Here is a 121,896-nt window from a genome sequence, read left to right on the forward strand (position 1 = left end):
ATTTCCCCCGTGTATGTGTATCTAACATCACGTTATTTATTTCATTAAGACAGAACAGAATTTAAGCTAAAATTGGTCTTTGTGCTTTTACAGATTTTAGCAGATTTGTCATTATTTATATCTACGTAAGAGGAACAGCTCCAATATTTCCAGTTTTAAAATTGCCTGCCCTTCTGAATTATGGTATTTTGTTCATCTTTCCATTGTGGAATTGAAGGTGGCTTGAATTAGTATTCCTTCAAGGATGGGTATTGCTGCCTTTTTTTTTTTTTTTGCTGTTTCATGCCACACAGTTTTTAGTGGTTGTTATGGTGAGTAAGTTTGTGTATTAAATAGAAGAGAACAGAAATCCCACAATAAAGGTTAGCCATTTACAGCTGGCTTCTTCCCCGAGGCTACAAAAACACATGAATCCTTCATTCGGAAAGGTCTGACTTTTAAAATTCATAAATTAAAGATGCTCTAATCCATTTGCTCAAGCCAGGACTAGCCAGGATTCTCAACTGACCGTGTATCTTCAAAATTGCTAGTGCAAGCACAAAGTCATTGCTACACTGATATTTAACTTGCATGTGCTCTTTGTTAAAGTACACAAGAAAAAGCCATTGAATGATTTGGAACAAAGAAATGCGTTTAATTAAGAAAATGTAGGTGCCCCCTCCATCTTGCCTTTCTCGAGTTTGTGAATCGTTATACAATCCATTGTTTTCACGAGTATGTTTTTTTACTTTAGCACACTATTTCCCCACATCATCTACTTCTCAAGGTTGTTGTTGAAGTCAACAAAACAAGGATTCTTCTGTGGAAACACTAGTTCACTTAATTTCTCCTGCAGTTTTCCTTCTCTGGTGAGAAATTATCCCCCAGGACTCAAGATCTCGCTTACATTTGAGGACACAGGGAAAGGAAAAGGTGGTGCACCCTGGTAGCCCTCTCACAGACCATTAAGATTTGGGAGATACCCTCCCTGTCCCTCCCTGCACCTCCTTCCTCACCCTCCACTTGCTGCTGCCCTGGAGAGATCTGCCTCCCTCCTGCAGCATCTCAGGTGCTGCTCGTGTCCAAGCAAGGGAGGCATCTGAGAGAGATTCCACTAAGAAGTGGCATTTGGGAGAAGGCATCGGTTCTGCCATCACTGGTTCCTTGCAAAAACAGCAACAAATAACTGCAGGAGCTGGCAGCACACTCAGAAATATTCCGCAATGTACTTTCTGAGGGAAGATAAAAGAACTCAGAACAGCATGCTGTCTTCACTGTGTATTTCACTGCTATTTCCCAGCTTTTTTCCAATATTTTTTTCCAATATTACTCAGGCAAGATGCTTGCTTAAATGCCTATTGAAATATGACGGGTGAAGTTCATAATCCATATGGAATGTCATTTGGAAAAAAATATCATGGCATATCCCTCTGTAAGTTCACATCACGTGCAGTCTATTGGGGCTATTATTCTTGGGCTTTCACACAAAATTATGCACAAAAAACATTTTTAAGCAGTTTACTTCTAAATTCAGGATATTTAAAAATTTAAAGTAATGGACTGCAGTATCTTTTGTAGCTTTTGAAACTAAATTTGTATTGTTTACATAAAAACCATAAACCTGCTAAAATAACAGAATTGAGACTGGGTCACCTACAGGGAAAGGTTTTCATAAGCATCTTGATTTTTAAAAAATCAAATACTTCTGTGTACTTCAATACAAGGGAGGATTCTACTTTTGATGGAGGCCTGAATCCCACGTTATTTAAGAATCAGAAATGATCTGGGGGCAGAGGCAATGACCAAACTATGAAAATTACAGCAAGTACATTGCTTTGCAAATTATTTTGAAGTACTTGAGCATGAGTAGGCCAGAGAGCTACTGTGGAGTGAATTGTTGTGGTCACATTTTAGGAACAGGAGCTGCCAGAGCTATATGAAATAAAATCTAGGTGACACTGACATCCTAAATGACCCAAAGGAGAGATAAAATCTGCTAGAGGAGTGGCATAAGGATAGCAATGCCAACAAGAACTACTGTATTGCTGCAGGAACTGTGAAAATAAACAGCAAATGATACCATGAAAGCAATCCAGACAAGACCCCCTGGAGCACAGAGGTTGTCATGGACCATAAAATACAGTTAAAACTGCTCATCAGAAACTACAAATAAGCACTAAAAGGAGAGGCTTTACAAGCAGCAAGTATGACTTGCCAGGAAGCTGCAAGCCCTGAAGATATATTCCTGATGCTGATCTTATAGGATGCAAACACAGGAAAAAGAATAATAGTTGGGAGAAGTTTACATCGTAACACCAAATTTATCATTAAGAAACAGGCCGTCAGAAAGAATAAAAAAAAAAGACTGGTGATGTGACTAAGCTTTAAACAAAGAAAAAACAATAGAATCACAATGCCTGCTGAAAAGCAGCCTGTTCATTAGCTGTAGGGAACAACTGGGAGTGAAAGTACAAGTTGTAGAGAGAAGGGAATTATTGAAAGAAAAAAATATACTGATTTAAACTATAATTCACCAAGAACTTCTTGAAAGTATTAACAATGACCGCTAGAGAGGAAGAAACAGCCATAATTTGCCCCAAATGAATGAATGGGAGAAAGAAATTATCTTTTGTTCAAAGTAACATAGAGAGAATCTGGGAGGACTGAGGGAACACGATGTATCTGACACAGCCTGGCAATCAGCGACTGATATGACAATCATATTTTAAAATAAACTAATGAATCAACATGGTTGTGAGCCTGCAGCAAAGCAGGTCGTGGTAACTTTCTAGATCCTGCTCTGGTGAGATAATGGGTGCAGAGCAGATGTGAGGCAACTGAGCAGAGACAGGGCAACAAAGGACTCATTGCACTGAGGGTTTGCCCAGGATGAGTGAGTCCTTTACTGTGCCAGTAATCAATTTACTGATTCTTTTCACCTATGAAGCCATTCAATTTTCATATAATGTGACCTCTCTGGCTTTTGGAGATGAGTTAGTCTTCCAAGCACATACTTTTTATTTCAGTACCTTTGAACATCTTTCAGCAAACAGGCTGCAGGTTATATCCTTGTCCCTTGTGGAGTGTGTGAGCTGCTGAGGATCTTTGATTTTTATGCAAATGGGGTTAGGAGACAAGTGCTGTTTTAGGGCAATGCCTGCAATGTGGTAGAAGCCAGTTTTCAGGTGATTTCTGAATTTTTCTGGGTCACACCCAGTGGTCAAACAGGTGCCTAGCACTAAGGAGCCAGGTTGAGTGAGGGACAGACCATCATCTTCTTTCAAAGCTTTCTTCGTTGTGCCCACCCTAATACCCCTGTGCCATTCTCTGTGTTTATTCCCTCAGCATCATGTTAGGGCTGTCCCCAGGGAAGACCCCAGCTGACATCAGCCACAGCTGACCTTCTGTTTCAGACTTGCCTAAAAGTCAGCTTGTAGTTTCTCTCACTGGGAATTTGAGGTCAGACTTTGAAGCCATATTTTCCTTCTCTATTTTAATTTTAATAGCTTTTATTTTAACAAAATGTATGCCTTCTTATGTTTTGTGCAGGTAAAATAATTCTCTTCAGTTCTAATGCAATTTCATAATGGAAAAGACATTCAATTCCAAAGTCTGCATGTATTTTAAGGTGTCTAAGTCCAATTTTTTCCAACTAATCAATCTGTAAACTGTTGATTGTTTTCGACTGATTTTAGTATGCGACCCACTGTGATTAGTAATTTGACAGGTTTCTGCTTTTGACTGAAAAACAAAGGACATTCAGGATTGTTTTGAAACTCTTACATGATTTTCTTGCCTTGCAAGATAAAAGAGATGGCAGTAAAAAAATTTCTACAGTGCAGTAGAAACAGTGAGGGCAAAATCTCATAGGAACTTGAGTTAATTCAATTTTGTGTTAAAAACTTTTTTTTTGCAAGCATCTCTACTCTGAGGCATAACTGTGGAAACAAATAAAAAGAGGTTTGATTTATTTGGGTTTTGGTAACTTTTAATCTGGACCATATCACCTGATAATTCTATTTTATCTGTGTAACGAAAACACATCTTGCTGTTTTCAAGGAAAACAAATAATAAAGCAAATGCTGCAGCAAGAAGCTTCTGTTTTATCCTTATCAGAACAAAAAGTCCTCTGAGCATGCAAAGAATCTTGCTCTGATTTACAATAATGATTTTTATATCCTTACGTATTTCAAGGCAACCGGCTTGCGATTTATGAGTTGAGTTTTCACTTTTTTCTAGACTGACACAGCCAAAGGCAGGCAGACCATGGCCAGGAACTGACTGGGGAGATGTCACTGTTACTTAGCTGGAATAAAACATTTAATGCCTCAGCTTCTCTGCTTCACAAGACTGCAGCCTTTCTTTTATCTCTGATTGACTGCTCCCAAGCCTCCAGTCATATAAATACTTCCACAATGTTATTGATCTGTCAAGTCCTGCAAAAGCAAAGCACAATTTCTGTTCATGCTATATCCCTCCTGTGATGTATATGTGACACAGAAACAGCAAGGGACAGACACATCTCATGTCTCATTTCCCAGAAGGCCACAGTATTGCCATCATTTGGGTCAAAAGATAGGTTAATAGGCCATCCATCTCAAGGTTTTAATTTACTTCAGTAAAATTATGTACTATGAAAAGCACAGGTTTTCTCATGAATGTTTAAGATGCATGTGTTTCTTTCCAGCATAATTCACAGAAGTTGGTTGATTAGTATGTATTTTCTGCATGCACGTGCATCTGTGTCAGCTGTGGAAGGAAAAGGGTTTCACCCTAAGTTATCTACTTTTGCAGCTATGTTATATTTAATCCATTCTCATTTTTTTAGCAATGACCACTCCATATTTTTTTGCCAGCTCCTGCATAGAGATGTCTCCACGGACTGTTCTCTCATTCCTATATGTGTTTGTGTAGAATAAACTCTCCTTTCTTTACCTTGGCTGCTCCATTTAGATGTGTGGTTAGGCACAAAAGGCATGCCATAAAACTAGAAGCCATAACTTTAGTGTAGCATGCCTACACCACTCCCCTAATGAGGCATCTAGTTCTTTCTTTGAGATATTCTGAAGTTGACATGAAAACTAAGCAACATTCGAACTCCTGATGCTGATTTCAGTCACAGCCTCCCTCTTGTTTGAGATTTCCTTTCAGGGCTGGCATGGATAGATGACTCTGAAAACAGGGTAGGAGGGTTAGGCTGAATCTTGATCCCTGGAGCACTCTGAGCTCATTCTGGGACCTCAGCCTGGGTCAGAACTGGGTCTGATTGGTCTGATATGATAGGTATCTCTATAGCTATTCAGCTGATGAGGTTGGCTTTTAAATGACAGTCAAAACAGTTGTAGGCTCTGGGGTGTTCGATTAAAATTGTTTCCCCTCCTGTGGTGGGAATGATGGGGAAGCACAAAGATGCGCTTGTGTGATAAGGAACTGTGAAAATGAGACTCGCCGTCGAACAACACAAACCATGATACTGGTAGTATTTTTATAAAAAGATAAGAGAGGGTCATGTTTGCAGTGTAGAACACCACAAAGCTGTAACAAAAGCATTTTCTAGTGACTAATATTTTGTTGTAAATGACAGTGTTAAAAATGAATCATTAGAAATTACTGTCTTTACCGTCTACTGTATAATTCATATGCTGCTTTGGGCTAGATTCCCAACTGCCTGTGCATCACTCTCTTCTCAGGTCTACAGGACTGGAAAACAAAAGTGGTTTTTAATCTGAGGGATTCTGTAACCTCTGTTGAACTGCAAGGCTGAGCTTCTTGATGCCTGAGCATGTCTCAGAGGGCGTCACGGCACCTGGGAGTCTGCACCATGCACAGGTACTCATCGTTGCTTTAATGGAAAGGCTGCTGAACTGTGTGCCTGGTGCTGCCACCCCGCCTCTCCCACGCTCCTAACCCTTTTTTCCCTGTGATTATAATGTTCTCTTTTGTTGTTTATATCTCATACTTTCTACCTACTTCACTCTACATATTTGAGAAAGGACCTCAGCATTGCAAATGCACGAAGTTAATTTAGTTGTTTGGGGTTTTTTTTAAAGAACATGTAAGTATCAAGAAAAGCTTTTAAAACAGAGTTTCTGTTTGTTTTCTGCAATAGTGTGTGCTCAAACGGAGACATAAGATGCTCCCCACAACGCTTGGAATACACTAGGTTTTTTAAGTTAATGGGATGTTACAGTTTGAAGAAGTAGCAATTTGCTGGTAAAAAAAAACCAACAAAACAACTGGGCAAACACTTGTTTGAAAACAGGATGCTACAAAGAGCACCTTGCCTCATTATTATAAAAATTCTATTTAGCTTGTCTTGGAAAATGTTTTCTGGCAGTTCCACTGATGCTGGAAAGTTGTCCAGAATTAAACTTGCGCTGACTAATGATTGATGGCTTATTTCACAAAAGCTGCAGGCTGTGGATACATTGTCAGTTTTCTTACTCATGGTGTATACAAGTAAGCAGATGGGGTTGTAAGTTGTTTTTTTCCATATGTTACACACTCTAGTTTAAAGCCTGCCTCTAGCTTGCCGTTTGAAATGCTTCTTAATAAACAAATTAAGACTGGGGCAAAGGAAGGCACTTCAGAGAATTTGAGTAGCACCCAACATTTAAAGGAAAGCTAGCTGTGTCAAAGAAATACAGCAGAGACCAAGGAGTTAATTTGTTCTGGTGGATCATCCCTACACACTTTTCCCAGCCACCAGCCAAGTTCTTTCTCCAATGCCAGCCAAGAACTACTTGCAGCTGGCAAAAATCCACAGTTATCAGTGCAATGAAAAAGAGGTGAGCCAAAAAACCAAAAAAAGGGCAGTGTGTCCCTGTTGATAGCGAGGTGTGGGTTCCTGTGCCCTTATCCAGCTTGTAAGGGTAAGGGAATAAATAGTTAACAAAGATAACATTTATACAGTGATTCAGCTCAGTGGAATGTGTGATGATTTCCCAGGTCTCTGGAATCTGTTTTGTGCTGTGGAGTGTATGAAGTTCACACAGGACCTGTGGCGTTCATACAGGACCTGGTTTCCCTGAGGTTCATGGAAAGACCGTAAGTGACCTTAAAAATTACCAGACAACTGTTCTTCGGTAATTTTGGGTATGACACATTAGGAACACAGAGAGGTAGAGAGGCAGAGAGAGCACAGATGAAATCCTGGTGAAAGAAGGCAGAAATCTTTCAAAATCATGACTGTGGAGAAAAGGAGGCTCAGGGGAGGCCTTACCATTCTCTACAACTACGTGAAAGGAGGCTGTAGTGAGAGGGAGTCTGTCTCTTCTCCTAAGTAACAACTGACAGGATGAGAGGAAATGGCCTCAAGTGGCAGCAGGGGAGGTTTAGGTTGGATAATAGGACACATTTCTTCACTGAAAGGGTGGTCAGGCCACTCAGGGAAATGGTGGAATCATCATCCCTGGAGGTATTTAGAAGATATGTAGATATGGCACTTAAAGACAGGGTTTAGTGGGACTTGGCAGTGCTGGGTTACTGGTTGGACTCAATAATCTTAGAGGTCTTTTCCAACCTAAATCATCCTATGAATCTTGCGAACAGAAAATGAGTGGATCTAGCAGATTCCCCAAAGCTCACAAAATGTGTGAAACATAGAGTGAAAATAAGGGATATTTCCAGTTCTGATGTGAGCACCTATAAATAAAAAAGGACCTCATAAAGCTCAGCATTTCTGTGGTTTCTTATTCTTAGAATAAGAGACTTTTCCATGTAGGCCTTATTCTTTGTGGACTCCATTGCACAGAAAGTACTAACCAGATTCTTACAGACTGAAAAATACTGAGATGCAGAAAAGGATCTCACACAGAGTCCAATCAGCCTTGCCTGAATACGTAGAGGAGAAAATGAGCCATGTAAGATTTAAATTTTGCTTTTCAAAGAACTCAGAGTACCAGATAGGAAAAGCCATGCTTCTAGTGGCTGGTTAATCACTATTCTAACTTATGTCTGTAGTTTTTACCAAGGAGTCCTGTAAAATCAGATCATGGAAATTACAAGGAGCAAAAAAAATTAACACATTCTTCTGCCCTTTTCACTGTAATCAGGGACTGCTTAATACACTAGATGTCTCTCACTTGTGCAGTGTTTTGTATGTCACATACCCATAAGCACACACATGAACAAAATAAAATTTTGTTCAAGCAATCCTGAAGTATTTTTAAAATTTATAGCTGAGTTTAACTAATACCAAACACATAAGGCCATTTAAAAATTTGACTGTGCCCCAAGTCTTGCACGTCTCAGTTGCCTAACTTTTAAAGGCTGTTGAAGCACTTAATCCAACTAAGAAGCACTAGGATCTGTGCTCCATTTAGACCTTTTAATACATCTATGTGAGCATGTGTTTGTGTGTGTGTGTGTGTGTGCACACAGGCACATACTCATCTGTTCTTTCTCAAGCAAAAAAATAGTTTAGATTGGCTGCTCTTTAAAGAGAAAATCTCCCCAGGCTGCCCCAAACTGCCTGTTACTGCTCTGAATTAGTATTTATAACAAATTAACTCTGATCTGGTCCAAGACTGGAGATCTAAACCGTGAATATGAGCTGGTGTTTGTACACTCGTGGTGCACTGAACACTGCCTGAAAGGCCAGGAGTGTCCTGTGGAAATATCCCCATCTAGTGGGTGTCACTGGGCCGAGGACGCTCCTCTGGCATACCAGGACACTACCTGTCCACTGTTCTTGTAGCAGTTGAACATCTATTATTTTCTTGAAGGAAAACAGCAAAAATAGGAACCTTCTACTATCTGTGAAATTATTTCCAATCTTACCTGGGTATTTCGAACAACATACAATATTTTTATGTGGACTTTCAACGGTGGACTGCTCTGCTTTTCTCACCACAGAGTGTGCTAAGTCCATTATGCATAAAAAAGCTAAAATATCTCTGATGGTTTGTCCAGAAATTTTCTGAATGAGTTTTTAAAGAAATGAAAAACACTGAAAAGTTTTCAGACTTGTCACACCCTCTCCACAATTAGAGGTATTACTTTTCTCAGAACATGTTTTACATAAGAAGAAAGAGTTTATTAGGGTTTCAGAACTGGTATGTTTGTAAATACTTGCTACTGTCTTCAAGACAAATTATGTGAGAGCAAAGTCAAAATACAGTATTATCCTAATGTGAGACATGGCTACAAAACCCTGTATCTATTCTCTTTCCTTTCTTTTGAAGGAGTTGTTCTTAGCTGATAGAAAAAAAAAGTTTGTTCCTAGACCCACTAAAATTAGTAGGAGTTTTGACATTAATAGGGCTAGGGCTTAGTGAGGAATATTTCAGGAAGGAATACAGCATAGCAAAGCCTGCAGTACATTCAGTCCTAAAGAAAGTACAGTACACATGTAATGGTCACCCAATTAATGCTTTCTTACTTGTCTTTCTCAGAAAGGATTAGTGACTGCAATGGTGTAATAGCTATTTAAGGATGGTTGAATAATATAATGACATCTAACTAATCAGACACCTATCGCTGATATTTGACAGCAAGGCTTCAGATTCTCCAGCATCCCATCCAGGCTGGGAATTTCTGCCACAAATCCAGGCTGCAGCACACTCTGGGAATTTAGGTAGAAGTTGAGAAGGTTTCCTGAGAGGAACTGAGCAGCACATCAGGTGGCTGGAATTGTAAAAAGTCCTCATTCTCTTGTCACACCTTTTAATGCTTATCTTATTATCAACAAACAGAACATACATAGTTTTACACACACATACACATGTATAAATTCCTAAGAATAGGTAATATTCTTTCTCTACGAACACATTTATAGAGACATTTTACTTTCTGATTCAGCTGGCTTGTCCCATGTATGCATGTTTTTTTTCTTTTCAGCAAAATTTCCCTCAAAATAGTTTACATTGCAATCTACAAGGTATTGTTTTAAGATGTAGGTTTGAGTGCTGTGGTTATGAAACCAGGAGATTAACGTTACCAGCTCAAGGCAGGCACTGTGGGGACAGGTGCCATGCATGTTTCTCCGTGTAGCCCTGCCAAGGCACATTAATCTTGATCTGCAACATTCCTGCTATTCCAGTCCTGGGCCCCTCTTGTGCCAAATTTTATAGTTTATTTGTTTACAGCTATAGCAATGTTTCCATTGAAGCAGAAGTTATTGTGAATACCTCTCATGCATTTTCAACTTCTGCTTTTTACTCTGCTGGTTTAATCCATCTTGTCTGGGGTGCCTGTTTGGAAGGGAAGGGCCCAGACGTGGGGCTGACTGGCACTGAAGTAATGCCATGATTTTACATGATCTGAATGCCAAAAGCAGAGAACCCCAAAGTTAATCATTGCTTATTATGACTGACTCAGCCTCTCTAATCCTTTTCTATCCTCAGTCCTTGTCACCGTGCCACTTGACCTGTTTCCTCAGGGCTGGACTCTGTGTGTCTGCCATGCATCGCACAGGAATTCAGTCTGAGGAGGGGAAATGATTCTTGAAAACTTAAGGGGCCGACTCTGCTCAGACCAAAAGCTGTTGGGGGGACGGATGATGCCTTTGAGCTCACTGGACATAAAACTTTGTATCTCATGCAGTTGCTCACCCTTCTCTTCCTGTGCTTGCAGCAGAACCACTTGTCTTTTACGTAGAGAGGAATATCCAGTTTCAAACAAAATGGACGGTTTGTATACAGGAGTTTTGCCTCCAGGACTGGGAGTAGAGATACAACCTCCTGCCACCACCACACCTGTTCAGAATCTACAGGAGGTCATTTTTATTTCCTTTCATGGCATTCATCACCCCGGCAAAGAGATAAGGGCAGCAGAACACTGCTGGGCGATTGATATGTTTGCACTGCTCTGCATTAAGAGCTGATGTTTGTGCAACACTTGGCTTACACACTTCTAGTATATCCTGTCACGAGAAAAAAATGGAATTACACAGTTTGCTCCCACTTTGCTCATGTTGTGTACTCCTCCTAAGGAGTGATACATGCCAAGAACTTGTGACAGTAACAAAGTGCAAGTTTGTCATAGACTCCAGGTAAAGTAGGATGGGCATTGCAAAACATCACATGAGGTGATATGTAGATTTCTAATACTATTTCCCTTGCTTTCCAGATTACTCTTATCACTTCTCTGCTAGCTCAGACATCAGAAACAGCCCAGCAGGAAACAAGCACATGCTACAGTGATCTGCCCAAGCCAAACGATCTCGGCACTGGGGCATCTGCCCCACACAGGGCTTGGCTGCTTGCCCAGAACCTGCTGCTGGTATGGCCGGGAGGAATGAGACCAAACTTCCTTTGCACTAATTCCTGCATCCATAGGGATGAGGAGGCAGGTGAAATGGGCAATCCCCTTCCATGTGGGACCCTGGTATATGTTGTATCCACTTAGCATGAGAGCTCACCAGAGGCACACAACGTACAGATGGGCAGACCTCGGTATTTCCAGTTTCACTTGATTGTATTAGGTTTGCCTGGCAAGGTCTTGGTAGCGGGGGAGCTGCAGGGGTGGCTCCTGTCAGAAGCTGCTAGAAGTTTGCTCCATGTCCAGTATAGCCAATGCCAGCCAGCTCCAGGATGGACCTGCTGCTGGCTGAGGCCGAGCCCATCAGCAATGGTGGTAGCACCTCTGGGATAATGTATTTAAGAAGGGAGAAAAAAGCAGAGCAACAGCAATTGCAGCTGGAGAGAGGAGTGAGAATATGTGAGAGGAACAGCCTGCAGACACCAAAGTCAGTGAAGAAGGAGAGGGAGGGGGTGCTCCGGGCTCTGAAGCAGAGATTCCCCTGCAGCCTGTGGTGCAGACCATGGTGAGGCAGCCACGCTCCAGCAGCCCAGGGGTGACCCCATACCAGAGCAGGTGAGTGCCCAAGGGAGGGTGGAATCCCATGGGAATCCCACGCTGGAGCAGGCTGTTCTGGAAGGACTGCACCCTGTGGAAGGGACCCCTGCTGAAGCAGCTCACGAAGAACTGCGGCCCTTGGGAAGGACTCACATTGGAGAAGTTCATGGAAAATTGTCTCCTGTGGGAGGGACCCCACATCGGGAGCAGGGAAAGAGTGTAAGGAGTCCTCCCTCTGAGGAGGAGAGAACAAGGTGTGATGAACTGACCACAGCCCAAATTCCCCATCCCCCTGCGCCACTCGGGGAAGGAGAAAGAGAAATTGGGAATAAATTTAAGCCTGGGTAGAGGTAGGGTTGGGAGGAAGGTGTTTTAAGATTTGGGTTTTATTTCTCATTATCCTACTCTGATTTGATCGGTAATAAATTAAATTATTTTTCCCTAAGCCAAGTCTATTTTGCCCATGACAGTAACTGGTGAGTGATCTCTCCCTGTCCTTATCTCAACCCATGACCTTTCATTGTATTTTCTGTCCCCTGTCCAGCTGAAGAGGGGAGTGATGGAGTGGCTTTTGTGGGTACCTCGTGTCCAGCCAGGGCCAACCCACCACACAGCTGCTCGACACAAATGAGAGTCAGCAGGTCCCTCCTCTTGTGCAGAAGGTACCAGGTATTTACAACTGACACTTTACCAGCAAGACAAAATAGTGCCCAGGACCACAAACCACAAGATTACGCTGCCGGTATTTCCAGTTTTAAGCAGTAAAAATCCCTATTTTAGTTCCTTAGAGCATCCAGCTGGTGGTGCCAAATAGTAACTACAAAGGACATTTTTTTCTGTATTTTGAAGGCTTGGAATACAAATTGTTTGGATAAAGGCTTAGACTGTTTTTAGCAACTGTCCTTCTCACTCTCAGTGAACTTAGCAGGTCAGCTTCTAAAAGTCAACTGTTGTGTGTTTATGCCTCACACCAAGGGATATGCTCTGATTTATTTGAAAGCTCATACTGTGCATGATCTGTAGAAGATGTACATAGATGTACATCTATATTCCCCTACATAAGCAGGGGAATATCAGGCCCAGGACATTTTGGCATGGAGTAATATGTTTATTGCTTCATAAATCATGGTAAACCTTAAAAATACATACACCTGTTCTCCTGGGGGGTGAGTTATCTCTGTACCTGGCATTTATAACTTACGTGATCTGATGTCCTATTCAGGATCTTTAGTACATTTATTAAGGCTGTTGATGAGTCAGCTTGTGACCTTCTTTTTCTGTGAAGTTCAGTAGTTAAAAGTATTTAGCTTGGAAGAAGATACCTGTTTTCAAATTTGAAAAGGGGGGCAAGGGGGAGGAGGCGAAGGAACACCGTGTTATGTTTCCTTGGCCAAACGGTGACCTATAAAATGTGCTGGTGAGAACAGAAAATGTAATGCACCATCAGCTGCAGCCACAGATTGTTTTCATTCTTTTTGATATTTGATTATGAAGGTTAAAGCAGGGGAAAGGGAGTGCTGGCCTGAAGTGCTACCTTTCCTATGGCTCCCTGCCACGTGAGTCGGTGCTGCTTTGAAAGGGTCGTGTTCTTTGCTGGCAGGCAGAGGCAATGAGGAATAAACCCCAGGAGGGCCAGTTTTTACAACAGGTCATACATATGGTTATTTTGGAAAGTGTTTTGCCCCGTTCTGGAGGGTGCCCACTGTTCCCATGGGCCTCTTGCTTCCCGCTGAAAGATTGGAACAGACTGTTGCTTGCACAAGCCGCGAGTTTTGCTGAGATAGGCTGAGCAGGTGGCAAGTGTGAATGTGGCCAGTCAGGGTGGGGAAAGTGTCAGAAAGGTGAGTCAGGCGGAGGGAGATGTGGAGAATGACGCAACCAAGTCATGCTTCCCTCACTTGGACTCCAGAACTGCTGGACTCGTGGCCAGTACAGTTCATCCAGGCACCATGACAGTCATTTCCCAGAGAATAGTATTCAGAACTTTGGCCACTAAAAGAAAGTAAATAAACGTTATATGATGAATGAACACTGAGAAGGACCTGGCTCCAAAGGCATCTGCTTAAGATTTCTACTTTTCCATTTATCAAAAGAATGCTTTAATTTGGTTTCAGGGATGAAGACACTATAATATGAGTGTTTATTATAAAATCATGATATGAGAAGCAGTATTAATTATATTGTCAAGAAAAAATTTCTGGTACGGTAAAATCAATCAGTGTGGTTGGTTTGTTCAGTGTTTTAAAAATACACTGTGTGGGAGAAATATTAGAGGAACAGCCTGCTCTGTTCTGAGATAGTGTGTTAACAAGTATGACTTTGTGTTGTTTTGCTCTGCTGAATTATGCCTCATGAAATCTCCTGAAGTATTCCCTGTGCAACTGTGGCAGCTAATGATTTTACTCAGACTCATTAAGAAAATTAAATCCTCCTCAAAGAATTATATCCAAACATTCTGCAAATGTTTTGAAACACAGTGGCTGCACTCTGCCCCAGTTGCCCTTGTGAAATCCTGCTGTAGTGAATGGGAGGCTATGTGTGAGCATGGGCTGGACTGCAGCCTGTCCCTGCTGGCTGAGCACTTACAGCTCACCTTTACAACATTCCTTCAGGGAAGTGTGTGGCGGGGGGGGTATCACTTGTTCTTGTCTTCACAGTGCCTTGAATCTGTCTCACAAGAGTGGCCTGAGATGATGCAGCAGTGGAAGAAATATGGGACAAGCACTGCCATCTTTTACATCCACATAATGAACACCCAGAGAGGTAAAATAGGAGTCTCTGGTTAAGCTCTGGTTGCTCATGCCTGGGCTGCGTGACTGCAACAAAGAACAGAATGTAGCTGCTTGCCCTCATGTGTGTGTGCACTCATTCACCTTTTGATGGAATCAAGAGGGTAAATTGTACCACTGATGGAACTTCTCAAGCTGTGTACATGCTGCCTTTTCTCCTGGGTGTTTAGTTAAATGAGGTTTTCCTTTTCCTGCAGGCAAGCGAATTGTTTCCTTTTTCCCTTTGATGTCCCAGGACTCTGTTTCTCAGCCTGCCTGTCTTGCCTTAATTCCTTTTCATAAAAGAGCCCTTTTATCGTACATGCTAAAATTGTTGGATAGGTCTATTTGATATGTCATGATGAAACCAAATAAGCAGCTTTTTAAACATCTTGTATCACTTCTTTTTTCCGTATGTCTCATCACTGGATTTAATAGTATCATAAGTGTCATGATTTTTGGTGGTTTTTTTGTGGAGCTGCAGCTTCTGGATTTTTTACCTTACAATAAACATGAAAATAACTTACATATCAAGCTGTTGTGGTTGCCAAAAACCATTTAACAACGTGCTCAGTTTTATGTGAAAAGCAAATTACAAGCATATTCATTGTGAGAAAACTTCAGACTAGGGGCCCTGAGCCACAATTTTAGAATGCTTGGGGATCAGTGATATTTCATACACAGTTGTTTGTTGTTTATTAGCAGACAAGCAACATGACAGGATTAGTGGAAAATTTTGGATTAGGAATTCAATGACTATTCATTCACACTTACTGACTGTCTTAGGCAGTCTTAGGCACATGGTAGTTTTCATCATATCCAGAAATGTGACTAATAATTTAGCCAATTACTATAAAAATTAAATCTGTTTTATGGGCTGATCAGACGATCTTCTGCTTATGAGTTTTTCTAAACCAGGAATATCTGAGCTATTAAGTGGGTGCGGCCTTTAATTCCTGGGAAACTCTTATACTGAACATTGTATTTTAAAGAATAACTATCAAAAATAGGATTTGTATAACTCTTATAAGGTGAAATTTGTTATTAGATATAGAATTGTAAAACACCCCCCCAGTTTTCATAGTTTTGCTTGGATGTGTTTTTTTTTCTCCCAGGCTGTTCTGTGCCTTGGAAGTAGCAACCTATTTTTGTACCTGTCACTTTTAAACAAATAACTCATCATTCAAATTTCCAGTTCTAATCTAATTAACACAGTGTTTTTTGTAGTAAATGATGGTAGCATCTCCTTTGACTCTTCAGGCAGAAAGTATAGCAAGTTACTTTAACTAGTTCCTTGATTTTTCTTTTGTCCAAACTAAATTTTAGAAACCTGTTTGTAACATTGGAAAAGGATTACCATAGGCCTTCAGTCTGCAAGGATTTAACCACATATGGGATCTAGATGAACTCTAACAATGTCATCTAGACATTTTCTGCATTTAGCTGCTACTGTATTTCTGACTTGTGCAGCTTTTCAAGACTTTAAAGGTTTGTTCAAAACCTTGAATATTACAGCAAACATCCAGTAATGATAGAGGGGGACTTCTACTTGTTTGTAAGGAGTGAAATCAATATACAAACACAGAAGACATATTTAGCTGTGAGTTTGCTGTGGAAGCAGGGTCGTGCTGTTGTAAAATAGTTTTCATTTCATAACCTCAGTTTTACAAGTGTCATATCACTGCAGCCTATAAAAAAAGGTTTGACCCATTACACAACTGTTAGTAATGAACTAAGAAGGATAACAGGAAGTGGTAACTTCTAAAGAAGCATTCGTACCAAATGTTTTTATCACCAGGGCAAGCATGTTTTACATGTGATTTATAAAACAGATGGATTTATTTTGCACAAAGTTAGATTCTTGATAACTTGCTAAAGTTTGTTCCTTTATGTGTGTAATACTGCACTGTGCAGTATTTGAACACTTATGCATAATTTTTAGATAGGCAGGAATTTATGAACTTACCAGTCATCTTGCCCAGTTTTTCTTCCAATGAGAATCTTAATAGTACACTGATCTACAAAACTGACAGTAGTCACTGTTGGGTGTGGGGTTTTGTTGTGGTTTTGTTTGTTTGGTTTTTTCCCTCCCCCGGTCTTATTTTTTTTATAATGAAAAACTAAAAAATATAACTGGCACCCATACTTCATATATAAATTGAACAAACCAGATTCCAGGTTCAAGTAGTTATTTTCCTCCTCTTTTATTTCCAGAATACTTTGCATTTTTCTGTGAGTGTTTATTGCTAAAATATTGTATGATTTTCTCTTCATGAGAGAAGATGTGTAAACAAGAGGGCAGAGGCTTTCTAATGACAAACACCAAGCTAAACACAGCAGGGCTGCAGCAGATTGCTCATGGAAAATTAGATAATCTTTTCTTAATAATCCAATATGAAACCTAGCAGTGACCAAGAAAATACTTCCCAACTGACACATCTATAATCTGCCAGATGTTTTAGAATATATTTTGTTTGGGCACCTTTTTCTTCTCCGTTTCATCTCCCCCTGGCAAAATCATACAAAACTTTTCAATAAATGCAACTATTTTCCCTTAAATTAAACTTCCAGTGGTTTTTACAGAAGGTAAGAGGCCAAATCCACAGCCAGAATTTTTGAGGTGGCAAGGGCACGGTAGCCTAGCTCAGCTGAGGGCTGTAAACACTCATTGCCCAGCTTTTAAATTAAAGAGTAGCTTCTCTCTTTCAGATCTCCTGTTTCTGGCATTATCTTGATGGTTGTTACAGGTTAAAGCCTCACAACATTTGCATGCTGAGATATCCAAGAAGGTATCCTGTTTGGAGGATGAAGGTTCAAAAAGGAGGCTTAGAAACGAAAGGGGAAAAACACTAAAATAGGCATTGGGTCACAGCAGAGTGCAGAATATTTGTGTCAGAAGAAACTGCTACAGCCCAGTCCCTATCTTTTGCAGATGTACTTAGTTTTGCATGCTGATTAAAATCCTTTGAAGCTGATAGGACTGAATAGTTGTGGGTGAATTTAAGCTGATATATAAGTACTGAAGTGCTGCATGTTCCCAAGAATCAGGTTCTCTGAGCAGCCACCCTAACTCTTTTCTTGTTTCTGTTCTATCCTCGATAGATATAACCAAAGTTGGAATGTTCCAGTTCTGACCCTGGCCCTCCAACGTCCCATTTAACCACTCACATGATAAAGTTATTTGTAAATGTTAAATCTTTGCAGGATTATGATCTAAAGGAGTATTAGAGCCTGATCCAGCTACTTCAGAGGCCTGCCCTAGATTTTGGTGATCAGTGTATCAGAGCCATACTAAAGGGATTAAGATGCTGCCAGTGCTTACTGAAGATAGAGTTTGCCTAAAAGCACAGTCCAGTATTGCAGCCTTGACACATCCAGGGCACGTGATATAACGGGGCACGTTCCACGGTGCAGCTCACGCTTCACCCTGATGGGTTACAGTGGCTCCAGTAGCCTTCACTTTATTTATGCTCTGATAATCCAAATGCTTAGCAGTGTAAATATTTCCCCTGTGTGGCTATACACAGAGAGATGGATTTACTTACATAATGTGTGAGGCAATGTCATGGAGAAACGTCAGGTTTTTGCCAGTGTCTGCCTGAGACGAGTGGGTTACCTGCTGCAGCACCAGGGAGGTGTTAGGCTGGCTGCCACAGCCCCATCCCAGCAACTCTGCCCTGCCCAGAGCTCTCCAGGGGACAGAGCCCTTCTTTAGAAGTAGAATTACAATCTATAGTGCTTCAGCAGCTTGTGCAAAAAATAAATGAAGAAAATGTTAGACCCCTTTCCCACTGCTAGTACAGAAATATTCTGGGTTTTCTCTTCTGCTCCATCCACTTGTATCCTTTCCTTTTACTTCTCTGCCTTCTCTCCATCAGGAGAAACTTCTCTTTATTTTACAGGTGTGGCAAGCAGGACTGGGGAAATGATAGAGGGAGAGATTTGGCACTTTTTTTCTTTCACCAGCTGGCAAGAGATACAGGGATGACCTACAATGTGTGAGGGGTGCCTTGAATGTGTGTGGAGTATTGCTGGCACATAAACCAGGTGATTGAAGACGAGGTAAAGAAAAAGTTTTTTGGTTTTTTTTAATTGGTTGGTTCATTGGGGGTTTTTTTGTTTGTTTGTTTTTTGTGGTGAGTCCTTTTTCTGTGTGTTGTAAATCTGCTATTGCACCAAAAAGGCTGAAGGCCCAGTCAAAGCAGGTAACATACTGCACTGGAAGACTTTATGTACAAAAAAAATAAAAAGGTATTTCTTTTTCCCTATGTGGTTTGCCATTTATTTCAGACCTACAGAAATTATGTCATATGCACAAGAAAAAAATTTGTTGCAGCCAGAATACAAGTTCCCTTGCCAGATCTGTGTCCATCTTAAAAATACTTCCTTTCTCATTACGTGACATCATCCTGAACAAATGATATTAAATGGTATAAAATAATCATTCTTGCTTAATGCCTTTACCTTTCATCTTGGATTTCAAAGCACTTTACAATCATTAATCTTTACCTCTTAACCCAGTAATCACATGAGTAAAGTCTTCCTCACACAGAAGAAACATTTCTAAGTAGTTTTACATCCTGTTGGAGATGAGAGGAGAAGCCAAGTTTACCCAGGCAGGAGCTGGGATTAAAATGCAGTACATCTGCTCTCCTTAAGCATCTGCCTTCCTTTCAAATGCATCTACAGACCCCAAAGTCCCAATAAATATTGACATGTAGGTGGTTTTGGTGCATATCTGAAACTTGATGCTGCATGGTTTAAATTTAGGATCTCCAGCTGACACAGTTCTGTTGCTCCACAGAGAAATACTTCTGTCGTGTCATGTGTGTAATCACAGCTGTTTTGTTTGCTTCTTTCACAAATGGCTTTCTTCACAAGCTGGATTTTGTTCAATATGCATTACCAGTTCTGGCATATTGGTCAGCAGTGTTTGGGACAAAAGTAATACTTAACCAGATGAACAGTCTTGTCCCATGGGAATAACTTGTGACTTCTAATCCATCCAATCACTCTCTATAAGGAAAGTATAGAAACAAAATCTGTCAATGGTACAAGAACACAGCTCAACTCAGCAAAAGCTTTCAAAATACTAACTGCAAGTGACTGGAAGATTTAAATTATCCAGAAAAGACAAAATACTGCTGCGACTTTGAAAAGTCAGACATTATTTGTCATGCTTTGTGTTCTGATTTTGCCCTGATTTTTAGTGTCATACTTGTTTGTTCTAGGGTGAATGGGCTTAGGGCCAGTGTAAACTTGGGCTTACTGTTTGAGAGCCAAGGGTGTCAACCCTGTGAATGAAATTGTTTCTTCTGATTGATGTCACTCTGCCACAGAAATCCATAATATCAGGTTTTGATCCCTTGCATGGCTACTATGTATGATCCAGTGCAGCCTTTCACTTATCTGTTTCTGCAAAGTCTTGACCATCTTTGTGTTTGTTTCTCATGACCAAAAGCTGCCTCTTTGATATTATTTATCTTTAGAAGGGGTAGGGTTGGCAACAATTCAATACCAGAAAAGAATCTGGCACTAAGGCCTTCTAAATATAACCACTTACTGAATTTACTGATTTTATTTTTTCTTTATATGGAATTACTTTTCAGCTACTGCATCCTTTCAGATTCAGGCTGTTGTGCTATTTTTTAATCCTTCCATTCGAGAACAGTATTTCAAGCATTTGGAAGTTTTCTTTTCACCATTTGTGGAAGGGTGCTGGGCTTTGACCCTGTCACCACCCGAGATGTTTTGAAACTTGTCCACACCTTTATTTACTGTGGACTGAATTACTGAGTCCTGCCAAACTTCCTGCTCAGAAGCTGCTGTTTGAAGGTTTTATTAGAGTCAACATATTGAGAGCAGAAATTTATAATCTTTTTAAAATTTGAAGTCTATTATTGATTTTTTGCTGTGTGATGACATATGTCCCTCTTGATTCCCACTTGTAATTTGTTTTATATACAAAAATCTGTTTACAGCTTTGATTGTAGTCCAGTAATTCATGGGTACAGCTGGGAGAGTTAAAGAATTTTTTTTAATTCCTGTAGGATAAAATGGGCTGAAAATAAACGATATACTGGTATTTAAACTGGGAAAAGGTATGGATCATGAGCTTCTTTAGCTTACTTTAATCCAAGAGGGTTTGCAATAAGAAAACAAATAATTGATGGTAACATAAACAATATCAGTTGACATAGTTTTATGGGTGATAGAGCTTGACAATGGACATATAATGTGTATTTGTAGGTGTGGTTTATAAATACACCTATGCCAACTGAATATATGATTCAGTCATCCTATGAACATCGGACATTCGGATTAAAAAAAAAGAGAGAAATGCAATGTTAAATACCTAGTTAATTCATAGTAAAGGAAAGGTGACTGCCAGTTCTATAAATCAACCAGAAGAAACACCCTAAATTTGGAAGTCGAAACTAGATACATTCAAGCCACAAATAACCTGCAGTAGCAGGGGTCTTTTTTTATTCTGAGGCAAGCTAGTTCTTGGTGCAATCTTCTTTGGTATGCAGAAGCTTTTTTAATACTTAAGTCTTTTTAATAAAGACTAAAATACTTCTAAAAGGGGTACTGTAATGTGAACAGAAAGTATATGGTTAGACAGGAAATCAAGAAATCAAGATAAAGTTCCTCAGCTATTAATCTGTGTGTATATCTTCCTTTGAGTCCAATTTTCCTTCTGATTATCTACTATCAAGGGTGCATTCAACATGAACTGGTAGAGGACATGGCTCCATTCCTATTATTTTCTATTTCCATTTCCACAGACACACACAACAATTCACGAAGAAATTTATCAGAAGCAGTGAAGTAGTGAATGGTTTTAAAATAAGTCAATACTTGGAGCATTTTAAGGTTTGGTTTCAGCAAAGAGCATGACTTAAGATGATCCATTTGCTTTGCATGGCAATGGCATTACTATTGGATGAGCTGCTGCAATCTGGGGCAGCAGTAACCCCCAGCAAACAGGACATAACTGAATTTAGAAATCACTTAAACCCATGTTATCTGCAGCCTTACATTTTTATCATACGTGCCCACTTCCTGAAAGAGCATTGAAGAAAATAGAATCCTAATTTGTTGTAAGAAAATAAGTTATTTTCTTATCGTCCAGATGCAGGTCCTGCACCACTGAACTCAGTGGAAGTTGCATGAAGCTGAGTGGGTTTTAGTTAGTCTTGTGAACCTTTTGTGTGTGCAAAAATTTGCTCATGCTGCATCCCTTCAGGTGAGGGAAAAGAGTTCCCCCTGGGACTAGCAAGGCTCTTTCAGGGACAGTTAGAGAAGAGGCTTTAATCTGACTTGTCACTTTGGGAAGTCTTCTCTCCCTCCTGAGCAGCCCACAGTCACGAGTTTCCCAATTTACTACCTCAGTAAAGTCCTCTCCACCGTGGTGTTGCTGCTTCTTTTGGAACTATTTCTGGCATAATGGACAGGTTCTTGCTTCTTGAGCATTTCTTAACCAAAGGCCAACTGATATGTTACTCCTTGGTGAGGGGTTTTATTGTTTCTGCCAGTCTGATGGGATATTTATAGCAACAGCCTTTTGCTCTGTTTCTTAATTTGCCTTGTCTCGATGAAGTTTGCTTTTGCGAGCTCCCCAAAGGTACACTGAGCTACCTACAGATGGGATGTGACCAAGTGAACTCAAGCAGGTTTGCTCTTTGCATCCACTTCTGATTTTACCATATTAGAGCAGGGAGGAAGGTGCAAAGGAAAAAGTAAGCAAGTTACTCCCCACAGAAGAAAGTGAAAGACTTGTTTAGGAACACAAGAGAAACAGGGGCCTTGAAAGTAACAGTGGTGCCCAAAAGTATTACTTTTTGTTCTGTACACAACTCATTTTGGTCCATCTAATCTAAAAAATGCATTCGCATAATGACTTTTTGTTAAATAAGAGGTACACTGTTGAACTGTTTAATTATACTTTGGCTGACTTGTACTTATTTTCAAATCCTTATTTCCTAAGAAGTTTAAAGGAGACGGAGTTTTCCAAGCTCTCTCTTTAATCATTTCACCTATGTTTACTTGGGGAGTTTTCTTTCTAATCCAATTTCCTTTCTTTTTCCCTCTACTTTCCTTCTTCTTTCCCCCTTTCCTCTCTCTTTCAGAACACAGCCCCGGGCATTCAGATTTAGGCAGCTGTCCAAATCTATTTTGAAACAAAATTTTAAATCAAAACTTCTTGCAGCTATAGAGCGAGGGTCATATGGGCGTGCCCTGGGTCAGCAGGAAAACTTGTAATGACATTGCAGACACTTGTCTCTTTCCACCCCCAGTAAATATGTGCATAATGTAGAGCTATAAAAATGCTATTTTTCAGAAGAAGTCGAGGTCACCTTGTCCCACATAGGACCAGTTGAAAGAACTTTGGCTCGGAAAAGAGGGAAGGTAGGCATATCTTACATAAGAAACATAAATTTTCCTGATTAAGAGCAAAGCATGCCTAGATTTTGTGGTGTTGACAAGCAGTTTCATTATTACCTAATTATTACTACTAATAATTACCTAATAATTACTAATAATTACTTGGTATCAGAGGAAGAAAAACTGTGGAACCTGAAATGCCATGCAGAGAAGGGAGAACTCACGGCACTTTGCAGATACTGAGATACACAAAGCTCTTGTGAGTGTTACTTCTGTGTTCACACCTGTCAGTTTTCCATACTGAACCCCCAGTAATCCCGTAGTATGGAGAAAGGTTGATACTTGGAACAAAATTTGGGGCAGAAATAGATGTTAACACTTTCTAAACTGCATTTGTAGGTGAAAAAACATGCTAGTATTTTGATTTTCCCCCTGATGTTTCTATGGTAGTTATCCTCGTGTGTTTTTCAGCTGCTTTTGAGGCACTGCTGCACTGCTGGCTGTGAAAGTGAGAGAACAGTTTTGGCAGATGAAAGGCCAGCAATGATAGCGCTGGAATGTGACCTCGGACATTTATCAGAATGACATTGTCAGTCAGATGATACGGCATCCTTATTTTTCCGACCACTTCTGGCACAAATTCAGGTCAGTTCAGGATGGGGGCACACATTGCCATGCCATGCATATGCCCATAACTGGCCTATTAAGACTCACAATATGAAGTTAGCTTAGTTAATACAGAACAGGTTTATTTTCAAAAGCCTCCTCTTATGTGTAGGTATTTAACATGTTCCTCTGTCACTTCCAACCTGTTTTAAAAATCCGCTTGCAAGAAACCAGTGGGATTAGAGAAAGACTGTGAAAAGTCTAGATAAATTGAAATAGATATCAAATGAGGGTAATTTTCTTGCTATGGATCATGGGGATTCTTCTGCTGAATAGACCAAGGTCTCATAAACTGTTAGTGATTATTCCTTACTGCCTCAGATTTGTGAAGTATCTAAAACAATAACAGAAAAGAAGTTTTTATCTAAAAGAGAGATTTTGAGTAAATGATGTTACTTGGGTGTCATTTCCATAGCTTCCCTATCTGCCAGTGAAAATAATGGAGGCAAGTGTTTGGCGGAGAGATTATGAGGGTGAAAGCTGGGACATTTTCAGCCTGGCATTGGTTTGCACCGTGAGCAAGTTACTTCCACAACATCCACAGCTGCAAAACAGGGTGAGACTTGAGTCCTCAAAATAAAAACCCTCTCCTTTGTAAATGCAAATTCTATTTCTACTGCACTACTTCTGTGATTGTACAGATCTGAGACTTGTCTGCAGATTGTGTCCCTGAAGACATTACAAAGGTTCAGGAATATTTTGGGGTTTTGTTAGGGCATACAGATTAGGACAAGGCATGTAGGTGAGGTTGTCTTTAAGCTAAATGGTTGAAATGCCAGAAATGTGGTGCTTAAAAATCTGGACAAAAGGAAATACTTCTACTCCTCTTTCTTGATTGTGGAGTGTGGAAGAATTTCTGTGGTTGTTGCCATGATGAATCATGCAGATAGTAGTTATGCATGAGTTATTGTTTTAGGATGGAACTCCATGCTTAGTTTTTGATAATGCTTCTGCTCTTGAAGGGAGAACTGAAAATGGTTGTGTTTGTATTCAATTCCATCTCTAATTTTTTGGCAGATGAATGTGCTGCATGATGCTTGTGTTTGATTATTTAAATAGCATTCATTTTTGTGCATAGAAAACACAACAAGATCTCTGATGTTCTAGAGTTGAAAAATTAGAAATGAGTTAGTAAATAAGTCGAAAATGGCAATTTCAGCCAGCTGTGTCTTTGCATTTCCAAGATAGTGTCTTATGCAAGCTAAAAAGGTCAAGTATTTCTTCACAGCAATGGCCACCCCAGACCAAAAGAGAGCAGAGGGAGTCTTATCCATGTTACAGTTTTTGGTCATAAGCCTCTTTGTTTGCTTTTGAAATAGTAGAGTAATTACAGAAACAGAAAGCATTTCAGAGTGAATGAATAAGCAAAATATTCTTATTCTTGGTGAACAAGTGCCTATGTGCTCCCATTGACAGAGTGAATGATTTCTAAATGTGCATATCAAAAAAAATAAGGATCGATTTAAACAATATTTTGACTCCTCAGTCAAGTTTTAAGCATGCTCATAATTTTCTCACTAGTTTTGAATCCCATGTTTGGGAAGTGACTGAAGGTATTGGCTGAGTCATTTTCTGGTGATTAAGTGGTATGTCTGAACAGGAAACATACTGCAAAAGGCTTAGGGGGGTTATAAATAGAACATGTTCTGAGGGAAAATTGTTATACAGACGGCAAAGTCTGTTGATACATGGCTGCATAGATGTTGTCTACTGTACACCACTAGTATTTTTAAGGAACATTTTCTTGGTTTTGTTTTTTTTTCTAACCCCACTTTAATTACTTAATACCATTTCTTTACATCCTTATTTTATTTAGATGAATGTCTGGGGATAGTAGTCACTTTTAAACTTCAAAATAAACTGCCTTGATAGTTGTCCTTTTGTTTTCAAGGCCCGTGTTTTTTGACTCCAAGAAGACATTTCTTTAAACTTATCCTTGCTAAACTGACAAAATCCTGACTTATTGTGCACTTCCTATGTGCTTTCTTCTGTGATACAGTCTGTGTATGTCACATGAACAGAGAGAGCAAGGAATGGGACACAGGCTGGGAATTCCAGCATGACTTCTGCCATTGGTAAACTAGTGAGTTACCTTAGACAAATTTTTCCATAATTTCCCTATGTTTTCCTAGAACAGTGATTTATCTTCACTTTGTTCTTCTGGAAAGGTGAGATAACAACTACTCCCCCATTTTAGAATGCTGAATACAAAGCATAACAGGATACTGTATGATTCCCTTGAAATCAAGGACTTTGTCCACAAAACCAGAAAGAACATCTTTTTTCCCCTTCTCCAATTAGCAGCAAACTCAGGATCCCTATCTGGTCATATTCCAGTGCAATTTACTGACAAATGGATCACTTGACTGGAAAGAGCAGTTCTGTCATTGTTTAAAGAGGAGCTATGTTGCTAACACAGGAAGAAAAATATTGTGGACAAGTAATGGAAATAAAATCAAACTTCCATAATTTATAGCTGGATCAAGAGCTAACCAAAGCCAGTAGGAGTCTTTCCACTGACTTCATCAAACTTTGCATATTTGTCCTCAAAAGTGCAAGTAATGCAGCCCAGCCAGGCCCTGGGAGATGCTCCAACCCCTTGTTCTCAGCTGACCTTCTTTGGCCAGAGCTGCCTGGGTGAAAGTGGTACTACACACAGAACCAAGGGCAGGCCAAATGAAAAACCTGGAACAAAAAAATGCTGTAGGAAAACCTGCACTAAACCAGACAAAGCTACATATATATAACAGTAAATGGTAGCAGTACTATGGGTTCTTTTGCCTCCAGGCAAAGCACCCACACATTTATAAATAATGACATGCAGACATTAGTTTAGTTTAAGATGCTTATTGATGCTTTGTAGACTAATGTTTTAAGCAAAACAGAAGGCAAGAGTGGGCAAGTTTCCAAAATCTGGATATATTGTGAAGTACATGTAAACTTTCTCTCTGTGAGCACACAGTGAAATGTGTTTGCTAAAAATCCTAATACTGTATACTGAAATAAAAAAAATCCTACTCTGTCACTGCCTGAAATAAATGATAAGAGAAGTGGCTGGGCTCAGGAAGGAAATCAGCCATTTAATTAAAGCAGAAGCCTCCTTGCAATGCAGAACTTTTTTTTTTAATAAGGAAGTTTCATCTGTAAACTTTCACAATAAACCCTTCTCTGAAACGGTCTGTCAGATAGCGACCATATTTTATAGACATTTAATATTAATTATCCCTGTATAACTAAACTTTTGTTTAATATCCGACAACAAATATTTGTCTGTGTGGGCGAAAGGCCAGACAGTGATCTCTTGATCACCAGGAAGTAAATCAAACATTTGAATCCTGTGGAGATATTTCAAACTGACTTTTTAAAATTTTGAAAATACCTTTTCGTCTTCAGCTTATACACTGCTAAACAGTGTGTTGGTGAATGGGTGATGGCAGATGCATATCTTGAAAGAGCAGCATAATTGCTGCTCATTAAGAAATTGCAAGGCAGCAATATATAGCTAAAAGGAGCACTTCACATGCAGAAAGAAGCGCTTGCAAATCAGGAAGGCTGAACAGGCAAAAGAAGACTTTTGAGCTGTGCTGAGTTTCTCAGGTCAATCCCACGTATGAATTGTAAATATTGCCCTATGAAGGGCACTTAAAAGAAATGCCACTTCTGTGAGCAAGGCGGAACAATCCCAGAGCGAGCTGATGGACAAAGTTTCTGCTCAACAGGATTTCCCCTGGGAATGTGGCAGTTGTTAGTCTTCATTTCAGCTGTTGAGAAAACGCGCTTGTGCCCGGGCTTTGTTTCCTCCCCAAGTGCTGCTGTTACCATTCCAGGGAGTTCAAAGTGGCTTTGCTCTCGGTGTGTTCGGGCTCCTCCTCCACCAGCTGAAGTCTGTTATTTCAAACTCTGGATACAGAGGAGCAGGAAAGGTGGAGGGATGCCAACTGTCCTGTTGACAAATTTGCAGATGCACGGGACCTTTCTTTAATTAAAGAATACTTTTTTTTTTTTTATCCTGGTACTAAAACTGGAAAGCTACTGGCAGATGGTGCAAGTCTGAAAACGTCTCTCTTTAAGCTACGATTGTTCCTAACAAGCATGTTCCTAACATGGCATGTTTAAACACTATATGATGGAGTTCATAAAAATACTTTGCAGGTTGTCAGGAACAATACTGCTTGTGCTGTGATCTGGTGAGATTGCATGAGCTAAGAAAATTCAGGGAACAGGAGGCTGTTCGACAAGCCTTGGTGTTACCCCGGGAGCTGGTGGCTATTTGTGAGGTGGCACCCCTCTGCCAAGCCCTAAGCCAAAGGCCACGGGGTGGCAGAAAATGTGGTGCTGCAAAGCCTGCCATCCCTGGTGGATGCAGCAGCCAAGGCTGAACTACCTGCAACATCCTTGATATCTCCAAAACTTACGGCAGGGAGGAGAACGGCCATGGCCTTATTCCACACACGGTCTCAACCTTGCCAAATGCTTGCTGAAAAACTTCTTTTGCTCTTCCAGGTGGGCTATAGCACAGGTCTTCCCTCTCATAAGCAGTGCTGAAGAGGATTGCATCGTCCTGAGCCCCTGTGGATTTGGCAGAGGGGTTCTGGTAGTGCCGATGTCTGTGCATGGCCCACGTCTGTACGGCAGTGCTGAGCTCCTCTGGGAGCAGAGGTGTTACGGAAGGCTGAGCTCTTCCCTACGGATTTATGGAAAACTGACAATGCTGGCAGGGGGCCAATTTAACTGGGAAAACCAAAGTTGACTAAGCTTGAACAACTTAATTATCACACAGGGTTAAACAGGTAAAATGGCTTTAGGCCCCATTTAAGAAACCAGGGATGAAAGGGTGGAAACAGGAATAAGCTGCTTTTTTTTTCTTTCTGTGATCAGATAAGAAAGAGAAATCTTCAGTGCTGCTGTAGCTGGATGCAAAATAAAAAGAAAAACCCTTAACGTTGCAGCCAGTAGTTAAAAAGCAATTAAACTTTGAAGAGCACATTCCCAAGTAGCATTTTGAGAACACGGTTGTGTTTTTACCCAGTGAGAAATCCAATCTTTTGAGGATAATTTTCCTAAGTTTAAGGTAGTGATTAGACACCTATAACTCACAACTTTATAACATCAGGTTTAGGGAAAGGTCTCTTGTGTCTGTGTTGTGGGCAGCCTCTCAATGCTATGAATACCCTCACCTTTAGCAGTTGTGTTGCTGTGCTGCTGTTTGGCCTCTGGTGACCACCACTGAATTCTTGCTTTTAGCGGATGTCTTAGTCTTTTTTCCTTTCTTCTTTTTATTTTTTGCAGTTGAGCGAAATCAGAAGAAAAGTTGGTTATTGTTTTAAACGAGCACAGTACTGACTCCAGTGAAACATAGGAGGCTGAATGAAATTTTCCCTCTTACCAATAAGCATAGTAGTGAAAAATGTCAATATGCACATGCCACTTACCTCCTGGACCATGACAGCTAAGCAGTTTTGAATGAAGTATTTGTAGCATTTGTAACTTATATAAATCATACTGAAATGCAAACCTACAGATAAACCAAATTTTTTTAAGTATCAACACTTCTTGCTGAAATATGTATAATAAGCAAAATTTATGTGGAACCTATAGGCCCTCAGTTATTCCCCTCTTCTTGACAGTCTCCTTTGAAAATCCATAAATGGCATTAAACGTGCATAACTCTTGTTTCTTAGCAACCTTATTTTTTAAACAAAGGGGGTTTGAATACATATAATTTATTTATTTTATGCTGTCAAGACAGACAATGATGTATAACAGACAAAACTAATACCCAGCAGTTACTGGTTGTTTTCTATTATCTCCATAGAGCAAGTTAGAAACATTTGTGTTAGATAATTTTAAAAAAAAAGGGACTATATCCTCTTCCTAGTCATTCCTTCTTGGCTAAGCATGGGAAGTGAAGTCATCTCTTCTCTAATACAGCATAATGCAGCACAGTAAATGATCAGCCAAAGATCTCCCAAAGTAAACTCTGGCATTGCCAAAGAAAGTACCTCCTTCCCCGAGATTTAGCACTGAACTTCTAACATGGGATTGCTCATGCATATGGAGTCATAGACATTAAAGAAACAATTACAATAGCACAGACTTACTAGGAGTGTTTAACTTAAAAATGAGGAACGAGAATCTGTGAAACGGGAAGGATGGCACTTAGAAGTGTTGTGGTTTCATCCTTGAGTTAGGCAAGTGTGTCTGAGTGTTCAGCTGTCTGAGAAACAGTAATTTCCCTAAAACATCTCTGCATTCAGACTTATCGTGATGGTCCTCACTAGTTCAAGCTCTGTCATTCTCCTATTAATGACACTCAGGGAAGTTTTTGTTCAGTAACACCCACAAAACATAAATAACATTTAATTAAGTAAAGTCTCTGCTAAGATTTAATATGCCAAGATCAAAGCATGTGGAAAGTGATCTTTGTCTCTGACAGAAGGTTTCCCACAGACAAGAAATAATCTCAGGTTCTTGCTGACAACACATACAGAAAGGTTAATTTGTATTAAGAATGTGTTTACAGAAGATTCCCTTTATTCACAGACAGTCACATTCTAGGAACTATTTTCATGCAGGTGTGTGCTAAATACACAAGTCTTCTGAGTTGTTTTTATTGGTTTTGTGTTTGGGGTTTTTTTTTCTTTTCTCACAAAATTTCCCCAGTCACAGATCAGTGTATTTTTCTTCTAATACAATCTGGAGCACCCTCTCTGCCTGCTTTGCAATGTGACATCCTTCAAGCAGTTACCAGCTCATGCAGATGTTTTAGCACCCCAAGAAAGCAGAATGTGTTTACCAGCTGTACATGGCCTGGAATCATTTGCCTGTGTGTTAATTTAAATTTCTTTATTACTGTGGTGGACAATGAAGTTTCACTTCTCTCTGCAAAGTCTTAATCTGAAATCAAGTATGACCAAATTCAGAGCACATTTTCAGGGAAGGTGTTAGTGCAGCAGTGCAGGAAGGAAATCTTATCAGCTTTGCTGAGCTTGGTGGGTTAGTTTTACAGAGAGTCGTTTGTCAGCAGAATCCAAAGCAGCAAAGCTGCAAGCACTAGCTAGGGAAATGAGGCCTGATCCAAAGCCTATTGGAATCCATGCAAACAACATTGATCCTTTTCCCTCTGAAGTCAGTGAGTTGTTGACATTTATTTCAACAGGAGAAGTAGCTTTATGGCTTTGATATCTCTCATGTATTTCTCAGAGTAGTGACTTCTGCAAATCAAAGCAAAATCAAAAGATTTTTTTTATTATTATTATTCCTTAGAGCACAAAACCCCAAGTGTCAAAAATGAAAATATAAAATATCTGTGGAATAAACTCTGATGACTCTACATTAAAAAAATTAAGACTTTTAGTAATATTTCTTAAGGAAATAATAAAAATATGTCCTTATGGAAGACTAAATCTTTTAACAGCTGACTAAAAGACTGACTACAAGGACAGGAAAGGAATAAAATGGAATTCTTTACCATGCTGACCTATTCTACCCTTCCAAATGCCCACCTTATTTGATTATCTGTCAAATCTTCTCAAAATTCAAACACATCTTACAAAATGACATATGCCCTAAGAGAAGTTTCAAACTTTTTAAGGTTCTGGTTGTTGCTTTTCAGAACTCGAAAATGTTTCCATGATTTGTAATTACAACATCACCAAAGCTGGCATTATCCCTTAATGAAGTAAAATGACAGTGAGACAGGACTCTTATCATAGGAATAAATACAGGACTATACTTTTTTTCCTTACTAAAATGAGAGTTTTCCTAGAGAGTCTGAGGGTCATTTCTTCTGCCTTCAAAGAAGGAATATTTTATGATTCCTGAGCTAAAGATTTTGAAGAGGCTGGTGGTACTCTCTGTAAATCTCTATAGAGAGCTGGGTACTCTCTATAAATCTATAAAATTGCATTTAGCAAAGTGTTTTAGGATATGAATCAACTGAATGACACTGGGAGCAAGAGGTCACCTTGTGCTCAGATTTGGTGTATTGTTAGAAATTTTATGTCACTAAAATCCTTTTTAGCTTCAGAGAGAGTTACCCAACAGATATGATCCAAAGAGTGAAATTTCCTAGATTTGTGTCAGTAACCTGCATTAGACCAGCTCTATCTCCTTTCTGTCAAATATCAGAGAAAATACACACAGAAAAAATAAAACCACCCCCACACGTGCCCCCAAACAACAGGTGGTTTGCATTGAGGAAAGAGGGACTAATGGTACCAACCTGGGGATGAGTGACTGGCCAGGTGTGCTGTGGGATGGTTTGTTAGAGCTTGCCCTCTTAAAGGGTAGAGGCAGCACAGGGCAAATACAGATCCTGGCAGTTCTGTGCCAGTGTGGAAGAGCCCCACTACTGTTTCTGCAGCAGGAATTGCTAATATGAGGAAGGTAGGATGATGAGGAACCCATCCCCAAACTTCCCTAACAAATTAATTTGTAGTCTTCTGTGGGAAGAGGGCTAGAAAATTAGCTATGTGTGCTTTGTAGGTACTTCTGTGTGCTTTTTTTAGTGAACCAAAGTATTTTGAACTGTTCCTCAAGAGAAATGTGTAAATCTGTTAATGTGTTTGGAAACTTGAACAGAAATGTTGTTTAAAAGGTGTCTCACACTCAAATAGTTCCTTTATATGCTAAGGGCAGCATATAAATACATCTGATACATCCAGGATTGGGTAGGAAGGGCTATTTCCTGCCCACGTGGTAAGAAAATCCTGCTATTCCAGGCTCCAGGAAAATTATATGCTCCCACGTAAAGAGCCCAGCTTCCTTTCCTCAGATCTATTTTCTTTTCCTCACTCAATAGAGCAAAATTCCTTTAAAAGAACCACTCTAATGGCTTTATATGTTCATGTAAAACAAAAAGCATTCCTAAAGGAAGAAAAAATTTTTATTTAGCTACTGATTCTCACCAGAGATGAGTATGATGACTAATTTTAGACCCAGTGCAGGAAAACACCAAGCTACCCGTAACGGCCTTTCATGTGATGTAGCAGAATGTCGAGGTTTCACCCTAATAAGAGGTTTTCACCTTCATAACCCCCCGTAAGCCAAGGAAGTCTTATTTCCTGCACCCTATAGATTGCAAACTGATACATGATGTGTATGTGGATTCTCAAAGTCATAAAGGAGGTGAGTGGTGGAGGAGGGAGCTCAGCGTGGTCTGCTGAGAGCCAGGCCACAATGTAACAGCCAGACCATCTCCTCTATATGAAAAATTCAGTTAACTTTGAAGAATACCACAAGAAGGGCTTTTTTTGTGTTGGATATGTAGATAGGATTACATTTGCAAGAATTTGAATACATAGGCTTGCACATATCAGGAAAGGGAGTGTTGCACATAATCAGCCACAGTGAGGGATGAACAGCCTAGAGCAGAATTAGCAGGCATGGCTTTATCCTAGTTGATAAGGCTGGATTGTTTTTTGTAAGGACTATTCTTATTCTTTTTTTCCTATCCTTTCGATGGGGGAGAACAGGCTATGTTTGAACAAAAAAAAAAATAAAAAATTACAAAGCAGCTGCCAAGTTAGAAAAATGGGTTAGGAGCTTGGTCTCACTGAAAGGGGAGGCTGTGCAGCACCCAGGGAAGTTGCTATTTCCCTTTATGGTTGCATGTCCCACTCTTCACAGAAGGGAGGGTGGGCTAGAGTAGTCAGCACAGCCCCATGTAATGCCAGATTGGTGGTTCCTGATTAGTGTTTGTTAATCTAATCTGTAGTGAAGAGTGCTCATCTTAGCCCAGAGGGATTAGATTAGAGAGTATCTTAGTTTTGTTTTCCTTTGAAGAGAGGTAGGTGTGACTGTGAATAAAGAATTTTTTAATTCTGGTTAAGTAACATCTAATGAAACATAATTTTTAAAGATGGTTATCATAATATTTAAGATTAGTGAGTGTGAATTATACATTCATCTTTTGGCCGTTTACAAAGATCAAATAGTTAAGGATGAGCAGTAAATACACTAATTATAGTTATTAAATAGCAAGGTCCCTGATGGGCTTCATGCAGCCCCATATGTGTTTCACTAGTGATGCATAAAATTTTTTGAAGGACTTGGCAGAAGAGGGTCATCTTTTTATGGACTCATTAACTTTTTCTGAGAGGTGCGGAGGGAAGAGGATAGCTGTGAAGATGAAGAGACACATGGGAGGCCAGTGCTGTAAGCATCTTTGCCAACAAATAAGGAACAGGTACTCTAAAGAAGGAAGTTTTGGAGTATTTCCTGGTAGAGGTTAAATTCTTTCTGACTTTGTATTTTCTGGGCTCTCTGGCTCTCAATGGTGGACTGAAACTAGGAAGACTTTGTACAAATCATATAGATATTATTTCTTTCATACACACATCTCCCTTTGCTAACTACAGATCACTTTTTCTGGAAGTTTGCCAAGAGCATTTTCTCATTCCTTGTTCTTGCCTTCCCCAAGGCTGCTAAAGAAGATAGTCTTTTAGATAACAGGAAAATGGTATGCACCATGATTTCTATATTCTTGCTTTTATCACTTTGAGGAAAAAGTACACTTAATGTCCTGAAGTGAAACAAGCAGACAAACATACTGCAATTCTAAGTTAATGATTGAGTAAAACTTGGGTTCAGCCAAGCACGATGCAAAAAGCTAGAAGACAAATTTCAACTCAAATGAAAGATATTTTCTACAACAAAATTCCTGCCTTAAGATCAACAAATTATTTTAGAGACTTGGTGAACCACTTAAATCATTACAGATTATGTTACATTCAGCTGTGTGTGGATAAAAAGGGCTACATTCACACTTGTTTTCTCTCCATGTTATCCAAAGTCACTTCAAATTTGGCTCATGGGAGGGAAGTGTGAAAAGGGTCAGATAGCTCATGTCATGGCAGAACAGGGTCTGGCTCCCTTGTTCTGCCACAGCCTTCTTCAGTGTCACTTAAATGGGACATGTCAAAATATTCACGACTGGTTTAGGTTACCTATAAACTAGGCCTGCTGGGGCTTTTATCAAACCTTTAGGTGAGTAAATATGAGCTTTAGCTCGTTCACCTTCCCTGTTGCAGCACTTCAAGTGATTCTTAATAGTTTTTCTTTGTTCCTTTTCCACAAAACTTCGTTTCTGCCCCTAGCAAGATGTTGTTACTATTGATTGAAGCCAGGCAGGCAGTCACAGTGCCACTGTTGTCAGTCACATCAGCTGTCGATCTTGAACTTTCTTTCCAGTCGTCTCGTATTTGCACGCCGACCTAAATCTTCTTGAACCTCCCGAATACATGACAGCCTTTAAGCTTCCTCGGAACCAGAACCTGAACAGGCGAGACAAACCGCCCCGAGTTCCCCATTCCGCTCCGCCGGGTGCGCTGTCCCCGCACCGCTTTCCCCCGTGACAGGTGGCAGCTCCCCCGCCCCGCTCGGGGCCGGACCCTCCGGCCGGGGCTGCGGGGTTCGGAAAAGCCCCAAAACCGGCGCCGACCGTGGGCGGCGGGGCACACGCACCTTGCGGCTCGCAGGGCGCTGGTGGGACAGGCGCCCGCACGGGGCAGGGGCAGGCGGTAACACGGGGCAGGCGGCCCGCCCGCCCCGGCCCGCCCCGGCCGGCGGCCCCGCCCCAGCCGCGCCGAGCTGAACCGAGCCCCGGCGGCAGCAGCGGCAGCAGCAGCATGTGGAGCGGAGCCGCCGCCGCCGCCGGTAGGTCTGCGGGGCGGGGGCGCTGCGGCGGGCGGAGCAGGTGCGGCGGGAGCGGGGCTGGGAGCGGGACCCCCGCGGGCGGTCCCTCCTGGGCGGGCGGGCGGCAGCGCCCGGCGCCGGGCTCGGCTCCGCGGGCGGCGGCGCTCGGGGCCGCGCCGGTGCTTGGCCGGGCGCGGAGGGCTGTGCCGGGCTCTGCTGGGCTGTGCTGAGCTTTACTGAGCAGTGCCGGGCTTTACGGAGCCGTGCCGGGCTGTACCCGCGGGTCTGGGCGCTGCCGGCCGCGGGCTGTACCTGCCCCCCGCGCGTCCGGGGCACCGCCGGGTGACGCCGCACGCAGGGAAACTCAAAATAATCTTTCGCTGCGGCGATTAAGGCAGACCTAAGTGCTTTCCAAACGTGTTACAACACTGAAGTGGGCTATTAGTTCGGACGCGTCTTAATGAGTGTGTTAATCAGCATAACATCCTTCCCCGCTCACCTTTTGGGCTGATTGAATATGGCATCTGCTGGGTTTTCTCTTTGTGCTTTGAAGTGTTTGTTAACCTGTGATAGTGATTGTCTTGTCATGTTCACTCCGTTTTTAATGTGCAAATTCAGCATGTGACTTGAATTCAGATAGTTGGCCGTGGGTTGGCTCATAGACTGATGAATGTAGATTTATTTGCCCCAAGGGTTATAGGGTTGAACTAGTATCAAAAAGTTTAAGTTCTCTCTCAAGCTTATCATAAAAGATCTGGAGGTCTCTGTCGACTTTAAAAAACTGTTTACAATTGGCAGCCTTGCTGGTACCTTCAGCCAAAATGAGATCTGAGCGTGAAAACTGAACTGCATTCTTGTATCTAAAGATGGTTCCTTTGTATCTAAAGGTGGTCGATGCAGGTCGAAATGGAGGCGTGTTGGCATGGTCAGGAAACTTCATGGGAATGTGAACTTACTCCCCCCCTTCCCTTAAAGACTCTTAAGTCTTGTGGTAAGGTGGAGCAGCGCAGTCCCCTGCTGCCAGTGCCAGCTGGGGTGTAGCTGCCCCCTCTCTGACTCTGCTGTTGGTTTTGAGGAAGTTGATAATCTCTCTGTGACTCAGTATCCTAATCTTTAAAATGGCTTAATAAGACTTGTCACGCTTGCCTCCCAGGGACATTAACATCTAATTGATGTTCATGGAGTACCTTGATCTGGGAGAAAAGAGGGCATCTTGCTTCCCTCATTTCACCACTCTGTGTTGGGTGCTAATTATGTTACATGGGTGGAAAACAGATTATCCAACAACCAAACTGGGATTCATGTCTGTTATCATTGACACAAGCACTCTAAATGAGTGTATGTCCACTTATGCTGAGTTTGAGGTGTCTGGGTGTTTCTCTAAATACGGTGGGGTTTTTCCTTTCTTGAGGATGCAATCTGAGAAATGCACTTCTAAAGTACTGTACTGAAGCATCAGCAAACTTTTGCTCCTAACTCTAGAGTTTTTCTCTGTATTCTGAGGTCAGTAAAGGTGTTAAGGATTAAAACTGAGCGCTCAACACGTCCTTGATCTTAGTCTTACTCTAACTGAATCTTGTGTTCAGTCTTGGTTTTTGTCATGTTTCACTTCTTTAGAAACTGGAAAAAATACAGTTTTACAGTTCTCTCCTTGAAAATACAAGATGTCTTTTTAAAATATGAATTTTATCTTTGTAACCATTGTACTTGCTGCCCAAAGCAGTAATTAGCCACTTTACTCCCCTGACTTGAATCTTGCCCCACCTCCTCCTTATCGCTGCTGCCCCCCCCTCGAGCAGATAGCAGGGCCTGCCCTGGCAGTAGCACAGGGCTGGGATGATGGGGTCACCAATGACATACACTAGGAGACATCAGGATTCCATAAATCAGCTGATGTGAGTTAACACACCTCATTACAGCACAGGCCTAGTGGTCTTTTTCACTTAAAACCTTGGGTTGAGAAATTCTCAGTCCTTTTCCTATGTCTTGCTTTCTCTGCTTCATTGCAGGGCTGACTAGCCAGGTACCAGCACATTTGACTCATACATTTGATTCAGTTCTCCTTTTCAGCATTGTTTCTGCAATCTAGATATATCATCCCCCATGTTAAACAGACCTGTCAAGTTGATACCTCACAAATAAAGCTTTTAAAATGCTGCTTGACATTTGTTACTCTTAATAGTACTGGCAGAATATACTGGAGATGTGTCTTGTAGTGTGTGGTGGAAAAATGAAGTTCTGATAGGAAACTGAAGCGTGCTGCATTCAAGTTCCTCTTGCCATGTGGTCTGCAGCAAGTGATGTGAGTTTTCTTGCCCTGGCTAAAAATTAGGTGAAATCTTAGCAAACCAGTATAAAGAAAAATACATAGAAATGGGAAGTTGTCTCTGTTTCAAATTCTGAATTTCATTTTTTTGTTTATTTGTTCTTAATTGCCTTAATGTTACCCTAAGGTTGTATAGCACCCTGATATCAGAGTGGTGGTTGAACTGCTGTTTGTGAGTTCAGGTTTCCTTCAGTTTTGTCTACAATGTAGAAGTAAGAATGATCTGAAAACATTTTTTTCTTTACTAAGATATGCTGAAGTAGAGTTTTCTTGTCTGATGTCCATGTCCCATGCCTTGTGGAGATGAGAGAGCCTATGTTTTTGTTGGAGATGTTCTTTAAGTGTAAGAAATCATAAAGCAAGAGAGGTGATTGCTATCCAGTTTCTCCATGCTTTAAGTCTTTCACCTCTTCTAACACATACCTTGCATCTGCTCCAGCTGTCTTGCTGCTGTGGTATTTTATAATTAGTACCTTGAAAACTCAAGGGAAAACTTTCAAATGCTGTATATTTCCCATTGAGGCTCTTCCACGTGGCTGTAACATTTGTTGTGAGTCCTTGGTAACACGTATCTGTTCCTCAGGAATCCTTCGTCTGTTTGATTCCCCTGGCATCAGCAGAAAAGCTCTCTTTTCTAGTGGAAGAGGCTTTGCCTCTTAAGGGCATAGTGTGTTTTGAATCTCTTAAAACAAAGACAATTTCAGGTTGCTGAAATTAAGGTCTGCCTCCCAGTGGTCCTTCTGTTGTCTCAGCTTCCTCCTGTGTTGGATCCGGAGCCAAGGTGCTACAGAAAGGCTGAGAGGTTGCTTTGTGTGTCTGTCCCAGCAGCGTGGCTTGCATGTACCTGTAAAATGGATGTGTGCCTGTAAAGTATGCATTTGGTGTGGGCATTTTGCGTGTGAGCAAATCGTTGCTTGGATGCACCTCTTCTTTTCAAGCTCTTGCTGTGCGAGGAGTCCGTGAGTTTGAAAATGCAGCCTCTGCTCTGTGTCTGGCAGCCTGGCTGTGCAGGGATGGCACACTGGCTGCTTTGCTCATCACTGGGACCAGGTTTACAGGTGTTTATACTGCAAAATGACTCTTTCAGCAGTTGTGTTAGTAGCTGAGGGTATTCCAGCACAATACATTAGGCTATTTCCAGAAAATAAGTTAAGGCTGTTAAATGTCCACTGATTCAGTGACCGTGCAGATAGTTAATATTGTGTTGTGACACATTCTGGAAATTGCTGCGTTTATTTTTGACATGGAGAAGATGACTAACTCTTTCATCTATGCGTAGTTACATTTACAAGCAAGTAAAAACTTCCCCAAAATGATCTCTAGACTCTTAGTTCCATGAAAGGAAAAAAATTCAGACTTGTGCTTAAATCTGAGCTGCATGTGCTGCCCTCTTCCTGCTCTGAGCTTATAACCCTGTGTTCAGTGGGGGTTATGTTTTCAGGAGTTTTATCCCCTCCAAATTTTTGTGGGAAAATTACTGTATGGGGAATTGGGCAAGAGAAACCCAATTCTTTGTTGGGAAAGGTAGACCCTACTACAACACAAATTGTAAGACACTGCTGCCCTAGCTTATGTCTAGTTTAAATTCTGATTGTTCTTGTTGCAGTGTCCCAGAAACACTGATGTAACTAGGAGGAAACATGGGTTCATTTCTTCTTTCTGTTGGCCTTCTAGAGCTGTGATGGTAAGACCTGGTGAGGCAGGTGGTTTATTGAGTTATGTGATGGGAATATGTGGGTTAGATTTAAACTTTTGTTCTTGGCACTGACATCTCATCTGCCGTGGTCTGGAGAAGCAATGCCAGCAGTTTCTCTGCTTGCTGCAGTCAGCCAAGGGGATATTACCAATTCAGTTTTTAATATGACTCTGCCTGGCACTGTAAGTGTGTGTTGTGGAGTTTTTGGCTTCCTGAAAAGCAGTTTCTTTGGATCTGCTAGCCCACAATAAATCCTTCTCAGACCTTTTAAGCTTGCAGCTTATTGCCTGTTTAGACTCCAGTAATGCCCAAAGGGGTGTTACAGTTCATTGTTCTGTATTACTGCCACAGCCAAGCATCAAAATAGAATTTCCAAAGCCATGTGAAATTTTTGTTGGGAATGTGCAGGGATGTTCTGTAATGAACTTTAAATAGTCTTATGGTAATTCAACAGACCTTAGACCAGCCTTCCAGTACCTTAAAAGGTCCCTCTCCAGCTCTCTTGTAGGCCTCTTTACAAGGATAGGTAGTGGTAGGATAAGGGGTAATGGCTTTAAACTGAAAGAGGACAGGGTTAGATTAAATATCAGGAATACATTCTTTACTGTGAGGGTGCTGAGAGGCTGGAACAGACCATTGTATGAATTTTTTATTATTTTTTTAATACACTGTTACTTGTAGAAGACTGAGAACACTAAAATACTTGGTTCAGATAACCTATTTTTCGTCTTCTTACCTGAACAGGCAACTCCAATAGCCAGTTGTAAGGCTTTTATATCTTCCAAGATGTCTTTTTCCTAGTCTGTCATGTGCAAATCATACATGATGGAGTCAAGAAGAAAAAAAATTAACAAGTTTCCCAACAGCAAAGCAGAAGGGGGAGCAGGAGCAGAAGACAAATTTTGCCCTCTCTTTGAGAAGACTTGTGTTTGGCAGATAGTGGAATTCTTTTTTGCATGTAATCGGATAAGAGTGTATTGCAAAGACTATAATCTGTGTTATTGGCTGAGGTGAGCCCCATCTGTTAGTGGTGTTAGGGATGTGCAATACCCTTGCCCTCTAAACTTGTGCACACAGGGAGCAGCACAGAAGGATTTAGAGGAACAACTGCAGGCTCTGCTAAGAGTTGCTAACAGCAAAGGGAGGAATTCCTAGTGCAATGTGATGATCTCTGCTGACACCATTTCCAGCTGAAGAAAGCTGTGGTTAAACATGAACTTTACAAGATACTGGGTAGCTTTTGCCTTCTGCTCATTCATGAGTTCAGCTTCCTTTTGTAAGGTTCACCTATTGCATGTGCTTGTTATTAGGCCATTTATTATGGATTTTCTTTATGCTGTGTCACCTTGCACTGATCTGGGTAGTAATTTTAAGTAGCAATCTGAGCTGCTTAAGAGAAAATTTAGGGCTTGTGTTGCAGGAAGTACTTGGGCATAACTTCTTGGTAGTAAACATGTAGTCAGTGCTAATTTTTTTTAAAATCACCTCCCTGTTGTCACTTCACCTCAGCTGTGGATCAGACACAATTTGTGCTTGTACACTTGAATTGCCATTGGTTTTCCCCTTTCAGAGGCAGTAAAAAATTGAGCATCCTGAGACAAGAACTTACTTCTCCAGTCTCATTTCCATCATAGGTGGACTGAAGGAACTGCTGAGGGAATGTGGTATTTGAGTTTGGATAATTTATGGGAATCAGTTTTCTTTCAGATCTGATCTCCTAGTCTTCTGCTCAGTACTTGATTTTTCCCTTTCACTGAGTGCTACGAATTCCTGTGGTTGCCACCTGTACAACCAACTTGAGTTGTCTGTCAGTTGAGAAAATTGTTTAAGTAATTACATGGCTATAGGGACAAATACTGAAGTCTGGAGCTATTTTTCAGATTTAAGAGTTTTACTTTACAGAATGAATGCAGAATGTAGGTTCCTCCCATTTCTGTGGATTTTTGGAAGTAACAGCTGATACTCCTCTGGACAGTACTTGTGTTCAGAACATTAGTGTGGTTGAGTGAATGTCAGAAACGTGCATGTGTTTAAGGCTTTGGAAACAAGCTCCGTAAGTATGAACTATTGGTGCATTCAAAACTGAATTCAGTGGATGCAACCACACAGCTCTTGCTGTACTTACTCTCTGAAACACTGCCCTTGCACCAAGTCAACATTAGGTGCCCTAGGAAATGCATTAGGAAGAATAAGGCTTGTGTAAAGAGCTAAATACGTCACAGTGAACCTGTTTAGACAAAAGAAAGCATCTTTTTGTGGTTGTGGTGGGGGTGTATGTGAATAGGGAAGAAGGATTAGGGTGGTTACCTTTATTTCCTGGAAATGAATAGCATACATTTTTCAGTGCATAGAACGGATATTACTCAGTTTGTGACCTGCTTCCTAGTAAAAGTGTCTTGAAGTGGGGATTGGTTTTAAATCAGTTGCCTGCATTCTTGACACACAGTATTGCACGATGCTATCTTGTGGCAGAGACTGCCATGTGCCGTGATATATAAATAACCCTGTGTGTCAAAGGTAATTTGAGACAATGTGCCAAATATTTAATGAAGTGCTGGGTCTTGTCCTGGGTACCTGGTGTACATTTGGGAGTAGGTATCAGGACTGAAACCGTAGCACAGGGGTGTGATGGGTAACGTAATACTCCCAAGCACATGCTGCAGAACTGCTCTGTAGGGTGCAGGAAGACACAACCAGTGAGTGCTGCAGGTCAACCACATCTTATTTGTAGCTTTGATGCTTAGATAAGCAGGCAGGAATATAGGTTCATGTGCACTAGGCCAGCCTGCTTTGTGCACGTTGTGGGAGGAAAAAAAAAAATTGCCTTTAGTATCCTCTGCAGAGTAATTTTGATGACTACTAAACATATCAATTTTCAAGATAAAGATAGAATAGCCTACGGAGGGGAATGGCTTTATTCCTTCAGGAGCATCATTTCTCCCCTCGAGGTGGACTCAGCGGGATGCCAAGCTCGGGCAGTTCAGCACGTTTTGTGCTTCAGAGCAGAGCTGAGGGAGCCCTCTGAGGGATATGATGGCTCGGGGAGATGTGAAGCAGCAGGTGCTGGCAGGGGCAGGAGGAGCTGTGTCACGCACCGGGAGCAGGGCAAAGGTGGGTGCTGGCCCCTTGCTCAGAGAAGAGGGTTTCTGTCTGTGCTTCCTGATTTGGGAATGAAAAGTCACAATGGGGTGTTTACCTCTGTATTTATGTGGGAAAGGAGATCCCCAAGGTCTTTATCTTACACTTACCTATGCAAAAATGCAAAGGGCAGGGTTATTTTCTTTCTCTTCATTTTCTTTTTGACTGAGGAGGGAGTTGTGATTGTTTGCTGAATGCATGCACATAGAGGGCTTCAGCAGTATTTCAAATGCTATTTCATGACAAGTGCAGAAGCTTGATAATATCTTAAGGCCTTATTTATACATGCATTTAAATATATACCACCAGATCTGTCTATAGCTACTTCCTTAGCTGCTACCTGACTTAATGAATGGATTGATGTTGTAAGCATGTAGAAGCATCTTTGGGCTCTGTTATGGAACTGAAACATTTGTCTCCTGATTATTTTATGTTTATCAGACATTAATACAGACCAAAATGAACATGGCTGTTTCAGAGCAAGGTGATGTATTTTTGTGTATTGTTCACAAAAAATAAGTCCAAGGTTCAACATGACATTCAATAAAATACACAAGTGACTTGACACTGTATTTGATCATTTCTTGACTCAGCTTTTTCTAACAGAGCATTTGTATCCATCCTTTAGATGGCCAGGTAAAACAGGTAGTTCTGCAAAGAAATGTCAGTATGAAACTGCTGCCCTTTGAGGTAAAGCTCTGTGGATTCTGACCCAGAACTTAATAGGATACATATCTGTAATTTGGCTCGTCTGAAATCTCAAGCCGATATAACTACAAACACTGACTTCTGGAAAACAGCTGTGTAATTATTTAACTGTCTCTCTTATTTCACTGATTTCTAAGATAAATCCAGGATTTGCTTATATAGTATAGCAAATCTGCATTTACACACAAGATTTAATTTAGAGGTAAGTATTGGTGCAGATACGTCACTGTTTTTTTTACTCTAACAGTTCTAGTGCACAGAGACTGAGAACCACTGGTTTTCAATTTTATTTGCTCTACTGAAGTAGCACACAGACAAGCAAAGGACTTTCCTTGCCTCTCTGCCTAATCAGCTGTCATCCAACCAGTATGCCAACCCACAGGCAAAATTTGTTGAAAATGTGTGCAAGAGAGAGTATTACTGGTACTTCTACAAAGTGGAAAAAAAACTTCATTACTTTGTCTGACTTGCCTCTGCAAGATATCAAGAAGCGATGTAAGGTTGCAACCAGTGCTTCTGATGAATTCATGGAAGCCTTTGTTACATTTATTTTCAATGACTGTTCCTCTAATGAGAAGAATACACCCTTGTCATACTAAGAAGCAGCTCATGTTTTGAATCCAAATTTTCTACTTTTCTTATGGGTGTTGTCTGTTGTATAATATTTAGCTGGGATGTTATGCCAGGCACAGGGCTGAAATAAAAGTTTTTTCTAATTTTGGGGGAGGAAATGAAGTCAAACAGTGTCTTCTTCCTTCGACTGATGATTCTGTAATGATTTTGATCATTCTGCTTTCTTGGGGGAAACCATCCAAAAAAAGAGAGAGTTTTTCTCTTTTCTGCCAAGTCTGTGGAACTTAAAATGAAAACTAATAGATTATTCTGGACCTCGTCACTAGAAACTAGTATTGACCACATAAATGTTACCTCTCACAATTAGAATGAAGTAAAAAAAGGTAACACATTTATTATTTATTTACCTAACACATCGATATTCTCATGAAGAGTTTCTGTCAAGTGAATCTGCTGTCCCCTTTCTCTTTTTGGAAATAGGATCCAAACTTCTAATATTTCTTACCTGATACATTTAAATCTTAAGCAGAATTTTAATAGCGATTGTCCAGTGTGAACAGTTGTTTCGCATCTTGTGCTGTGTTGGTGTTTTTTTTCTTGTTGAGACTCCTCAGACTTCGTTGGCAATGCTCTGCCTTTCCCATGCTCACTGACTGGAGTGTGTGTGTGTGTGGGGGGGAGATAAGAAGAAATTACCTGCGTTTTCAAATGGGTGGTTGAGTATTGATGTGCCGAATACGTGCTGAGTCATGTGCTGCGAGGATGGCGAGTTTCGCTTGGCACACCCCGGCAGATGCAGCCCCTCCCCTGTTTTCGGCAGAGCCATCTTCCCCGTGGTGCAATTGTAGATGACTGGGTTTGTTTTACAGCAGTGACAGTGTAATGATAACCTTGCCAATGCTCAGGGGAGGTGGAAACAGCTGAACTTTCTGCTTGTATAGCATGTTTAAAAATTTCGCTCAAGATACCGTGACTTGAAGTCAGTGTCACAAAACTGTCATGAACTTCTGTTAGAAAGTGTCAGAGTGGCAGCAAGACTCAGGCCAAAGGTTCTTCCTTCCACCAAAATTGTATTTTAGTTGCTCATTCCATTTTTTTTGCCTTTACCTGTTTCTTCTCTCCTCTAAGCCTGTATTCTACATTACGTTCCTATGGCTTTTGATTAAAATTCCAGCAGTAAAATTGTCAGCTTTCAGCTGAGATGCACTGGTGTGTGCAACCTCACAGGGATCAGAGAAACAGGGTGTAGGCAAGAAAGTGGAGAAATCCATCTGGGAAATCTTGTGGTAATTGTGTTGGTAACTGTTGCTAATAACCTGGGTATTCTGTCTGGGAATAAAGGATGTCGGATTTACTGTGCTTAACACCAGAAGTATCTGTGCCTGTGCTGTCACAGAGTCTGTCAGAGCTTGGGTGGACTCTTCCCTCTGTGCCCGCAGTGCCTGCGAGCGCAGGGCGTTTTCTCTCCCTGCTCCAGTGTTTGTAGACCCGGAGCTGTGGAGTCACAGTAGCAGTGACTGTGCTGAATGTCCTTGTTGCAATCTTTTCTCCCGCCTGGCGGGCTGTGCCTTAATCAGATTTACTAACCTGACCTTTTAACCTGCTGGTGATGACTAGACCTCTGCCAAAGTGCTATGAGATGAGTTGGCCACTCCAGAGTGGCCCTGCCACTGAAGGTAAAAGGAATAAAAGGGGTAAACACGTAAGTACAGCTGCCATAACGGCAAGAAGATGGGCTGTGTGAAGCTGTCAGCTTCTGTTTTTAGAAAGCAGGGATGCTGCCTGCCTGATGCTTCACTGACCTGAAAATACCGAGGTGAACTGTTCATGCACTGCCATGCACTGCCATACACTGCCTGCCAAGATGCCTTGGGGAAATAGGCTCTGCAAAAGTTGATTCGTAATCAGTTGATGCTCTGGAAATTGGGAATCCACTGAAGTGCTGCCTTCTGCACTTTTTTCTAGCAATCTCCCTTAGACCCAGTTCATATGTTCAAAGCAGAAGTTCATGTGCACATCTTATGGGCAGCATGAGGAAGGATTGTAGTAGCCACTGGTGTAACTCAATACCTGTAACTTGTACCTCTTCACAATTTTTTTTTTTAGTCTTCATTTATGCAAACATGTGGCATCTTTTGTCCAGTGAAGAAAATACTATTCTTCAACTATTAGCTTATCCTGTCAATCACAGGAAGCTACGAATGAACTGTTCTGGATGTTGTTGGCTTATGCATTAGGGCCCTTTGTTACTAAGGCTTTTGAGTTTTTCTCAGTGTGCTTGTGTTGCTCCCCCAGGCAGGTCACTGGTCGCATTCACTGGCAGGACTGGTGGTCAGCAAAGGGCAGAGGTGGAAGAGCCCCTGCTCTTCCCACATGTGGTGGGGGAAGGAGGGCTGTGGATTGTGGAGGACAGAAAAACTGTTAAATGAAATACAACAAAAGGCTTTCATGAAAGGGTCCACACTTGTGGCAGCAGGAGCCCTGGAATACGTGCTCACTGGTATATCCTTGGATGTGTGTGTGTGTTTTTAAATGTGGCAGTTTAAGGTAACAGGTTAATCTGGCTAGAAAGGAGCCCGTTTTCCCCAGACTGTGCTATGTCTGATGGACCTTCTTTGAAAGGAGTTCCTTGAAGTTGATAGCATCAATGAAGAAGTCGTGCTCAGTCTAGCTTTGATAAGAATGTGAGGTCTGACAGCCCTCTCGTCCTGCCCAGCTGCACCAGGCTCCAGAAGCACCACCAAAGGGACAGGAATGTTCACAGCCTTTGCTATGATAATCTGTGCCACACACAGGGGAGGTGCTGGGGTGTTTGAACTTGATGTACTTCACAGTGCTGTGCACTTGGCAGGAATGAGGGCAGGGGTAAAACCTCTCATGTTGTACCATAGAGGAATTGACTGATTCTATAACTGTTGCAATCACTTCTAGATGCCCTTTCATAAGGTTTTCTGATTTAGAAGTGCATTATGGAAATACCTTGACTGGCATCTGAGCTTTTTTCATGTTGCCGTGCATTTTTCTTTTTTCTCCTTTGGCTACTGGTTTGAGAGTTTTCTTTTAAGTAGTATCTGGTTGTAGTATGACTTGCACACAAAAGAAGGCACTGTTCCTTGAGATTTTTGCCGCAGAGGTGATATAAATACTCTTTAAACTTCATCTGAGATTTAGTTTTCATGTTGGCCCACTTTTTTTTTTTTCCCGTGATGGGAGTGAGCCCATACCATGTAAATTGTATCCATTTGGATATTGTGTCCAAAACTTTTTCCTTTGCTTTATGAAGCATATCACTTGCTTGTTCTCTTTGGTAATCCAAGTAGAAGTTCCAAGCAACTGTCTAGGGGGAGAAAATATAAACTTTCTTTTTTTTTTTTTGAAGAAAATCCTATCTGGAATGAAAAGCTGGGGAGCTCAAACCATCCAACAGTACCACTAAAGTTATTTTTTCCTTTCTCTGCTCCCAGAGAGAAGCCCCAATGCTTTAAAAAGCTGAAAGGTACTACATGATCTTTGGGGGTGTTTCTGCCAATTTGGGTTTTCTTTGCAGCGAGGTAGTGAATGGTGTTACATGAGGGTCCTTCGGCTGCTCATCCCAAACCAGCATCTCTCAGTGTGCTGTGACAGAGACAGAATCTGGTCTGGTCCAAATGCAGATTTGCCTTCCTACCTGTTTTCTGTCCATCACCAGCCACCCCTGTGCCGATGCCTTGGCTGGAAGGTGGGCTTGGTATGGCAGTGGCAAAAGGAGACCCCAAGTGCAGGCTGCTACAGTCTATGAAATAGCTAAGATAAAGTACCACCCAAGTAAAGGCTGGTACTGTGCTGTTTTCATGGGTTTATGAACGCTCAGAGCCTGTGCAGGGAGCTCCAGGGATGTCCTACTTTTGAAACATGCTGCAACAAAGCCTGTGCTGTGCATATGGCTTTTGGAGCACTGGTTGTGTTGGTATTTAATCACAGTGGTGATACAGCTGCTGTATTAGGGCATTAACCAACTCCTTATTCCTAGTAAACTACACCTTGGTAACTGGAGTGTAGATAAAAATCTGGTTGCACATTTCAGTGACATAAAAGCAATACTGTTTACCTGTATGCAGAAGAGAGGGGAAAAATCTGCACTAATATAAAACCAGAGAGAAATCCAAACCAACATAAGGTCTCAGGCTCCATAACAAAACTTTTTTTAAAAAAAGAATACTTGTAAAGTGGAAAACTAAACAATATTTGCTTTGTGAATAATTTAGATCTAGACATCTTGCTCTCCATCCTTTTTCTGGTGGTCAATTCTGTTTTCCTTCTTGCTCTCTATAAAATGGGGAATATTATAACTGTTTGAACTATATATGAAGGAACTGTAATAACAAAATACATCTTTGTGTCTTCAGTTAATTTGCTTTGTGTAGGCGCACTGGATGAATGGATTTTGGGTTTTCTTCTGATCAACAGTTGGGTAAAAGCTTCTGGTATTCTGGCAGTTCCCACTGTTGGCAGAGCAGGCACAGTGAGGGAGGAGCAGAGTGCTCGGAGGTCAACGCTGTGGGCTCAGCCTTGGGGACTGTGGAGAGGCCCAGGGCAGCCCACTGGAGCTGGGCTAAGATTAAAGCTGCCCCATGCCCTGGGGGGCTGGCAGCACTGAGACACGGGCCAGCGGGCATCCAACCGGCTTGCGGAGGCTGGGCTGTGCCAAAGCAAAACCCAATTGACCCAAGATGTTTCTGTAAACCACTTGCCTTCCCAAATTATTGTTTTCCTCTAACAAAGCCAGCTCTAATCAGCACCTTGTGCACCAGGCACTCTGCAGACCCAGAACCAGTTAACCCTTTCTCTTTCTGAAAATTACAGACTGTTTGAGAGTTGGGGCACCAAAGCAGCTTTAGCTCTGTCTTCCTGTAACTGTAGGAAACATGATGCCTCTTATCTACTCTGCACTGAAAACATTATGCTCAAGTAAGCACCATGTAGTCACCACATGGCATCATTTCAGGATCCCCAAGCAGCTGTAGCTGTTCCACGTAACCACATGTCAATATATGGGAATGAAACGGTATCACTGCCTGAAAACTTCCTGGGTATGTCTGACATACCTGTGATGTTTTTGCACTTACACAGGCTCAACTCTTTAAATGCACATTAACGTTGGCTTTCAGATATGTATTTGTTGACGCTGGCCGTAGCCTGCTACAGATGCATGCTTTCATTAAGAACTGTTGACTCTTCAGTGCAGTAAAACAAATGTTGGGACTAGATGACAGTGAGAAAAGTAACTTTTTTAGAAGAACTGACATTCTTTGCCTTGGTACTTTAGAGGTGCCTGTGTTCCTACAGTGTCTGCCTGCTTACGTGCACTGAAGTGCATGATAAAATAAATTTTGCAAATGAAAGAATGACTAGTGAAGAGCATGATGATAACATCATCTACATATTACAGTGTAGGTCATTGGAAGCAAATGGCCAGTGTTGCATAAAACTTTAATATGAGAAGGTGCAACCACCTCTGACCTTCAATGCTGTTGGTAGGACTAATGTAGAGAATTTAATCCTTAGGCTTCTGGAGCCAGGCTGTGTGATGAATAATTGCTCTAGGAAGTGAAACACCAAAAAAAGCACATTTTCTAGTAAATATTTCTAGTAAACTAGTAAACTTTTCTGTGCTGGAGAAGATGAATCATAATTTAATCCTGAATTTATCTCAGCTTGCCTTGTGAAAACAGCAATGCATTTGTCATCCCTCCTGTTGTTGGTTAATGATGTTTTGCTCTTAGAGTTAGTTTTTTTTTTTTTGAAGGGACTGCTTCCTAATATCTTATTCCCATTGGGTGATGTGGTTTCTTTTTTCTTTTTTTTCCTGGTGGATTTCCAGAAACTAACGTTATAAGATGTATTCTGTTGTTTGACTGATAGGATTTTTCTGCATCAGAAATGGATGATGTTTTTGTAACTCTCTTGGAATCTTTATTTGGTTCTTTTTATACTTTGTTTTTCTTCATTTTTTGGAAAGTCCAGGCAGAGGGAGGGTAGAAATTGTCCTGCACATTTTCTTCCAAAAATACTGTTTCTACTTTCAGAAAATATGTCTTCTCTAATCTCTTCTGGTAACTATCTGTCCAGTTTACAAGGACAAAAAAAAATAAAAGATACACAAAACCATCACAGTAGCTTTCTTTCTGTTTTTGTCTTTTTATATAAATGTTCCTTGGAGCAGAGTTTGGTGTTTAACCTAGTTTTCTGGTTTCCCATCACCCTCTGGCTGACTTGTCTGGGTGTGGCTTCACAGTTCTCCACTGTCATTCAGTGGCTGGTTTTTGGTGGCATATTGACATTACTGCAACCAAGGAACCTATCATTTACAACTCAAAACTGCTTTGGGGTTTCTTTGATTCTTTAACTTTGTGGTTCCCATGGATTTTGGTGTGACTGATAACATTAATGCCCCGATAAAACACAGGAAGAACTGTGTGCAGCCTTGCACTAAAAAAAGTTCTAGCAATGGAATGTGTTGATTCCTAAAAGCGTGTGTGTGTACACATAGGAAATATTGCCCAGAATGTTTCATTTCTTTGATCGTTGGCAAAGCAATCCTGTCTGTGTTTTCAATGGATTAATCCTGGTTGCTGATCTGGAAGTCTGATGTCTACAGATGAGGGCAGCTCTGCCAAATGAATTATTGTGGACCGGAGCCCTCAAGGTCTTGCAGCCCTCGTGCTGGCTGCTTATTCTTCCTGTTCAACTCTTGGGTAATTGCCACAGCCCCAGTAATGAGAGAGTAACATACTGAAGAGCAGGGATCTACAGATCCACGCTTGGAAAGACAACCTGAAACATTCTCCAGAGAGCTTTTGGCATGCATTTGTGAAAACTAACATTGGTGCTGTTCTTGCTCTTCCCCAAGACATAGCCTGGGCAGTTGGCTTCAGCACAGCCATAATTTCATATTATGAAATTCATATTATGAAGAAATATTAATTTCCTTTCTCACAGAAATCCTGAGGGGAAACAAAAGACAATCTTGCTTTGGTATCCACTCTTCTCCAAAGGCACTTTCTGGTGTCTCCAGCTGATGTCTTCGGGCAGTTCTCAGCTGGAGTAGCAGCAGTGCTGGTCACCCTGTCTGCTCTGTAGCCTCTCTGGGTCAAGAGTGACACTGGGCACTGCCAGAGGCCTTGGCAGTCTCATGTTGCTGTGTTAGTTCATAGCCTGTCTTGCTGCCCCATCCTTCTAGATTATTCCTATTCCCAGTGTAGTTAACCAACATTATTTCCATGATTGCTGACTGTAAGAGTCTGCTTTTTACTGGTTCATATGTTTGGGTTTTTTTATGGTGTATTTACCTCCATAATTATGTCCCCGTGCATACAAAGGGAAAGCTGTGTGAGAGGAACCGCTGCCAAACGTGGCTCAGTTTTGTTGGTATAGCTGCATCTGTAGCAGGGATTTTGCTGACAGCTCTGTCAGCCAGCGGATGTGCATTTTATTGTGTTCCTCATAGACACAGTTGTGCCATCTGAGTTTTCCCTGTGACCTGAGGGTGGAGAGCAGACAGGAGGACACAGGGCTGTGAGAGGGAGTGGGATGTTGAAGTTCTCACAGCTGGGCAAAAGTGGTGCCAGAGCTCCCTCTCCATCGTCCTCTCAATTGTCTGTCGCTGCCCATTGTGCCTGGCCCTGCCACCTCCCTGCTGGCTGTGACTTTGGTAATGGAAAATAGGGTATTACTTGCTCTCCAAATTAGTCTGGCTCGATGTTCTAACATCCTATTGAAAACAAAGTCTTGTGCTGATCAAAAAACAACCAGTGCTGCCTATTCTTTGATTAACTTTTATATCCCTGCTATTCCAGTGTGTGAGCTTGAAATTATGAGTGTTACTATAGGAAAAGAAAGGCAGGCGTTTCAAAGAGCTTAAAGATTGTCCTTTTAATTGTTTTCACTGAGACTACATTCATAACATCTTTGTAACTTCAAGAACAGGTGCCTTTTCTTAAGCTTTCTTGCTGACTGATGGTATACTTTTTTCCTTTGCTCTTGTGATCCTACCCTAGGGAAACATCAGCATAAACCTTCTACTGTTGCTTATATTGTGTTTCTGATCTACTGCAACAGAGCTAAAAAATGTTCTTTCTTGTAACCAGTCTAAACAAGAGTCAGGTTTTAATATCTTGTTCATGTGCAACATTTAACCCCTAATGACTCTGTGTAATCATCTACACTTACTTTTGAAGATGTTAACTATGTGGGAACTTGGGACCTTGTAATAGAGCTTTTAGCACCCCTGTTAGTAGTAATAATTTTTAAATACTCACTGTAATTTGCACAGAATAATAAAAGAAATAGGAGACATTTCTCCTTAAAACCATTGGACTTGAAAGTCTAGAGTTACAATTTTCAGTGGAGTAGGTACAACACCATTACTTTAAAGAAAAACAAAAGGGGAAAAAAAACCTTTGTAATTTAACAACTCGTTCTTCAGAAATGACAGTGTTTTTGATCAGTATTTCTGATTACTACTTTGAGTATATGCTGCATACAGATGCCTGGAAAAGTATGTATTGTCATTCATTTGAAACACTTGTGCTGGTGTCCGGCAAAATGAACGTCTGGGATTTTAGTGATTCTCACAGGACAGGATTTCTGGTGCAGGCAGCAGAGTGGTGTGAACCCTGTGGCTGCCGGTTTGCTGTTTGGTGTGATCTGAAGCCTGGGAACCTGGGCTGCAAGAGGGTCACGTGCCTTGGGCCCACCAGCAGCTGAGGCAGATGCCTGAGCCTCCATCCCTGGGGTTGCACATGTGGACCCTTGGGCAGCATCCCACGCCTTACTCAGACCAATGCTTTATGATTCTCTGAGTGGAGACACGTGCAAGCTGCTGGCTCATGTGGTTGAGCTCCTTTTACTTGTCAGTGTCCTAGTGTATTCCCCCAGTAAAACTGTAAGGCTCAGACCAGTAACATCAAGAAACAAACCGGACTATTTTTAAAGCTTTCAGCTTTAAAATGTGTGGAATGTGACTTAGTCTGTGTGGCAGATAAAATCCTAGAGATAGGTCATTTTATTTTGTGCTTCCTGTGAACGTATCTAAAATATCCACTGCAAAGCATTAGTGTACTTGTGCATGTTTCCAGCTATATTTTCTTGTGGATGCTTCCAGATGTAGCAGGTTAAATTGGCACAGCAGCACTTGTTGGAAGGCTTATGTTTGAAATGTCTCATATAACTCCTGCAAAACAAGCTGATAGCGTGTACAGTAACCTTGGAAGTTCATAGGCACAGAGTGTCTCAGTAGGAACTGTTTTGAATTCCATACTTGGCCTGAAAAGTTAGGAGTTCTGTGGAAGTCAGCTTTTTATAAAAATGAAGAAAAGTAATCTGGCTGTTTATAGAGACGGTTTGCGAGGCTTTGTTCAGAGCCAATTTCTCTTCATTGATGTTTCTGTTAGGACTGTGCATCTTAAGAAATGTGTTTTCTATTTGTCGCTGATAAAAAACAAGTATTTCAGACCAATGGACTTCTGAGGTCTTAACTAGTTTTATAAGTGAAGCAAATGAGAACTTTAGTTGTTACCAGAATCACTTTTTTTTTTTTTTTTTGTCCTTCTATGTCAGTTTTAGGACAACACGCAAAGAAACCAAACCACCAAAAAGCTGTGTTTCCTCCAGATAGAAATATTTATGTTTAAAATGGTCACCATAAAACAGAGTGCATAAGGAGAGCAGAAACAAAGTTGCAGAACCCAGAAGGGCTACAACATGGCCAGTTTCACTTGCAAACTTCACTTTTTATAATGGTGTTGAGATGTTGTTAAACAGCTCTGTCGGGGAAGAGACAGCAGCAGTACTGTAGTTTTAACTGATGATGAGGAAGGGCCTAAGCAGATGATAACTACAGATGTTGCAGAATCCAGTCTTTTGTTTCTGTTGATGTTTCTTGCCTTAAGCAAACAATAAATGTATTGTGTCCTGCATGCCAAAGAGCAGTCTTAATAGAAGAATTTATTCTCGGTAAACATGGAAGAATTAGGGCTGTATTGAAAATGGGATCAGGATTAGTGGTATTGAAATGTGAGGAATTTAATTCTTTTCCAATCTCTCGGAGGAACATGTTCTCAAATATTAGAAGCAGAGCATTAAGGGACTAAGGAAGGACTTAAGTGCTGCAAGTTTGAATTAAATTAGCATTGTTCTCTCTCCAGTGGGACAACTAAGCCAAAAAAGGTTTTTAATTTTTGGGTGTTCTACCTCAAGACCCTGCTGACAAGTAACTTGCATAGTACTGCTGTCAAAAATTTATTTTCATTTAATGACTCATATATGTCAACTTTATTGCTTGCTCAGCTTGCTGCTGAAAGACTTCATGTGCAGACATGAACCAGCTCCATACATCCATTTAACTAGAGATACTTAGTGGAATTGCCCTGACAGTGGAGATGCTTTTTCAGTATTTTCAAAATCATCTCTGGTAACAGAGCTTGTTTCACTGACAGGAGATGTCAGCCAAGACTGGAGGCATTTTGCTTTCCTGGGTCTACATCTGTGCACACAGCATTGCTTTAATTTCTGCTTCCTCTCTGTCCCTTTTGCACTGCTTTCCTTTTACTTGTAATAAGATCTTTGCTTTCTTCTTGGGCAGCCACCAGACACGAACAGCACTTCTCAGCTTTCCTTATGTGACATTCCTGTTTGCCCCGACTGGAGGGCAGAAAGGAGGTAAGGGTAACTTCTAAAAGTAGAAGGGGCCATCCAAATGGAATCCTTCTTCTTCCCAGTGTTTGCACTTTGTGCCTTGGAGCCCTCCAGAGACTCCTGTATCACCCAGGGAAGCTACGTGGAAAGCCAGATTCTTCTGTGTGCTTAATACCTACTGCTTGGGACCTAAAATGGCAATTCTTGTTAGCTGTAAATCTAACCCACGGATGCTTCAGTTCTGACTTAAAAGAACTGTTTGTCCAGACTATTTCCTGTTCTCTCATTCCTTTCCTTTCCCTGGCCCAAATTTTTATTGGGCTCTGTAGCACTTCAGTGAAGTTGCAAATAAGCTTCATTATATTTTTGGATTGTGCTTCCAGAGGAAGTTCAATAGTCACTCTGAAAAGCATAGTTCGCAGTTTCAGCATCAGTACTCACCTTGATGAGACTTTTGGATCTATATTTCATCCCTGGAGTGAATAGGATGAAGGAAGAAAAAAGATAAATGATAATAAGAACTCAAGCACTTTGCCAAATGTTTTTTTTTTTTTTTCTCCTACAGGTAAGCAGTTCATGCATCGCCTCTTAAGCTTTTGAGACAGTTACAGAACAGGAAACTTTAATTACAGTTAAGAATGGCCCTGTTCAACTTCTTGTCCTTATTGCATTGTTTCTAGTGAATTATGTACAATATTGCAGTGAAATATCAGTGACTCCTCAGACAAAAATGCATTCTTTTCCATCAGCTGTATATACTTAGAGCACCATCTTCTTCTCTGTCATCTGTCAACACAGTGTTCATGCCAAAAAAAAAAAAAAGACAAAATAAATGGTGTTTCCTGCAATCCAGAAACCCTAGTAACCAGAGTCTCCTGTCTCATCCTGGCTTTTTGACCACAAAATGAGACTTTTTTGGAGAATATGACCTCTGACACAGTGAGGAGAAATGTTTCACTAGTGAGCAAATGTCTCAACTGAGATGCCACTCCACAACTTTTCAGTATGGACAAGATGGGAGTGTTTTGGAAGTTCACGGGGAGAAGATTTTGTGCCCAGAAAATGTAACCCCAGTCTTGGCTTTGTGGTGTTGGAAGAGGGATGTTATAAGGCTGGAGAAGGTGTTCTGGCTGTCTTCCTCCTGGCTGTGGAAAGGCAGACGAAGCCCAGGCTTACTGTTTGTGTTTGTGTGTGTGTGTGTGCATGTGCAGCACCTACTTCCACTCCTTGCTAAAAAGGTTTTTGTCCCCTTCCCATTGCCTGCAGTGGCTCCTGCTAATCTCCTGCCTTGTCCTTGGTGTTATCAGCACTGGCACATGCTGTTTTTCTTCTGTGGTTGGTTCAGATATGGCTCTCCTCTCTTAGCTTTATTCTGCCCCCACTTCCTGGCTGGACAGAAACAGCTGAAGCTATAAAACTCTACTCTCTGTGAGCAGAAAAGATACTGAATTAAAGAGCTTGTGATGAGACTCACTTATCAATTATGCCAAGAGTTAACTTTTAAAGATACTCGTGTGTTACGAACATGTAACAACAGTCTTCTGATGAGCTCATAAAACAGTGGATAGGAAACACTGTTTATAGCTCTTGTGTTGGTCAAAGTCTTTGGTGGCACTGAGACAGCACCAATGTGAGTTAACAGCAGTGAAGGAAATCTAATCTAATAATGCCACTCCCTTAGCTGACATGTCCAAAGTGGAACATTTCCCTGATACTTCCCCACTCCCCAAGAATCTATTCGTAATTATTTTGAGGGAAAAGGAAAATACTTTGATTTTTCTGTGACAAAATTACCTCAGGCAGGTGTAGAAGTGCTTAGCCTTGATTTTAATCCTTTTTTTTTTAACGGGTCTCAAATCCCGAGGTGCCTGTTTACCAAACTGTTTAAGCATCAGTGTAGCATCTCGCATTGTCTTCCACGGTTGTTCCCCACCTTTCCCTTTCCCTGTGGAGCTTTTGGATCCATTGACCCTTGTTGGATCCTAAATTCCCAGAGCTAGAACTGGTGAGGGTAATGCTGGGCCTCCCTCACACCCGTGCTGGGGGGGGCTGAGGTGGCAGCGCTCCCTCCTGCTGACATATAGTTGTTGGAGGGGTTTTCTCATTAATCACTGAGGACTTGAGCCTGGAAAGGTGCAGGATGTCCTGAACTCCGTTTGAGTCAGTGGGAGTTCACGGCACTCAGTTTCTTGAAAAATTAGACTTTCTGAAAAATTAGACCTTGGGGCACATAAAATGCTTGTTCTTTTACCTCACGAAGCCACAAGGCTCTTCAGAAAAGGGCACAGAGCGTACTATAAATGAAGTATTCAGAGGGGAAAACAAAAATTTTCGGGCTTATTCTCGGCACCAAATATTTAAGCATGACATTTGGTCTAAGAAAATGTACAAACTCTCAACATTGCCAATTTATTTTACCCACAAACCAACAACAGACTGATGATGTGCACACAAAGGTTATTTATTTTGAGCACAACCAGGGAATGTGAGTATTCCAAATACTTCCTCATATCTCCCCATGGGATCTCTTTAATAAGTTGCATAATATTTTTCTGTATTAGAGGATGGTAAGATAGACATGGTAGGTCTCTTCTTAAATACACTGGTTATGTTTCCTCTTTTCTTCTTTGAAGGAAATGCAAGCAGAGAATGAATAGTTTGTGAACAGTGTTAAATTAAAAAGCATAACTTCAGAGGCCTTTCTAACAATTTATTCTAAAGCTATCAGCCAACAGATGATGTTCCAAGTACAATAACTAATTATGTGGGAAGTTAGGCAAGCACTGATTTAGTTTTTGGTTTCTTGGATTGGTAGATAATTCTTTAATAGTGAGAAAAAGAATACATGACTTAAATTTCTGGACTTGAGTCCAGGTAAACCCTCTTCTGAGGACAAGTTTATACATAACCTGTAACAATTTTCTTGGAAAATGTAAAAGCCACTTGGATGTTTTCTGTGGACCTTGGCTGACTCTAAGATGCTCCCCTTTAGAGATTGAGAAGAAGGTTAAAGAAGGATAAGGGAGTGCCACAATGAAAGTATTTCGGTTCTTTGAAACTTATGTTAATTTAGAATAGCATTGCTCTTGCAGAATGTAAGGGTATTTATCTGGAATATCAGGCACAATTTGACAGTGATCATGTTACTAGGAAAAGGCAGTGGGGCTTAGCGGGCCAAACATCATTACTTTATATCACCAGCACATGACAAGGTAAGACTCCAGACACATAACTTCAGCATTTAACATGTGGAGACGTGGAGATAAAATTCCTTTCTATGCTCTAGAGCACCAAACCCTTTCTCCTTTTGGCAAGAGAGTTGGGAAAAGGGGGGCTCTCTGCGGGTACTTGTTTTCAGTTTCTTCAGTTCTGGTGTAACTTGTGATATGTTTCTGCTTAGCCCGTTTGGTGCGTTTGCTTGTGGCAAGTGGTTGTGCCAATTTTAAATTGCTCTGGCTAAGCTGCACTCTTGGCCTTAGCTTGTGCAACAGGATAAAAAAGATATCCCTTAAATAATGTTGACTTTTGGCTGCAGGTTTCCATGATTTTTAAGATTAAAACGTTAACCAGAGATGTGGTAACTTGCTGTGACATAAATGCTGCTTGGGAAAAGCATCTGGACATTTGGGTTTTCTTCATCAGTTACCAAGGACTGAGCAAAAAATTAAATCCTCAGGCTGTCAGTGAAGCTGGTTCTTCTTGAAGCAGCAGGCTTGAGTTTGTAGGGTTTTTATAACAGTGAGTACATGTTGTGACAGCACAGGTATGTTAAGCTTGTTTGTGACACTTGTGTGCCTGTTTGTACCTGGTTGTCCAGTCACTGTATGTTGGTTTTTTTATGTTCATATTGGATGTGGGTTTAGTTTTGTTATGCAGAACATGCTTTAATGTGACCTGTGTTTGTCTTTTCTAGGAATAACATGCTTGGAAGTACTCGGTATTGTTGATCACCTGTACCCTGGCACAAGAGCTCCAGCTTAATCCTTTTCAAACTCTTCTCTCAGAACATGGGGGAAACCGATGATGAAAAATACAGTCAAGCTGGCCAGATATTTGAGAACTTTGTACAAGCAACAACATGCAAAGGCACCATTCAGGCCTTTAATATTCTCACTCGCCAACTTGAATTAGATCCTTTGGACAATAGAAACTTTTACACCAAACTAAAATCAAGAGTGACCACATGGAAGGCCAAAGCTTTGTGGAACAAGCTTGATAAAAGAGCAAGTCACAAAGAGTATAAGCGTGGAAGATCTTGTATGAACACTAAGGTAAGTGGGGTTCAGTTTTGGATTTCATAGCTTTGAAACTTTCAAACTTGTTTTTCTGTAGAAGCAAGGTTACTACCATCACATGCAATGTTTCCATTCATGTAACCTTCCCTTTCATATATTGAAACTGCTGTCAACTGATTTGGACTAATTTTAAGGTATTTTTCTTCTGCAAGTTTTGTGGAAAGACATGATATATAAGTGTGAGGCTTAAAGCAGCCTGCTTTACAGTCTATCTCAGTCGTGGCAGAAGAGTTTTCTACCCTTTTTAGACATCAAGCATCAGTCTTAAGATCATAAGATGCATACTAATGAAGGAAGTAGGCTGCACTCATTCCAGGCTCACGAGAACTACTTGCTTTATTAAACAGGGTTTTGCAAGGTACAAACCATAGCACATTCAGCAGGCTCCTCAGTTTGCTGCTCAGTGCCTGCTGTAAAGAGAGCAAATGTGTTTCAGCAGCAGTTCCTAAACTGTTCTCTGGAAGTGCTACTTGGAGGTCTGGGGATCTCTCTTGGTCCCCTAGCGTTGGCTCTAGTAGACAAACAAGAGCAAAAGAAAATCCTGCACTATTTATGGATTGAAATACTTTCCTGTAAGTGCTTTTTCTCAAGCAGAATGTGGATAATTGCTATGTGGTAACTACTGAAAGGGATGGTCTACTTGGTTGTGGAAAGGACAGGAAATGATCTTCAGAGAGAATGCAATACATATTTTGATAGAGACAGCCACTGAACACTGGTATGAATCTTGCTGAGAACTGTACCAAATACTCAAGTTCATGCCAGTTGTTTCATCTAGCTATCACACAATATTTCTACTAGCTCTGTCTCAAGAGCAATTCACTTATTTACTGTCAAGTGATGGCTAAAAGTTGCCCCAAGAAGGGTAACTTTTCAGAAGCTACTTGATTGTATAGAGGTAAAACAGAGAGGAAGGGCACACAGAGGGGTACCTAGACACCAAACTGTGGAGGACTTTTTAATTTAAACTAACACTGAAGGGTTATTTCATGGGTAGGCAGTGTTGAAAGTCTCTTTATTCTTATTTGCATCATTGCATTCAAACTTCTCAAAAGGACCAGGGAGAAGGACACCACATTACCTTCAGTACTTATGGAGTCCTCTGTTTCTATTCATTTTTCATAAGCTCCCAAAGATTTTTGTTTTCTAAGGTAATAAAGGTCTTTAACATAGTTTTATTTAAAGAGTGTCATTTCAGCTATTTGCACTGTGTTCCAGACAGCCACTGTTTTTCTCCTTTCCTTTTTTCCCCTTCGTTTACCTTTTTGACCTGTGCTTCCTTCCTCCCTTTTGTTCTTTGGCAAAGTCCTTGAACATGTGTCATGGAGCATCTTTGTGATGAAAACAGGCAGGAAAGGGAAGGAATGAGAGAGCATCCGATGATTAACAAATTATAGGAAATATTCCACATGCACCTTAGCCATGCAGATACAGCCCCAGGTCCAAATTTCCATGGTCAGTTTGAGGAAGTATTTGCAGCACAAAAAAGTGGTTTTAAGACCCATGTGAAATGTAAATATTCAGTCGTCTCTCAAGTGTGACATTACAAAGCCAAGGCCTAGTTCTGCAAACTTCTTAAGCAAAGCGATTAATTTTTATATATGGTGAGAAGACTCATGGAAATGGCTTGGTACACAAAATATATAGCCTGTGTAATGCTTTACAAGGTTGTTAAGAAGGAGGCTAATCAACACCTTCCACAGTGTTGAAAGTTTGATATTGCTGCTCTTTGAGATTGATGATTTATTTTTAGTGGCGTGGTGTGAGTATTTGCGGAAATTAACGGACATATCTATGATGCAAATATGATCAACTTGCAAATGAGTATAGAATGTCTGTATGTGAATAGTGTGGGTATAGATATTCTGTGAAATACTTGTAGATGTTCATCATGAACCTGGATCATGCCCAGACCTGCACTTCACTGTGTCATCGCTGATTTAACGAGAGAAACATGAATCTTCAGATTGCTGGGAATGAAGGCAGTAACCGCAGCCTGTGGGCTCGGTGGGGATATCTACCAAACATTCCTCACATGTGAATCACAGTCTGCTCTGAAAGCCTGTCTCTGCTCCCTGAATGAGAGGAGGCATGTTGGGGAGAGGAGTGCAGGCTCCCAGGTCACTGCAGTGGTGGGCTCTGACAGCCCCATTACAGATAAGGAATTCTCAGAAACGCTGGCAGCCCAACCAAGGTGCCAATGCAGGGAGATTAGGCTACAACAGACATACCAACGTTCCCCTTTGGTGCAGCTGGTGATGTTGAGTTTCTGTCTTACTTGCATGCTATGCCAGGTACCATTTTTAGCAGTGAAGCAGCAAACAGGAGTTGACAGCTAAATCCTGGCAGCAGTGCCCAGCACTCACCTCTGCAGGGTTGCCTGGGGAGTGGTTGAAGTAGATCAGCCTGGAGTAAAAATCTTACTTGTTAAAGCAGGATCACAAAATGAGCAATGAGCTCAGTGGATTTTTGCAATTGCAGCTCTGTAAAGAGTGCCAAGGTTGCTAGTAGGCATCATTTTAAAAAAATACATGACTTGAAGGCTTTATATGAGGTTGTGGCCTTGAACTCTGTAGCTGAGTCTGCAGCTCATGGTTCTTAGATATGGCTTTACAATCTTCCCAATCTTTGGAGGAGATAAAGGAGATACAAGGCAATTGGGTTCTAAATTACTCATGGGAGGGATTTTTTTGTTTGGTTTGGTTTGTTTTTTTTCTTCTAAATGCAATGAAAATCTGCTGCCTCACCCAAAAACTGTTTTATTTTTTTATGTGTTATTTAAGGGCTGAGTGCTGTACTTGTTGATTTTTGTGCTTATAAACTCTTCAGCCACGCTTAAGTTACTCATTACAATATACACAAGTTTTATACATACACAATGTTCCACTCCAACTAAATAACAATAATCCTGTGTCTTCCCTGCCCTTGAAGAACATTGCCAAATATGGCTTCCAAAGTTTCTACAATGATACAGTTTTAAGCTGGATGAATAAAACCAGTTGAGCAATTTTCAAGAAGTTCAAACCCACTGCTATTTCAGAATTGTCTTACTGGGGGCATTATTTTCCCTTGAATTCTTTATAGAACAGACAAACAAACAAAAAGGCACCCCCAGAATAAAACCAGAGCGCTGTAGAAAGACATGCACAAAATTGGGGCAGAAATGAACTTTTTCTGAAAGTGTTGGAGCTCACCTGTAGGAATGCTAATTCTGTATAAAACATAAACTTCCTTCAATCTCAAACTTGTAAGTTGGGAGTGATTCCTGTTCAGAATTGCTGTTTCTGGAGCTGGCATTTTCACAGTTCACCGGCATTAGATAGGAACAGAAGTCTGTCCTAAGTAGGCAAAACTGTAGATATCACACTGGTTTTTGCAAATATGTCTAGAAAAAGAGCACACATTTTTTATGATGACAAAGTTTCTCTCTGGTTTTCATCTTTTACTATTTAATGCAGAGTAGTGTGCTTGGAGTCTGAAGTGATTGTTTCTTCAGGGAATGAAAGGTAGGTAGCTGGACAATCAGAAGAACATTTAAACAACATGTGTGTTGTTCCCCATGCTGGTAGTTTGAATGTCTCTATGCAAAACATAATGCAATGATGAACAAGAATTCATCCAGCTAGTGTTGGTATATTCATTAGCCTTTTCAAGACATATGTGAGTGTTAACTTTCTGTATGGAGCACATTCATTACTTGCAGTTGATTTACTGTCAGTTTACCTGTGTAAATGATATGAATATGTGCATGTACATATAAATGAGGCTCCCACTGATGTTTGAGGTAGGTATGTATATGGATCAGAGGGTAGGACCTGGCTCATGCTTTGCACCTGAAATTCTGGCTCTCCCATGCTTAAGGAGAGCAGAGATTGCTGCACATAAAACATCCCAGACTTACTCTCAAGGAAGGTGTTGATTCTCTCTAAAGCATGCAAATATGGTGTTGTCTTCCCCCTCAAACCTGTATACTGTTTTTTTTCAAAACACAGGCCTACACTTGAGAACTAAGGAAACTTTGTTTAAAGTGCCACTGTGTAATTATCAGCTGCTTTAGTAGACTGGCATCTCTCTCTGAAAGTACCAATTTCAGATGATGGTGCTGGGGGGATGGGGGTGACACAAATTCCTGTGCACAGCTTTGGTCTTCTTAGCATTATCTGTATTGTAGACCTTGGGCACAGATCCTGGGCAGAGGACTTGTACAGTCCGAGCTGCAGTTTCAAGGTTGAACTGAACAATATTAACATAAAGCAAGGAAATAAAATTGTGTACAGAAATATGTGCATATACATATGTGCATTTGTATGTAGATGTGTATATGGAATTATACAAATTCTTAAAAACCAAATTATCTTGAACTCTGCCATAGAATCGTTAATGTTGGAAAAGACTTCTAAGATCATTGAGTCCAACTGTTAACCCAGCACCACCATATTTGCCACTAAGCCCTGTCCCCAAGTGCCTCTCTAGTTTTACTCTTGACTGAGCTTGGCCTTTCAAATCTTGTTTTATAATAGATTAGGTTTCCTTCCAAAAACTCCTGTTGGGAAACCTATTGCAAGAGAATGACTCTAAAAATATATTTAACCATGTTTCCAGGACTTATGTGAAAACAGTAGCTGGTTTTGGTAGCATCATGTGCTGCCAGTCTTACCTGGACTTAGTGGCATTGGTGTCCCTGCTGCAGAGAGGGCTCCAGGGATCCTTGGGTAGGTTAATGATTAGCCAAAGCAGCATTACAGAGAGTGTGTGGTTTCAGGGGAGTTGGGGACCAGGGTGTGAGCCAGCAGAAGAGGAGCCCTGGGTCAGAAATGGGGCTGGAAGTTTAGTGCCTGACTCTGCACTAGTTCTCAGCCTCGTCTCCCTGTACTAACCACAGTGGTGTACCTGTGAGTGATAAAAGGAGGATGGTCTTTGTCTGCCAAACCCCTTCTGCCTCTTTTCATATTGTCTTCATTTCCAAAGACTGCCAAATATATTACTTGGGAGTTTACAAAACTTACTTTGCCTGGTGTTCTCCTTCCCACAGAGCTGAGAAAAGGAAAGGTGCTCCTGGGCTGCACTGAGTGCTGCCACATTCTGTAACAGTAGGGTGATGAGCAGGATGAGGAGTGGATACCAGGTCCATATCCTTGTTAGGTAGAAATTGGCTTCCTACCAGTCTCAGTTGTTTGCAAACAACCTCTTCTGCAGTCTTGCCCCTCATGGTAAGTGAGGCTGGTTTGGCTTTAGGTGTCTTCCTCTCCCCACCTTGCTCTGTAGTGCTAAACAAATACTTGTCTCTTAATTAAGCAAATCATCCAGCATGTATAAACTTGCAGGTTTGGTGGCTACATTTCTTCCCAAAGTGCTGGCACTTGTTGATCCTTCAGAGACAACTGTGGGATTTTCAGCCAGGTTTCTCCAGTGCTGTGCATAGTGGTACAGAAGTCAGTGAGGTTGTGTGTTCCAGTGACCTGACTGATTGCATCCCTTGAGAGAAACATTTGTTTTTTAAGAGAGTAATTGAATTGTAAGATGAAAGAAGGGAGTGCCAGTTGTGCTCCAACTCAAAAATATCCATATTATAATGAAAGCTTTAACCTGTTTATTCTATAAAGAGCAAACATCCAGAGGCACATCCCTTTCACTGGTTTCTTCAAAATAATGATTGAAATGGGGAGATTTCCAAACCTGATAATCAGGGTTTATAATGAACACACCAAACTTATCATAGCTGTATTAGATAGTGTTGCTAACTTGCTTATTATAATGAAAAGGCATTCCTGTGAAGGTCATAGAACTTGAAACTAGAAGTTGACTACTGAATTTAGGAAGCTTAGGGAATGAATGGTTGTGACTTTTCAGGGAGATACATTCAGCTGCTTTTTTTGTGTGTGTGTTTGTTTGTTTGTTTTAATCCAAACACACACTGATTGGATAGTAGAATCCAGAAGCTATTGAGATTTTTTGGGAGTATTAAGGGCCACATATTCCAGTGACTTTTGAAGTGACACCTAGGTGTGTTTGGTATACTTGAAAGACAAACTGTTTATTTTGATATCTGTGTTTCTTTGCTTTTGTCTTTTAGGACAGGGCACCTAAAGCCTTGCACTGGATTTGCGTTGTAAATTTTTTTTTAAGAGTTTTAATAAGCAACTTCTGTTTCAAAGCAGTAGAAAATATGGGACTAATGAGAATGAGTGGTAAGGAAAACTTATTTGAGATGAGAAACAGTGAATCACCTATGAACATGCAGTGAAACCACAGTTGTTGAACACTGTCTATGCATTCATTTCTCTAAGGATTTTTAAGAGGGGATCGGGAGAAGCTCGGTGTCATCGGGTGATGACAGGACACACAGCAGACAGTTCTTTGAAAACAAAACAAAGTACTTGACTCTTTGAGATGTGTTTTAAACGGCGATTGAGCCAAATTACATCATCAAAAGCAAATGTTTGGCATGTGATTCGGTAATGAAATCACTTTATTTTTATTATCCTGGAGACATTTCCACAAACATATGGCTTTTTCAGCTTTATCAGTCGTGAAAAGCAATGAAGCCTGGCCAAAGTAGCATAATCAGACAGCCTAGATAAGACTTTTTGGGCATCTGGGAATTTAATTTTTTTCTTTTTTTTTTTTGGCTTGCAAGGTAACAGTAGCTTTACATCTTACTTCAACAGCACTGTGCTGTTTCTCTGTCTTTGCAAGTAATCGAGAGAAGGGAACTGTCCCACCCTGACCTGATTTCCTAGATATTTTATAAAGATTCCCGCAGGGAGTGACACCCTGTTACTTTCACACAACACACCACTATTGTCACCACGAGTGGCTTAATTAGGTCTGAATGAAACAAAAGGTTACGACAGGGTGTGTCCCGGTCACTGTGGCTTTGCAGGGCTTGGGGGCTTGGCCCTGTGGAGCAGCCGGGCTGTGTGTCTGTCCGGGGGAGGGGGGGGGCTGTGTGTCTGTCCGGGGGGGGGCTGTGTGTCTGTCCACCAGGCAGGCTGGGGCGGGGGGCAAGGGGTGTTCCTGCCTGACCCCTGTCCCAAAGCTCTGCTGATGATCTGCTGGGGTCAGAGAGAGGGAGACCTTCAGAGAGACCCCGAGGGTGCCAGGTGTGGTTGTTGGGGGTTTGTTGTTAGCTACGTTTCCAGCTTTGCTCCGCTAATGTTTGTGTACTGATAAGTGAGGAAATACATGACTTTTGCTACCAAGAAGCGATTAAACACTTGGCTACTAGACCCCAGAGTTCAGACAATAAGGCAATTTCCTGTCTCCTAGAGCTCAGGTCCTTCCCGAGGTTCCCATGTCTGCCCTGAGAACGGGGGTTTTGGGGATGTGGTTGCTTTCTTTCCTCTTTCTGCTGACAAATCTAATTCTACGTTATCTTCCGTTTAGGCCTCAGTGCAGACAGCTTTTAATATACTTTTGATAGGCTGTAAAATACCAGTTTTAAGAGGTGCAAGAGAAGAGAAAATGCAAAATATTTTGGTAGTAGCTTATTTTATTAAGCTAACAACAGAACTTCTATTTGCATTTTCTCTCTAAAAAGCCTTCACAGTGATGGAGTTTATGGTGAAAAAAGTTTAACTAGGAGCTGTTATAAAGAAAATGTAGAAATTCCCTTTTAATGCCCTTGAAATTGTGTTTATTTGCTTTACTTTCTCTACTACACTGTCTAAAGGTGGATTATTTTATGTCAGATAGTTCTCAAAATTCCCACATTCCCTAACCTGTCTACACTTACACACAAAGTTTGTGTCTGCAACAGACAAGTTTCTGCGAACTATTTGCCATTTCAGATCCTTGGGATATTTGTGCCTTAACCTGTATATCTGTTGAAAAGTGCTTATTGAAAAATGATCTGAGTTTATACCTTAATGTGACATTATTACAATTTTCTAGTTCTTCAGTCTTTGTTCAAATTGGGGATGGTTGGCTGAGCTTAAAGCTGTATTTTGAAACAAACCTGATGGGGGGAAACCTAAGTATTTCTGTGGTGAAAAACCTTGTCAAAGAGAGCTGGCAGCTGGTCACTTCTTGCTTCAAATCTTCCAAAATTGTGAGAGTCTGGCAGGTACCCAAATGGGCCTTGGTTTGGTTCTGGAGGAGCAAGTGTGACCAAGCAGGACTAAACTGCAAGTGCTTTGAAACACAGGATTAGAATGTCTAAAAATCTTGAAGAAATGGTCTGAGATCAACAGGGTAAAATTTCTGAAAGCTGCTAGAAGACTATGAACCTCTCAGTGAAGGGGTGTAATACCCAGAGAAAATTTGGAATATGTTGCAGAAAATGATCTGGTGCTTGTAATGAACCACACACACAGCCTGAGTCCATAAGGTGTAGTGCTGGTCCACAGGGAGCTGATCCTGGGAGCCTGTCTGAGGAGGCCTGCAGTGTGTCGGGGACTGGGATGTTTCCTTTCCACCAAGTTGGTGCAGGAAAAATCCTTGCTAAAATATTTTGCTTAGTTTTAAGCAGGCAAGTGGTAGATAAACCAGAGCAAGTCTAGAACAGAGCAGCTGTAATGGTCAGAGCTTTAGAGAATGTGACCTGCAGGAAAGGCTTAAATACCTTCACCTAATCTATGTTAGGGGAGGTCCCAAGGAAAAGACCACAGAGCGTTTCACCTTCTCTCTCTAATAGTCTGGCTGGTGTTGCTAGATCAAATTCTGATTAGTTTTTCAAACTTCGTGTTTTACCCTGGGCATTTGCTGTTCCTGTTTTAGCCCTGAAGAAGAGCTTTGTGTTTTCCAAGGGCAGGCTGTTTCTGCTTAACAAACCAACCAAGAGATACTGCCTGACTTGTCTTGCATCACTCTCTGGATCTGACTAAGATACTGACTGAGAAGGAACCATGTGGTTCTGCCACACTGTGAATTGGCCTTGTGTTGCTTCCTTCTACTGCCCTTTTGAAAGAGTTACAAGAGCAGCTCTGAAAGGACCTGTGCAACAGCAAAATGTCCCGGTCCTGCCTGTACTCTGCCATCCTCACTGGATTTACAATTCAGATAAAACAACCGCTCCAGGGTAAATTGCAGCTTAGGTTAGAAAACATTGCAAGAGATGGCAGTGAGCTTCCTGCCAAGGACTACACACCCAGAGCAGTAATAACAAGTTATGCAGATCAGTGAGTGCTCAGTGGAAGGCAAAGGCAATTCTCAGGTTCTCCCCCTCTCACCCCTTTTTTCTCTTTCTTCTTTTTAGCAAGTTAGGAAACAGTCACATATGGGACAAAACCATTCCTGACTGGGGGGGCTGCCGCTGGGTCCAGTCCCTGCTTGGCCAGCCGTGGGGCTGCGAGGGCTGGGCTGGCTTCTCCATCTCCTGCCTGGCTGTAGGCATCTGGGGTAGGAAGTTCACTGCCTGGCAGCCTGGATACAGCCCTGAGAGTGGCAGAACAAGCGCAGCCGGTGTTGTTGAGGCAGGTGTCTCCATCTGAATTTCACCCTGGCTGGAATGTGAAAACAGGCTCATTAATACGTGTAAATAAACACTGATCTTCTGTGTATGTTTATCTCCCTTCTATTGTGTTGGATGTTGGTGTAAAAAAGACTGTTACACCTCGTGATGTGCTATTTGCTGCCAAGTTTTGTCTTCAGCTCTTTGCTCCTCTTTTTGAAGCATTCTTCTTTTTAGATTTTTTTTTCACCATTTTATATTTACTTTTATTTTCCACGACACTTTCCTTTAGTAAGAGGGTTTTACCTACCTTCTTTATTTTCATCCAAAAAGGTTTTGGAAATGAGAACTAGAGAAGCTGAAATCTAATTTTCACTGTGTGACATGCTGCCAGCAGCCTGGTTTGTTGGTTCTGAGTGCTGTTAACTTTTCCTGCTAAAAACCTTCCTCAAAAGTGTTATGCTAAAGGCACATTTTCTAATTCTGGTTGTTCAAACAATTCAGGCCCATCTTGCTTGCTGACCCTCTCGAATGCCACGTTGCCAAGAGGTGCTGGTTGGTAATTCATAGTGTTATCAAATTATAAATAAAACTGTAGAAAGTAAAGGCATGGTAAACTGATTTGTGCAAGTGACCAGGTAAACCAGAAAAAGTCAGGTTATCTCTCTTTGGAGCTGTATTTAGCTTTACTAGATAAGTGGCTATGAGTGCAAGCACTCGAAATGTAGTGACTTGGAAGACTGCATGATGAGCTGAAAAAAAACAGACCTCAGGAGCCCAGAATTCCTGCCTTCCTGTAGCATTTTGAGCTCATCTATAGGTTCTGTACAGTCATTCTGCTCAGTAAAGTTAGAAATTATGGGATTAAATGATTAAGCTCTTTAAAAATAAATAAATAATCAAGTCTGGATTCTGACTCAGAACTATGTCTAGTACTGTAAAAGCTCATTTACCCAGTACTGGCTTCTAAAAGCCAAGCCTTCATTGGGTGTTGGTTAATAATTAATCTAACAGAAAGATGTATTTTAGAACATATTTTAAAATATTCTGTGAAATATCCTCAAAGTAACTTGACTGACTACTTACTTGAAAAAGCCAATTTCGAAGTGGAAGCTTAGCTCACTTATTAGATTGCTGTGATTGTTGTTCTTTAGCTGTAAGTTCTAGGTTCAGTGTATTATTTCATCTCTGTAGACAGTCCAGGCTGTTGCGACAGGACTGTTACTTTTAAAGAATATTATCGATTTCTTCCTGTAGCAAAGCCGTGGTTGTTGATCAACTTGCCTGCGTGCTTTGGATGCCAAAGAGCACGAGAAATCCTTTTCTCTGGGTCTGTAGACAAGTCCTTGCTGGCTGGTCAGCCCCTGACCCTTGAAACCATGTAGAGGAATAACTATTCCTTCTCAACCTCACAAGCATCACTACTCGCAAGGCTCCCAACATTTGGTCTCTGCTTAGTCTCTGCTGTGCTCAGAGGTGAGGCTCTTGGTGCCTTTATTTCTTTATCTTTGTTCATCAGATCTCTGTTTCTGGATGGATTCTTTGGTTTCACGGTTTTGTTCTGGGCTTTTTTTGCTAAGTTTTTAAGTATAGCCTTGGAGCACTATCTCAATATGACAGGCGTAAGCCTACAAAAAACAGGCAAGGTACTTACATGCTGCCAACCATGCTCGTGGCTGGGATAGTCAGGCAACATTCTTTCTGCAAGGTTTATCTTGTTTTCATTTGGCCAAAACAAGAAAAGAAACTAATCTCTTCTGGGTTTTGGGTGTGGGCTTGTTTTTTTTTCTTCCCCGTGTTTTGATTACAATGAAAGACAGGTAAGAAAACAGCAAACATACTCTTAATTCTGAAGGATGTTAAAGGGCTTATTTTGTGCTTTATTTGAGGACATTTTTGGATTAAAGCATTTGCCTGGTTTCTGGTGGATAATATGTTTATTGAAATGAGTATAACATGTCTTGTCAGATGGTGTGTGGGTTTTTTCAGATAACTGTAACTGGTGCAGGAGAACAAACTTTCCAGGGATACTTTCCTGTGATATGTCTATCAACTGCAATGTTTTTAAAATTTTCTTTGGCAGATTGTTATAAAAGGTCTAAGATCAGGTTAGCATATGACCAATGCCACCTGAGAGAGCTCTTCAGAAAAGCTCCGAAGTCCCTACAGCTCTGCATCACTGAAGGCACTCTTGACCTTCCAGCACCCTGAATGCACACAGCCCTCCTTTAATATATGCCATAGCAGAATATAAATTTCAAATGTCTTTCATACCATTGTTTTGATTTCAAAGCATGGAAAACTTTTTATGCACAAATCTAATATTAGATAACCATGTGGCAGAGAGGATGGACAGACAAGTGCATCCAAATACATCCAGGAAAAATGAAGGCACGTGTTGTTTTTTTTTCCATGCAGAAACTTATCTTCCAAAAAAGAGGGAAAAAAAATCCCATTAAAGATGAGCCAAATGAATGCAATAATTGTACTAATGTTTCACTTCTGGCATTTAGACTCAATAAAACAGGAGGGCAGTAAAGATAGATCCTCTGATCCCTGGATTGAACTGCGTCCAGCTGCGAGTGCAGCAGCTGCAGGGCCCGGAGCTGGGGGAAGAGCTCTGACCAAAGTCAGCCTATGTTAGGTAGCCTCAAATCCATGTTACAGTCTTGGAAGAAAAAGGAAAAGCTGTGTCTCCATTTTTGCCAATCACTGATCTGGGTACCTTTAGTATGAGAGGACAAAACTGCATATTTCTGAGCAGCTCATCTGGAGGTATGGAGAGTAAAATACTGCTGGGATCAAAAGCAGAAGTGAACTGGTTGTGATTTGCTTCATGCACCAAGGCAGGGTTTAGTTGCAATTAGAGATGCATGAGCCTTGGTGTTCCCAGCTGCCTTTAAACTTCCCCAACAGTGGGGTTTTTTTATGTGGTGTTCACTGTCCATTCAGCAAGATGCAGCTAGTCTTAATAACATTTTAAGGTAAATTTTGGAGCTATCTGTAGAGCACTTAAGCAGTGTCCACGTAACCCTTTGGACAGTTAGGACCTCTCATGAAAATGCATCTAACTGAATATTATTTTTGTCAAATGAAATGTTTTTAACCTTGCTGACTTTATAAGGAGTTCATGAAACATGGTACAACAGAGGAAAAACTACACTTTTAAATGCTACTTAATCTTCGTAGGGCAAGTTCAATTAGCTCCTATGCCTTCTCTCCCCCCTTCCTTTGATGGAAGAATTAATTTCTATTTATGTAATTCTTTTTAAGATTTTGCATGTAGTGTATATCTGTTAACCACAGAAAATTTGGGTATACGTTCTGGTATTTGACATCATTCCAAAAATGAATAGAAGAATTCATGTTTTAAGTCAGCACTGTCCCTTTTCTGTATATGTATGCAGTCAAGTGGACACCTTCCAAATCACTGTCCTATTTAGCTACAGTTGTCCTCACTGTTCTTGACAGGGTCATGTTCTGTTGCCTTTTACTAAAAGCAGTTGTATGGGTATGGCAGTGCTCAGCAAGCACAAGCATATTGAGCAGCACAGGGCATGTCGCTGTCACGGGAGCGCTGTGCTCCTGCAGCTCTAAGGTGTCTGGTAACCGAGTTATTTTTTAGCAACATGTCCTTTGTTGGCATCAGTGGCTGGGCTGGTTTGTAGCAAAGTAGGTGACAAGCACTTTGTACAGGGGTCTTCATCTGCAGGAGCAGAGAGTACCTGAACAGGGTTGTTGAGTTTAGCAGAGCAACTGTGTGTTGAAGTGCTTAGGTAGACTGGGCCTGTAGCAAGACTGGATTTGCATCTTAAATTGACAAAACATGTCATGCCTGTTGAAAGCTTAACATTTATTTCTTTTTTCATGTTTTTTTAAAAAATTAAAACTCCAACCTTTGACATTTTTAATGTCTGAAGTGGCATGTAGATTTTAATCTTTCAGTCTCTTCCATTATAATGCTTCCAACTTGAAATTGGTTGCTCGGAGTGTTCAGGGTACCTGTGACTGCACTGCTGTATCCAGTGGCTGTCAATGAATTTATGTGATAAAATCTGAGATGGCAAATGTGAGATGAACTGTAAGTCAGGAATGTCCTACTGAGCAGTCCTATTTTTGCCAGAAGCATTTTCATATCTAGTAAAGGGGATGGAGTGAAAAGCATTGTGGTGGAGAAAGCTTCCTGCTGCAGCTTCTGGTAGCTGTCTGCCTTAGCTGCTTATGCAGCTGTTTCACTTTGGAGCCTTTCCAGGGAACAGTCACTGCTGATCCAGAAAATGTGTTGTTTCATTACATTTTGTGCCTGTCTCATGTTGCATCACATTTAGCTTTATCACTAACAAACACTTGTCCAAATCCACGTAGGATGTAACCCTGTGGAATCAAATTAGTCCTTGGTGCATCTCTGCTGCTTCGGGTGTTTCAAAAAGGCCAGGGGCAGTGTGAAGACCCGGATCTGGTGACAATGGGAATGGACACACCTGAGGCCCAGAGCAAGCTATAGAAGGAGGTTTGCCATGGAAAGGCAAAGCATTCTGTCCCTCTGTGTCCTGCAGGAGTCTCCTGTGACTGTGTGGGGCGACCCACTGCTGCTGAGGACACCTGCACTCCTTAGGGTTAAGGGGTTTAGAGGCACATGGGGAAAGCCACCCCTTGGTACTCATTTCTAGCAACATGATCCATTCCTATAGGTTTTTATTTCCAATTGGTGATTTGGGTAAATATTACATTAGGCTAACTAACTTGAGCAGATGGGTTCCACTATTTTTTTCACTAGTGCGTGTGTGCATTTCCACTGAAGAGTAGCAGTGGTGCTCCTGACTTAGCATACCTTAGGACAGCAAAAGGTGTCTCTGTGTCTGTTGTGGAGCTGGAGTCTGAAAATAATCTCCTCTTTTTCACCTCCAGAACAACTAAAAGGCAGAAATAAGCAAACCTTGAACTTCGGGAGTGGTTGTAGCTTCTGTCTTCGTCCCAAGAAAATACAGAGAGCAGATGATCATTGAACGCCCTTTTATTTTCCAGGATTCATTTAGTGATTGGGTACTTTGGGCAGAAGAGGAGTGAGGGATTTAGAGTTGGATGATAACAGTGGGATAATGCATTGGACTGCAACAGGATTTGTCTATTCTTAACTATACAAAGAGATGCTGTTTGGTTGCATCCCCCCCTCTGCTACTACCAACTGGTAGATTCCTTGAGCGTGATCATGTAAATGCTGAGAGGTAACATTTTTTTACATATTTCAAGGTCAGTGAGTAGATTCTGCTTCTCAGTTAAAGTGGATGAGATTTTTGTGACTAGGTCATTGTGGAGTGTTATTTTCTTTTGCGTTGTTGTTTTTTTTGGTGTGTTTTTTTTTTTTTTTGTTAAATACAGTGCTGGTATTCTTGCCCTTTCCCTCCTTTCTTCCAAACCCTCCGTTGTTTCCACAAGCTTGGTTTACTGTGTGAAAACCAGTGGAGGCATTCTGCAAATTCTCAGCTGTTAAACTGCATATGGTTTTTCCAAAATGGGATACAGGTGCCTGGATTCACAGGCTGCTGATTTAGTAGTGAGGGGATGGAAGGGGTTGCAAAAGGCCCCTACTTCACATCCCTCTCTCCCTTTCCTCCCCTCCTGTTTTGTAAATCGTGTGTTTGCACATTATATCCAGCAGATCATATCAAAAACCTGTGCCTGGCACAGAAGTCATTCTGCTATTGGAGAGGTAAATTGTGCTGCCATTTGTCTCCACACTAAGTGCTCTAATTCAGTGTAGGAACGTTTTCTGGAGATTTTCAAGGTGCTGCCATTCCTAAGCATACTAATGGAGAGAAAGTAACATCTCTTACAGTCAGACTGACCTTTGAATAGAATCAAGCTTATGGGACTTAGCAAATGCTGTGTATGTTTGTATTACAACTGAAAATTTCTGGTATCTTTTAATTGTACCAGGAAAAAAGTACATGAAGTTCTGCTCTATTCCAGTCTGAAGATAAATAATGCAACGTGTAGTGTGCTTGATTATAGTGTGGGACAAGATTAATACAGAAACAATTATCTTTTAGGGAATAGTACAGTACTTTTTAACAGTATCATAGTATTACAGAAACATAGTATTTACTCAGTACCTTAAGTAGACAGCTGTTATAAAATATACATGGGTTTATTAGTTTTTTATTGTGAAGTACAAAAATGTCTATGCTTTACTTATGAATTTAAACTGGAATAGTCCTAAGTTTGTCATTAGGCAACTACCAGTAGCCTGTAAACTTGCATTAGTCCTCTTCAATGGGAATTTTCTAAGGAGTATTCTAAAAATGCTCTTGCAGAAGTTGAACGAAGACCAGCTTGTCCCTTTACTTATGATAATTTATATTGTAAGTGTAAAATTTTCATTGTTGCATATATCTTATCAGTAATTGGCATTCATATCCAGAATGTTTACAGGAGTAGATGAATTTAGCTCACATAAAATCCTGATGAAAAGCACTTGTGGTGACCATTGCCTGTGGGAGTTGGTGTTTATGGGCAGCCTGTCCAGAACTGCCAGTTACTGCATAGCTGGAGTTTGGTGGAGGAAATTTGGTGTACATGAATGTATAACTATTGTTTTTTTCCTTCCTCATTTATTGTTTCTCTAATTTTGCACTAACATGGTGTACTCTCAGGATATAACATCCAGCATGACGCTGATTCCTCAGGCAGCCCACAGAAGTTTGCTTGTGATATTACTCTTGCATAAGCTGCCCTGTAAAACTGTACAAACCTTTCTCCCTTCATTTCCAGCCTGAACAAGAAAAATGCAAAAGCTCCTTGTCAGTCCTCTTCAGCAACTTTTACTTGGAATAACTTGTCAAAAATGCTTTGAAAAATCAAGTTACCCTTTAGCTTTTTAGGGGATGATCTGGCACTGTTAAAAGGCAGCTGGTGTGTGAATGGTGATATGGATGTTGAGAAGCCCTTGGTACTTGTCCAACCCTGTTTGCTATGTTTCAGGATTGATTGTGTGAGACTTCCTTACGTGATGCTGGTTGTCACAATCTGTGTTAAATTGCAAATTAATTTCAAAAGCAGGCCCAGATGAACCAGGAGACTGGGGTAACAGGAGTTGAGAACAGGATGATATTCAAGGTTTTGTTCTAGGCTGGCTACAAGAAGGTTTCTTCTGTGACTGCAAGCAGAGAGCTGGGGAATGGTACTGTCCCTGCCCTTACTTAATAAAGATATGCAGTAAGAATTACCTTTGCAAGGGTTTTGTGCTGGTTTTGACCCTAGGAGTTTTAAAAAAAACATGACAAAATGCCAAGAGTAAGCTCTACACCAGCAGGAAGCATCCTTAATAAATCAAAGAACAAATAGCTCTGAGACCTAGATAATTATGTTTGTGGAAGGTAACCATGGATGATGGCAAATATACAACCATTTTTCATGATGTCTCTAGGCAATTATGAAGATACTTTGTCAATGGTGATAGCAGGATGGGGGAGGGCAGAATCCTCCTTAAAATTCTAACATTCTGTGTTGCAGAGCACCAGGAAGAACCAGAAGGGCTTTTTGGGTGGGTTTTATTACTTGGCAGGATTCACTATGTCTAAATCTCCAAAGACTGCTTTCTTTTTTTTTCCTTTTTAAAGTTGCATTTATGTATATATGATACAGTTTGTTAGCCAAAAAAAACAACCCCGCCTTATCAGAGGATGTATGGGGTTTATTTGTAAAATGTTTCTAACTGCTTGCTAAACATGACTGGAAACTCCTGTAGCTGTGAAGGCAGTCACTCACTTGTCAGAGCTCAGTGTTCCCATGTTAATCACAAGAAGCATGTGCAAAAAACAGCTGACCCAGATCCACCAGTGAGCCTCTTCAGTCAGGCTAAATCTGCACTTTATTTCTTCCTTTTTAATTACATCTGTTGATTTTTTTTTTAATTTATTTATTAATTTTTTAATATTCAGCATGCAGTGAGGAGTCTGCTTCTGAAACTGTGATTTAAATGTCATTTTAAGAGGAAGAAAGCCAAGTGGCTGATACAACAGCCTAACTTTAATATCTCTGGTTAACAAAACACTTGCCTAAAGTGAAGCCAAAGCACCCCACAGGAGTTCTCTTTTCAGTGGGAATTTGTTAGAATTATTTATTAAATTTTTAAAAAAATTTTGCACTTTTATGATTGGATTGGACAAAAGTCATGGACAAAAGTCAGCACCAGATACTTTTTGCTTTAGTTGTAAAATTTGAAAACAAATGATGAAGAAAGCAAAATAAATAAATGACTCTATTTTATGAAATTGCAGTGTAATGGGAACCAGACTCATATCCAAACGAGCCTCCAGATACAGTCCGTGCCTGCTTTGAAACTGTAATCACTGTCTGGCTATGTGTGCAGGACACACAGGAGCATGTCTGGCCTGTGAGATAATGGCTTTGGATTTGCAACATGGCCCAGCTCTCCTGAGCTCTCCCCTCCACCCAGACCCACCTCAGCTCTCCCTGCCCCAGCCACTGCAGTGCCTGAAATGATGGCACAGATTTTGTGAAGTCTTGGGGGGGGGGGGTTGGTGGGAGGTATGGAACAGCAGTGTTGTCCAGCTGTAAAACTGTTTCTAATCAGTTTTTAGTAATGAGTCAAGGAAATGTAAGCATTAGATATGTTTGGGTTTTAATTAGTTTGCTTGCTGGAAATCCTTTGCTTGTTAATCTGTGAAAAATTACAGCTGTCAACTAAAATTTAGGCAAGAATCCTCTATAACAGTTTTGGAAGCGATTCTTCTGAGGATGCCCAAACTTAGATTTAAGCTCCTAAGCACCTGAAGGTGAGGATGTTGACCACTGGGTGAAATGTAACAGGGCAGGCTGAGTTCCCAGGACAAGTCTGCTGAGTTCTTGTGACAGGTCCTGCTTTACATCAGGAGGTGAACCACTTGGTTGTATCCAGGGTACACCCTCACTTGAAAGAGAGAGTAACTAATGCTGTAAGGCTACTGGCTTATCACAGATTTGTTTAACAAGTCTAGCAAATGTACACCAATTTCCTCTGTAAAACAAAAAAAGCCTACACTAAGACCACTTATTTCCTTTCCCCTCCCTTTTATGTAGCTGTAATCCTGTTTACTGCAAATGCTTCAGAAATGCTAAGTGGGGGTTGGAAATATGTGAGCAGATGCTCAGAAGTGTTTGGCTTTTTGCTGTTCCTTCTGTCGCATCTTTTTACCAGATGCTTTTATGTCTGCACTAAGCAGAGTTCATCCTCTTGTGTAAATTGACTGAACACCACTTGCAAACAAAATTTGAATGTTAATTGACTTAAATAGATTCCTTGAATACACTCTCAGTGGTGCAAGTCCAGTTGACTACTGAGTCATACCAACAGAGTAAGTTACAAAGTGTGTGGAAGTAATACAGAACCCTGTGTAAAACTCGTCCTTTTCTCTGCTAGTGTTTAATTATTGGAGGTGGCCCATGTGGCTTGCGGACTGCCATAGAACTTGCCTTCCTGGGAGCCAAAGTCGTCGTCGTGGAGAAGCGGGACACTTTTTCAAGAAACAATGTGTTGCACCTCTGGCCATTTACCATCCACGACCTCCGGGGACTGGGAGCAAAGAAATTTTATGGAAAATTCTGTGCAGGATCTATTGATCACATCAGTAAGTATCTGGTAAGAGGCTGCCAAGAGCAGGAGATTAATGGAGAGTTTCTCAGTTTGACAGAAAGTTCATCTGCCTTAAACATGTGCTAGTGCCTGTGTGCACACACACAGAGGAAAAAAATGGCCTCATTTAAGCAAAATGGCAGTAGAACAAGTTGCAGTCTTATGGAGCAGCTTTTTTGTTAGTCTGGACTTGTTAAACAGTAGGTTTTGATTATGAAGTGTGAAGAATATTGATATTCATTCTAGTATTTTGAAGGTAGACACAACCCTAGTCTGAGAAAATATGCGAAAGTGGGCTAATTTAGAGGGAAGTACAATGTAAAATCTTGTATCCTAAAATGGTCAGCATATTGGTTAGCAGATCCTTTAAATATCAAGAGGGAAAGCTCTATAAAAGTATGCTAAGCCACTCAACTGAAATGAGTTTTACCCACAAGATTGTGCTGCAAGAGGAAAAGGAGACGGAAGAGAACAACATCCTGTGGTGGTTGCTACATTTGCATTCATCACAGTGTAGGAAATAATACTGCTTCAGGCTTGTGCTAACAATGAATATCAGTTCAGTAGCATGCTGGGAGCAGCTGTGATTGCTTACTTATTAAATAATACACCTTTGTTACTTGCTGTCTGCAGGTATTCGACAACTTCAACTTATCCTCTTCAAAGTTGCACTTATACTGGGCGTTGAAATCCATGTGAATCTAGAATTTGTGAAAGTCCTGGAGCCTCCTGAAGATCAAGAAAACCAAAGTATTGCTTCTCATACTGTAGTTCTGTTCGCAGTAACTTCTTTTTATGTGGGGTGTTATGTGAAGTCATTCAAGGTAGTTGAATTCTGTTTAAAGAAACGGGAGTTTTTTTACCCTTCTTATTCAGCAATCTTTGCTCTCTGCAGTTGTAGGCGTGATAAGTATCGTGGAGACAGAGCACTGATAAGTCCTAAAATATGACCCAGGCTGAGAAGCTGAGGTTTTGCACTATGCCTTCTGGCATGTGTTTGAGGCTTTGTAGGGAGTCTGGTGTGGCTTCTTGGTATCTTCTTGCAAAAACAAATTTTGATTGATAATATAAATATTGAGGATGGATTAAGCGCCCGAGGCCTCATTTTGCTTTCACATTTGATATAACTCCCACTGGCACGTTGAGTCTTATCAACATTCTTATGCAAGATTTTTAAACAAAATAGAGATTTCTCATTCTTTTTTTCTATTTAAAAAAAAAATATTAATATTTAGGGTGTAGTAGCAATAGCATATTTTAAAGTTTTACTTCAATTGAAATACTGTGCTATCTCTTAAAAGGATCATAAGTGACAGTAGAAAAAATGTTTTAAGTAGTTAAAGTATATATAACTTTAAAATATGGACAATACAAACATATTCACACAATCAGCATTGTGTTAATGCAAAGGTTAAATTTTGCTTTGTGAGTATGCTTCCATTTAACTTCTATTTAGAAGACAATTAAAAGCATTGACAATGGAATGCTATTTTTCTTCTTTTAATACCCAGCTCTTCCTAGCTGTAACTACATGTAAGGTACTGCCCTGATAAGGTTATTTATGTGAGAATGAAGTGCTTAAGCATGTTCTTGTGGTATGGGTCTGAGAGGAAGTTTAGTGCAGCAGGTGATCCAGAAAAAGGCTTCCTTTTTTTTTTATTGTCAGTGTACAAGCTTGACACCTTGCTAATACAGCTTGAGCGTAGCTTTGACTGCAGCAGAACTTCCCTCCACCAGGCCAAGGCAGAATTCAATGAGAATTACATGGTTTATCCTAGTGCCCTTTCTTCAGACTTTGAAATCCCTTCTCCATGGTGTTACTGAAGAATTAATAAATATCGTTTGTGTTTTCAGAAACAGGCTGGAGGGCTGAATTTCTCCCCATGGATCACCCTTTGTCAGAGTATGAATTTGATGTTATTATTGGAGCGGATGGCCGCAGGAACACCTTAGAAGGTGGGTGTTGTGATTGTGTGCTTTTATGCTTATGTATGGTCTTTAGGGGATCTTGAAAGACCTGGGAGTCAGAGGAGAACACAGAGCAACAGGTTACCTTTCAATCCATTGATGTCTGTGTGGAAACTATTATTTTGTGTGGTATCTTTTGCTTTTGTTGTTAAGTTGTAGCTCAACTACAATTTAAAATTGTTAAAATGAAGACATTAAATGTCATTACATCTTCTGAGCTCTGTGTGTCTGCATTGCCTACAGAATGCATCACAGTGCCATTGGGCTTGCTTCAAGGTTAAGTAATTATATTGTGATTTAACTTCAAGGAGGCTGACAAGATACACGTCAGGAACTGCATAGCCTTTGCTGTTGTGCTGTAAATTTGCCCTGTGTGTTTGAACTAATGACCAAAGGGTGATTGCCAGGTATTTAGTGAAGTCATCAGAGGTATCAGTGTTTTTGTAGAGGAGATTGAGTTTCAGAAACAATTACTTTGGAAACAATACCAACAGATAATCAATAACTCTAAAGTGTGTGGGAGGAGAGGGAGTAAATGCTTCATGAACTTGAGTCACTGCTGAGAATTCAGACCACCTGAGCTGTTTTTCTTACCGAGACACTGGATAAGCTGCTCCTGTATCACAGGAACAAACCTGTTACTTAATGATATATTTCCCTTTTAGGTTTGATTGTATCCATGTAAGTTTCTGTTCCCTAAGTACACTGTTTCCTTTTTCTATATTAGCTTCATAGTTTGTCTACTTATTCTTTTATCTGCCAACCACAATATGGTTACAGTGAATTCCTTATAATACTCTATTAGAAATTTCCCTACCCTGTTGTCCAGCTGTGTCTCATAAAGGGCTGTTTAAGTAGTCAAATACTAGCAAAGTGAAATTATTCTTACCTCAGCTGTAGACTCTATTGAGAAGTTAATGGTTATCATCATACCAGGAACTAAGGGAGTATTTGGTGCACTGAAGATACATACAGAAGCTGTTACTGTCATATTAAATCTATCCCAATGAAATAGCAAGAGCATATCAAGAAGCATAGAGACAGAAATTTGTATTTCTTCTCATAAAATTCTCTCAAGTCACCTGCAAGTGGCTAAAAATATTCTAAGCACCCTCTGTCCTACTTCATAATTTAATTATGGATAAGGGGAACATACAGATGGAAAAACTTAAATGTTTAATTGCAACAGTGTGGCTTAGTGGACTTTTTTTTGTTGTGAAAAGAGGAAGAAAAGGTGGAGCCAGAGAGCAAGGAACTTCAGTCAATCTCACCTTGGAAATATAACAGTTAAGCTACTGAATATTTTTCAACCCCAAATACTTTTGAAAAATCTCATTAGCTGGTGGTGTGTGCACCTAAGCACTGCTACAGGAGTTTCTGTTTTTCAGATCTTTCTCTGCTGCTTTTGACTGCTGATCTCTTGCTTCTTTTTCCATGAGCTGTTTACCACCTATGTAACAAATACCTAATATTTGCTATTTAGCATATTAAAAATTCTCAGTCCACTAAATTTGATCTGTTCTATTTCCAGACATTGCCAAAAAATTTTCTATGTTTTACTTTAGTCATGATTTTCCCTTAACTTCTTCCCACAATTCCTCTTCAGACTTTTTTTTTTTTAAATGAGACTTTATCTTAAATGCAGTACAGCTCCAATTTTGCAGCTGAAAATGGGGAAAAAAGACTCTTTGCATTCAAGGGAATTTTGGAGGAATGATGGACTGTACTGATGGTGTGTTGTTTGATGAAGTGTAGGACTAGATGTAGGAAAGGCACTGAGCTGCTCCCTCTCTGAAGTCCAGTGTGAATTTCCAGTGGTTTTAATTCTTCCTCTTTGCTTACCAGGTTTCAGGAGGAAGGAGTTTCGTGGAAAGCTGGCCATAGCCATCACTGCCAATTTTATAAACAGAAATACAACTGCAGAAGCCAAGGTAGAAGAAATTAGTGGAGTTGCTTTTATCTTCAATCAGAAGTTCTTCCAGGACCTTAAAGAGGAAACGGGTGGGTGCATCCTCATTTTTTCCACTACCAAATACAAGAGTCAGCGGAGGCCACCCTCCTGTTCCTGATAACATCAATTTAAATATTCTGTATAAAAAAATTCCAAGGGATAAAATGTTGTTGATGTCAGAATCTTGCAGATGGAGGTGTCCATTTATGGTACAGTGGGATATTTTTTTAGCTGAGACGTTGCCACATCACATTTTTCTCCACTGTAAAAATGTCTGCTATGTTGAACAAATTTAAAAGAGCATTTTCAGGGCCCAGAGATTTCCCTTAAGACACAGTTTGTTTTGTTTCTATCTGTTCACATACTGAACAGCTTAAAAACTTTGAAAAAAGCTCTGCCCTTCTGGGAGGAGTTTATTCTTGCTTTTTGATGTGTAGAGCTGATAAACTGAGAATTTATCTGCCGTAAATACTAAAAATATAAACTGTGAAATACTTCTAATGAAAGGGGTTTCAGAATAGTTGCACCCACTGTCAATACAAGCAATTCTGTCCTTGGTTTACAGCTGATTTTTTTAATTATTATTATTGAAAACAAAAGTCCTGCTCAGACCAAATGCCAGAGCCCTAGCAGGCTGAAAAGCAGTTTGTTCCCTTGGCACCCAATTCTACCTCAGAAGGCTGTTAATGCTGTAGTTAACTGGCTGTTCCATGAAAGAAAGCTGAATAACTTTGATTGTGCTGAGAGAAACTCCTGTGGGGTGAGGCTGATCTCCTCTCATGTTTTGTTTTATAGCATTTTATCCACTAATACTTCACCCCAGCAGGGAAAGCAAATGCATCCCAAGAAGGAAAGGCACCTGTGGGAATCACTCACATGTTGTTAGTAAATGACACAGGCAGTGCCCTGCACTTGGTAACAAATGTATTGTCTCTTTTCAGGGATTGACCTGGAGAACATTGTTTACTATAAAGATAGCACTCATTATTTTGTGATGACAGCAAAAAAGCAGAGTCTTCTGGACAAAGGAGTGATTATTAACGTATGTAAAAATGGTGGCTAAACCTTATTTTATTTACATGGCGCAGAATAAGTGTGAACATCTGCATAGATGTTGTGGCATGTTATAGAGGGTGTTTATAGACTTAATTGCTTCATTAAAGCTCAGGTCACTTGGATCTTACTCTGACTTCTTTAAAATTCGCTTTTACCTTCAGTCAACACAAAGTTTCTATAGAGAACTGAAAACAATACTCTCTAAATTTATCAGTTCCAAAACTGGCTGAAATGGGATCTTGACTCACCTTGGAAATACGTGGTGTGATCATTGCACCAGAAAATAAAAACCTCACTTATTTAAAGATGAACTTAGCACAGCTATGTCCAGTTTTATCAGGCAAATAAGGAAGCATAAAAACCTACCCCAGGCTAAATTGCATATTCTCAAGTGGGTGAAATATGGTAGAAGGAGGCTTATAAACACAGTGGCATGAACTTTCAGAGGAACTTGGGGTTTTGAGGTCTTTTTTCCCTTTTTTTTCCTTTTTTTCTTCTTCTGTAAGATGTAGGGGTTTATTTTCTTTTGTTTCTAGAAAGTGTTATGGCACCACTTAAATTTGTCTTCCTGGAAACTCAAGAGAGGTTAATTTTTCTTGCTAAGTAAAACAGTGCCAAAACAGTCGAGTGTAATTTCCTGAAGGAAGTACTTGTGAGGAACTATCAGAAGGTTTCTTGGCTTTCTGGTGGGACCACTTAGCTCAGTGCCATAATTCCCTGCCCTTTTGAAGGCCAGGGGCTCCCAGGGCAGAGCAGCTGTCCATGACCAGCCAGGGTGGGAGTGGGGAGGGGCTGAAGCCCTTGTGGGGAGTGGGCGATGAGCCCTGGGGTTGTAGGGCTGGTGTGGGGGCAGTCCCAGGAGATCTGTGGGGAGTTTGGAGAAGAGGAGCACTGGCTGTGGCTCATCAGAGCTGTTTTCCTGACCTACTCAGGTCTGAGTGGGGAAAAAAAACCCCAACCCAGTCTGTCTGAAACAACTGGGCTAATAGCGGTTCTGTGGTATCATCCTGTGATTAGGGGTCTCATCCGTGATTAAGCTGTAAATAGAAACTGCCTTATTAATAATCACTGGCTTTAAGTAGGATGACCTGCATAGGCAGGGTCCTTCAGCACTCTGGTAAAAAAAAAAAAGAAAGCCACAGGCCAAAACAGCACAACAGAGAAGTTTGAATGTGGTGTCATTACTGAGATGTTAAGTCAAACCTTGAGGCTGAGCCCCAAATGTTGTGTCATCAGTATTTCTGCTCTCATGTGGTTTCAGATGTGGGGTGCACATGTGCAAAAAAGCATTGCAGAGGTGATGATAACATCTTTTGATGGGAGGGAAGTAATGATATGAAAATAACACGTAACCAAGGAACCGGGAGGCGCTATAATATTCTGTTGCCAATAAAGCTCCTTGTTCAGTGTTGGCATGGAGAGTTCCTGTTTGGGGGTAGTACAGTAAACTATGTTTGTGTATCAGCTTTTTGGAGGAGATGACAAGTCTTACTTGATTTTTTTATGGTGTGAGTTGTGTGGTTCCCACTCGTGCTGTAAGACTGCAAGGTTGCAATTCAGGAGGACAGTGGATTATCTCATCCTGGATGCTTCTCTCCTTTGCAGGACTCCATTGATACAGAGTTGCTGCTCTGCGGAGAAAACGTTAACCAGACCAATTTGCTGTCCTACGCCAGAGAAGCTGCTGACTTTGCAACCAATTACCAGCTGCCTTCCTTGGATTTTGCAATTAATCACTATGGCCAACCAGATGTAGCAATGTTTGATTTTACTTCCATGTATGCATCTGAAAATGCTGCACTAGTGAGAGAGAGGCACAGACATCAGCTTCTAGTGGCACTTGTTGGAGATAGTTTGCTTGAGGTACCTTGGAATGTGTTCCAAGTAGTCCATTTTTTTTTCCGCTCTTATTTCCTTAATCCAACCATTCAATCTACCCTCCTGATCAAAACAAAACATCCTCTCTTGCGTGTCCTTAAACAGTGGTATCTTCTTTGGAATAGACTTTTTTCCCCCCTTTTTCTTTTCTCCTTTTTTATGCCATAGTTTGTCGTAGCTAATGTTTGGCTGGCAGCCTCTGGCTGAGATCCCATTTTGCTTTATGCAAGCTGTATTTCTGTCTCAAAACTGTGAGCTCTGTGTCCTCAGCTTGGGTGCATGGCATAATTTTCCTGACTGCCATTATGGAGAAAAACTTGATCCAAATTATTGTTGCAGGCTCTTTGCCTTAATATGTTCTCTTTTTTTGCTTTCTGAAGTGAAAAGTGTATGTTGCTATGTCCTTTTTTTTTTTTTTTTTAACCCATGCTGACTGCATGAAGCATTTGAAGAGTCTATAGCAAAATTAGGAGATGAGAAGGGCATAATTTTTTTCCCTTTTGTTTTTTTTTCTTTGACTAATTCTTGAGTCTTCTTTTTTTTTTCCTCAGCTTAAACTTTTTGAGGTTAAGAATTTTGTTTTTAAATAGAGAAGTTAAAAAAAGTGAAAGAAGCAATCTTTTTCATTTCATTCTCCTCTTAGAGGAGAGATACATCTAAAAACTGCAAGCATTGTCTGTGCTGTATTTTAACTCTTTCTGGGCTATTTTTCTAAGACAGTATGAAACCCTAGACCCCAAATTCGCATTGCATGTTACTTTTGTAATAAGACCTTAAGAAATACAAGGAATTAAAGTGTAAATGCTTCTTACAGCCCTTCTGGCCGATGGGTACTGGCTGTGCAAGAGGCTTCCTGGCCGCTTTTGACACTGCGTGGATGGTGCGGAGCTGGGCTCAAGGGAAACCCCCCCTGGAGATCCTTGCTGAACGGTGAGTGCTGCTCTTGTCTTCTCCATCATTCCCAGTGTGTTAAAGAGTCACAGTATTGGTAGAAGGCAGTGGATTTCACAATGGCATCAGGAGAAATATTCTTATTCCCTGTAGTGGCGTTGGGATGAAATCATCCGTTCCTTAAAATTACAGAACAATTTACAGTGATAACCAGCTGTCGCTCTGTGAGCTTCTGCACACTAATACAGAGACTTGGTAGTGTGGTTTAAATCACTTACTTAAATCACTAGTCACTAGAATTAAGTGTGATTCTTAAGGACGTAAACCAAAGATACTTTGTATCAAAAAAACCCACCCCCTCCAACCATCTTAGCACCTGTTTTTTTGTTCTAAAAAAAATATGAAAAGTCCTTAAAGAACTGTAAATAAATTCTTCAACATTAACAGCTTTCATGGTTGGTCTCTGTGACTTAAACTCTGCAGTTTGGCTTAGTAGCCCTGATGTTCTCTTTAGGCTAATAAATGTGTGGCAAAAGAGAATTACTGTAGTGCTGCATCATAAGCTTCTGTGTGTAATGTCTCTTTGACTAGAGCAAAAAAAATTCTGTAATTAAGGACACCAGCAATCCTGGTGTCACCATGGTCTGATGGTTGAATTTGCTGACTTTGGTCCTGCTGGCAGCTACCTTGCTCTGCTACAGCTGCCCAGGCTGTTCTGGGGCAGATACGTAATAGTCATGGTTGTGGTAATGTGAGTAGGAGCATTACTAACTACAGCACTTTGGGAAGTTTTAAGATAGGAGCCTGTGGGATGACTCAAGCAGGGCATAGACCCAAATGGAAAATTGAGCACCATAGTAAAAAAAGCTGTGGTGGTTATTGCAGGATGACAGGATTTAGTGCTGTTATGTGGTAAAGAAGTTACTCCTTGGGTGGATGGTAAAACAAAACCAGATGACTGGGTGATGTAATTTTTTTTTTTTTTGTCCCTCTTCTTTTTCTTGGTCACTTCCTGCCTCAGGAAAATGTGGGCATAAGTTCTAAGAGCCTCTCTTTTTGTTGTCCTTTTTCTGTCTGGCATCCTTCTGCTGAGTGGGGATAAGAAATGGGATGGATGCATTATGCATTTAGTGCATGACATTTGTCCTGGCAGAACCAAAATAAGATGTAGGTAGCTGCAAAAAAACCCAAACAAAACAACCTCTTTTTATATAATGAATATTTATTTTAATATATAACTCTTGCATACTTTTTCCTCTATAAGAGAAAGCATTTATCGACTCTTGCCTCAGACGACCCCTGAAAATATTAATAAGAACTTTGACCAGTATACCATCGACCCAGGAACAAGATACCCAAACTTGAACTCGAGCTGCGTTCGACCTCACCAGGTCAGTACATAAAAGGCTTGCTTGTGAAATCAGTTCTTTTTTTGCCTAGGATAAATAGAGCTGCAAGTAGTGTGCAAACAAAACCTTCAGGAGACTCCTGAATTTAGAACCTGCTGCCTGATAAGGTTAACCTGGGAAAAAACCTCTTATTTTCGCTCCAAGCAATTCTAACATTATGCTGCTAATTGCTTTTCCTTGTAGGTGAGGCAGTTATATGTCACCAACGAGTTACAGCAGTGTCCTCTTGAAAGAGTGAGCTCCATCAGAAGATCAGTGAATCTCTCCAGACATGGTATGTGGCACCTCACGTTTGCCACGGCTTAACATTTGTAGCCTTCTGAGCGTGCAAGAGCTGATTGAAATGTTTGGTCTCCCGTGTAACTGCAGAGTCAGACATTCGACCCAACAAGCTCTTGACATGGTGTCAGAAGCAGACGGAAGGATACCGGAACGTTAACGTCACGGACCTCACTACCTCCTGGAAGAGCGGCCTTGCCTTGTGCGCGATTATCCATCGCTTCAGGCCTGACCTCATGTGAGTGACATCTGCAGACCTTGTTGGGTGTGTAGGGTACATGAAGCACTTACTAAAGTGTGGTGCAAGACCGACCAGAACAACACTGATGCTCTGCAGTACCCTTCTGTGGGTGTTTTCTGCAAGGAAATGCACACCATTGCCAGGGTTGGGGGGTGGAGAGGGTGGGGTTGGTTTTGCTTTGTTTTTTCTGTATGTCCTTGCATGCTGTTTAAAAAGAAATATATATGCTTTCAAAGAGCTGAGAAGGCTTTGAACCTTATGATTTATCGTGTTTGTGGGAGTCATGTGTCTATTTAAGATGAAATTTGTGGTGCTTGGAGAATGTGAAGAGCTGTGTTCCCAGGTCCCTGGAGAAAGGGTTTTAGTGTACATTTAAAACCACAGCCATAATGGCACTGTCATGAGTTACAGAAATACCTGGGTGAGCCTTGGATGAGCCATCCTCTGTTTTGTAGTGGTAGCTGTGACAATCATGTAGGGAAACGTTGGACTGTGGAGGTGGGTTTTGCACAACTCTGTCCAGAAGAGCACAGTGCCCTTTCATGTGTGCTATGCAACAAGGGCTGGCCCCTGGAGATTAACAGCCTAGTGACTGAATGTGAGCCAGCATTCCCCTTTTGACAGTGTTTCTGGGGTCCTAAGGCTACAAGACCCAACTTCTTGCGTGTGAATATTTTGTAAGGTCCCTCAGTTAGATACAAGAGGGTCAGTGTGTAACAGGTGTCAGGAAATGGCAATTGCTGGCACTGCTTGGTGCAGTCGGTGGGGTGACTCTCCTCTCTCTTCACCAAACTCCAACATGCAGTGGGTGCATTCTCTTGCCTTCCTACACAGACTTAGGAGTCAAAAATGAATTATTGTCAACCTCCCTTTATTGTGGATAAATGGAAGGAATGATTGAGCTCTTTTATGAGGTCTGTTAAGTTGGAAAAATAGGAGTGGTACCCAGGGTGCTAGTTCGTACAGTTTTGCCAGAGGAAGAGCTGAGATTTTAATGATAAGATTTATTCTTTTTTTTGCCTTGGGTTAGTTTTAAAAAATTAAAATTACAGATGTTTTTGTGACTGTAATGGGGGGAAAGGATATAGAAAGCAAAGTAATTTTTGCTGTCTGTGTAAAACTTGTCTTTTTAAGCACTGCTCTCTATGAAGTCGATAAATTTATCTTCCTGAGCTAACAGACCTCCTGCTGTTTAATGCTGTGTTTGGATCTTGTTGGCTTTTTGTTTTAAATGAGCCTGCTGAAGGACTTGGCCAGATGAAAGCCAGGCAGGCAAGAGAGGAGGCTGCCTGTGGGCCGTGGGCAGGGCTGGGGTGGAGGGCTGCCCACAGCCCCCTGGCTCCAGAAATGGGCAGTGGGTGGGTGAGGGAAGAGGAGAAATTCTTTGGCGATTCAAAAACTCACATTTGTTTATGAGGAGAAAGGAACTACCCTGCGTGGAGCTTTGTAATTTATTCACATGTTTATTTTAATCATGAATTTTGGAAGCTGTTCAAGAGATCAGAGTCTTAGAATAGGTCCCATAGAAAATGGATTAGAGAGTGGATAACAGAGTTCCAGATGTGTGATGTACTTACTCAGTGCACAGCTAAATTCAGTTATGACCTGGGTAGTAGGTCCTTGCTCAAACTGTGTGTGTTAATACCTTAAAAAAAAAAAGAGAGGTTAGTGCCTGTGCATGTGTGTGCGCACACATGTAACAAACTTTTTTCATAGAATACCAGCCTAAATTTATTCCTCCTGACTTTGGTGATTTATAGAACTAATTGCAACTGAGAAGTCAATTGCTGACGGATGAAATTTGTAGTAGTGCAGCTGTGTTTGGAGAGGAAAAAGGTTTCTTAGCACTTCTGAGGAGGAATTGCATTTCTTCATAAATGAGAGAATCCTTTTTTGTGGGACTACATCAAGATACAATTCAGTGAAAAAACCTTTAAATTACTTTCTGGCAAAGCCATTATTTGTAACGTGATTTGTGTGAGGCTCTTACATTTGGCATTGTGTGGACTCTGTAGCTTTGGCCCAGTGAAATGCCTGTGCCTTCATTGCTGGTGCTGTTCTGTGCCTCTCCCATGGGCAAGGGAGCACTGCATGTTATTGAGGGGAGCAGAGAGGAAACCAGCGCTGATGCCACTGCGTTGTCCCCGCAGTGACTTTGATGCTCTGAACGAAGAGGACGTTGTCAAGAACAACCAGCTGGCGTTCGATGTTGCCGAGCAGGAGTTTGGGATCCCCCCCGTGACCACAGGGAAGGAGGTGGGGTCGGCCGGGGAGCCCGACAAGCTCAGCATGGTCATGTACCTCTCCAAGTTTTACGAGCTGTTCCGGGGCACACCTCTGCAGGCCGTAGGTAAGCCAGACCCAGGCTGCTCCTAATTCTTGCAGGTTTGGGAAGCGGGAGCACTTCATCCAGGCTGCAGGCAAGCCCTGCTCTTGAGCCAAGAGTCCTTTCCCAGCGGAGCCATTCTGGCACGTGAGCGTGCCTGCTTCTGTCTGCAATAGTCACCCTGGGCTTATGACAGGAAAGGGGAAAACCTTGATTGAAGACCAAGGTTTTGTGGGTCCTTGGTGGTTTCAGAGAATAGGAGCAGCTGGATAACTGCTGCTTGACATCATGAAGTTCATGTATCAGGCTGTTAGTGTGACTCCCTGGTAAGGATGACTGCCCACAGCACGTTCACACCCGTGTGTTTCTCTTTCTTTTTTAGAAAGTCCCCCTACATTGTACATATTTACTTTTATTTGCCTGTGTTTCTTATATATGATTGCTACTAGCACTCAACTGGAAAGTTTTGGCTTAATCAAAATAATTTAAAAATAAATCTAAATAAATAATGTTTTTTGAACAGATGCTGGTGAGAAGCAAAATGGGGAAAATAACGATCTTGGTTCAGAAAAATCATCAAGCTCCATCTCTAATAATTATTTAAATTTAACTTTACCAAGAAAACGAGTACCAAAGGTAAGTTGTGAAGGAAGACTTGCCCTATAAATTATCCTTTGTTGAAAAGATGAAAGTAAGCTGTCAGGCTCAGAAATAAGGGGTTTATATATATACTAGTATTAAAAGACCTGTAAATTGAGATTTTTTTGAGTAAGATTTCACAGTATTCAAAACGCACTTGCACACTCAGTCATTATGATGTTTGTAAGGATAAAACTGAAGCCTTGTCAGTGTGAAATGGCTGAAGCATTAATAATGGTCCCAGTTAAGCATTCTCCGTAAATGCAAAATTTTGAATCTCAGTGAGAGTTTGGATGTACTTGGGGAGAATTCGTATCCATTGTTAACACCAATGTTCATTGCTGGTAAAAGTGAGAGGAGGAGGAGGATGTTTTATTTGGTGTGTTTGAGTTGCTGTTTTCAACTTGAAGTATTTGAGATCTCAGCTCCCTTATGCCTATTGACATATGTTTTATTTTTGGAGAATTTTCAAAAGTTGCTTTTAGGAGGTTTTGTGCAATGCTAGATACAAAGTTGTTGGTTGGGGGTTTTCTTGTTTTGTTTAGGGGCTTTGGGTTTATTGGGTTTTTTTGAGATGGGAAAGTCTGGAATTCTCCTAGGCTGTTTCTACCTTTAAGAAAAATAGTACTGTAGCTCTGTATTCCTGAATATACGACCATTCTGTTATATATCAGTTCAAATAATCACTGGTATACTAGGTTGGGAGGGAGTGCTGTTTTTTAACAAAAGCAGTGATTTAAACACTTTGTGGATGCTGTTTCAAGGTTCTGAAGTGAAACTTTCAACTCTTTCAGAAGTCACCTGCAACAGTGGGCAGGTTGACTAGTGTGGCTCTGAGATAATGATCTCTTAGTCATACCTGTGTACTTTTTTCTCTTGGTCACGTATTAAGAAAAATTTATTGGCATGCCCTGTTATGTCCCTGTATTATAAGAAACATCCATGCCCATACATGCTATGATTAAAGACTCCAGAGCCTTGAAGGATTATGGAGACCTGAGTTAATACTCTCTGAAAGGGGACTGCGTGCAGTGAGAGAATTGTCTGTGTCTTTGAATGGATTATAGCTTCAGAAGTTTTATGATTTAATTTTAGGGGAGTCCTAATAAAATTAGTTAGTAATAAACAGTTTCACCTTCTGCCTCTTCCTTAGCTCAGTTGTCTTCTTAAAGGAGACCTTAAGGGACTTGCTTTTACAGCCAAGCCTATCTTCATTTTAACTTCAGCTTAAGTGGGAGTGTCTGCACAGCCCAGCTCAGAGGCAGCAGTGCCTCAAGTCCAGCTGGTCTAGAGGAGCAGCACAAGGTAGAGAACAGCATGGACTCCTCCACCAAAAGGAAGTTAACTTCATTTTTCCGAAACACAGCTTAATGCAAAACTGTTCCAGGTTTTGAGTTTCCTGGGCTAGCTAAAAACCTTGTGTTGACTACAATGATTCTCAAGTTCTTTCTCTGGTTGTTCTTGTTTGTGGATTTTTTGTTTTGGGGGTCTTTGGTTTTTGGGGTTTTTTTGTTTGTTTGTTTTGGTGGGGTTTTTTTATTTGGTTGGGTTTTTTAAGCAAACCTCCTTAATGCTTAACTGTATTGCTTAATTTATACCCGTTGATAGACCCTTAAGTTTTGCCTGGGAAAGTATGCATTTCCTACTTCTTTTGGAATTCAGTGTCCTAGTAAAAGTTCAGGTGTACATGTATGTACTGCATTCCTCAGTATTTAAATACATTGCTTTTTAAATTTCTTGCTCTCACCTTGTAGAAATGTGATTTCTGTTTTTTTCACCTGGAGAATTACTCCGGAATTTCCAGATATTTCCTAGACTGACTTTTGTCTTGAATATTTTCTCTTCATAAACACATTTTCAAAACCTGTGGATGCACAATTTCCTGGTAGCGTCGTACATCCCTGTTAGGAAATAATTTTTCCCTGTCACCCACATACACACAAAACCAAGTGACATGTTTCCCAGATAACCAAGCAGTGAGAAACCAAACAGGCAAAATAACCTTTGCTTTTTCTTGTGGATGACTTGTTTGGAAGGAAAACCTCTTTCATGACCACAATGTTGTTGTTTTTCCATGAGTTATTTGCAGAAATAAATAGACTTTCAGCAGTGGGGAGAGCTTTCCATTACTAAGCCATGCAGCCTCTGACTAACCTCCCATCATGAAATAAGCCTTCTGTCATAGCAGAGCTGCAGTTTTTGGCTGCACATGAAAGCATGAGGTGATTTGCTTGACGGGCCCCTCTGGTTTCCCACTACAGGGGCTTGTTAACAATGAGAAGTGGAAGTGATATTTCCCAAATCAGCCTGGGGAGCAAGGCTGACAAGACATTTTGTAGGAGGTTTTGCAGCTCTGTCACAGTTAGGGTGTGAAACTAAGCAGGATGGGTTAGGGTACTTGGGTTAGGACAGAGACTTGAGTGTCAGAACTATCTGAAACTACCTGGGAAATAAAGCTCCTTGGAAAGCAACTTCTTGAGTCAAGAGTTTGACTGTGGCTTCAGTTTTATGGTTCTTTCCCCTGAAAAAGGTGGTGCTGAACATTATCCATTAGATATATATAGTATATGTTCTATCCAGGCTGTAGGAGAGCACAATGTTGCTTACTAAACTTTCCACAGCATCTAGTTTGTCCTTTTATTTGGCTGGAAGTGGGTTTCTTATCTGGGTGCAGTCTGTGGGAGACCAGGAAGTGGAGCCTGGAGCTGGTGTAGCTGTTCTGGCAGCCTGTGCTGAGCTGGATCATGTTTTCCATTCTCCTCCGAGTGTCAGCCGGGCTGGAGAGGAACTGAGATTTCCTGTGCTCCAGACTAATAAACGAATGAAGGTGTTTACACAATACAGAGCACAGTCCTTTTGGAGTCTTGCTCGGCAATTAAATCGCTTTGTCTTTCACTTCTTTGTAAATATGTTAATGTGAGTCCTTTGTGTAAGATTTTTGAAAGACAGGATCTTGTTTGCTCCATTCACTCAGGCAAATTCTGCTTTTATGTGGTACAGGCTATTATGCAGAATACATTATGCTATTCTGTTGTTCAGCCTTTTGTGAACCGATGACTATAGGTAGCATAAAGCTGGGTTGCTGAGAGCTGGTGCCTGAAAGACAGTGTACCAAAGCACACAAAGTAATCAAAATACTGTCATCTGATTCTCTTGGTGTTTGCCCAGAAGTTGTTTGGGATTACTTCTAGTCACTGCATAATGATTTATTACAAACAGTGTATATGTAAAGAGAAAGGTTGTGTTTTTTGATCTTGCTCTCTTTATTCCTTTTCAGTTTTTTTTAAGTTGATTGAGTAATCACTAAGTTACAGTGTGGGCAAATGCAAATAAGTGGAATATAATTTATTGTTCCTAAAGTATAACTTTTTGTACCAAATCTTTGAGACTCAATTTAACAAGAAGCAATACAAATTTCTAAGCATTGGCTATTTTTCAAGTTCAACCGGACTGAGTATGAAGTATTATTGATTTGTGTGATCTCCAATTGAGTAAAATAATTAAATATGCATGTAGCTCAAGCACAGAATAGTCAGTTTGGTTGCTTAAGTACTGTAATGTTCAGCCGTAGTTAGGGAGGTGAACCTTACGAGGGACACAGACCTTTAAGGCAGACAGCAATTGCTCCAAAAAGAAAATAAGACTGTGCTATGAATACATGATCTGCATGCAGATAGTTGTGTTAAGAGAGATGTGGGGGCTATAGTGAAAAAGTGAGGGGTTCCTGGATTTTGTTACTTATCTGGAAACCAGTGTAGTCTAGAGAAAAATTCCCAGAATAACTGATGCTGTAGTACCTTTTTCGTCAAGGATGCGTAAGTGCTTTTTGAATTATAAACTATTCAGTACTGAAAAGGGGAAAAGGTAAACACCAGAGTTATGGAGCCTGTGTTCAACAAAGTGTTCAGGCATGTATTCTCCCCCACTGGAGTCCAATGAGAGCTCCCAGTGAGGGGTTGTGGGACAGCTTTTACATACCTGATACCTGCCATGAAGGGCCCACCAGGCTGCTGGGTGAGGAGCGATCCCCCAAAGGCTGGCACTGCTCACCCGTGTGTGCCTGGTTTAACAGGGGCCAGGCCTCCCCTGCCTGGTTATGAAACTTGTTATCCTGGGAGGAACTGCTGGGGTAAACTTGGTAACTCCTGCAGTAATCCATGGAACTTGTTTTGGCTTTACCCTTTCAGGTTGAAGGAAAAACGGAAGAAAACGAGACTAACAAGAGACGTCGGAAAGGTCTCCTTGGTGTCTTCGAGGAGGTTGGTGTTCAGTGGGGTCCGTTCATATCCCAGCTCCTTGATGAGCACCAGAGCTGAGGAAGCAGCAGGAGTTGAGGGGGCCAGGGCCAGGTCTTCTCAAGTTTGGCAGGAACAGAAAGCCTCTCCCCTAAAACCTTGAATTTACTGTGGTGGGCACTAAATCATTTGATAGGGAGGAGAGCATTAACTAAATTGCACTAGTTTTCATTCTGACACAAGGACACGTGAGATATTGGGGTTTTTTCCTTTTCCTAACTCAGTTATTTAGACAAATTTTTGTTTCAGGAGTTTGCATTGCAGCTTGGTTTCTAGCCCCTCTCTGATTAGTTACCTTTCTGACTGTTTTATCAATAGCAGCACTGATTAATGTTCCCTTTTACCGTACTCTGGGACCAAAGAAAATATTTTTTGGTGACTTTTACATACTAAACAGTGTCATTTTTAGTATACTGTAGACTCTATTTCCTTTTACTCTTTGCTGATAAGGATATTATCTCTTTCTCTCTCTTCATGAGTGTTGTAAGAAACCCAAGAAAAACATAGTTTTTTGTTTTCTTGCAGACTTCGAGCTTTTCAAGCCAAGGGACAAATGCTGGGAAAGCACAGAGTGATGGCAGAGAAGGAATGAACCAGAACAAAGTTAAATCAATGGCAACTCAGCTGTTGGCAAAGTTTGAAGAGAGTACTTCAAATACCATTTTGCGGAGACAGGTAGGTCATAGATGAACATGAAAGTAATCTCTGAAATTAAACCACAGTCCCTCCTTGTGAAGGTGATGCAGATTTCCAAGGAGAAAAAAAATGGATCTGTTACGTGTTTGAAGTGGGTTGCCTTTTTTAATACTTTATGCAAATGAAAAGTATTTCTCTCAATACTTGGAGAACAAGTATGACTAATACAGATTGACTAATGCATATTAATATAATGGATCTGTTATATTGAAAAGTGCAGTGAAATTGCAATGTCCAGAAACCTCATGTAAGTCAGCCTGTAGGACTTGTGTTGTTTGGAAGTCTAAGCTGGCTGCAAATGGTATTGGAGGTGACTTTTTTCCTATATCCTATGAATAAAGGACACTACATATCCAGTGGTGTCTTTCTTTGTGGAAAATTTAGGAAGTGTAAGAAGGGAACCTAATCTTTTGCAACATGTGTCTGGCTGCTGTTTCCATTCCTGAAGTAGGCAAAATGAAATGTATTTGTGCATTCCACAGCATTTTCATGGTTTGTTTTTAGTGTGACTATTGGTGTTTTAGAAATAATCCTGTGCTGCCGAGGTAGGGATGAGAGGCTCAAAACCACACTTTAGCCAGAAATGGTCTAAATCAGCTGAGTTTGGATCTGTCACCTGAAAGATCTGAAAGAAAGGGTAAGCAAGGTGTTGAGATTCTGACAAGGATGGCCTCTTAATTCTCTGTGCTTGGATCCATTTGCTTATTTAAATATTTAAGTTCTCCAGTAGTGTAGGCTCTAGAGATGTCCAGTGACTTTCTCAGTCTGTGAACCACTGTTGTTTGCACTCTACCTGACTACTTGGCAATACCCTGAGCTTTCTGTGTATGTGGCCAGAGATGTGCTTGGCCATGGTGAAGGAAGCCTCGATGTGTTGCTTTTAATAATGAACTGTCCTAAAGAACACTGAATGTGCTCAATTTTAAGTATATCTTTGATGGTAGAAGAAATGGGTGGGTGACAAAAATCTGCAAAATGTGTTGTTAAGCTCTGTAGTAAAGTGCCTTTTAAAGCAACTTTTATTTCTTTCTGCCTCAAAAGGTCTTTGAATCCTATTTACTGTCTTCCTTTTTTTTTCTCTTCACTCTGTCTTTACAACTTTAAAAATGCTTTACAAGGAGGTAATAGATAGACCAGCCCTGCTTGCTTCTGACCCTCCTGCTAATCCTCGCTTTGCTAAACCTGTGGATCCAAGTCTTCTTCCACCTCAACCAAAAAGGCAGGTAGGAACTCATATGGGTAACACCTGACAAACACACCATTTGTCTTGCTGCTGGTAACTCAGTGTTGTTGTGTAACTACAAGATATTCAAAACAGTATTTGTCTGTAGTCTGCATAGTTAACAGATATATTTAGCTGAGAACTGTGAAAACCACATGAAAAGTTTTAAGGCTATTTTACACCTGCTTGACCAGATGAGAAAACTATTTGAAAGTGTGGAAACCACCCTAAAAACATAAGTGTTGATTTCTGTGTTACCACATTTAGACTTCAAATTGTATAAATATAATTACATAGCTACATTTAACGTGTGAGAAGACTACAGCAGTACCTGAAAATTTTTCTGTGCGTGTACTCAATGCTTTGGGCTGTTGTAATGATAAGGCAAAGCGAGTGTTCCAGCCTGAGGAACCTGGCAAAAATGTCTAAGATGAAAGCTTGAGCCTTGAAAAGCTGATATCGATGGCCAAGTTTTTTATTCCTTTAAGTGGAGTTTGTGATAAGAACTTCTGCTGGAAGCTCTTCTGCAGCATCATATCCATGGGGCAAATTTTTGAAGACATAGTCTAAATTTTTCTTTTACTACTTTCAGTGAAAGCAAACTCATCTCAAAGAGAATTGATGCTCACTTTACATTAGAGTTTTAAATTGAAGTCAACACCCTGTAGTGGTATTCCAAGAGTAGTGAAATGAGATCTGTATTGCATGTGGAAATCCACAGATCAGGAGCTACTTTATATGAAAATTCAAATTTAGAGACCTGTTCTGAACTCCTCAGAAAATGACTCAATTCTGAAATACATTATAGCTTGACTTGAGCCAGACTAGATTTAGAACTATGGCAAGAACTACTGTTGGTATTCTTATAAGCTTAGTCTCAGGCAGATGTGATGCTACAAAAACCAACCCAATACCTTTGCTATAAACCCTAGAAAGAGATGTAGTTTTATCTTCTGCACTGGTGCTGTCTGGGTTATTCACAAAAACTAACACCAACCTGGAGAAGGATATCCTACATAAAATATGTGGGACTGATTTATTTTGGTGCATGTGCACAAGCATCAGAGCTGCAGTAGATAGTGTGCAAAAAGTGATGTGAGAACACTTTATTTCTAGTTCTGTGCATGCCTGTGCTGTGCTTTCAGAAGCATCCTAAAAAGCTGCATATACTGCATGGTGATGCAGAAAGCAGATTTTTTTTCACTTCAAGTGTTTCCCAGTTTCAGGTGGTAGCTAGGAGTGAACACGAGGTCAGGGAACCCAAACAGTCTTTCAGTGGTTCTGATCATATGGCCAGGAGAGCAAAGACTGTACAAAAACCAGATACCCAGCCCAGTCTGTCAGAAACCTCTGAAAATCTCGCATCTGCCTGTTCTGCTGCATTTGTACTTTCTGGAGTGCTTGAGCGTCTTCAGCACCTGGAGGAAAAAATGAAACAGGTGAAAAGCAACTTCTTTTCCTTTCTGTCTCTTAACTGCATTTGATAACCTGTATACTGTGTTTTTGCTGGCTATGCTGGCTTTTTTTCTGTTGACTTTAGCTTATATTAAGGCAAAGCTTATATTTCTACAAACTCGCTATATTCTGTTGATATATGTGGCATTAACTGAAATCTCTCTTTCTTTTCTTGACTTTCCTTCCCTGTCTGTCACTGCAGAAAAGAGCTCAGACTATAGCAAATAGGGAATTCCATAAAAAGAATATTAAAGAGAAAGCAGCACATCTTGCCTCAATGTTTGGATACATGGAGTTTCCAAAGGTGAATATTAAAAGTTTTGCACCTGAAGAAATGCTGAGCTAGAAGACTTGTAAGAATTCATGGATGGAAAAAGTTGCAATGGTTTTGGTTTTAACTTTCTTTCCATTTTGTGTGAATCTGAAAAGTAATGTGGATTCCACTGAAACTTGTAAAAAAGCATTGTTTAAATATTATTGCATAATTTAACTGAGGTAAAATACAATCTAAATCATAAAGCTAGTCAGAATACTTTAGCAGGAGAGAAATGTGTTAAAATAACCTATGTCTTATGCTTAAGCACACACTGGTAGCTCAATTTCTAATCAGTTGGTGAGCAGTAGTGCTTAATTAGTGCACTCTGGCTTTTCCTGTGTTTCCTTATGCTTTCTCCCAGCTCTACCTTGCCTTACATCCCACTGTGAATACTTTGATAAAAAAGTTGAGTACAATAATATTGTTTACCGTGAAGGTGCCATGATGGTTTCCATGGGTCCTCACTGTGCAGAAATAGAAGAACAGAACTATAGTTGTTATCTTTATAGTTTCTTTGATGCATGACTGTGAACTTAACAGTTGCTAATGTCACTGTCTCTTGGATAACTCTCCTGTTTCTGCTTTACACAGAATAAGCTACCTACTAAAGGCTTACCCCATTCTCAGCCCCCAACTCCCTCTTGCCCTCCACCTCATCATTCAGCTGCTGCTGCTGCTTCATCATCTGTCAGTTCAGCTTCCTCTGCTGTTCCTTCTCGACAGGTACTCTATTAACAGATTTTTCCTGTTAAATCCAAACTTGTGCTAAAGCTGCTTGGATGGAAGGTGCTGCCAGCAAATCTGTTCTCTAGGTTGTAATTCACATTTAAATCAAACTTTACTTCATTTACTGTTGTTAATTCTGCATGTTTAAGAGAAATGTCATCATCAGAAATAGTTCAGGTAAAAGCTGAAGAACAAAGCAAATAGTTAACGTTTTTTTGCTTCAATCCTGAAAATTTTGCATTGCTGCTTATTTTAAATGATCTGTAGTTGGACAGTACCACAGACCATGCTGGAGAAAGATCTTTGCATGGTAAAGCGAACTGGATGCTGTGGGGTTGGTTAATTGTTCTTGGCTGGTATTTGTGTTTCTTTTCGTAAGAATATCTGTCTGGTCTCTAGTGGAGAACCTGCACGGTAATGGTTATTTTAACTAGAGGCCATGCCTTAGGATTGTATGAGCACTTACAAATACAAGCGTTTTATTGTTGTTTGTTTAATTATTTGTACTTTAAACTTGCTTCTGCATGTTCATTGTTAAAATACAGTTCTTTGAAACAGCAAAGGAAACGTGCATACTCTGAATGGAAGAGATCCTCAGTTCTTTCTACTTATGCTTGATGTGAATGGGCTGTGGAAGTTAACATGACAGTGGCTTCTAACAAACTTTGTTTTAGAAGGATTTTGACTGAATGAAGTTTGACCTTTTTCAGCTTTTCAGGGCAGGTAAAGGCCCAGGTTTCCTTTCCATCAGCCACTTACTATGTAGCAGCAGTCTGGGAGCACTGTAGTATTGAGTAGGGTTGGTGTGGAAATAAAGGTGGAGACATCAAGTTTCCAGAAGTATTGAAGGTGACTGCTGTGACCAGTGCAGGTGCTGCTGGAGCTGGGGCTCTGCTGCCTGCCACATGACACAAGTGCTCTTCAGCAAAATCGGGTGCCACCTCCGTTTGCTGTGAGGAGGAGCAAAGCTGCCTCCTCTGCCAGCTTTTGCTGCATTTAAGTAGCTACACTTTTATGAAATAAGTATTCATAAGTATCATGAGTATTACCCAACTTCAGGTAAGCCACAGCTGAAGGTATTTTCCTATCTGGTGGGTGTCTGGCAGGATCATTTAGTGGAATTGCTCTAGATCTTTTTAGGTTATTTTTACACCTTGTTGTTGATGCTGGTTGGAAATCAGGCTCACAGCCTCAGCAGTAACTGAGCAGGTAGATACTGAGCTGACTTGGAGTTTGCAAAGGGCACATTCCTCGGCTGAGATAGAGCTGTGTTGAAATGACTGCCTGGCTCTCATTCCCCAGGGAAATACAGGCCAGACAGCCCTTCAAGGACACTGCAAGCTCAGCAGGTGACTTACAGCAATAATCTCTAATTCCCTTCAGCTTCAAAATAATTCCTTTGCCTGGATTTACCTCTTACTTTTTATGACCTAAGTGGTATAGCACGTGATGGGTTTTAAGCTAAGTAATGGTTTCCAAAATAGAGGTCTGATGCTTGTTGGATTTGGAGAGCTATTGTGACTCTGCAAAAAGACAAAAAACCCCACCAAATAACCTCCCTCCAAACAACAAATAAACAAAATAAAAACCAACCAACCAAAAATCCAAACAAACAAACCAAACCCAAGCTATCTGAAAAACCTGAAAAAAATATGAGAGCTAGGCTCTTAATCATGTGGAAACTCTGTGACAATAATTGGGATTTTAATGTAGTTTCTTGGAGAACATTTGGCCTGAGCAATCCTTTTTGGATGTTTTAAAAACTGCATTTTGTTTGAAGTACACTCACAGCCTTTGATGAGTTTGCCATTGCATTTAAATGGTGTAGCAAGAGTTCGCTGTGACTTGATTTCACTCGGGCTGAGTTTACTCCAATTGAAAAATGCCCTCTCTAGGGGTACTAGCAGAAGGCAGCACAGCTGAAGCAAGAAAATCTAGTTTTGTCACTAGCACAGTAAATATATATGTTCATCTCACTGGTAAATATTTGACTGGTTAAGTAGGATTACATTTATTCTTTGGCAGATCTACATGCATGAACATCTTGATGCCTGCATATGCAGCTCCATAGGTTGTGCAGGCCCAAGTCCTCATCTGCACTGTGTGCATCTCTCATGTGTAAATATGGTGCATTTTGGATGGCATATTGGAGAATTTTAAAATAGCAGGTCTGATAATGATCAGCTAAACATTTTCCTCCTCCCGTTTGAGGCAGATGTTTGAGGCAGCTAAACATTTTCCTCCTCCGTTGAGGCAATGGGAAACTGATCCAAAGGAACCCCAAGTCAGGATGGATTGCCCCCTAGGTAAACCCCTGTGACTTTTATTACCAGGTGCCAGTGAGTACAAGTGATATTGTTGATGCTCTCCTTGCCACAAGGCTGACTAAGAGGTTACAGGGAAGGGGAGGTTGCCTGCCCTCTGTGCCCACCTTCAGCACAGTAAGGGACGATAAACAGTCACCATGGGAAGAGAGATGTAGGTCAGGCTTGGGAAATGGGGCTAGGGGACCCTTGAATAGAGAGGAACAGGATGCTGGGGAAGACCTGCAGTCTGCAGCAGGACAAGTTTTGGAGCAGGGGATGCCAATGTGCCACCCTGCTGCAGCCTTGACTTCATAACAAGCCATCTGTCCATGCCCTTCCATGGTCACATGGTTTTGTTTGTGTTTTATCTGTAAAGATTGCTCACTTTTTAAAACTTTCAGATTTATGAAAATTTTATCACACTCTAAAATATAAACACTGACTAAATGTGAGGTGCTGTATAAATAAAACTGAAAAATATTTCTGATGCACAGCATGCATTTTCAAGTGCTCTGTGTGATGTTTTAACAATATGTTTGGGCTTCTCTGCTGTGAATATGTACCAGTAACTACATGTGTTTGTGTTATCTTGGAGAGGAGGTTATAGGACTCAGAATTTGTATTTCTGGTCTCTGTTCTGAGAGCTATCACTAGGTAAGTCTAGATTTCAGTATGACAAAATGTTTTGGGATTGATAAGTCAAAGGAAGAGCTTGCTTGTGTCGCTCCCAGTGTTTCTGCTTCTTCCCAGCAGAAAAGCAGAAGATAATAGAGGTCTTGAGTTTTGTAAGACTTCATGATACATGGCATATAAATATCAGCACCCTCCCATCCTTTAAATAGTTAGTACCATCATTTTAATTTCAAGGGAGTACTGAGGTTGTTACCAGTCATTGCACCTGCTGCATTTTCATTGGAACACTATTAGTTTGGGTGGCGTAGTTATTGAAAACGGTGGCTACGAAATCATACTGTCTCATTACAGAAACCTATTATTAAGTCTAAGGCCTGAAAGGAACACTTGAAAAGGGGGCTATGGAACCATATTGCTTCTTTGAAGACATACAGTCATTACAACTTAGTAAGAATTAACTTCTGTATGCAAGATGCCAGTAATAATCAAAACTACCTTCTAGCTTTAATCACCTGTCAAAATTCACATAGCTAGAATTATGAATTAGCATATGTTTTATTACAGGCTGGGTTTTGGTCATTCCTGTTCTCTGTTTAAAGCTGGATTGACCTTCAGAAAACTGTTCATCTGAGCTTTGCATGATTGAATCCACACAGTATGATGTAAGAACTATGAAGTTTTTGCAATCAGTAGGCTTTGCTCCCTGCAGAGTTTGTACCAACTACTTTCTTTTAGTGATGTGACTCTAATTACGAGCAGTAAGCAGGGCTTGGGTGTTTCCTACACACAGTAATGTATTACTCAAATGTTGTTTATCTCAGAAGGAAAATGTATGTAGCACGTTATACAAAAAATAAATAAATCACACTCAAAGCAAAATAAGACCCGGAAAATCATTAAGGATATGAAAGAACAAAGGGAAAGCATTGCATTCTTTTGGAGGCAGAGAGCATATTTCCTTTGTTTTATGAAAATACTGCTGAGGCTTACTCCTTGGTTGGCTGTGGCATTCTAAATAGTAGCACAGAGAAGTACAGAAGGCAGCTTTCTCTTTCAGTGTTAATAACCACCCTGATCAACCTGCTGAAAAGCTTTGGCAACGTGTCAGTGACAGGTCAAAAGTTTTAGTAAATCATAAACACTTGGGATTTTTGAGTGTTCTCTGATTGTGGACTGAAATTCACTGTGAATTTAAGAGTGAATTCACTCTTTAAGATTACTTTTCAGCAAAGGATTTAAAGCTGCTGGTATAAACCTGCCTGGATTGTGAGCAGTAGCCTGTTGCATGCAGATAGTGGGCCCCAGCATTACAAAATTGTGTGTGTGTGACTTCACGTACACCAGTAGCCTCAGGGGCAGTAAGGGCATGAGCAAAATACAAACTCCATTATGTGAATCCTGTTTCTAGGGTACCTGAGCAGCATCAGGCAGGCAGAGATCTGTGTGCTGTTGACCAAAGCTAAGCCATGTGAGAGCTGACAGGTTCTCTAAAGGAATGTGTGTAGATTTGGGGTCAGAGCCTCTCCTGCAGCTGGGGTTTATTACACGTACACAATTAGATGGGATGAGGATGTTATTGAAGTTCTTGTCCATAACCAGAGTGAGGTTCAGAGGACACACAGGAGGGGTTGCTTGGTGGTTGTGCTGTTGATGTACAAGGGCAGGAAACATGAGCCTTGCAGGGCAGCACTGCTCTTGCACGTCCTGTCCCTCCCATTCTCATGTTTCTGATGGTGGCAGATGCTCGTGGGGCTGCCCTGGTGGATTCTCATTCTGCCCTGATATGTCTATTTTGTGACTGAGTGGCATTTGAATGGAACACAATAGTTCAGTTGGAAGGGACATACAACAAACATCTCTTGCCTGACCAATTCAGGGCTGACCAAAAGTTAAAGCATGGTTTTAAGGGCATTGTCACTAAATTAAATTGAAATCCCATTTGCTTTTACTTGGAATGTGAATTCACATTAGTTACAAGGACATTTCCTTTTAATAACATTTTTAAAGTGTGTATAAATGTGCAATTTTCTTGTTTTGACTACTTTAATGTTGACATGGTTTTTTTTCAATGGGTGGAGAAGAGAAATCAGCCAACCTGATGAATTTCAAGGTGTAGTTCAAGCTCAAGGATACCTTTCTTAAAATTCAACTACTTGCACTTTAAGCACAGCCTTGTTATTTAACTGATCTTTGAACGCTTTCTTTTACATTTGACCATGTAGGTAAGAAGTTGTACATGGCCTGGAAGTTGCTCAGCATATTCAGAGGTGCAGAATTTGGGGAGGAAAATTTTTTTCTTCCATGATCTTAAACAATAGAAATGAACAGAGTTTTCCTGTAGTAGCAGGTAGCATTTCCTGTATTGGTTTATAATTTGATGTACCACTTAGGACAGCATTATGGTATGTAATTAGCAGTTTACTTTGCAGTTGTTACCCACAAGTTGTGCAGATACTGAATAATATTTAAAAGTTTTTTTATGTTATACAAAACCAAACAGTACAGAATTTTGTCCCTTAAGTGGCCCTTGTCATCTTAACATACATATTTTTTTATCTGCCTGGATATGAAGTTAATTATAAGAGCCCTCTCAAAAGATAAGGGGAGCTGTAAGGGGTTGGAAATGTTCCCTAAAACATTTTTTTAGCAAGAATATTTTTATCCCTCTTAATTTTGGAAAATACACCCACAATACATTTTTAAACTTGATAGAAAATACTTTAAAATTGTTTTAAAGTATTGCAAATACCATTGCATTTATATTTTTCTTCTTTCTTCATGGTAACTTTCTGGTATTTCAAAACCTTCCCATTAGTAGGACTTGGGGTGGTGGCAGTAGACGAATCATTTCACTGAGAAGAGTAGAACTTACTTAAAATTTGGGCTCTGTGGGAGACAAATGGAGCATAAGAGATGAGATCATGGATTCTCAAGGGAGGAACAATGGCCTGACTTCAGAAGCAGAGCACCAAATCCCTGGCCCTACCAGGATGGCCCTTGCTGCATTTGGTACCAGAGAGACTGTGGCATCTTACATTGGCTATAAAGCTAAAATCCGAATCACTACAGAAAATTCAGTTTAGGATAGAAAATATTTCTGTAAATCTATGAAGTCTTCACAGTCTTTTTTTCCAGAAGCAGAGGACTAGAGTACCTGCCTACCTGCTGCCACTCATTGCACACACATCTTTCTTCTTTTCCAGTCCCTGGCCACGTGTTTTGCTGGGGCAGCCTGGACCATGCAGTCAGTTGTCTGTCTACAATGTGTTTGGAGCCACAGCCTAAGGAAGTGCAATCTCCTTGCAGGCATAATTGATAAATTTGGTTAAACAGCCTAACAGTCATGTAATAGTGTGATGAAGCAGATTAAAGGAGATGTCTTCCTTTCATGAGCATAGCTTCTCCAGTTTTCCCTGACATTGAGGCACTGGGGAGAGGGTGAATGGTTGCTCTGTGAGCATCAACAAAACATTTCTGTGTGGGAAATTGGCACATATGTTCTCATAGAATGTTCCCTAAAATGCCATGGTTTGTGTACTGTTACTGTGAAGTTTAATTCCACCCCTCTTCTGAAATATAAGAACAATGTCCCAAGAAACTGAAGTGAACAATAGGGTTGTTTTTTTTTTCAATCTATCAGAATGTCCAGCCCAGATATCCAGGCAGTAGCTCCCAGCTCAGCCTTCTGTGGACACAGCAGGAGGCCTTGTGCTGCAGGAGCAGCCTTTGCTCCCATCAGCTATTTCTCCATCACCTGGAGACTGGGAGAAGTCCATGGGCTGCACAGAGGCCCTTCTGTGGCACCAGCTGGACCACACTGGTCATGCATGAACATGCTTGTGCTCTGCTAGACTTTCCCTCTGCTCTTTCTCCTGCCTCCCTTTATTGATGTTTGCATGTTTTCAAATCATTCTTGTTCTTTTTTCTTTAAGCTCTTTTTCAAAGATAACTGAAGCTCTTCCTTCTATTCTTCATCTTTTCCCCTTTTCTGGTTAGACGACTGTAGGAAAGGTCTCACGTGCAATTGGAGCTGTGGCTGAAGTTCTTGTAAATCTGTATGTGAATGATCACAGACCCAAGCCACAGCTTGAACTGGTAAGACTAAACCCACAAAGAAACAATAACTTGACTGAAGAGGAGTGTTTCCAGAATGCCATCCATAGGCTCTGAAGCACCTTAAGTGTGATGAAAGGTCTTAGTCTAACAACTACTAAGGAATCAAGTGCATATTGGCAAAACATGCTGATGTGTGAATGTGCTGGAAATGTTGCTCACCGTGTCTTCTATTTATATTTTTAGCACTTGACTGTATGAATTAAAACTTCAGGAGGCTTTTATTAAGTGTAATTACTGTAGAATTAGTAACAGAAGACAATTACTAATCAGGGTGGCTTCTAAAGAAAGTTTTGTGCAGTACATGTTTATGCAGTTATTTTTAACACACAAATGCTGAATCACCATGCCTCGTTTTGAAGAGGGCTGTTTTTCAACGCTGACACTGTTCTGTGTTGAATTCAGAAGCGATCTCTGGACAGAGCTACAGGTTCTTGCCCCACTCCTCACTCTCCATCTGCTGCCTCCACTGCTCAGAGCTGTAAGGTATTGGGAAGCAAAGTGACATGTTGTGTTGTGGTGATGACACTTACTTACCAGTCAGCACTAAGCTCAATTGCTTCTGCTTCATTGTGACTATCTATTAACACCGTATTTTTAAAAACACATTTGAGAATGTATATTTTCCCTTTGCATGGTTGCTTGTTTGGAAAGTGCCATTCTCTGAAATGATCCATCACAGCAAAATGGATTGCTAATGGCAGATTTTGGAGTAGGATCATCAACTTTTAAACACAAGACAGTGTGACAATGACAATTGTGACTTGCATTTCGCATTAAAAGGTTGTTCCAGGGCCACTTTTTGCTGGTAAATTAAAGATTAGTTGTGTGGACTGTGTGCTGCTGTCTGAATGTGCCTGGACTGTGCCAAGCCTGTGCCTCCTCCATCCATCCCACATGTGGTATCTCTCCTGTGGCAGCAGGGATGGTGGAAGGGGAGGGAGATGATGATGGAATGTGGTAGATGCAGCATGCTCATCTGCACCGACCTGTAACCAACCATAATACAATAATGCACAGTAACATCCTCATACCTGCCTCTGTTAAGTAAAGGGAAGCCCTTGGTAGCATCTAATCCATTTATAATTTATTTTTCTGTACCTTTTGCATGTATATCCAAGAGAGGGTGAGATTTGTGGCAGTTAGAGAACATTCATTGCCAACCTCATTTCAACAAAAACTTTCAAAATATTTCAAGCTGTTAATATGGATCATGTTTTAAAGTCCAATGTGTTAAAATATGGTCTGTGGTAGGAAACAAATCAGTTTTTTAAAACTAAGCCCCAGCTTGGGCTGTAGTCTCAGGAGGAACATGGCTGAGAGGAGATGTCTGCAGAGATGTGAGTGGTAGTTTGGACACCAGGGTCGAAGACTGTCAGCTTTTCTCCCTGGACCTTAAAGAACAAGATTACATTCTCCTCTAGAGTGTGTGTGAACTAGTCTTCAGGACATCTGTTTTCTTGACTCCACCTGTGTGTCAGTTGTTTCAGGATGGCCAGGTCTGCCTTCCCCTTCTTCCAAGAAGCCTGCACTGAGCCAGGGTGGTGCAGGGTGACAAGTGAGCATCTGGGGGAATGATGCTGCTCTTGTACCTGAGTAATCACAAAATGTTGGTGAAGTCCCAGAGGGAAACTGGATGCAAGTCCAGCACAGAAATCACCCCTTAAAGTCCTTGTGATGCCTGATTTATTAGTTACTGCATAAACCTACAGAATTGCAGCAAACGAGTAGTATAAAAAGCTGACCGACGCTTGTTGTAATTGTGTGTGGAGGGCGCTGTGTAACACTTCAAGCAGCGAACTCAGCTGCCCCCTTAATAAGAATTTATATCTGGGTGTAGTGCCACGGCTTTATGTGCTTTTCTGGTTTTATCTTTTGACAGGGTTCTCTGCGAAAAGAATTTCCTCAGTCTATTGGGGGGAGTGACATTTGCTATTTCTGCAAAAAACGGGTCTATGTGATGGAGCGGCTGAGTGCAGAAGGCCACTTCTTCCACAGGGAGTGCTTCAAGTGTGAAATATGTTCTACAACACTCCGGTTAGGAATTTATGCCTTTGATGTTGAAGAAGGTAATATAGGAGCTATTTAAGAATATTTTGAAATGTCTGAGTATTGATGCTTTTAATGGACCTCGGGAAAAAGATCTGGCCCAGTAAGTCGGTCAGGAGGAGGTCTGCCAAGTATGTTTAGTTTGTGTCCATACTGATCTTTGAGTTTGGGTCCTTGTATTTGCAGTCCTGGTCTTTCAAAAGAATTGAGTTATGATGGACCTGAGCTTTAAATGAAGAAATCCTCAGTGGAAAATGAGTTGAGTGACCAAAATGCACTTTGTCCAATAACAGGTCGGGGTGGGGGGAGGAAAGGGTGATTTTTCTCCAACAATACAGAGTTATTCTTATCTCTCATTTATAACTGGCCATTAAATAATGTGATCTATAAGGATAAGCCATAATAGTGGCAGATTTACATGGATGGAGGGACTATAGGTTATTTCTTTTAAGATGTTATGGCTCAGGAGTTGAAAGCAGTAGGACTGGCCAAGCACAGTGTAATTTATTCCAGGCTGCTGTAGAACAGGACGTTCAGTTCTTGGGCACTCAGTCCCACCTAGAGCCTGGGGTTCAGAGATAGGGAGTTTTTATTTTATTTTTCAGTTTAGAGAGGAATTATTATACTTGGCACTCCCAAATGATTTGAGTAGATCTCAGTATTAACCTGATCTCCTTCTGCGAAAGGGTTAAAGATTCAAGGTCAGATACTCTATCCAGAGTATCTGCAAAGACTTTTTTTAGCTGATTATTTGATTTCTGGGTTTGCTCAATATCTTGTGTTGGTTTGTGACTTTGTATTTATGAGATTTTGGTTTTTTTGCGATTTATTAATCTTATACCTGAGTGGTAGATAAATGACCTTGTATTATTGAACTAATGTGCAAATCTCTGTTCAAGTTTCCCATTCCTTTTGCTGCCCAACCATTCATTTTTTTTTTTATACATGCAACAGTGAGTTTTCAGTCTATATACATATAGGTAACATCATAAAATTTATTTTTCCCTCTTATAGGTAAATTTTACTGTAAACCTCATTTTACACACTGCAAAATCAGTACAAAACACAGAAAGAGAAGAGCAACATTGCCAATCCCAGGAAAGGTGGGTATTGATTCTATTGGTCATGCAGGAAATGTTGAGGCAGTTTTATCTGGAGCAGGGTTCAATACCTGTGTGTGTGTGGGGGGGTGTTTTCTACCTAATGTGCAGAAGTAGTAAAATTGGTGCTAAAATATAAACCTCCTGGTTCTGTGAGTTTGGCATATTTATAATCTGCTTCTTAATGGAATTTAGCTTTTCCTATGCAAGGCAAAGTTAAGATCAATTGGACGTGGAAATATACATAAGGACTTGAAGGCATTAGCAGAATCTCTACTTGCTTTAGAAGTGCATTTAACTTTTTTTTTTTTAATGCTTTATGTAAGGAGGCAGCAGAAGCATGGAAGAAAATGGAACCTAAACCCCCAGAGACCACCACAGAAAGCACTTTGTCTGCTGCTAGCAGTCCAGAGGACAGGTCCCCAGGTATCCTGACTTCCTTCTTTAGGGGCGCGCTAAGCTGGCCCCTGCGGGTGACAAGGGATCTGCTTGACATTCCCAGACGCCTGTCTAACTGGATGCATGGTTTTCTGCACGCTACCAATCTTCATTTCAGGGACAATGCATATAACTATACCTACTTGTACGAACTCTTGAGCCTTGGTGTGCCACTCCTCTGTGCTCTTCTAGAGGTACTTACTCACATGTACCGGGAAGCAGAGCTATCACTTGAAAACGTGCTTGAATGGGTGAAAAGATTCTGTAGGGTTTGAATTCTTCTGCGTGTCTTACTCAGTTGTGCCTTTCAGATTTTCAAAATTAACAGCCTGACTGTTTTCTTCAGGTGGGGGGGTTGGTATTGGAGTTTTGGTTTGGTTTGGTTTTCTTTTTTTTTTTACTTTTCATGCAATTTAATGCATGACTTCAGTGAACGGTGGATTTCTTCCGATATAAATGAGATACACAATCAAAATTTTCAACGTAAAATGTACTGTATATTAGAACATGAAGGACAGTGTCCAGACACATTTCCAGAAAATGGAGACAGATGAAGGATATTTTGTAGATTATTTTTTTCCCCCTGTTTTATTCTGTGATCAGACCATTGGGGAAGATGGTACATTTTGAAACCATTTTTCTCCCTGCCTACCAACACCCCTGCTTCCTTTTTTCTTTTTTTTTTTTTTTTTTTAGACTAAGAAAGAACATGTGTTCTTTCAGATGTTTGGGGAATATTTCTAACAAGTGACTGGGTTTTGAAACCTGAATATGGCGCGTAGCTTTTTTTTTCTTGCTTTCACCTTTGCTCTGGGTTATGAGGTTTATAACTTGCATGAATATGTTTTGAAAAAAACCATGTACATAATTCACATTGCTCCTAGTCATGCCTTTTACGTTGCTTACATGTGATAGATACCCTTTGTTGATAGTGGGTATTATCTGTTCTACTAATTTATTTAAAGTTTTTAAATAAATTTGAAGAGCAAATGTTGGGTGAGTGAAGGCTTGATTGAAATTTCTAAGTTGAAGGAACTGGTAGTGCAATTAGACCTGACTTATTCCTCAGACCGAGGCTTCCTCGTTAGGGGGCCGATATGAGGAATATGAATTTATGGAGCCCTCATCTGTAACTGAAATATCTACTGTTGTGCCTCTGGGTAGGCACTGCTCCCAGTGTCTGTTGGAATTTCTTAAAAACACAAGTTTAGAACAAAAAACGAAAGCCTATAAATGTATTCTAGGATTACATCTTAGCTGGGTGTTTAATTCATTTCAATGTGTACAACCAATGGCAGCCACTAAGTAAATTTCTTTCAGATGTCTCTGAATGAGGTCTACCTTAGACAGAAGGTGTGTGGACAGGTTAAATAATCTATTTAACAGCAAGGACACACTGGCATACCAATTCTGATTATTTTCAACCTAGTTAGCCAGTGAGGTAAGCATATTCCCTGCCTCTCAAATTACTTACATGTTTAAATTTAGGAGTTGACCAAGAAATAGGTAAATACATAAACGTGGCAATATGTGTAGCCTAAAATTAAAATCATCTGTAGTATTTATTTGTAGCCAAAAGAATGTGGCATAAAGAGTAGGAAATACTGTCACATTCAGTTAGTACTGAAGTTGAGGATGACCCTTCCAATGGTCTCAAATGACTGTGTTTCTCATGGGCTGGCAGTTTTGATTTTTCTTTTTTTTTAAATATAATGAGTGGGCAAAGATGGTTTGAATTGTTTTGCCTCTTAGATATTAAAAGGAAATGTGTCTTTTGTTTAAAATAAATTACAAACTGGATTTTTCTTCTAGATAGTTTGACTTTCTTTAAACTATGAGGATAAAGACTTTCACATTTTAGAGTGGTTGTGTATTATTGGAAAAAAATTAAGTATATGCAGAGAACTTGGAAAAGTGCTTGAAGAAAATCGTTTAGATGTATGGTAGCATTCCTTTGAAATAAATTGCCATGAATGCTCAAACATGTATTCAGCCAAACTTTGCTAGAACATTGACTGGACACAGCAATAATTATAGCAACATGGTGGGCATCTGTATATATGTAAAGAAATCTATCTGTACCTTTTTTTATTGCATTTTAAAAACCCCTACTTTGAAACACTGTATTATTTTTAATTGTTTGCTAATGGTAGTAATTGTTTCACCCTAAAAAGGAGAAAATCTGCAGTGCGATTTGTCATGTTACTCCTGCGGCACAGGAAACTGCTAAGTGGTAAAGTTTGAAAATTCGGGTTGCCATCAATTTTAATTTCAGTTTGTCAACAGCAGGAACACTTTTTCCTGACGTTTTTTCCTGCTGTTTACCACAGGAAGTTTTCTGCTTTTTTAGCAGAGTGAGCATAATGGTAAACTTACAGAAAATGGTGATGTACTAAGAAACTTGGAAATCTCTGGCCAATAAACTTAAAGCAAATGAATCTTACTAGTAGACAGTTTAAAAATCAGATTTAAAAAAAAAATAATTAAAATATTCTGTTGGTTTTGTATAGATTTATATAATGGGAAATAAAATCCCTACATTTCCACAGTAGAATTCAGGAACTTGCATAATGCAAATGTTTTCCTGAGGAATCTTAATTACACTGCATATTCCACTGGGATTTTGCAGGTGATTCTATTGGAAGGGTTATTTTATTGTTATCAGTCTAATTGGTAGATTTTTTTTCACTTCTTCATCTTAATATTCTGCTAGTAATATTCATACCTATTTGTCCTCATTCATAATTTAATGAAAAAAGGGCAGTTTCATTGTGGCCAATTCTTCTTTGCACCTATGTAATCTTCCTGATGCTTTCCTCTATAACCAAGTTAAGTTCTGTGTTTTCTTCCCTGCTCTCTTCTCTGTCAATGTCCCTCATTGCTTTTAGTCCGATTCAACATTCCGGTGCTGCACCCGCTCACTGGCTGAAGCCTTTCTGCTCCCAGGTGATTTTTTTTTTTTCCTGCTTGCCAGTTCCAAAATTGTGTGACTAACACTGTCATTTGACAGCATTTTGTGTTTGGTTTTTTTTTTTTAAAAACTTTTGGAGCAAACTGTGTGTGTCTGGTATATTAATGGAGCTTTGGCATGATCATTTAACCTGTTGCTGAATTCATGGTTCTAGAAAAGGCAGTGTCTGCACTCTTTGTAGGGAATGTTTTTCTCTCTGTCTGTGCATGTATGCTTCCCTCTGCCTTTAAGGTAAGTTAGGCAAGTAAATAGCTTCTTGAAAGAACTAGTTAAAGCCTTATTTTTTTCAAAGAATTGAAGGAAAGAGTTAAAATAAGGTCAGGATGGGATTACCCAGCTGATTCTCCTGGCTGGCATGAGCTCAGACGTGGAATGAGCAAGCAGCATCTGAGCACTGTGGTGCTGTCTGAGCACTTCTCTGCTTTCATACTGGAAAAGTATGGTATAAAAAGATTCTGTAAGAAAAAGGAGCCAAAGCAATGCAAATTCCAGTCTTCCACCCCAAGTGACATTGTAGACAGGCGTAATAGCAGTAAGTGTGCATGCAGTTCTCAGGCTGAAATATCACCATGCCAAGTTTATATAACCAAAGTGTTTTGGTTTGAGTTGTTTTATTAACTGATTAACTGGGCCTCGTTTTGGCACTCTGATGGATGGATTTGTCTTGCTGCACTCCCCATGACAGACTTATGTGATTATTTTTATGTAATGAAATACATACGTTTCAGTTTGTGTAATCACAAGTTGACAATCTTGAAGGGGGAAATGAATCCAAACAAGGACCAAGGGCTCAGTCTGACCAGCAAGTGCACAGGGTCTGGCTGATGTGGTAGTAACTCAGCTGTTCCTGCTGAGGATCCCTTTCAAAGGGAAGGGCCTTCAAGAACTGATCTTAGGAGTAATTTTCAGGAGGGGCTGAACATCCTCTGCCATTCTCCCCATTTCGCACGCTTTAGCCAGGAATGTGGAAGGGCCACAGGGTCAGAGCCCTGTGCTCCTTATCCTACTGACCTGTATGTCTGTGTGACTCACCTGATAGTATTTATTTGTGTGGGTATCCTAAAATGACTTGATGGCTCTGACAGTCCCCATGCTGTGCCCACGCAGAAACCTCTCTGTATTTTAAGGGTCACTTCCTGCACGGGTGGCTGGGATGTGACTTCCTATGTATTTCAGGGCTACAGTGTGTTGTTACAAAGCTCAGCATGCTTTAATATGAAGGTTGTGACATAAAGGTCTGCCATTTCAAACCACTTCCTATTGCTGTGTTTTTTACTCTCTGTTGCAGAGTCTTCCTCGCTGTTCCTGCCCAGTGAGGATTCTGTCCTTCTCCCCCTAAACCTTCTGTCTTTATTTTACTTTATAATCTTAACTGAATATTTTTATTAAATAGTTTTTAATTCTGTATTTAAATTTTCACATGGAAACTCTGTATTTTGCACACGGTGAAAATTGTTTTAGCTTTATTTATGATATCTGCTGTAAACAAAAAATAAATGTAGTTCTTTATAAGTCTCCTTGTTTCATCTCTTCCTTATATAAAAATTTCCTGGGTACAGACTTAATAGTGACTTCACGCTGGTTTTGCAAACTCCTCTTCTGGTGGATGCTGTGGTGTTACCCTTCTTGTGGCCTGAGCCACAGGCCAGGGAGTTTCACTGTGGTGGTGTAATTGCATTTGTGTCCCTTTTGAAAGGGATATACGTCAAGGTCCTTGACAAGTTATCCCATCACTGCAGATCCAAGGTGCCTGGTGTTGGGATTTATCCTTCCTGGCAATGATAAGCTGGTGTTGGTGAGCATGGGGGTTGCTTGTGTTGCATACACAAATGGCACTTGTGTCCTCTTCTCTTTGACTTCTGTTACCTTTCTTCATGTTATTATGTTACATATTAACATATATCATAAAGGCAGTAAGTTAATGTGTTTGGGATTTCATATTGTGTTCGGGAAAAGCAGGTAATAACTCTGGATAAAGCTTTATCTTTGCTACTCACTTTGGAGTGCTATTTGTAAGTTCCTGATATCTCCTGGACCTCTGGAAGCTGCAACTCCTGGTGACCTATTACCTGTTAACAGTGACCTTGTTTTGTTTATTTACTTATCCTTCCTTTACTCTGCCATGGATTTTCTCTGTTTTAATTTTTGTATTTAAAGCTGGTGATGTGATTGTTTTTTTAAACAGTGGGTTCTCCAAATAGCTTTCCTAAGTCTTCCTCCCCTTGGTTTTCTTTCTGTTGCTTACTCTGCAATTCTTAAGCTATCATCTCTTCCTTTGTATTTCAAGGAAAAAAACAAATCCGAGAGAGAATAGTCCCAATAATTTAATGGAAGAATTGTGTGATTTTTTTAAAATTTTTTTTTAATGCATTCAAACTGAGCCTCATGGGGGTTGTTTGAATGACAGAAATGAATTTTTTTAAATTGTTGCTAAAGACAACATTGCCAAAGAACAACAAATGTTATTCTCAATTAGCTATTCCATCTTCCCTGCCAAAGGAAAAGCCACCATGCACAGTAGAAAGTTTGCATAATGAAAACATAGGGCAACAAATACCATTGAAGACAATACTTGGCACTTCCTTAATTGCAATGGGCAAAGCAATTCGGGTGAAACTCAGTTTTGCTCTTTGCACAATTGACAGTTTCAGAGCAGGCTCAGAGGCAGTGGCAGAGGAACATCAGAAGAGGTTTTTGTCTGCAGAAGGTGATGATTTGTTTGACACTGAAGCTTTGAGAGGCTTCAGATGTTCATGCTGTTCTCATAAAGTTTCACTTATTCCTGCTAAAATATCAGTACAATGGCTTGGAACTGGGCAATGGTAGAGTCCAGATTTGTTTCTTATGGTGATGCAGAAGGCCAAAAAATTCAAATCACTGGATAAAATCCTATTGGTAGAGGCATATACCTTGCAGTAAACAGTCCATGCCCTGGAACACTCATGGACAAGACAAGACACAGTGTATGGAAAAGAAAGAAAACAAACAAAATGAGCAACATGAGGGAAGCAAATTTGTGTTAGTTCCCTTACTCTCTGTCAAAATTATTACACACAAAAAAAATATCTCCTGTTTTAATACCAGTAATGGTTCTGAAAGGAGAGACTAGCGGGTTAAGTTCTGTGTGAATTTAGCAAGTGTGGTTTGGAACTCCTGTCCTCATTTGGCTGTGAGAGCAGAGCTCCCTGTGAGCAGGAGACTTCAATCTTCCTGCTGCTTTTCTCTGGAGCTCTCTCCAAAAGCTGGGGTGCTCTCAGTGTCCAGCAAGCATGTACTGTTAGAAGTGCAACCCAAAGTCATAATGCTTTGTCCCTTGGCATAGCTGGAATTATTTGAACGGCAGACAAGCTGCTACTCCAGTCTTGAGCTGCCCTAGAATTGGGTGTCTTCCAAAAACTCTGATTTTAGAGCAGATGATACTAATGCCTCTTTACATAGTTAATGCTTTCTAAGACTTGATGTTATAGATGCCATTGTAGCATGAGAAGGATAAAGGTGGCATTTGCTGTGTCAGGCAGGCTCAAGAGCTGCTCTGTCTTTCCTCCTCTTTATACTGGTTCAAACTGGTCTGTTGCCACGAGGGCCATTTGGATTGAAAATATGTACAGAGATGTGCGTATTTTCTTTATTATATTTCTTTTTTTGAAAAGCCAGCCTAACCTTTCATTCTCAAAGCCAGGCAGCATCAGCTGCCTAGATGCCTGTTAATGAAAATCAAACATGTCAGGATTCAGTAAAGGTAACCTGCCTTTACTATAATTATGCTAATGCTTTGTAATGAAAAAGATCTTGTAGGTTTTAAATGTGCTTGATTTGAAAAGAAGAGTACAGACACAACTTCTTAAAATTGCTCAAATTCAAACACCAGCCTTTCATTAACTCTACCAAGAAGAGTTCTGTTCCTCTTAGTTTCTTCTAAATTACTACAGCTGTAAAATGCCAGTGAAAGTTGCTTCTGTTTGTCTTCCAACCTCAAGCAAGGACTATGGTCTGCATTTTTCCACAACATTATGGCAATTAGTTACTATAATGAGCTTTAATTCACTTCTGGCTCACTCATTCCTCTCGTTCCAATCAAAACAAGGAGTTTTGAAATGCACTGAATTCTGCATTAATACTTTTGTTTTTGAAGACATGACATGTTTGTAGATGACTTGATTTTTTTGCATGAAAGATCACGTCACTGGAGATCAGAAGACATTATGTATTAATGCTTGATCCAAGTATACATATTAATCATGTAAATATTTCCCCAAGTCTCTTTCCTTTTCTCCATGAACTGTGTTCACCTAAAAAGAAGGAAGGCTTTGACCTCGTCTCATCAGGTGGTGGGCTCCAAATTTGTTTGAAATGGATGGAATTTCTGAAATGTTTTTTTGAAATGTGGAATTATGAAGACGTTTGCATGTTGCTATAGTATTGAATTTGCTCTTTAAGCATTTATTCATTTATTCACATTTTTGTTTTAACATTTTTGGTCCTTTGAGTTTGTGTCCAAAAATACTATTTTGACTGACACTGATCACTCTGGAAACTGAAACTGTTGTTGCTGAACTCCAAATTCACAATTAACCTTTAATATACCAGACTAACACAGATTGCTCTGATAAAATGCGTGTTTACTCTTTATAGTGTGTTGTCATAGCAGGTTTTATTTGAGAATCAATTTTTCCTGGAGATATATATTCAAGTATATCTAGTAGGATTCCACTGAGTTGCTTTTTTCCCTATCTGTCTATTAATTTTTGCTTAGTTTGTATTAGCATGTTAATGTGCACCGTCCCCATGGATGCATTCAGAAGCTGGGGGGGACTCGGTCTTGCTTTGACAGCTTCAAATTCCCTGGTTATTTTTCATGCCTGAATTCAGAAATGTCTGTTTATCATGGGGATAGGAGGAATGGTCCGTGGAGGAGCCCATCACAGGGCCATGGATGGAGAAGGGGCAGCAGAAATGCATTTGTAGGCACTGGAGTTGGAAACCAGGCAGGTGGTGTGGTCCTGCTGCCATGGGGAGCTGCATGGCACCCCATGGATAATGGGAGTGTCAGGCACCTTTATTCTTTGCCACTTGTCAGCCACGATAAAGTGAAAATTACTTCTGTTATAAATATGAAACAAGCATGAAGAAAAAGCAGGAGAAATGTGGCAAGAACTGAAATCTGTGAAATGTCGGCCATTGTACCTTTTAGAGGAATCCTTTTTAAAGGACTTTTTTCAAAAACCTGCCTGGTGGTATCTCAGGTGTGACGAAAAGTCCAAGTTTGGACAGGACATCAGTTTGGGAATGCTGCTGGAAGCTTTATAGCTTCCTAAGGCAGATCTGTGAAATACCTCAATGGGATGGCTTCAGTTTCAAACTCTGACACAGGCAGTGCTGCAATGCTGCCTTTTTTGAGCTCAGGTTACAGGACAGCTGAAGCTCCAACGGGTTTGAGCTTGGGTTTCACTTCAGTGTGGGCTGGTGATCACTGTATTGCAGCAACACCAAGGTCTAACCAAGCTGGGGGTGTTTCCCCATTCCCTGTCCCAGTCCCATGTGGGCTGTGCTTCCCTGGTGAGTCCTTTCTGCCCTGGATCTCACCCCTGAGCTCACTGGGTTTGTTTCAGCTGTGTTTGCACAGCAGTGGTGTTAAGAGACCTTCCTTCTGTCCCCATAGCTTTCTTAAAGCACTGCTGTATTGTCAGCTAGACTCAGATTATTTTTTTGGTTTATGGCACAGTAAGAAGTCAGGCAGTGAAGCGTGCTGGGTGTGCTACAAATCAATTTGTGGTGTGCTGACTGAATTTCTTAATGTCAGTTTTTGATGCCAACTGGTGTTTGCTTTCACCATCAGAGCTGCCCACGTTTGTGAGTAATTCCACTTTAGGACTGCTCACTCCTGTCGTTGTCTTAGTCAGCAGCTCCATACAAGGCCAGGCAGAGTCCACTTATCCTGTGAATGAGTTATGAGGTGACAGAGTTTAATGGCAGGCCAAGAGCCTTGGGATTGCAAGCCGGGAAAGCAGGATGCGAGTTAGGCTGGAGTCTTTACAGGGGGCACTGTTGTGTTGGACCAGCTGCACAGTGGGGAAAGTGAACCCCGTGCCAACCTGGCACCCACCTCCTGCTAACCAGAGCAGCACTCTGGATTTTGGTGGTGCTTTTCACCTAAGGACCAAAAAGCCCTTTGCCAGTCCTGAATGGTTGGGGCAGTTTCGGGTAAGTACTGTTCCTGCTTTCACAGCTGTCAGGGAGTCACAAGAATGGAGGTGTGCCAGAGGTGCCAAAATATCACATCCAGTCGGAGGTTCGGACACCTAATTCTAGTAGGTTTTGTTCTTCCTGCCCACTCCCCAAACAAGGCTCACATCCCATCATTTCTTCTCTACTTTTTCATAGTTGCAGAGCGGGTGTGGGGCTTGGGGCAGGGCAGTTGTGGCAGGGTCCCCTGTCACTGCCAGAAGCAAGTATGAATAGTTTCTTGTCTCCTCTGAGGACCCAGCTGGGAGGGTCTCCACCTGGTCAGCCACCAGGCCTTGTGTATGGTGTGGGCAGATCAGGATGCTCTTGGAGGTGTTTTCTGGACCAGCCTCTCTGCAAATACTTTGTTCCTGACCACCAGTACACCCCCAGTGTGTTGTGGCCCAAAGCAGAAAGGTTGATACAATTTTAAAATTTGTTGTTTCTGGCTGTTTCTGTTTTTCATCTGCCTTCAGGGATGTTCTCTGGGTTTGTATTAGTTTTTAAACTCTGGTTAACTCAGTGTAGTTCAGTCCCCCTTTCTTCTTGTGTGGTGCTCCCGTTTGGTCTGACTCGCTTTAGCCAAGAAATCCCACAGGAGCTCTCACTGTACCTTGCTTAAAAATGACTTAAATGACTTAAAAGTGACTTAAAACCAGCTAAAGGGGAGGAGGGGGAGAAACACTGATGCTTCTGGCTGCTCATGGCCTGGCAGCATTGATTTGATGGGGAAGTGGCTGCAGCAAGTTCGGTTGGAGATTTTGCAGTGGAGTATCTTTGACCATTTTTGTCCATGCAAGCCAGAGGCACGTGGAGAGCAACCACCCCTGAGCAAAGCTGATCAAACACAGCTGCCCTGAGTCAGCTGGTGTCCGAGCTGCTTGGCCCAGCGCTCCCCGTGGGGAGGAGGATGTTTTTTGGCAGAGTTCGGGCTTTGTGCCATTGTGGGCAGCACGTGCTTTGCCTGAGGTAGGGGGGAAATGGCTGACCTGGTCCAGCTGCCCCAGCGGGTGCTTGGCTCTGCCCAAATTTGGCTGGTTCCCAAGCCCTTGTCATCTCCTTGCCAGGTCACAGTAGTGTGATTTGCCTGATGCTGGTTTGGCAGATGACTCAGGAGCAGCAGCAGCCCATACAGAGAGTCAGGCTGCCTTGACAAGCAGGACTCGCCAGGATGAATAACATCTCCTGCTAGTATCTGTGTGTTGGCCCTGGTGGGGGCTCTCAGAAGCTGGAGCAATCAATGCCTTACAAATGGTAATCATAGAAGGTGTCGAGAGCTGTCTGGGAAGCCCCAGGTGGGTGGACACTAAGCCCCTTTGGAAAGGGCCTCTCCTTTGCCACGTGTGCAGTGGCACGCTGCTCTGGGCAGGGAAAGGGGCCCGTGCCAGGGACTCTCATGGGACCATGGTGTTTTCACCAGCTAAGCAAAACCCATTGTTATTGCACCTGCAAGTGTGGCATAACAGAGATAGGTGTCAGTGCTTTTCTCTGCCATGCTGAATTAGCATGGTGTGTGTGAGACACTAGCGTGTAATCGGCACCTTTCCCTCATTAAATTGGTCTGGTGTGTTGGCAAAGTCTCTGGGACCAGGAGGAGGGATGCAATGATGCATTTGTCTGTTTTGCATTAGCAGAGGGAGCTTGCCTGCTGGTAGATGGCATTAGCAGTTTGTTAGTTGTGGAGGGGCAGTAAACAGCTCTGAGGTTTGAGCTTTCAAAAACCTGCGCTGGAAATATTTGGCAGAGCAGTCTAGCAGAGCTGGCATGGCCCAGCCATGCTGGGCAGTGCACGGTGGTGCCAATACCATGAGACATCAGTCCTGGATTTGGGTCTTTGCAGCTCAATGCCCCCTGAAAAACCTTCCCTCGCTCAAGACAGAGACTGGCAGTGACACCCTGCGATGTATGAAGGGTTCATGACACAGCAAGGGGTTTCTCCAGCTGTGCTGGTCCTGCTTGGCTTGAGCCAAAACAGCCCCATATTCCATGGATATAAACTGTCTTAAGCTCACTCCAGGAGTGAGTAATTGCTTGCAAAAGTAATTGCAAGCTTTCAGGGCTGTAAGAATATTCACATAGCTCATGTCTTTAATATGCAGCACATTACAGACAGGAAAGACCACTCCCCTGCTGTGCTGGACTGTCAGCTTTGCCCCTGTACACGAGGAAGGTGAACCAAGGTATTAGCAAAACCTCTTGAGATCCCCAAGTCCCTGATCCCACATGCCCAGAGACTTCTTCATTCTTGTTTCTGGGCTTTGGGATGACTTTGGCTCTCCCCACTTGGGGACACAAGGTCTCATTGCCATATTCCTTGGTACAGAGCCTTTGCAGAAGAGTGGTGCTGCATGAAGGCCCTGTTAGATGTTGAAATGCATCCAGACCACTGAGGATTGCTGGTATATGAAAAGTTATTTTAAAAAATATTAAAAAGGCAAAAATGCTTTTTAGGTTAAGATGGATCATCACTGGGTGCTCCAGTGTAAGCATGTGAATTTTACAAGCCTGTCATTGAGAGAATCAGGGTTGCAGTGATCTTTCTGTGAGCGGAAGCGCTGTACTGAATTTTAGTTAGTATGATGTTGTCTCGAAGCTGTGAGCTTCCTGAAGGGCTCAGCCAGGGAGAGCATCTCCAGAGAGATGAAGGGAAAGGTCTTTTAAAAACTCCTGCAGGAGGGGTGCTGTTGGGGACCTCCAAATACCACCACTATATTCCCGATTAGAAGCTGCTGCTTTGCCAAGCCGTAAACAAACTACTCTTTGTTTCTCAAATTTGATAATCAGCTTGAAACAGGCCCCTGCCAAGGTACCAGTGCTGCCTGACTCCTGCTCTGCAGCTGTGCTATGGGAGCATCTTCCTGCAGCCTGTCCTTCCCTAAAGGGAGTAAAAGATTTTGAAGGAGGGGGGGCTCTGTGTGCAGGCTGGCAGTGCAGCGCACAGCCTTGCTGTGTCATCCTAAAGGCTTGGCTTGCTTTGTTGCCTTCTCTGCTCCTTGGTACAAACTTCCCTGAGTGATCCAGTCCACTCGGCTGCAGATGCAGCT

At 41.0% G+C, this 121,896-nt stretch overlaps 1 protein-coding gene and 1 long non-coding RNA gene across 4 annotated transcripts; both read left to right on the forward strand.

The window, feature by feature from the left end:
• The first annotated feature begins 58,271 nt into the window (after positions 1-58,271).
• On the forward strand, positions 58,272-110,318 carry MICAL2 (microtubule associated monooxygenase, calponin and LIM domain containing 2). 3 transcript variants are annotated; one of them, XM_027714831.2, is made up of 24 exons: positions 58,272-58,623; positions 77,460-77,667; positions 78,306-78,422; positions 79,527-79,628; positions 81,486-81,641; positions 82,533-82,633; positions 84,253-84,510; positions 85,340-85,455; positions 86,681-86,807; positions 87,009-87,099; positions 87,195-87,342; positions 89,496-89,695; positions 90,195-90,307; positions 94,498-94,569; positions 95,131-95,280; positions 96,420-96,524; positions 97,744-97,962; positions 98,181-98,282; positions 98,886-99,017; positions 105,956-106,054; positions 106,478-106,558; positions 107,955-108,141; positions 109,136-109,224; positions 109,548-110,318. In XM_027714831.2, exons 1-24 carry the CDS (start codon positions 58,360-58,362, stop codon positions 109,932-109,934), a joined length of 3,624 nt encoding a protein of 1,207 aa, XP_027570632.2. In that variant the 5' UTR covers positions 58,272-58,359; the 3' UTR covers positions 109,935-110,318. The 3 variants fall into 3 exon arrangements, with proteins under 3 accessions (XP_027570632.2, XP_039242135.1, XP_039242136.1); XM_039386201.1 differs by lacking the exons at positions 98,886-99,017; positions 105,956-106,054; positions 106,478-106,558; XM_039386202.1 differs by lacking the exons at positions 96,420-96,524; positions 97,744-97,962; positions 98,181-98,282; ... (1 more) ...; positions 105,956-106,054; positions 106,478-106,558.
• Positions 110,319-110,344: 26 nt separating this feature from the next.
• LOC120324245 lies at positions 110,345-114,142 on the forward strand. The gene is made up of 2 exons (XR_005565409.1): positions 110,345-112,605; positions 113,919-114,142. It is a non-coding gene; the product is annotated as an uncharacterized LOC120324245 (long non-coding RNA).
• Positions 114,143-121,896: the final 7,754 nt, after the last annotated feature.

Source organism: Pipra filicauda, unplaced genomic scaffold (assembly GCF_003945595.2).
Source record: "Pipra filicauda isolate LSUMZ 115617 unplaced genomic scaffold, ASM394559v2 scaffold470_size491443_pilon, whole genome shotgun sequence".
Lineage (NCBI taxonomy): Eukaryota > Metazoa > Chordata > Aves > Passeriformes > Pipridae > Pipra > Pipra filicauda.

Coding starts and splice junctions, on each gene's coding strand:
- MICAL2 (XM_027714831.2), top strand. CDS start 58,360: ATGGGGGAAACCGATGATGAAAAATACAGTCAAGCTGGCCAGATATTT. Junction 78,423..79,526: donor TGAAGATCAAGAAAACCAAA/GTATTGCTTCTC, acceptor TTGTGTTTTCAG/AAACAGGCTGGAGGGCTGAA. Junction 106,559..107,954: donor CCACTGCTCAGAGCTGTAAG/GTATTGGGAAGC, acceptor ATCTTTTGACAG/GGTTCTCTGCGAAAAGAATT.